General features: G+C 39.6%; 1 protein-coding gene and 1 pseudogene across 7 annotated transcripts; both read left to right on the top strand.

The window, feature by feature from the left end:
* The first annotated feature begins 31,653 nt into the window (after positions 1-31,653).
* Positions 31,654-132,605, top strand: ENTPD1 (ectonucleoside triphosphate diphosphohydrolase 1). Of its 7 annotated transcripts, none has more exons than XM_041744039.1 (11): positions 32,155-32,300; positions 32,589-32,669; positions 83,898-84,025; positions 103,179-103,296; positions 106,060-106,210; positions 108,167-108,326; positions 109,017-109,256; positions 110,498-110,755; positions 124,082-124,198; positions 128,478-128,612; positions 130,872-132,605. In XM_041744039.1, exons 3-11 carry the CDS (start codon positions 83,960-83,962, stop codon positions 131,076-131,078), a joined length of 1,452 nt encoding a protein of 483 aa, XP_041599973.1. In that variant the 5' UTR covers positions 32,155-32,300; positions 32,589-32,669; positions 83,898-83,959; the 3' UTR covers positions 131,079-132,605. The 7 variants fall into 7 exon arrangements, with proteins under 7 accessions (XP_041599974.1, XP_041599972.1, XP_041599978.1 ...); XM_041744041.1 differs by having other exon boundaries at positions 32,589-32,681; XM_041744040.1 differs by lacking the exons at positions 32,155-32,300; positions 32,589-32,669 and adding an exon at positions 31,654-31,761.
* On the top strand, positions 33,457-35,137 carry LOC121484527 (annotated as a pseudogene).
* Positions 132,606-134,734: the final 2,129 nt, after the last annotated feature.

The following is a 134,734-nucleotide window of genomic DNA, read 5'->3' as shown; positions in this document are numbered from 1 at the left end:
ATTGAAGTATGATTAACATAAATGTTTCAGGTGTACAACATATTGATTCAACAATTCTGTATATTACCCCATCCTCACTATGCTAAGTATAATCACCATCTGTCACCCAACATTATAATGATAATATTGACTATATTCCCTATGCTATACTTTTCATGCCTGTGACTTATTTATTTTATAGCTGGAGACAAAGATATTTTCATATGGTTGTGTGATGGACTGCTATAAGAAATACATATATTTGTGTGTGAGCATAAAACATTTATCTACCTTATTAATAATTTTTGTAGGAAAGGACCAAGTTCAGATTACTCAAATTATATGTATTTACTAGAATATGAACTCCATAAATCAGAAGATTTTGTCTGTTTTGTTCACTGATACATCCTGTGCCTTGAACAGTACCTAGGACATGTTAGATGTGCATTAAATATTTTTCAAAAGATTGTTTTGTTGAACTCTTTAGGTTAAACTCAAGAATATATTTAGAGTTTATATTATTTCAATTCTTTTTTTAAAATTTTTATTTATTTATGATAGTCAAAGAGAGAGAGAGAGAGGCAGAGACATAGGCAGAGGGAGAAGCAGGCTCCATGCACCGGAAGCCCGATGTGGGATTCGATCCCAGGTCTCCAGGATCGCGCCCTGAGCCAAAGGCAGGCGCCAAACCGCTGTGCCACCCAGAGATCCCCTAGAGTTTATATTGTTTCAGGACTGCATTTATTTATATAAAATTTCTATTGTGCAAACAACTGGAAATTATTTTAGATTTGAAAATTTGGAATTTACACTGTAACAATCAATGGTAAATAAATGATAATTATTCCTGAATTTATGTTGGTAATGTTGGTAAATGAGTCTGTTGATTGAAGTAATTCTGGGGTTGAGTACAGGGAAATAACATCTCAGGATCTTTCTTTTTTGTCTCTCAGGATCTTTCTTTTTTTTAATTTATTTTTTATTGGTGTTCAATTTGCCAACATATAGAATAACACCCAGTGCTAATCCCATCAAGTGCCCCCCTCAGTGCCTGTCACCCATTCACCCCCACCCCCCGCCCACCTCCCCTTCCACCACCCCTAGTTGTTTCCCAGAGTTAGGAGTCTTCCATGTTCTGTCTCCCTTTCTGATATTTCCCACTCATTTTTTCTCCTTTCCCCTTTATTCCCTTTCACTATTTTTTATATTCCCCAAATGAATGAGACCATATAATGTTTGTCCTTCTCCGATTGACTTATTTCACTCAGCATAATACCCTCCAGTTCCATCCACGTCAAAGCAAATGGTGGGTATTTGTCATTTCTAATGGCTGAGTAATATTCCATTGTATACATAAACCACATCTTCTTTATCCATTCATCTTTCGATGGACACCGAGGCTCCTTCCACAGTTTGGCTATTGTGGACATTGCTGCTATAAACATCGGGGTGCAGGTGTCCCGGCGTTGCATTGCATCTGTATCTTTGGGGTAAATCCCCAGCAGTGTAATTGCTGGGTCGTAGGGCAGATCTATTTTTAACTCTTTGAGGAATGTCCACACAGTTTTCCAGAGTGGCTGTACCAGTTCACATTCTCACCAACAGTGAGAGTTCCCCTTTCTCCACATCCTCTCCAACATTTGTAGTTTCCTGCCTTGTTAATCAGGATCTTTCTGAATTACTTTTTTAAAAAATATTTTTTAAAATTTATTTATTCATGAGAAACATAGAGAGAGAGAGAGAGAGAGGCAGAGGGAGAAGCAGGCTTCCCACAAGGAGCCCGATGTGGGACTTGATTCCGGATCCTGGGATCACACCCTGAGCCAAAGGCAGATGCTCAACCGCTGAGCCACCCAGGCATCCCATCTTTCTGAATTACTTTTTCTTATTTTTAATTTTAGCACTTAACAAATTTTGAAAAAAATAGTTACTTTCCCCCTCATTTTTGTTATAGTTGAACAAAAATACTATTTCTATTGTTACTGTTATGTGTTTGTAGGAATCTGTAATACAGAACTCTTAACTTTTGAGATATAATATTAAAATCTAAAAGGTAATTTCGATGAAAGAGAATGAAGTTTATTCACATGTGTCATACAGATGCCAGTTTTAACATAGGAACCAAGTCTTAAATTGCAATAATTTAATATGACATCACTTTATAAGCAGAGATTTCCAAATTAGATCATATGTTACTATGAGCTGTTCTTGCTTGGTATTAAAAGAGTTCAATATATGCTTAAAAATTTAACTGAGATTGAATCAGGATGGCCAACTGAGAATAAGTTCTAGATCTCCCAATTCCTCCCCTCTTTTCCAAATCTAAAAATTACAAAAATTTATACAAGTATAAAAATTCATGTGCATCCATGCACATACCTGAATGTTGAAAAACATGAAGGGGTGCTCTCACTGGAACAGACATTGTGAGAATCCTTGAAAAATAGGAACCAGGTGGGATTGGATTGAAGGTAGACAAACAAAAGTTGCATAACAGAGGCTTAGTGCAGAAATGCAGCTGGCTCTTGGGGGTGTTCTAAGTACACAGAAAAGAACTATTGGCATGAGTAGGGTCTTTGGACAATGTGTGAGTTATTGATTGAGGTGTTGCTATAGGAAGAACTACAGGTCAGCCTCTCAACCTTACTCCCACTTGTGCATGCAGTGGGTAGCAAAAGAACTTGGTCTTAAAGGGGACAGGGGCAGTCCATACAGGTACTTTTGCTGAAAAGCTGTGATGGCTTTTGATACCTGGGAGGAAGAGAGAGACTTTCCGTCTTGAAGACTGATATTCACTTACCTTGTCAAGCTGCACATGCACCGTTCCTCCTTCACAAACCCTCAAGGCAGAGTGAAAAAGAGAAAATCTATTAAATATATAGGTTAAAAAGACACTATTACCTTCCAAAGAGAATAATAAGACTTGAAAATGACTTTTTAACAGAAATGAGGAAAGCCATAAAAAGTTGAGTAATGTGGGCAGCCCTGGTGGCTCAACGGTTTAAGCGCCGCCTTCCACCCAGGGCCTGATCCTGGAGACCCCGGATTGAGTCCCATGTCGGGCTCCCTGCATGGAGCCTACTTCTTCCTCTGCCTGTGTCTCTGCCTCTCTCTCTCTCCTCTTTGTGTATTTTCATGAATAAATAAATAAAATCTTTAAAAAAAAAAGAAAAAAAGTTGAGTAATGTCTTAGAAGGAGCTACCCTATAATTCTATACCTAGCAAAATATCCTTCAGAAATGAAGATAAGATAAAAATGCGTTTAGAAAACAAGCATGAGAAAGAAGATCACCACCAAAAAACCCACACAAAGAATTGTGTGTTATTCAGGCTAAAGGAAAAATGATCCCAGATGGAAGTACAGAAGTGCAGGAATAGCTTAAGAGCAATGAGAAAGATAAACAGAAGGTCAGTATATAAACTCAATTTTATTATAAATATCATCTAGAATTTTAGATGGAAAAATTTATAATAACAAAAAATTAAAGACCTACTAGGAATAAATCTATGATAGTGCAAGATCTCTGCATACCAAACTATATATGATTTCTGAGAGGAATTAAATAAACCCTAAATAAGTAGAGAGCTACATCAAATTAATGGCAAGGAAGACTTAAGAATGGAAACATGTCAGTTCTTCCCAAATTGATGTATAGATTCATTGAAATCCTAGTAAAAATCTCATCATTTTCTGGTAAAAATCGACAAGCTGATTTCAAATGCTATATATAATTGCAAAAGACCAAGAATAGCCAAGAGAATCTTGAAGAACAAAGTTGGAGGGCCTATTCCTACTATATATTATCTCTTATTATTAAGATAAAATAATTTTTAGAATAGAATGGTATGGCTTTGGCTGTAAGAAAGACTAATGGGAAAGAATGGAGTCCAGAAACAGATCTATGACTTGATCTATGACAAAAATGATACTACAGTGCAGTTGCCAGGTAATGATCTCAGGGTCCAGAGATAGAGCCCTGCCTCTGGTTCCCCACTCAGTGAGGAGTCTGCTTGAGATTCTCTCTCCCTCCCTCTGCCCCTCCCCCTGCTCATGTACACTCTCTCAAATAAATAAATAAATAAATAAATAAATAAATAAATCTTTTTTTAAAAAACTGGGCAGAAAAATAACTTATCATAAAGAAAAAGATTGCTTAAATAGTATCTCATTAAAATAGATAAGTTTTTAAAAATTAGCTATGAATATGTTTTGTATCATTTTCATCAACTGACACTTTAAAAAATTTTTAATTTTGTGACAAGTGTAGATTCACATGAAGTTATAGGACATAAATGTAGTTCTATACAGTTTTATCATACATGTGTTTCATGTGTCCACCACCACAGAGCAGTTCCATTACCTCAAAGATCCCTCCTTTTGTCCTTTCATAACCATTTCCTCCTCCCTCCCACTTCATCTCCCCAGGATCCATTTTTTTTAACCATTTCTAATTTTTATTATAACCATGATTAAAATAACTCTAATTTAAACAGTGGTTCACAGTATTTATCCAAGTAAATCGAATAAATAGTGCCTACATGCCTAACAGAAAATGAAAGTTTCGTAGCTCTGGAGGAATTAATTTCCTCGCTTGTGAAGAAAGAGATTAATAAACAATGCAACACATTGTAGAGGGAAGAAATAATGTTTTCACTTTGAAAATTTTAAGAAAAAACCTTTAACTGTTTGTATTAATCACAAGCACTGTACTACTTAGACGTTTCTAAATAGATATGCATTTGTGATACTATGTTTTTCTTTAATATAAAAGGGGTATCTACTTTTTTTTTTTTCCATTTCCATGTCATTTCATCCTCTGGAGACTGCCTGTAGTCCCGTCTTTTCTCCAGTCTGTCTCTGTGTAAGGTTTCTTCTAGGCAGAGACTCCTAATTGATGACTACTATTCGTTCTTCCTTCTCCCTCAGATGCACAGAGCCCCAGTTTTTTACTGAGCACAATGTAGCTAAAAGATGATGATTCCCAGCCTCCTTTGCAGCTAAGTGGGGCTGTGCATATAGTCCTGACCAATGAGATATACATTAAAGAATAGATGGGACTTTTGGGGAAATCTCTTGAGAAAAGAAGGCTATTCCTCTTTTTCTTCCCCTCCATCCTGCTGCTTAAATTTTGAGATGGCTGGAAGCTTGAGCTGTCATTTTAAAACATAAGAAGACATGCTAAACAAAGGTAAACAGCAACATGGAAGAAATTTGGATTTCTGACAGCCATGGAAACTTCAAGCCTGCCTAGGACTCCTACCTCTGAACTTCCTTCATATGTAGGAGAAAGAATTTTATAAAAGACACTAGGTATTTTCACTTTGCCTCCCCTACATTTCACTTTGATGTAGGTAGACATTGCTGGTTATGGCTACATACTATTCCTTGCACGAATATACTGTAATTTATTTAACCAATCCCTTATTGATGGATAATTAGGTTATTTCCAATTTTTAAAATTATAGATATAGGTATAATTAACATCCTTATAGATATATTTTGCTGCCTGTGTGGGTATTTCTATAGTGTAAATAACTAGAAATAGATTTATTGGGTCATGGAATGAGCACATTTAACATTTTGAGAAATACCACCGAAAAGATGATACTAACTTACAGCCCCATCAATAGAGTGCCCCTTTGCCTACACTCCTACCATTCCTGAATTCTTAAATAATTTTGCCATTCAGACAATGTTTATCTTTCTTTTCTTTGATTACTGATAAGGAGGAACATCTTTTCATATGTTTATTGACCACTTGCATTTTCTATTGTAAGTTGCATTTGCCTATTTTTTCTTTTTTTAGTTATGAAAGTATAAATGACTACCATCTCATTGTACAAAACTTAAATGGTACACAAGTATAAGAGCAAAGAGAGACACTCTTCTTCATTGCTTCCCATCACATTCCACCACCCACCGTTTTATGTACATCCATCTAGTCCTCTTCCTTACATTTCCATATAAATATACATACTTATATAAGTGCTATTTATATATAAATAGGACCATATATATGTACTGTTTCACAGCTTGTTTTTCTTTTTTACAGCTTGCTTTGTTTTAAAAAAAAATAGGATTCAGTAAAACGAAAAACCCAATACTTAACTGTTCCCTTATTTTTTCTCTTGCTATTACATTGCGAAAGTAAATATATTTTTCATATATTTGTGGGCATGAGTGTGAATTTCTTTGGATGGAGTTGCATAAGGGAAATTGTTGGGTCAAAGGCTGTGCCTTCTGATAGATCCATCCTAGATTTCCAAAAAGTCTGCCTAACTTTCTACTTTCACCAATTATATGGTAAGTGCTCATTTCTCCATAAACCTTACCTACATTTGATAGTTTTCTCTGATGAACAGAAAAGAAAAAAAGAATCATCTTGTATTTCCCTGGTTCATGGTGAGGTCAAAGTTATTTTCATATTTATTGGCCATCTATAGATTTATCAAAATTGATTGTATCCTTTACCTATAATGGTTTTCTATTGGATTATTTATGGATATATATTGTTTTTTGTTCAGCATATCTTTCCCCATATCTGGTAACAGAATTCTTATTTATTATGAGGAACCCATTCCCTGTGTCTAGATGATGAGTATATGACCAGGTCTGGCCTTCCTGAGTCCTGCAGCTCCTTAGCCACAGTGATGAAAGAACAGGCAGGCATGTTATTCAAGACAGGCTAAAAAGAGCTTTCAACAGAACTTCCATGGGGACTATTGGAAAGAATCTTCTGCAGAGATCCCACAAACTAAGGACTATGTAAGCCTGAATTTTGTGCCACGAGCAGAGTCTAAGGAGAAACTCACGAGGCTAGCAGAAAGCAATGAGAACTGTTGTCCTATTGTCATTTTCCTGGAGGCCCTAGATCCAGCTGTGCCTAAAGCCTCCCCTGCTTCTGAACTTTAAAGTTTTGTGAGCCAATAAAGTCCCTTTGTTGTTTAAGGTAATTGAATTGGGGGCACCTGTTCATTCAGTGGTTGAACGTCTGTCTTTGGCTCAGGTCGTGATCCAAAGGATCTTTTTTAAGAACCTATCTTTAAAATAAAGATAATTGAATTGGGTTTCTGTCCTTATTAATATATGTTATTTGTATTTTTTATTGATTTCTAGAAAAGTTTGGGATTTTAAATTCTAGACTTACATTTTATGCACTGTATAGGTTAATAAAATAAGCATGGCCTTCCACAAAAATGACACCAGCTATTTGTTTTTTTTTTTTTTTTTTTTTTTTGACACCAGCTATTTGAATCATAACATATTTTTGTGGCTTATCTATACTTACGTACTAATTAGAACTCTTTTTTTTTTTTAAGATTTTATTTATTTATTCATGAGAGACAACAGAGAGAGAGAGAGAGGAGAGGCAGAGACACAGGCAGAGGGAGAAGCAGGCTCCATGCAGGGAGCCCAAAGTCGGACTCTATCCTGGGACTCCAGGATTACGCCCTGGGCCAGAAGGCAGATACTTAACCGCTGAGCCACCCAGGTATCTCTAGTTAGTACATTTTAAAACTATAATTTCTATTTGAAGCTAAACTAGAAATTAAACTAGCATTTAAACTAGAATTAAACTAGACTCTCTGTGCTGGCATCTACTGATTGTCTTTTTTCATTCAGTTTGTAGTCTTTTTGGTTATTGGCATAATGAATGATTTTTGGTCAAAACCTGGACATTTTGGATGTTTATATTGTAAGACTGTCTTATTTAAACCTTCTGTTTTAGCTAGCTCACTAACACTGCTCTGGCAGCAGAAGGGGGGTTCTGTGCCATTACTGACAGATGCAATAGAATTATGATTCGTCACTTGGCTTCTCTTAACACCCAAGGGAGTGAGGGAGCCACAGCACTGCTTGTTACTGCTGAGAGTGGGGTGCAGGGTGGGCAGGAGCCAGATTCCTCCAAATTTGGGATAGATAAGGCAAAAAGAAAACCCAAGTTGCTCACCATTGTGTCATATCTAGGAACCCAAGGTCCCCAGATAGTCTGCCTTCTTCTCTCCACCTTCTAGACTCTTCTTAAATATATATATAATGTCCAGGGTTTTTATTCTTACTGACAGGAATATGGAAAAATATATCTACTCCACCTTCCTTAAAGTAGACATATATAACTTGTTTTATTACAGAAAGGAATTGCCAGCTCCCTTATGCTACTATAACTAGAAGACCTGCTTTTTCCTTTTGTTTCTGAAATTGTTTTTCTTTCCCTCCATTTTTATATTTTCTATTACCGATTTAACTAATAATCATTATCAGTGATATAAGTTAAAAAGTAAAATGTAACTGTATTCAAAGCATTCAAGTTATCTAGAAGTGTTAAATAAACCATCCCCAAATTGTGTGGTATAAAATGACAACTATTTTATTATTGTTATGGATTTTGTGGGTCAGGAATTTGGACAGGGTACAACAGAAATGGCTCATCTCTTGCTTCATGATGTCTGGGGTCTCAGCTGGCAAGATTCAGATGGCTGGGGGAGACTTTCATGACTAGAGTGCAGAATTATCCGTAGGTTTCTTCACTCACATCTCTGGTATCGTGGCTGGGAATATTTGAAGAGTTGGCTTAGTTGGGACTGTTAACTGGAATGCCTGCATGTTGTCTGTTCTTATGCCTTAGACTTCCTCACACTATGGCAGCCTCAGGATAGACTTTTTAAATAGAGGCTCAAGGCTTCAGGAATGAGTGTTCTAGTGAGCAAGGCAGAAGTTGCAGAGCCTATTTTGAACTAGCCTTAAAAGCCAAGTGGTGTCACTTCTAGGGGCACCTGCGTGACTTAAAGAGTTGGTTAAATAGCCGACTCTTGATATCAGTTCAGGTCATGATCTTGGGGTCCTGGAATCGAGCCCCATGTCAGGCTCCATGGTCAGTGGGGCATCTGCTTGGGATTCTCTCTTACCCTCTGCCCTTCCCCCTGTGCTCTCTCTCTTTTTCTAAATAAATAAATCTTAAAAAAAAAAAAAAAAGCCATATACATCACTTCCACTGAACTCTGTTGGTTGAAACCATTATAAGCCCATCCAGAGAGTATATGGACCTCCTACCTCTCTATGGGAGATATGTCAAAATATTTGAAGCCAACTTTTACAACTGCCACAAAAAGTATATAAAATTTGAATATCTTGTTGTACAAAGTATATCAATTTAAGTAAATGTAAAAAAATTTTGAAATTAAGTGTCTTCAACAAATTGTTTTTCTTCTGATATATTAAAAATTACTTGGTAAGGGATACCTGGGTGGCTCAGTGGTTGAGCATCTGCCTTTGGCTCAGGGCGTGATCCCAGGGTCTGGGATCGAATCCCACATCAGGCTCCTTGTGGGAAACCTGCTTCTTGCTCTGTCTCTCTCTCTCTCTCTGTGTGTGTGTGTGTGTGTGTGTGTGTGTGTCATGAATAAATAAATATTTTTAAAAAATCACCTGCTAGGGATCCCTGGGTGGCGCAGCGGTTTGGCGCCTGCCTTTGGCCCAGGGCGCGATCCTGGAGACCCAGGATCGAGTCCCATGTTGGGCTCCCTGCGGGAGCCTGCTTCTCCCTCTACCTGTGTCTCTGCCTCTCTGTCTCTCTCTGTGTGACTATCATGAATGAGTAAATAAAATCTTAAAAAAAAATCACCTACTAAATTTAAAGGCAAGGCAAAACATAAATAATAATGAATTATTTAAATTTAGTTGAAAATTTTAATTCAGTTTTTAAAAACTTAATTAGGTCTTGTGTATTTTTATAAACCTGTAACTATTTATAATTTTAGTTGTCAATGAAAAGAATAGGTTCTGTGTCTCATATATGTTACATCTAGACTTACATGTATACAAATTTAGATTTAATTGTTTAATATCACAAATTGTTCCTTAGTTGCCACATGCAACTGTTGTAAAAACTGATAAATTTTGAATAGTGGATATAAGGAGTTCAAGAAAATGAACACTTTGCTCTACTGGCAAATATTTCACTATTCAAAAACTCTACTGTAGTCATTGTATTTGAGAGGAAAGAAATTATGATCTAATTTTTTTTTCCTAATTATTTCTCCAACTGAAATTCTCCCCACAGTCTGAAACAATAACCATTTCTGATTTGAGTAATGCCTCAGTCTTCAATTCTTCACTTGGATACAGTCATCTTTTCTTCCATGTCTACAGGGCAAGAGATATGACAGAGCTTTTTTTCTGGAGCCTGAACGTGTGAATCACAGCAGCAGATATGTAACATTGTGAGTTTCCTGGTGCTATTACTGAGCCTGCTTTCCTGAGTGACAGAAATGTCCATGTGATTTTCACTAAATTCATAATTTTGGGTTTCTGGTTTATGGGTCCCTGTAAGATGTAGGAAGAGGGCACGGGCCCCTTACCTGGGTTGGAAAGTGGTGTGACTTCTCTGGGAGCATGAACTTAAATTTTGTCTGTCTGGTCACTCTAACTGCTAGCTCTAGGTCAGAGTTTATAATCCAGGAAGTCTCCAAGAACATGAAACTCCTTCAACAGTGTTTCCACAGTAAATTATGGCCCAGTTCAGGTTCAGAAATTGATAGGATGCCAATTTGTCCCCTATGGTGTTAGTCCAGCAAATCCAGTCAAATGGTGGGATTTGGGTAAAACATGGAGCTTCAACATCTGGAGATGTGATCACACTTGTACTCACAATGTTTCCTAACCTTTAGATTTGAGTAATAGTTTTGGTACATTGAAATTTCTTATTTGTTCAAGGGAGAAAAAAGGACTCGTTTAACCAAGAGAAACTCTTGTATCAATGAGCCTAGACAACCTCCAAAAAATGAGGCCTCCATTTAAATTTACTTTCTTGAAATTTCCTCTCCATATCTGAGAATTGTAGTCAGAATTCAGTCTAGAGATGATTCAAGATCTCTCTAAAGCTTGATATCTAAGGGAAGCCATCTTAGATTTCTTTCTAAGTCAGTATGAGAGTACATACACTTTGTTTATTATTTTTTAAAGATTTTATTTATTCATTCATGAGAGACCCAGAGAGAGAGAGAGAGAGAGAGAGAGAGAGAGGCAGAGACACAGGCAGAGGGAGAAGCAGGCTCCATGCAAGGAGCCGGATGTGGGACTCAATCGTGTCCTGATCACCCCACCTGATCACTGCCCTGAGCTGGAAGGCAGACGCGCTCAACCACTGAATCACCCAGGCATCCCCATAAACTTTGTTTAAATCAAAAGCCTGACTTATGGCCCACCAAGCATACATTAGTCACCTGCTTTGTAAATGAATAGCCTAAAGCAAAACTGTCTTGTCCTTAAGATGTTGATCAACACTCCTACCCTCTGCATTCCTTGTTAAAGTTTGTGATTCTTGCCTATATGTTAATCTATAATCTTATAAGCTTTTACAGGCTGACCCTGCAAAAACTATTCACTCTCTAGAGCACTTTCTTCCCTGTGAAGAGTGTTCCCTGGGCATCTGTCCTAACTCAAATAAAACTTTCTTTTTAGAGATTCTAAAAGGTTTGTTCATTTTGTGTCAACAGCAGTACTGTAAAAATAATACCAAAGTAACTATCTACTTATTTGATTACTCTTAGCAGTCCAAAACCCAAACAAATTTAAAATGTCCATATTTGGAGTGTCAGTTGTATAAATATTAGAGAATTTACATAAGCACTATGGGTAAATTGTATCCATTCTATAACACCCCCCACAATTTTAAAAAATCCTAATGTAAGTTTTATTTGTTGTTAGGTATTATAAACCAGAGCAATCTATAGCAAGTTTAGGAATATAAAAATAGTAGCTTACTAAGGCTATCAACCACTGAATATATTTAATTTTATTTAAGTTCCTCAGTTCTACTTCAGTATTTCTCTCTTCTCTCTCCCTCCCTCCCTTGCTCTCTTTCTGTCTCTTTCTAAACATATATTGGATATTCTAGCATTTTAAATGACATTCGTACCAGTACTATTTCAGAGAAATACAAATATGAACAATCAAAATTACCTACATGGAAGATGGCTTGTCATATGCTAGAGTTTAAAAATTTTGTTTCCTTTAGCCTTACTGGGAGGAGGATCTATGTAAAAACTTTCTTCAGTCCCCAGCTGTTAGGCTTCTCACCAGAGTTCAGGAGGGCGGTACTGTTTCCTCAAGATGGTGTGATAATGGGGTATTACAAAGTTCCTGGTGTGAAGCAGAGATAACAGCCAGAAAGTTAATTAAAAAGAGTAGATTTGTTTTAAGGAAAAGGGTAAAGCCTTTTCCTTCCCTATATTTTTAAATCTGCCAGCTCCCACCCTCACAAAGACTTAAAACAATAGAGTCAACAGTAAGAATGACACCTTTATGTTAACTGTTATGAAATATCTTCTTTTGTTTCCTTAATGAAACATTTGTCTCCATCTTCCTTTACCTTCTCCCATGGGTAAGAACTGACAAATGCATTGTCTGAGTGGTAGTACATTTAAAAACAAATCATCTCCTCTCCCCCAAAGTTCCTTTTGTGTAACATTTTAGGCTGGCCAAATGAGGGACTGCACTGCTATACTGTTTGGAATTTTAAGGCAGTAACAGTGTGATAGCCCTAAAGGAAATATTGTCTTTTATTTACTACATTTCTCTGGGTTAGCGATATCCTAACAAGGCAGAAACTCTGAAATCCCCATTTAGGAACAATAGCTATAATTTTATTAATTCCTTGGATGTAGTCATTTCACATAGACGTTCTGCCCAGCATTCCTTACTGTAACCTAGCAGTATCCTGTCATTAGGCTTATTTCCTACATTAGAAGGGAAGTTAAAAAGAGAAAGGGCAAAGAATTGTGATCTTGCACATAATTACTGGATCATCAGAAATGTTGAATCAAATAAGGATAAAAGAGGAAGTTGTTAAAAGTGAAGCACACTGTCAAAAATAAAAGAAAATAACTAGGGAAATAAATGACTATTTGTTAGAAACTGATATGCAATTAATTGAAATCGTTTTTTGGTAAGGGATTAGTGGTAAGAAAATAATTATATATAAATACATGTTATTTATTTATGCCCTTTCTCATTTAAAAAATACCATGGTAGCAGATATTTGTGTAAATGTCTTCCTAATTAAATGTCTTCCTAATTAAACATAGTGAAACAAAGTAGTGGCCTTTCCTTCCTGAATTAGTTTAGAAATGGCATTGCTTCTCATCTGTCTGGAACAGTATGGGTATACTGACACCTCACATTCATTATTATAATAACCTTTTAACTACAGAGCATTTCACATTCTTTTGATTCTTACAATAGCTTTGTTAGATTTATGACCTAACAAGGAAACAGTATGAACTAAGTGACTTGTTTAAAGTGGCATCATTTCTGATTATTAGACTGAAGTTTCTATTCATTTAGGTAATGCTGGAACTCATTTCTGCTGCTTGAACTCACAGAAGTTTTCCAAAGTCCTTTCCACTTACAAGATCTTTTCTTTGGTCTTAGCAAATATACAAATGGATCACAATATTTTTATTTTTATATTTTTATGGTATTTTTATAGTTGAATAGTATAATATTTTTAGCCAAACCGTGCTTTTAAATATAGAAATTTAGAAATAGTGGTAGGCAGATGTGCTAAACACTCTTGGCCCTGCAGATCTGCTGTTCATTCTCCTCTTCCCTGCTCTGTGTCTTGAGAGTGAAGGTCATCAGTGGGCTTCTGGTTAGGTTCAGCAGGAGATGTGAGAGTGGGGAGAGTAAGATTGGGTATTTATTCCTCAGCTTCTTTCCCTGCTAGGCCAGACTGGCAGTAGCTATCCTCTTTAACTGAAGGTGTAACAGATCTTGTGGGCCCCCACCTATGTACCTTTAGCCCTCACCACTCCTTATACATGGTGGTGGCTCCTTCCTGTGTAAACAGCTGCCACTCTCTGCCTGAGGCCTTCTTCTGGCCATGCGAGCATGCCCAGCCCATGCACAGGGCAGGTCAGTGGTGCTACATAGTTGATCCCCAAGGAGCAGCTCTTAACCAATGATGTATGGGAATTGGTGGATAACACTGCAGCTTCCTCTTCCATAGGTCAAGGCAACTCTGCACTGTGTTCTTTATCATCTCTCAGGGGTTCCTATCAAGACTGAGCCCCAGCTGCACTCATTGGTGATCTCCTGATCATGTACTTGATATTGGTCTCCTTCCCTGTCCTGTCTCACCTATCCCCTTCCTGTGCCTCCTGGGATTGCTTCCTAAATAAGATTCCTGTGGTGGAATCTAAGCATCAAGGTCACCTTCTGGGTGACCCCACCCCAATAAAGAAGCCACACTTCTTGTCAGGCAGCTATCTCCTACAACCACAGCTTACTTTGTGGGTTCTAAGAACCTCTTTCTTTCTCTCCTTGCCGCTTCAGGCCAGACTTCATCGTGGACACCCATTGTTGCTAGCCCCCAGGTGATTCACCATCCTATGTATACACAGCTGTAAGACAGCTGGGCACTGTTATCTTTAGGCTGGGCAGCTAAACAGTAGGTATTCTTTTAGTTCAGAAGAAAATTAGAATAAGAAGAGTGAACATCTAGCAGTCTGCCACAGGGGCACACTTCAAATTCTAAAAAGTTTTGAGACATATTGCATAAGATGATTAAATGATTGAAAACAACACTAATCAAGTTGACAATGATTACAATGCATTGGCCACCATAATATCAATAAAAGCATCAGGGTCATCTACATGATGGCTATTGAGAAGATCCGGTTCTGCTTTGGCTGTGTTCCTCTTCTTGGAGGCAAGTTCTTGCAGTGTCTCTGTGGTGCCAGTCTGACAATGTGCTGTCCTAATACACTTAGTTACATTACAGCAAAGCAGCTCCCACACCCAGCTGCCTGATGTGCTTAGTTTCACATGTCAGGCACTGCTGTGACAGGATTTATACTTAATTGTGGCAAAAATAATTTTTTTACACATCAAGAAAAATTTGAGGGATTTGATTTCTTGAACATAGTAAGTGAAAATCCCCATGTTAGGTACCTGAGAGGAATGAAATGAATAATAAATAATCCCTTCCCTCCAGAACCCCAACTTTAATTGTGATGGAGGATGGGGGAAGACTGAAAGGAAATTTGGGGTAGGAAGAAATGATGACCAGTGTAAGTGGCAGGATACTTTGTTAAGATGTTAATTAAAGGAACGCCTGGGTGGCTCAGAGGTTAAGCATCTGCCTTTGGCTCAGGTTGTGATCCTGGAGTTCTGGGATCGAGTCCCACATCAGGATCCTTGCGTGGAGCCTGCTTCTCCCTCTGCTTATGTCTCTACCTCTCTCTGTGTGTGTCTCTCATGAATAAATAAATAAAATCTTAAAAAAATATATTAAATATAGTGGGTTCCCAATCCTACCTTGGCTTATTGAAATTAAGCATAGAGTAATGGAGAAGAAATAAAGGGGTACCCTTGAGGGCCAGGAAAGAGCAGAAATTCTGGAGCACTGGAAAGGGGATAGAAGTTGGTGGGCCATAGGTTGGAGGGACTCTTGCTTATTTTGTGATTGTGTCCTGATAGGTAAGACCTCAGAAGGGTGGCTGGATGCTGCCTTAGGATGCTGCCTGGTGGCTCCCCTGTAGGTACCAGGGTTTCTAGTTGAGGCAAAGCCCCCTTTCAGCCCTATCCTATTTAGGCTTAGCATTGGAACAGAAAGCTTAACATTTCAAGTTGGGCAGTAAGAATATTACAAGTGATTAATATAGGTGAGAGATTAGAAGTCTTTCCCCCATTTTCTGATGCATGCACTTCTCTCAAACTCTGGTGTAAACCAGGGAAGTAAGGGGACCTCAGTTATGATTATGATGGACTTTCTTGCCAGCTCAGGGGAGCTAATATTGGTCTTAAACTGATATAAAGAAAATAAAGATAAGAAAAAATTTTGGACACCTAAATGTCATGGCTTAAGATTGAATGTGTTCCTTGCATAAATGAGACAAAAAGCAGAATATGACAAGGTTTCTGCAGGAGGCCAAGCAGTGTAGCATAGGTATAATAAATCATAGCATATTATTAGCTGTTTGGGAGCATTGTGTTTCTTTTTCACAGTTTTTTTCCAGGCTAGGGAAGTTAAATAGGGGAGGGGGAAAGAATTATTTTCCTCACTGATTCTGTTCTAGCTTGCTCCCATTTCATAACACAAAGCATTGTAACAAACAATTGTACAAGTGGTAAAAATTTATGTGTTAGTCAAGTATTAATGAAGTATTTTATGGTAATTCCTTCTACTTTCCCCTAATCATATATATCATTTGAGCATATTCTGTGAAATCCATGTTATCTATCCTCTGGAACATAAGAGGCTGGAAAAAACTAGTTTGCAAGGTATTATGGCACGCAGAGTACAGATCCCTTTGCTCCCCCATCCCTTCCTCCCACAGACATCTTTCTTAACTGGCAGCTTTCTCTTGTCATTCCAGAGGCTTCAGAGCAGAGACCTCTATGCATTTTCTGTTTTTCCTCAAGAAATCATGGCGAACAGTCGAGTGGGTAGGCTTAGAGACATTTTCTATGTAGAAAATATATATAGTCTGTATATTCTTGATTCTAAAGCACTTGATAAAAACATATTTTTATTTTTTGAAATTCAGAATGTGTCTTGCAATCAATGTCAAAAGCAATCTATCTGTTTCGAGGCAAAACTGTGTGTTATGCTGTGTTTGTCATTGTTGCACGAGCATGCTTAGTGTTGTGCAGAAGATATCTTTTCGTCTGATTGCCAACTCAGATGAGTTATTTGTAATGGTACTTAATGCAGGTGAATTTTATTTTTATATTCTATTTATATTCTAAACATTAAATTTTATTTTTTACCATAGGTATTCACATTTTTTTGGTTTTATCTTTTCACTCATCTCCTACCTCTCACTCCCAGCCTCTGGCAACCACCAGTCTGTTCTCTGCATCTATGAGTTTGTTTTTTTGTTTTATTTTAGACTCTACATACAAGAGAGATCATACAGTATTTGTCTTTCTCTATCTAACTTATTTCATTTAGCATAATGTACTTGAAGTCCATCCATGTTGTCACAAATGGCAACTTCTCCTTCTTTTCTTATGGCTGGATAATATTCCATTATATATGTACACACACACACTCACACACACATACACACACAGCACATCTTCTTTATTCACTCATCCATTGATGGATACTTAATTTGCTTCCATATCTTGGCTATTGTAATTAGTGCCGCAATGAACATGGGGTTGCAGATATCCTTTTGAGGATATCCTTTTCATTTTCTTTAGATAATTACCTACAAGTAGAATTGCTGGATTATCCGGTAGTTCTATTTTTTATTTTTTGAGTAATCTCCATACTGTTTTCCATAGTGGATGCACTGTTTTACCAATAGCATGAACAAGGGTTCCCTTTTCTCCACACCTTTTCCAACACTTGTCATTTTTATTATTTTTTTTGATAAGAACCATTCTCTTAGGTATGAGGTGATGTCTTACTATAGTTTTGATTTGCATTTCCCTGGTGATTAAAAGATGTTCTTTTCACAGACCTGTTGTTCATTTGTATATCTTCTTTGGAAAAATGTCTATTCAGATCTTCTGCCATTTTAAAATCACATTGTTATTTGCTATTGAGCTGGAGGAGTTCTTTATATATTTTGGATATCAGCCCCCTGTCAGATATATGATTTGCAAATATTTTCTCTTATTTCGTAGGTTGCCTTTTCATTTTGTCGATGGTTTCCTTTGCTGTGCAGAAACTTTTTAGTTTGCTGTTATTCTACTTGTTTATTTTTGGTTTTGTTGCCTTTGCTTTTGGTGGCACAGTAAAAAAAGTCACCACCAAGGCCAATGTCAAGGAGCTTATTGCCTATGTTTTCTTCTAGGATTTTTTTGGTTTCAGATATTACATTCAAGTCTTTCATCCACTTTGAGTTAATTTTTGTGTATGTTGTAAGATAGTGGTTGAGTTTCATTTTTTTTCATGTGGTTGTCCAGTTTTACCAACAATTTCATGTGAATTTTCATAATTCCAGACTCCCAAGTGGCTTTTAAAAATTATAATTCTGCAAACCTAAACTCATTTTTTTTAAAATGTGGAAGATTGCCTTTATATGTCAAACAATGAATTTAAAAATAGGGATGATCACATACATTGGACTAGATCAGAAAACTTCAGTATTGGGAGAGATTTGTGTGACCAGTTCATGTGCTGAGTAGTTTTACTTGGAAGTAGTACATCTGTTAAAGTGTTCTAACTTTTTCTCCTAAAGTTCTTATGAAAATGTTTAAAATTTAGTGTAAATAATATATAAATGTATAAAGAAAAATCAGTAAATGAATGCACAGATGATGCTCCTTAGGATAAATTGTGCATGAATTGATCAGCAGCCTCACAGGAAAAGGAAAGATGCTGTTTTGCATCAGGCCCTGGACTCTGTGTGAGCATGATGATCTAATGATTAGAATTTTTTCTGGTAATTCCTGTGCCTGCCTCGGTTTCCAAATACTATCAGCTCAGGTAAGAATACATACTATCTTTCTTAAGATGGAGGAGGTAATTAGATATGAATGGGACAGGGGAGAGTGGGCAAATCCAGGCCCCTGGCAGCGGTGAGTGCTAGGACTGAGCATCCGGGGTTGGATTCATTTTCGTGGATCAGATCAGGGGTCACTGTCTGGAGGTTAAGATAACATCATCTTCCGGCACCAAAACAGGATGCAGCAGTCAGTTGTCTGGAAACCAGGGAGTCCTGTGTGACCAGAGTTGTGAAAGACCAGTTTGGGCAGGAGATAATGCATAACCCTGTTGGTGACCACTGGAAGACCTATTTCTTCTCACCTCAAACCAACAAACATAAGTTAGCTGGACATAATCATGACAACCTCCTGGCTATTTTAAGTGGCTAACCAGAAGGGTAGGGTGTACAAAGGATCTGATTTATATTTAATTTTTTTTAATGGTAGTTTGAGGGAGATCAGAATAGCTACTCAAGATCAGCTCTTTAGGCGCAGCTAGGTGGCTCAGTGGTTGAGCATCTGCCTTCGGCTCAGGCCATGATCCCAGGGTCTTGGGATCAAGTCCCACATCAGGTTCCCCAGAGGGAGCCTGTCTCCCTCTGTCTATGTTTCTGCTTATCTCTCTGTGTCTCTCATGAATGAATAAGTAAAATATTTTAAAAAGATCAGCTGTTTATTAAGATATGTGCAAAACACTGGACTAGGCGCTATAGGATATGAAAGGATATGGATGGGGAGGAAAGAAAAAAAATTGCAGTCAGATTCAAGAATTTGAAGTAAAAAAAAAAGAATTTGAAGTCAACTCTAGGTTATATAAGTGAGATGTATTACACATGAAAAGAAGCTAGTAATGCAAGGCATTAAGCAAGTGCCAAGTAACTTGGCATTTGTGAGAAGAGAATTATGCTCTCAGAACTTGGAAGAGGGAGGCTTAGCTGGAAAACTAAAGATTTAAGCTTTAAACCAGACCTTGAAGGACAAGCTGGTAGAACCACCTAGGCTATGTAGTACTGTCAAAAGTCTGAAAAACCACTCTTACCTTTTCCTGCTCTCCTGTTTATTCAGGTTCTGCTGTGCACCCCCACACCCCATGGATAAGGGGCCTAATGTAAAGGAGAGCAGGATGCCTGACTTTGGCTTTGTCCCTGGGCTTTGTCACCCCTGGCTGATTTCTGCAAAGGTGGAGGCAATATCAAGCTTCCTGCTATCGACTGGCCTGGTATTGTGGGCTATTATTGTCTTCAAAAACTGGGTGTGTGAGCCATGCTGTGCAAGTTTTGATCATAAAATCCTAGAGGCCATGTGTTCTTTAGAAATTTATCCTGCCTCCTGGGAGTAGTAATGTCCAGAATTCTGAAGACAGAGACCTAGGCACTTTGGAGTCTTGCTTGCTTTAGCCAGTAAAATCCTGGGCACTTAGAGTTTGTAAGATGTAGTAAGTTTTTCTTAACTCTAGCTCTTTTCCTTCTCAGAGCTACTTTAAGTTTTCTGGCAGTGTTCCCATTTGAGGTTGGCCCTCTGGAGAAACGTAGGCATTTTCCTTCCTTTTATTATTATTATTTTTCAAATCTGGAACCAGCCATTGCTACTCCTTCCTGCCCTCCCCTGGTCTCAGAGTTTCTGACCTCTCCCTAGAGATACTTATTTGGAAACTTTTCGAGTCAGTGGAGAATCAACTTAGAGGCTTTTTTTTTTGTGTGTGTGTAACTTTTAAACTAATGGGAAAATTGTGTGTCATGGTTAGAAAGATTTGAGCGCTACAATGATCACATTGAATCTATATAACAAGGCTTTTTCCATGTCTTGGCACACAGCCTGAGTTAACTTTGCTTTGCTGGATGTAGATATAATGAATTTTGTTTAAACAAGAAATCATGTGTAACAAATGCTTTTGCAAAACTATATGCATTTAGCAGTTACTTTAATAAAGATGTGCTTCAGCAAGGGGGTCTCTGTACAACAGCTGGGTTTAAACACCTATATGATGTTTAACTTAACATTGTAAAAAATGAACCTTTTATTTTAGAGTGGTTTTTGGCTTACGTTATGTAAGTCAAACTTAAGTTATGAAGATGGTACAGCAAGTTCCCGTTATACTTCCTACCCAGTACCCCCTGTTATTAACATCTTAAATTAGTGTGGTACATTTGTTACAATCAATGAACCAATATTGATACATTATTATTCCTGTATACTGTATGTATCAACCATTATTGATACATTAATATTACATTATTAAGGTTCATAGTTTATTCATATTTCCTTAGTTTTTATGCAATGTCCTTTTCTGTTCCAGGATCCCATATTTCATTTAATCTTCATGTCTTCTTAGACTCCTCTTGGTTGTGATATTTTCTCAGACTTTCCTTGTTTTTTTTTATTTTTAATACTTTCTTTTTTTTTTAAAGATTTTATTTATTTATTAGAGACACAGAGAAAGAGAGAGAGAGGGAGAGAGAGAGAGAGAAGCAGAGACACAGGCAGAGGGAGAAGCAGTCTCCATGCAGGGAGCCCGATGTGGGACTCAATCCTGGGTCTCCAGGATCACATCCTGGGCTGAAGGCAGTGCTAAACTGCTAAGCCACTGGGGCTGCCTGACTTTCCTTGTTTTTGATGACCTTGACAGTTTTTAGAAGTACTGATTAGGTATTTTATAGAATATTCCTCAATTGATATTTGTCTGATGCCTTTCTCATAATTATACTGAAGTTATGCATTTTAATCACAGAGGTGAAGTGCCATTTTTATCACATCACACCAAGGGCATATACTATCATCAACATGATCTATCGCTGTTGATGTTCTCTTGGTCATCTGGCTGAGGTAGTGTTTGTCAGGTGTTTCTATTGTAAAATTACTCTTTCTTCTTCCCTTCCCATACCTCACTCTGTAGGAGGCAGCAAATAAGTTTAGCCCAGACTTAGGGACTATTAGGCTCTATCTTCTAGAAGGCAGAGTGTCCACATAAATTACTTGGAATTCTTCTTGTCAGGAGATCTGTCCATTCTCCCTCATTTATTTATTCAATAATTTATATCAGTATAAACTCAGGGATATTTGTTTTATACTTTGGGTTATAATTGAATACTATTTTATTTTGTTGCTCAGAGTCTTCCGGTTTTGGCTATTGGGTCTTTCCTGTGTCAGCTTGATCTCTCACATCACTATGCAATTTTTTTTTTATCATTCCCTCACTTTCTGGCACTGTGATACTCCAGGCTCACCTTGTATATTTCCCACCCGGTACTAGAATCACTGAGCCACCCAGGGATCCCCTCGAATTGCCAGTTCTGAAGGGAGTTCCGGTTCCTTTTATTGGAGAATGGTTTTAGAACAGAAAGATTGAGGGGCTGCTTTGCTTATTGCTACTTGAGTATCATTTTTAGAGGCCTTCTCAGCCACAGAGCAAGGAAGTATTTACTTACTCTAAACCTTGCAACTGTAAATATTGCTGCATTAAGCAATCTGTATATTAAAGTAAACATGAGTTCATACTGATGTCCCCAAATATAGCACATTACCACTTGGGTCATTCTAGCCACCTCCCTTTGCCTTTGTAAACCTCTACTCCAGTAGTAAGAATACTGAAGCCCACTGTCATCCATTGTTCTACCCTACTATGTACAGTGGTCTCAGAACTATGAACCTGTAACCCCATGGGAAGCTTTATCAAGTAATGCACTTTTGAACAGTTCCTTTTGTTTTTAGTCTTGCAAACTTCACTTCTTTCCAGATTCAGCATCCCTTTTCCCTTCTTCCTTCAGTGACATTTTCTTTTTCTTTCTTTCTTTCTTTCTTTCTTTCTTTCTTTCTTTCTTTCTTTCTTTCTTTCTTTCTTTTCTTTTTTTCTTTTCTTTTCTTTCTTTCTTTTTCTTTTTTAAAGATTTATTTGAGAGAAAGAAAGAGAGAATGTGCACACATATGAGTGGGGGAGGGAGGCACAGAGGGAGGGGGGAGAGATAATTTCAAGCAGATGCCTCACTGAACGGGGAGCCTGGTGCAGGGCTGGATCCCAGGACCCTGAGATCATGACCTGAGCCAAAATCAAGAGTCAGATGCTTAACCAACTGAGCCACCCAAGTGCCCCCAGTGAGGTTTTTCCATATATTTGCAGTTAGATTCCTTTGTCACAATCTACATTCCACTCTGGGATTCTTAACCTCCTGAATGGTTTTTTAAAAAAATTTTGTATACATTAAGGCTCATTCTTTGTCCTTAAAATTTCTATCAGTTTTGACAAATGCATATGGTCATGTATCTACTACTACATATTATACTGAGTAGTTTCACCACCCTAAAATCCCCTATGTTTCATTTATTCAACCTTCTCTCCACCCCCAATGAATCCCTGGCAACCAGTAATCTATTTACCATCTCTAAATGTAATGTTTAAAAAATATTTAAATTTTAAAAATTTATAAAGTTAGAACTTTTATACATTGATTAGACTTTCATAGATAATGATTACTTTTTTGGAAATGAACATCTTTGATCTAAAAGAAGTTACAGCTGTTATTAGTTATCATACCTGATTTGGGGGACTGCCTCTTAAAGTGGCCATAAAATCTTACTGTAATGAAGTGACAGTTGACTCATTGTTTCTGCAGACCTCTGAGATGTTTAGAGGAATCGGGGCACTTGGGGTTGGGGTAATAGGGTGAAGGAGGTAAAGAGGATGTTTCAACAGAAAATGTAAGAAATTTCAGTTCATACAGGGGAAGAGATGGGGGCAGTTCTTGTAGCTCAGATAAGAGTGGTTATGAATCAGTTGTGAGATACTTGATGTAAACTACTATAATCCCTATGCCACATAGGTTCCATCAAGCACTGGGGTCAGGTTACACATTGATCTATAGTTTGGGATCTTCCTTTCAATTCTGCAAACTCCTTCTTAAGTGTCTGCTCTGCTTGCAGTTGCTGTAATGTGTGCTTGAGGCCTGCCTTCTTCTTCCTCTTTTTTTTTTTTAAATTTTTTTACTCATCCATTCATGAGACAACACACATACACACACACACACACACACACACACACAGAGGCAGAGACACAGGCAGAGGCAGAAGCAGGCTCCATGCAGGGAGCCCGATGTGGGACTCAATCCCAGGTCTCCAGGATCAGGACCTGGACTGAAGGCGGCGCTAAACCTGTGAGCCACCCAGGCTGCTTGAGGATTGCCTTCTTCTGATACTAGTGTTTGATCACATACTACTCTTTTGGAAGAGCTGGACATTCTGCATCAAACAAGGGATTTCTCTAGCTCAGGGTTCAGGGCATTCCTCCGACTACTAAGGCTTATCCTGGAAAGTTGTGGGTGATCTCAGGTCATACTTCACTACCCATTCCCATCTCTTAACATGGCCTCAGTCCACAGTTGCTATTGAATGTATAGGATTGCTTTATATTTGGGGAAGGGGATGATGGGGAAATCCTTTGTGCTATAGGATGAAAGGGACTTCTGCTCTCATTCTCTTCAGGGGCCCTGGGGCTATACTTCTGATAAACAAATGGAAGATGTTGGAGGGGGAAAAGTAAGAGACATAGAAGAGATGTGTTGTTTAATCTGAACATAGATCTAGCATGTAAATGAATAGGAAAGGAACTCATAATTGTTGAGTACCAGCCATGTATTAGAGTCTCTGTTGGGCGTTCTCACATATTTTTTCTCCTTTTCCCCTTACAGTGCCTCTGTGATATAGATTAAAAACAAAATCTTTATTTTACAGATAAAGAAACTGAGGTTCAGAGAGGCTCATTAACTTGTCTAACATCACACATTAAGAATTGAACTTAAATCTCCTTAATTCTGAAGCCCTAACAGCACATTAAAATCATGTAGGCCCTTGGGGTGCCTGGCTGGCTTAGCTGGTAGAACATGTGATTCTTGATCTCAGGTTCATGAGTTCATCCCCCAAGTTGGGTATGTAGCCTACTTAAAAAAAAAAAAAAGTCATCTAGGCCCTTAAAAAACAAAACAAGCAAACAACAAACTTTGCCTGAGCCCTATCCCAGACCAAATTAAATCCCAATCTCAGAAGGTAGGGATGGGCATTAATATATAAGTGCCCCAAGTGATTTTAATGTGTAAGCCAAGTTTGAGAATCCTGGCTCTGCTTGCAGAGACAGTGTCTCTCCTATTTTTCTCATAAAAGAAGGGAAGGTGCATTTTCTGAACCAATGTGCATTCTAACTACTTTGAGATCCACCCTTATTCCCAATTTTCTACCCTTCACAGGGGTTCTTATCATCTCTGAATAACCGTAAGCAGGCAGATGGAGTCAGGGCAGAGGTTATACTAATGGAAGAGAAGTAAAATTCAATCCAGTTAAACTATTTTGTGTTTCCCTTTTGATAAACCATGTATATATTGTATATGTATATATTGTATATATTGTCAAATATGTATATATTATCAAAGCATGATGTATAGTATCAAGAAAATTTCATATGATTTTCAAAATATCCTGGCAAATTTTGTTTGTTGAATATTTATACACCAACACCAAATAGTACTGACTTAATATCTTGGTTTGTATGGGGTGAAAAAAGATGAGCTCGGGTCTATTGCTGCTGCTTCTGCTTCTTCTGCTTCTTCTTCTTCTTCTTCTTCTTCTTCTTCTTCTTCTTCTTCTCCTTCTTCTTCCTCTTCTTCTTCTTTTTCATGCCAGCATGAGAGGTCATTTATTGTTTGGTGAGATTAGAATGCCCATCCTCTGTTCCATCCTGCCAGCAATCTTCCCTGTCATGACCCAGACCCTACCATCACTACTCTGTCCGATTTATGTGATTCCTGCTTGCTTGGTCATTGTTGGGTGTATAGACAGTTCTTCAAGTTGTCAAACCACACTGTGGATATTGCATATTGGAGAGAGTGCCTGATTATTGTGCTACAAACACCACAGTGAATATATTTTTCTGGCTTCCACTGGCATAACAGCTTTTCAATTTTGACCAGTTTGTTTTTCAATTTTATTTGTCTTGCAGATGATCTCTTTCTTCTATTTGCTCCTTAAATGAAATGCTCAGCCTATTTTGTGATCATCATCTTGCCAGATTGTGGCAATTTTTTTTCACTGCACTTTGTCACCTTTCAGCCTGGTTTTGCATATATGACTTAGTGACTCAGTGAATATTCATCTGTGTTCTTTAAGTCCCTGGAGCAATTCCTTCATATAGCTATTGCATATTATCAGATAACCTCCCACTTTTTGCCTGAGATTCTTACCAGAAAATTCCAAACACACAAAGTAGAGAAAATAGTAAATCAAATCCCCATGTACCCATCATCCTCCTTCAGCAATGGTCACCTTATCCCCGCTCTTGTTTTAGCTGTTCCTTACCTGTGTCTCTTCTTTTCAATGCTCATCCTACATTTCTTTTGAAGTATTTCTATATATATATATATCTGCAAAAGATATGGGTTTCTGAAAAATTACAGACACAATACTATTAAAAACCTTTAAAAACAAATAGTTCTTTAATATTATAAAATAATTTCCAAATAGTATTCAAATTTCTTCAGTTGTCTTGGAGTTTCTTTTAAATTGATTTGAATCAGAATTTCAAGATCCAGATAGCACATTTGGTTAGTATATGTTTTAAACCTCTTTTATTCTGTAGTTACCCTATCCTCTTTTGTCTTCCTTCACGCTTACTTCTTAAAGAACTTAGACTGTTTTGTAGTATTTCCTCCAGACTAAATTTTACTGATTGTATTCTGGAAGTGTCTTATAACATGGTTTTCTGTGTGCTATATTTTCTGTAGACTGGTATGGATTTAGAGCTTCAGTTTTTTGCAAGACTGCTTTAGAAGGTGTGTGTGTGCTTCCATCAGAAGGCCTTCAGTGCTGCTTGTACCTCCTTTTGTGACATCAGCAGCCATTGATGATTATTACTCAGCTTCAGTACTTTATTCAGTACTTTATTTGTACAATGGTGATACTCTAATGCTATCAATTTTATGCTTTCATTATCTGGAATACTTTAAGGAGAAACCTTCCCTCATCACGGTCATTTGTGGTACACTCTGTGCAGCAAAGGCATGTTGAATTTTAATATTTCCTCCTTTTATTTGTTTTCCAAATAATGAAATGGTTCCAATTATGGACAATGATTTCTTTAGATTATTGTTATGAATATGTAGTATCAACATATCTGATGTGTTTACATCCATTGTAGTTATTTTTCTTATTGCTGTTCTAATTGTTATTTCTTTCAGCTCTTGAATTTGACACAACCCTGGTAGTTTTATATAGTGTCTTTGCTTTCTGATATGACAAAATATTCCAATCTCAGATACTTTCTGCCTCAGACTTGGAATCACCCATTTCCTCAAAGAGCTTTGGTTTATTTTCATGGAAAATAGTATTTAGAGGTCACAATTTTGAATTGAGGTAGAAGATGATAATTTAGTAAAGACCTGCAAGGAATGAGAGAATGAGTTCTGTGGGTATTTGGGAGAATAACATTCCAGGCAGAAGTAACAGCAGGTGCAAAGACGATGAGGCTGGGACAGAGGGAGCAAGAAGAGAGAAGTAGTGGGAAAGAAAGCCAAAGAAGTGGAGAGAAGGCCAGGTAGGGCCTCGTAGGCTGTCAGAAGGACTTTAGGTTTCCTTGGAGTAGATGGGAGCCATTGGAAGATTTGGAGCAGAGGAATCACATAATCTTTTGTTTTAACTAAATCACTATAGGTGCTGGGTTGAGGATGGACTAAACAGAGTTAAAAGCAGAATCTGGGGGACCAGTGAGAAGGCTATCACAGTAAACCAAGTGAGATGTGATGTGGTTTGAGCTAGTGTGGTAGTAGTGGAGGTGATGAGAAGGAATTAGGTTCAGGATATATTTTGAAAATGGAACCCACAGAATTTGGTAAAGGACTGGATTTAGATTGGGAGGAAAGAGAATTCAATGTGACTCCAAGGTTTATGGCCTGAGCTATTAATGAAATCGTGATAATATGAGTGGCATCTCTTTTGTGGTTCAGTGCTGTGTTTGGGGGAGAAAGAAGAGAACGGTCAGGCAAAGGCCCACAGAAGACTAGATGCATAAGCTGAGTCATGAAGGATATGTAGGAGGACCAGGTAAACAAGAGGGGAAAGAACATTCTGAACAGAGGGAGCAACAAAAGAAGCAGGAGGTGAAAATTTGGAAAAGGGTATCTTGCATCAGTACAACTTGTGTAAATGTAGAGTCCTGAAAGGACTGTGGGTTTGGAATTACAATTTTTTTTTTTTTTTTGAGCATAGGGATCTGGCAGGAAATGAAACTAGAGAGGCAGAGGTCGGGCAACCCGGGTGTCTCAGTGGTTTAGCGCCACCTTCAGCCTGGGGCCTAATCCTGGAGACCCGGGATTGAGTCCCACCTTGGGCTCCCTGCATGGAGCCTGCTTCTCCCTCTGCCTGTGTCTCTGCTTCTCTCTCTGTGTCTCTCATGAATAAATAAATAAAATCTTAAAAAAAAAGAGAGAGGCATAGGGGGACCTTATATATTCCATGATAAGAATTTGAATTTTGCTTTAATTTGAATTTTGCTTTATGGATAATAAGGAGACTAGAACTTTTTAAGCATGAGGATGACATTATCTGGTAGACACTTCAGGGAGATCATCTGGGCAGTTCAGTGAGAGAGACTGAAGTGATAAAAAAATGAACCTTTAATCATTCTAAGAATTTATCAAAGATCCTTTTATCATTAAAAGAAAGGTAAATATCTTCACCCCTTTCTAACAACTCCCTCTATCCTTCTGAGGGTAGTTTAAAAAAAATTTTTTTTTAAATTTATTTATTTGAGAGAGGGAAGGAGAGGGAGAGAGAGGGAAAGCATGAGCAGGGAGAGGAGCAGAGGGAGAAGCAGACTCCCCACTGAGCAGGGAGCCCAATGTGGCGCTCGATCATGGGATCATGACCTGAGCCAAAGGCAGATGTTTAACCAGCTAAGCCACCTGGGGGGCCTCTGAGTGTAGTTTTTATTTTCTACTTCCTATTACAAATAACATGAATAATGATGATGATAATTTTTTGTTCAGAAATAGGGTTTATTTTTTTAAGATAAATTTTCAGGCCTTTAAAAAGACACACATAAACCCCATGTGTTTTGTAATCATTCTTGGATGAATGAGAGGCAATATTTACTTAACTATATAGTGTTTTCATATGCCAAGGAGGGTGTGAACACCAGGCAGTATGTTTTATTTTTATTTATTTATTTATTTTAATAAATTAATTTATATTGGTGTTCAATTTACCAACATACAGAATAACACCCAGTGCTCATCCCGTCAAGTGTCCCCCTCAGTGCCCGTCACCCATTCCCCCCCACCCCCCACCCTCCTCCCCTTCCACCACCCCTAGTTCGTTTCCCAGAGTTAGGAGTCTTTATGTTCTGTCTCCCTTCCTGATATTTCCCACACATTTCTTCTCCCTTCCTTTATATTCCCTTTCACTATTATTTATATTCCCCAAATGAATGAGAACATACACTGTTTGTTCTTCTCCGATTGACTTACTGCACTCAGCATAATACCCTCCAGTTCCATCCACGTTGAAGCAAATGGTGGGTATTTGTCGTTTCTAATGGCTGAGTAATATTCCATTGTATACATAGACCACAGCTTCTTTATCCATTCATCTTTCGATGGACACCGAGGCTCCTTCCAAGTTTGGCTATTGTGAACATTGCTGCTAGAAACATCGGGGTGCAGGTGTCCTGGCGTTTCATTGCATCTGAATCTTTGGGGTAAAACCCCAACAGTGCAATTGCTGGGTCGTAGGGCAGGTCTATTTTTAACTCTTTGAGGAACCTCCACACAGTGTTCCAGAGTGGCTGCACCAGTTCACATTCCCACCAACAGTGTAAGAGGGATTTCCAATCCCTTTTCTCCGCACCCTCTCCAACATTTGTTGTTTCCTGCCTTGTTAATTTTCCCCATTCTCACTGGTGTGAGGTGGTATCTCATTGTGGTTTTGATTTGTATTTCCCTGATGGCAAGTGATGCAGAGCATTTTCTCATGTGCATGTTGGCCATGTCCATGTCTTCCTCTGTGAGATTTCTCTTCATGTCTTTTGCCCATTTCATGATTGGATTGTTTGTTTCTTTGGTGTTGAGTTTAATAAGTTCTTTATAGATTTTGGAAACTAGCCCTTTATCTGATATGTCATTTGCAAATATCTTCTCCCATTCTGTAGGTTGTCTTTTAGTTTTGTTGACTGTATCCTTTGCTGTGCAAAAGCTTCGTATCTTGATGAAGTCCCAATAGTTCATTTTTGCTTTTGTTTCTTTTGCCTTTGTGGATGTATCTTGCAAGAAGTTACTGTGGCCAAATTCAAAAAGGGTGTTGCCTGTGTTCTCCTCTAGGATTTTGATGGAATCTTGTCTCACATTTAGATCTCTCATCCATTTTGAGTTTATCTTTGTGTATGGTGAAAGAGAGTGGTCTAGTTTCATTCTTCTGCATGTGGATGTCCAATTTTCCCAGCACCATTTATTGAAGAGACTGTCTTTCTTCCAATGGATAGTCTTTCCTCCTTTATCGAATATTAGTTGACCATAAAGTTCAGGGTCCACTTCTGGATTCTCTATTCTGTTGCATTGATCTATGTCAGACAGTATGTTTTAACTGTAGTATAGAAAATGTTACCATAAGAAGCACTTGACATTTAGTCAGAAGGTTCTCATATAGTCAACTCTGGTGAACTTCAAATTTTTATGAGGTGCTAATTAATATGAGATTTTATCTTTTCTGGTTGAACCAGAAGTTGGATGCTTTACTCCTGACATGACATTAAAAGAGAAATGAGTCAATTGTCAGAGTAAACTTTAGTCAACAATATGATGTCTAAGTAGAACATGGTAGGAGTTGCTTTGAATTTTATTTTATTTTATTTTATTTTATTTTGAACTTTATTTTTGGTTGAAATGGAGAACTGTTGCCACAGTGCCCAATGTGAGGCTCTCTTTGACATGTTTGGTGCTTGTTGCTTGTTTTCCACCTAAACCCTCATCCACTGTGATCTTCCACTTGATCATTCTTTTCTCCTTCTAGCTTTGTTAGTCTGTTTTCCAATCTGTACTTCACAGGATATTTTAGGGACATGCTGTTTTTCACATTTTTCTCCAAAATGGTGATGCCAAGACAGTCATAAACCAATTATAAAAATTGCTGATTTAAAAAAATATCTCATTATCTTACTTAAAAATAGTTTTACCATAATAGGACAATATTAAACCAATATTCCTTTAGTAGAAATGTAACCTAAAGTGGCTCTGGAGAAGGCATCCATTGGATTTTTCATTTAGCATAATTAGTTATTAGTATAAATGCAAAGTCCTGTAACTATGAACCATTTAGTAAGATAAAAGAAGACTTTTGTTGTACACACTCAACATCAAAGAATTATTGAGTACATACTATGTGCAAGTTAACAGAGATGCCTGTACTGAAAAGTCATCCCCTGCTTTTTTGTTGAAGTATCAATATATTTTATCAATATATTTTCTATAGAGAGTCAAAACCAATCTTTAATAGTCACCAATTTAATGGTTTATATGAAGAAAAATGTCTTATGGTGTAATTCGTTTTAGACACAAATACTCATGTTAGAGAGGCAATGTAGAAAAAACATGAAGTAGGAATCAGAAAACCTACTTTGCTGCTTTTTATTCATTAATTCAACTGTTTATCAAACATTTTTTGAGAGCCTACACTGTCGAGCAACTCTATTAGGTGCCAGGGAGCATGGTAGTAAATAAGAGAGACCATGGTGCTCCCTGCTCTCTTTTCTCTCTCTCTGTGAACATGAGCAGATGGCTTAACTTTTCCTTGCCTCTCACCTTGGTTGAAGACTGCATGTCTGAGACTACATGTCTGCAGTATCTTTTCAAATCTATAATGCTGAGATTTGTGTTAGCCTTGTGGAGGGAGAATCTGCCCAAGGGGCTTTGGGCCTTGAGTACTTATCTTCCTCTGGGAGGATTAGGTCTTATCCTAATTTCAAAATCATATCTAATACACAGAGTTTTAAAATGTTTTGGTTGGCCTCTCATCTGCATTTGGTCATTTTGGCAAAACCTGAGTGTGGCAATTCATGGTCATAAGACTTCAGAGGTAGGAGGTTAGCCTGGGAAAGGTGTACAGCTTGCATCAGTACAGCTGGATAGCTGTTCCCAGGGAGCAGCCTCCTCTGCCTTCCCACCAATAACTTGGCTTCTTCTGCCACAGCGTCCATCCGTGACAGGACCTGTTGCTCTTCTGGTCTAATGAGCCTCAAAAAGGGATTGTTCATCAGAGGACCAGAGGTGATCGGCTTTATGGGGCAGAAAGGACTGAATCCCACAGTTTTTCCGGTGGGTATCAGGTAACAAGCTTCTTGCTTTCTGGTTTCAGAACTGCCCTAAGTAAATAGCTTTTCTGCTTGCAGCCAAGATACATTTCTCAAGGAGAAAAATGGATTTCTGAGGCAAAGAGAGAGAGAGAGAGAGGAGAGAGGAGAGAGGAGAGGGGAGAGGAGAGGAGAGAGAGAGGAGAGAGAGGAGAGAGAGGAGAGAGAGAGAGAGAGAGAGAGAGACTTACATACATTGCTTAAAGAGCACAAAAAAGTTACAAGCCGGGTAACTAACACTTCGTGGTCTTTAGGGAAATGAGCAGCTGGACTCAGCCAATCTCTTCTTTCCAGTCGAGTCGAGTCAATGAAAGAGACATAGGGTTTGATGTTCTTTCCGAAACGGGGCTGGCTAATTTAGCCCCTCCCATGAGCCGGAGGGTCTGTTATATCTCGGTTCCTTGAGTACCTCTCTCACTGAGACCGACCACAGCAAGCAGAAGCTGAAAAATAAAGAGCAAAGAGGAAGAAAACAAAAGCTGCCAATTATGGAAGATAGAAAGGGTAAGAGCAAATTGATTTGATCTGAATCCTTAAGAACAACAACAACAAAAAAAAAAAAAAAAAAAGAAAAAGAAAAAACCCCCTGAAAAGCCCAGACCAAAAGCAAGTACTTGAAAGAGCAAGAGGCATAAATCCCCAAATGAACTTTCCCACCCTCTCCTTTTGAGGGGAGGCAGAGAAAGAACTTTGGGAAACCTTTTGGGAAGCAAAGCCTGGGGATTTTAGTCAGGGGTGGTTCTTGAGCAAGCTGGAGGGGCTCATGAATATTCATGATCAATTTGCTTTCAGATCTGGTGGTTTAGCGGCAAATGACTTCTTCCAGTTAAAAAGTAGCTGCCTCATTTATAGTCCAGAGTCATCTTGCTTCGGGTCTGTACCTCAGTGAGTTTGCTGAAGATGCTGGTCTCTGTGTGTAGATTTGTTTTGTTCTCAAATTTCCTGCATGCTTTCCTGTTGTGAAATTAGCAAAGACTTCTCTGCCAGGATTTAGATAGAGAAGTTAATGTGGCAAGAAGCTGTCACAACAGGACCCCAGAGTATGTCTTGCAAAAGACTGAATATTTCTTGGATTGTGTGTATGTGTATGGGAGAGGGGGAGAGGAGTGAAGGGGTGAAGAGATAAATAGTTTTTAACTTAAAAAAACAAGGCATATCTGAGTGACTATATTTAGATTTTGTCTAAAAACTATAAGAGCAGCCTGGTTTTTACAGATGGTGCACAGTCTCTGTCTTTTACCTCTTTTGGGCATTTTCTGCCACAGCGGTGAACCAGCTGCTTGCCAGCCCATGGGAGCCAGGAAGAGTCTCCGGCAGCAGTGTGATTGTGTAGGGTTGGAGAACTTCTTCTTTTTTATCTCTAGTTTCTGATATTCCCCACACGTTTTTATCATATAGAATGCAGAGCAGTGGGATGAGTAGCCAATGGATTCTTAATAATGATAAGTAATTGTAGCTGTTAATGTTTACTAAGTCTCTATTCTGTGACGCTGTGCCAGGAGCTGTTCTAAGCACAATACCCATATTATTTATTCCTCACATCAGCTTAAGAGGTGAGTGCTATCATTATCATTCCCATTTTTCCAGATGGTGGAGTTGATATAATGAGAGAGTGGCTGGCCTTGGAATCACACAGTGAGTGAGTGGTGAATCTGGATGCATGTGGTTGGACCCAAGGTCTGTGGGCCTTTCTGTACTCTCACACTGTTACTCCACCTGGAGGCTCTGGGTACTGCCATGACATGGTTGATTCTGAATTTCAAAGCCTTGAAGCTACTGGGGAAATGAATGATACTTAATGAAATCTAAAATCAGAAGGAATCTGTGCTTTACTGCCAGTTCACATTCATTTTTCTCATTTGGTCCTTATGACCATTTTCTATGGTAGAGCCCAGGTAGTGTTATTTTTACCCTTTTATAAAAGGAAGAGAGTTTGGCTAGGAGGGATTCGGGGATAGTAATCACACAGACTAGAAATCTCCTGTCTCTGGTTTCTGCAGAGTGGACCCAGTCATCTCTGAACTTCTGTCCCCACCCCCAGCCACTTTCAGTTCCTCAAGTGACCTTGCTCCTTTCCTCGTGGTCAGACTGTTTTATGCATGGCACTTGCCTCTGCCTTGAAGGCCTATCTAGCCTTCTCCTTCCCCTTCAGTCTGGAGCCAAGCTGCCTAGGTTTGAATCCCAGCTCCATCATTTACTAACTGTGTGCCTTAGTTTCTTCATATGTAAATTGAAGAGAATAATATGTACCTCATAAAGTTATAATAAGGGACTAAATGAGAGATGCATGCAAAATTCTCAGAACAGAGTCTGATGCATAGTCTATGTGCTCAGTAAATGTTAGCTGTTGCAGTCATTCCCCAAGTTTCATCTTGGTTGTTAATCCCTGCTTTAAGCTTTCTTCAACTCTTTGAGCCTTAGATTAGCGCGTCTTGGATGTTTCTACAACACCTCACTGCTTATGCCTAAACCATTGCTCATCATACTCATCCACTCTGAATTCTTGCCCTCTGAATTGCCTCCTCCTTACCCTGATGATAATCTATCTGTTTTTGGATTAGCAGTACATAATGGGAACTCAACAAATATTTAATAAACTAAGTATTATGTTAGTTGATGTTTATGCAAGAAACAGGAGGCTGGTTTAAAAGGGTATCTATGACTCTTTTCTGGTTATTGTGGTGTGTGGCACTGAAAGCAGCACAGTCTCCCATGACACCCTGTATCAGGGAGTGCGGGAAGTCCTGCAGGGGAACCAGCCTAAGAACTGGCAATGTTTGGAGAGGGTGGAGCTGCAGATCAGCTTGAAGAAGTATGATGCTGTGAAGGACAGACACTTCTTAGGCACCATCAGGTTTAAGTCTACTCCCAGCCCAAGTTCTCCATATGAGTTTTGGGGGACTGGCAGCACTGTGATGAGGCCAAGGTTGTGGATATTCCCCACATGGACATTAAGGTGCTAAAGAAACTCAACAAGAATAAAAAATCAAGGAGCTGGCTAAGAAGTATTATGATGCCTTTTTGGCTTCAGAATCTCTAATCAAGCAGATCCACAAATCCTGGACCCAGGCTTGAATAAAGCTGGCAAATTCCCTTCCTTGCTGACTCACAGTGAGAACATGGTGGCTAAAGTGGATGAAGTGAAGTCTACAATCAAATTCCAGATGAAGAACATGCTGTGTCTGGCAGTGGCCATTGGTCCCATGAAGATGACAGATGATGAGCTTGTGTATAGCATCCACTTAGCTGTCAATTTCCTAGTGTCATTGCTCAAGAATTGGCAGAACATCTGGGCTTTAGACATCAAGAGCACCATGGGCAATTCCCGGCACCTGCACTAATACACAGTTTAATAAACCCTAGTGCTACCAAAATAAACAAACAAATAAAAGGGGACCTATGAATTTGCAGTAGAGTTCCTGCTGGTATATACTGCTCTTTTATGTGCTCTATTAAGATATCCCTCAAAGTGAATACACTGAGAAATGAGATGCATCCCTTCTAGGTGGGTGAGCTTCAGAGTTGATGTGGCCAGGGCACCCACTTTGGCCAGTCCAGCTTTAGCAGAACTTCAGCCCCCACTCCCCATTCAGCCAGGGGCCAAACTGGAGATCTCAGATGCCTCATAGTACAACCTTACCATCTTTGAACAGAACATCTGGTTCCAGAAATAGTGCCTCCCTAACCCTGTTAAATAGCAACCTTATAGTCTGAGACAATGTACTCTGGTAATAGAGGAAAAACATACTGCAGAGGCAGGCCCAGGATAAAATCATAAAGTACATTAAATTTGTTCCCAGCACTCTCCTTTTTCTCTTTCTGGCATACCTTCAAAGCAATTTGATGAATATCATTGTGTGTCTATCATTATGTCCCTATGCCAGATGTGTGGGACTATAAACAGTTTGCTCACAGTCTAGTGAGGAAGACAGACTTGTATACAACACACTCTAATTGAAACCAGACCCTGTGAAGTGCTAATAATAATAGCTCATAGTTTGGTCATAGTCAGTTGACCATAATCTATGACATAAATCAAATAAACATTGATTATTATGTGCCAGGCACTGTCCCATGTAATCTTCACAAGAAACCTGTGATAGAGGTTTCTGCATCTTATAGCTGTGGAGGGAAGTGACTTGGCCAAGGTCACAGAGCTAGGAGTATAGGAAGAAGGGGAATTTATTCTAGTCAAGGGTAAATAACATGTAGTGTTATGTTAGTTTCAGATGTATAATATAATGATTCAATAATTCTATTTTTTTAAAGATATTATTCATTTTTAGAGAGAGACGGAGGGCAAGGTGAAGGGGGGGTGGCAGGGAGAGTGACAAGCAGACTCTGCGTTGAGTGCAGAGCCTGATATAGGGCTAGATCACATGACCCTGAGATCTTGACCTGAGCCAAAGTCAAGAGTCAGATGCTTAACAGACTGAACCATTCAGGTACCCCAAGAATTCAGCTGTTCCGTACGTTACTTAGTGCTTATCATAAGTATATTCTTAATCCCCTTCACCTATTTCACCCATCCTCCCACCCACCTCCCCACTGGCAACTACCAGTTTGTTCTTCGTATTTAAGAGTCTATTTTTGTTTGTCTTTTTCTTTGTTCATGCATTTTATTTCTTAACCAAATGAGTGAAATCATATGGTATTTGTCTTTCTCTGACAGACTTATTTCACTTAACATTATACTCTTTGGATCCATCCGTGTTGTTACAAACAGCAAGATCTTATTCTTTATTCTTTTTGTATGGCTGAGTAGTATTCCATTGAATATATATACCACCTCTTCTTTATTTTATTTTATTTTATTTTATTTTATTTTATTTATTTATTTATTTTATTTTATTTTATTTTATTTTATTTTATTTTATTTTATATTTTATTTTATTTTAATTTTTTATTTTTTGAAAGTAAGCTGTATGCCCAATATGGGGCTTGAATTCACAACCCTGAGATCAAGAGTTGCATGTTTCACTGACTGAGCCAGCCAGGTGCCCCTACCACCTTTTCTTTATTCATTCATCTATCAATGGACACTTGGGTTTCTTTCATATCTAGGCTATTGTAAGTAATGCTGTAATAAACACAAGGGGCATATACTTTTTTAAATTAGTGTTTTTGTTTTCTTTGGGTAAATACTCAGTAGTGGACTTATTAGGTCATATGGTAGTTCTATTTTTATTTTTTTGAGGAAGCTCCATACCGTTTTCCACAGTAGCTGTACCAGCTTGCATTACCACCAACAGTGCATGAGGACTTCTTTTTCTCTACATCATCCCCAACACTTATTATTTCTTGTGTTTTTGATTTTAGCTAATCTGACAGGTGAGAGGTGCTATCTCATTGTGGTTGTGATTTACATTCCCTGATGATGAGTCATGTTGAGCATCTTTTCATGTGTCTGTTGGCCATTTGTACGTCTTTTTTGAAAAACAACTATTCATGTCCTCTGTCCATTTTTAAATGGACATTTTTTTGATGTTGAGTTGTATAAATTCTTTGTATATTTTGAGTATCAACCGCTTGTCAGATGTGTCATTTGCAAATATCTTCTCCCATTCAGTAGGTTGTCTTTTTGTTTTCTTGATTGTTTCCCTTGTTATGCTTTTTATTTTGGTGTGGTATCAATCATTTAATTTTGCTTTTGTTTTCTTTGCCAGAAGATACATATCTAGGAAACTATTTCTAAGGGTAATGTCAAAGAAATTATTGCTTGTATTTTCTTCTAGAAATTTTATGGCTTCGAGTATCACATGTAGGTCTTTAATGTATTTTGGGTTTATTTTTGTGTATGGTGTAAGAAAGTAGTCCAGTTTCATTCTTTCGCATGTACCTGTCTAGTTTCCCAACATCATTTGTGGAAGAGACTATCTTTTTTCCATTGGATATTCTTGCCTCCTTTGTCATAATCTATGACATAATCAATTGACCATAAAATTGTGGGTTTATTTCTGAGCTCTTTATTCTATTCTATTGACCTATGTGTCTATTTTTGTGCTAGTAATATACTGTTTATAGTATTATAGCTTTGTAGTATATCTCGAAATCTGAGGCTGTGGTACCTCAGTTTTATTTCTTTTTTTCAAGATTGCTTTGGGTATTTGGGGTCTTTTGTGGTTTCCTACAGATTTTATGATTATTTGTTCTAGTTCTGTGAAAAATAGTGTTGAGGACTTCATTAAATATGTAGATTGCTTTGGGTAGTATGGATGTTTTAACAATATTGATTCTCTCAATCTGCGAGTATGAGATATCTCATGTGTCATCTTCAATTTCTTTAATCATTGTTTTATAGTTTTAGAAGTTTTTTTGTCTCCTTGGGTAAGTTTATTTCTAGATATTTTTTTCTTTCTGGTACAATTGTAAATGGAATTGTTTTCTTAAATTTTTTTTTTATTATTTATTTATGATAGTCACAGAGAGAGAGAGAGAGGCAGAGACATAGGCAGAGGGAGAAGCAGGCTCCATGCACCTGGAGCCCAACGTGGGATTCGATCCCGGGTCTCCAGGATTGCGCCCTGGGCCAAAGGCAGGCGCCAAACCGCTGCGCCACCCAGGGATCCCGGAATTGTTTTCTTAATTTCTCTTTCTGCTATTTCATTATTAGTGTATAAAAATGCAACACATATCTGTATATTAATTTTATATCCTGCAACTAAGCTGAATTCATTTATCAGTTCTAGTAGTTTTTTTTTTTTTTTTTTTTTGTGGAGTCTTTAGGGTTTTCTATATATAGTGTGGATGTCATCTACAAATAGTGAAAGTTTTCCTTCTTCCTTACTAATTTGGATGCCTTTTATTTCTATTTCTTGTCTGATTGCTGTGGCCAGGACTTCCAGTCCTATGTTGAATAAAAGTGATGAGTGGGCATTTTTGTCTTCTTCCGGATTTTAGAGGAAAGGCTTTCAATTTTTCACCATTATGATGTTACCTGTAGTTTTTTTTATGTTGAAGCATGTTTTCTCTAAACCTACTTTGAGTTTTTAGCATGAGTAGATTTTGTACTTTGTCAAATACTTTTTCTGCATCAATTGAGATGGTCATATGGTTTTTATCCTTTCTCTTGTTAATGTGATATATCATGTTGATTGATTTGCAAATATTGAACCACTCTTGCATCCCTAGAATAAATTCCACTTGATTGTGGTGAATGATTTTTTAAATGTATTGTTGGATTTAGTTTGCTAATATTTGTTGAGGGTTTTTTAATCTATGCCCATCAAAGATATTGGCCTGTAGTTCTCTTTTTTTGTAGTGTCTTTATCTGGTTTTTGGTATTAGGGTAATTCTGGCCTCATAGAACGAACTTGGAATTTTTCCTTCAGCAGAGGGGGAATCTAGACCCACATATTTATGCTGGAAAGCCTGGGTTCCTTTTTTTTTTTTTTTTTTTTTTCAATTTTTATTTTTTATTTTTTTATTTATGATAGTCACAGAGAGAGAGAGAGAGAGGCAGAGACACAGGCGGAGGAAGAAGCAGGCTCCATGCACCGGGAGCCCGATGTGGGATTCGATCCCGGGTCTCCAGGATCGCGCCCTGGGCCAAAGGCAGGCGCCAAACCGCTGCGCCACCCAGGGATCCCCGAAAGCCTGGGTTCCTAATAGATAAATTATCTTACCTCCTTAAGACCTTTAATAGAAGTCTAAAGAAAATGCCATGAGAAACATAATAGAGAGTGATGATTTCTGACAGAAATTCTCCAAGAATGGGAATTTCAGTTCGACATAGAAAGATAGGTAGAGACTGGTGCCCACCACAAGCTCCTTCCAAGTCCCAGCAGTGCTTAAAGACCTTTTCTTTCTTTTTTACCAAAACTACAGCCTATATTTAAGAGTAAAAAGCTCTATTACCATTTTTAAGTTCCAAGCAGGGAATCTATTCTCCTGTCCATCCTGGCGATTTGAGGGCAGAAGTCCAAAGTGTGGTCTTGACTGCGAGGTTGGGATTACTTTCATGTAAGTGAATTAAAACCTTTGCAAAGTAATCAGCTGCACATTAAATGATTTCTTAATCATGATTGTATTCCATGGTCATTAGGCACATATGATAAAGAGGTTTTGCAAATAATGGCGATTGGTCTTAATTTTACTTGGCTATACCACATTTTAAGAGTATTTTCTTCTTTTGTGTTGTCTTTTTGGTTGCCTCTGTACTTTAAAATCAGTGATTGTGCCTGGGGACATTAGCATGTAATTCCACCTGCCACGGGTTGAGCAGTGCTCGGCTCAAACCTGTGTAGAGTGAAGGTGAGGCCTGGAGAAAATCAGGGTCCATTCTTTGAGAGTCTTTGGAGGGAGGCTAGAACTAGAATTGAGGGCAGCTCTTGTGGTAAAGAAGCATCAAACTTCTTGAGGTTTGATAGAAGTACAGAAGAGCAGAGGCATTAATTAGCTCTATCTTAGTGAATCAGTGTGTGGGTTCTAAGGCAGTGTTTCTCAAACTCTAATGTATATGTGCATCATTCAGGATCTTGTTAAAATGCACATTCTGATCTAGTAGCCTTTGGGTGGGGCCTGAGAATCTGCATTTCTAATAAGCTCCCAGGTGATGATAATAATGGTGCCCTCCACTGGCCACACTTCAACTCGCCATATTATAGGATCACTGCATGCCTTAGTCTCAGGGCTCATTTTCGTACCAAGTGACCAATCTCTTTCTCCCTCAGTGCTACCCCACCCCCACCAAGCTGCTGCTTTGGGCCCCTGATCAGCTATGTCATTGCAGGATCCTGGGAAATCTAATTCATTCATTCATTCATTCATTCATTCATTCATTCAATATAGGTCCTAGAACAGGAAGTTGAGGCCTCCAAGTTGCCATAAAGAAGTCTGAATCTTTATTGTACACAAACTATTATTACACAAAAAGATCCTGTGTTGGAGTCCTAAACATCTCCCACCTTTTCTCCATGGCTCCAAGTTTCCCTAAGCTGCTTTCATTCCCTGCCTCCAACCTGAGAAGTATTGGAGCAGAACTTTGGCTGTCTCTAGAACACTTTGCTGGATGTTTGTTGTGCCGGGGACCTGGGGGAGAACTCAGGGCACTGAGACTGGGAACAGTGTTCCTGGGGCATTGTCTCCACTCTACAGAAGTGAGGTGGGAATGATTCCAGGTAAAAAGGGGGGAAGTGGGTGTAGAGAGGACCAATGGAATTTCTTTAGTTTGAAAAATTTAGAGAATATGAGGAAAAAGGAAGCTGGTGGAGAAAAGAAGGCAGAGGAGAGTTTGCGTAACAAGCTGCCATCCTGCAGTTTTTGTGCCAGAATATCATAAAACTTTAGAGTCCCAGGAACAATGGCAGTACATGTCCTTCATAAAGAAGTATTTCATTTTGATTCATAGGAAGGATGTGGACAATTCCTTTATGTCCATGAGAGTGTAAGTAATAAGGCACATGCCCATTAAAGAAAACATGAAAATAGAGATTAGGAGAGAGAAGAAAAACAATCACTTCTGACAATATCTTGGTGTATTTCCTTGTAGTTACTTTTACTATGCCTATGTTGTTTCTCTCTTTTAGCATTTACTTGGCTAAGATCTTGAAAAATTATGAGGTGGCATTGTGATCATTAGGCTGTACATACAGTTTTATTTTATTATTTTTTAAAGATTTTATTTATTTGTTCATAAGAGACATGTAGAGAGAGGCAGAGACACAGGCAGAGGAAGAACCAGTGGGAAGAACCACTGATGTGGGACTTGATCCCAAGGACCCTAGGATCATGCCCTGAGCTGAAGGCAGACGCTCAACCACTGAACCACCCAGACGTCCTTGTACATACAGTTTTAAAGCCTGGCTTTTTTTTTCTTGTCCATTCCATGGTTTATTTTTATTTAAAAAAAAATTTTTTTGGAGTTCATTTTGCCAACATATAGCGTAACACCCCGTGCTCCTCCTGCCAAGTGCCCCCCCTATTGCCCATCATCCAGTCACCCCAACCCCCCTGCCCACTTCCCCTTCCACTACCCCATGTTCATTTCCCAGAGTTAGGTGTCTCTCATGTTTTGTCACCCTCACTGATATTTTCACTCATTTTCTCCCCTTTCCCTTTATTCCCTTTCACTAATTTTTATATTCCCCAAATGAATGAGACCATATAATGTTTGTCCTTTTCTGATTGACTTATTTCACTCAGCGTAATACCCTCCAGGTCCCTCCACATCAAAGCAAATGGTGGGTATTCGTCGTTTCTAATGGCTGAGTAATATTCCATTGTATATATATATACCACATCTTCTTCTTTTTTTTAATAATAAATTTATTTTTTATTGGTGTTCAATTTGCCAACATACAGAATAACACCCAGTGCTCATCCCGTCAAGTGCCCCCCTCAGTGCCCATCACCCATTCACCCCAACCCCCTGCCCTCCTCCCCTTCCACCACCCCTAGTTCGTTTCCCCGAGTTAGGAGTCTTTATGTTCTGTCTCCCTTCCTGATATTTCCCACACATTTCTTCTCCCTTCCTTTATATTCCCTTTCACTATTATTTATATTCCCCAAATGAATGAGAACATACACTGTTTGTCCTTCTCCGATTGACTTACTGCACTCAGCATAATACCCTCCAGTTCCATCCACGTTGAAGCAAATGGTGGGTATTTGTCATTTCTAATGGCTGAGTAATATTCCATTGTATACATAGACCACATCTTCTTTATCCATTCATCTTTCGATGGACACTGAGGCTCCTTCCACAGTTTGGCTATTGTGGACATTGCTGCTATAAACCTTGGGGTGCACGTGTCCCGGTGTTTCACTGCATCTGCCTGGCTTTTGGTATAGAAGTGAAGCACAAGTATTTCTTTATTAGCCTAGTCTCTGTTACCATAATTTTTTAGTCATCATAGAGTTTATTTAACAATTCTCCTCTTATTGAACATTTATGTTGTTTCTGTTTCCAGTAAGCATCTTTATGCATGATGTTTTTCTATACGTAGGGTTGCATGTTAGGATAGGATCCCAGCAGTAGAATTATATGGATTAAAAAAACTGGTGAATAGGGGCACCTGGGTGTGCAGTTGGTTAGGCGTCTGCCTTTGGCTCAAGTCATGATCCCGGGGTCCTGGATCAAGCCCCACATCAGCCTCCCTACCTAGCAGGGAGACTGCTTTTCCTTCTCCCTCTGCCCCTCCCCACTGCTTGTGCTCTCTCTCCATATCTCTCTTTCTCAAATATAGAAATAAAATCTTTAAAAACAAACAAAACCCAAAAACTTGTGAATAGTTTTTAAAGTTTTTGATTACTGTTACTTTCTCTAAAGCTGGACCCTCCATGCTCTCACAAGCCTTTCGGGTTTTGCTACATCCCTGAAACCTTCCATGTGTTTTGTATTTTTTTTTTTAAATAATCTCATATACTTTTATGTTGTTTTAATTTGTATTTCTTTAGTTACCAGTAAATTCAACATTTTTCACATTATATGCTTCTTCTTTTTCTATCCTTTGTCCATTTATTACTTATTGGATTTTATGTTTTCAAATTAATTTATGTGAGCTCTTCATCAAATAAAGATATTCAAGTTTTTCTGCTATATCCACAGCAGTTTTAATGAATCTTCTTAGTGTTTTTTTATACAAAGACTGATAGCTATAAATAGATCCAGTACAGGGCAGCCTAGGTAGCTCAGTGGTGTAGCGGCGCCTTCGGCCCAGGGCGTGATCCTGGAGACCCGAGGTCGAGTTCCACGTTGGGCTCCCTGCATGGAGCCTGCTTCTCCCTCTGCCTGTGTCTCTGTCTCTCTCTCTGTTTCTCACGAATAAATAAATAAAATCTTAAAAAAAAAAGATCCAGTACACTTTTATCTGTGGCAGTAGTTTGATACTGCATTTTTATTGTCTCTTTAATGTAGGATAATATGTATTTTATAAGTTCCAAGTAATTGTTATTTTTGTTTAAACCATTAATTTTAATTAATCTTTCATTTTATTTCACAATGGTTAGAGAATATGGCTTTATAATTTTTGAGGTTTCTCTGTGTTTAAGCAAGTAGTGAATTTTTATAAATCTGTGAATGGCTATAAAGAAGATATATTCTGTTTTTAAGATGTAAAAGTGGGTATTTACAAATCTATCTAGCCGTTTCAATCATATGGTAACCCTTCCCAACCAATTTTCTGCCATGTGAAATTATAGTCTATATACATTATTTTCAGTTCCAGTGGGAAAAATGTGATGTGAATAATTTTTATTGTGGCTTATTAGAAAAGTGGGGGCAGGATGGAAAGTTGGGAATATGGAGGGAAAGTAAAGTAGATGCAGAGAAAGAGAAATTCAGTGTTAGGGAAGAGAAAAGGAAGTGAGATGAAGTGCTCAGAAGGCTTTTGAACCTTCATGGCTGAACCTTGAAGCTGAATCTTGCAGCTGAACTTTGCATGGCTACTTAACTTTAGGAAGTATGGAATGGGTGTGAGTGAGAATTACCAAGCCTTTCTCTTCCAATTAACCATGGCAGGCCCCAGGAGGCTGGAACCAGGCCCTGGGTCTTTTGGCAGAATTTAAGAGGTGGGGTCAGAATTCTGAACAGTAAAATTGAAACAATATTGCTTACATGGATAAAGACTCAGACACATGCACAAGAAGACATCTGAAGCAATGTGTCATCAGCAAAATAATTTTTTTAGGCTTCGTGCTGAAAAGGCAGGGTAGGGAAGACCTGAACAACCCCTGTTTCCGGTGAACAGAGTTAGTTAACAGAAATTAATAGTGCAATACTTACAGTTTCTAATTTAAGCTATGTAAAAATGTTGTTGATACCATCTTTTGCTTAATGTCTTCTTTTTATTGCTTTATTTTGGTGGGTTTAGAAAGATATTTTTCATAGAAATGGTGCTTTTTCATAGATTTACTTTCTTTTTCTTCTTTTTCAGTCAATATAGTAACTGAGGTAGGCTGCAAAGATTACAGCTCCTAATCCCTAGAATTCACCTATGTTATCTTATGTTGAAAAAGAGTCTTTGCAGAAGTGATTACATCAAGGATCTTGAACTACAATTATTCTGGATTATCCAGGTGGGCTCTAAATGCAACCAGAAATGTCCTTGTAAGAGGGAGGGAGTGGGAGATCTGATATAGAAGGCAGTGTAACACTGAAACAAGATGCTACAGGGCTGGCTTTGAATATGAGGGAGTGGATCACAAGCCAAGGAATGTGTGGAACTTAGTTTAAAAGGTGGAAAAGGGAAGGCAGACCTGCCAATACCTCGATTTCACCACAGTGAAACTGATTTCAGATTTTGGACTTGTAGAACTGGAAGAGAGTCAATGTGTATTTTGCTTTAAGCCACTGAGTTTGTGGTAATTTGTTATGGCAGTCATAGGAAGCTAATATATTAAGTTTTTAATAAGTGGAAGTGGTGGTGGCTTTAGTTAGTTAACCTATAGGTTTAGTGTGTATTGGGCCACCTGCTACTCTTAACGACTGTTAGCTCAGTTTTCAAACACTGTTTGAAATTGGTACTGTTTAGTGTTCCTATCTTACAAATGAGAAACTGAGGAATGAGCAGTTAAGTGACTTATGTAAAGTCTTTCCATTAGTAAGTGTTAAAGTTGAGATTTGAACCCATAGTTGTTGATCTTATTATTATTTTGAGGTATAATTCACATACCACATAATTCACCCACTTAAAATCTACTTTTCAGTGTTGTTGTTGTTTTTTTTTTTTTTTTTTGGTCATCACCACAATCAATTTTATAACACTTTATTATCCTCAAAAGAAACCCTGTATCCATTAGCAGTTGCTTCCATTCCCTCCCTATGTACCGTTTCTTCCCCTACAGCCCTTGGCAAACACTATTCCACTTTCTGCTATAGTTTTGCCTATTCTGAACATTTCATATCATATATTCCACTGTATGGATAAACCACATTTTATCCATTCATCAGTTGATGGATATTTGGGGTGTTTCTACTTTTTGACATTATAAATAATGCTGCCTTGAACATTCATATACAAGTTTTTGTATGAGCCTATGTTCTTAATTTCTCTTGTATATATACCTAGAAATGGAATTTCTGAGTCATATGTCTATACTTAACCATTTGAGGAACTGCTGAACTATTTCCCAAAGTAGCTGCATCATGTTACATTCTCACCAGCAGTGTATAACATTGTCTCTCTCCATCCTTACCTAAACCTTTTTTTATTGATCTTTGATTATAGCCATTGAGTGTGAAGTGGTATCTCATGGCATTGATTTGCATTTTCTTGATGTCTAATGATTCTGAACATCTATTCATGTGTTTATTTATTTATTTTAAATATTTTATTTATTTATTCATGAGAGACACAGAGAGGGAGAGAGAGACAGAGACATAGGCAGAGAGAGAAGCAGGCTCCATGCAGGGACCCGATGTGGGACTCAATCCTGGGACCCCAGGATCACGCCCTGGGCTGAAGGCAGATGCTCAACTGCTGAGCCACCTAGGCGCCCCTATTCATGTGTTTAATGGGTATTTGTGTATCTTCTTTGGAGAAGAAATCTTTGCCTAATTCAAAGTCATGAAGATTTGCACTTACGTTTTTTTCAAACAGTTTTGTATTTTTAGCCCTCACATTTAGGTCTTTGATCCTTTTTTTAAAAAAAGATTTTTTAAAAAAATTTATTCATGAGAGACAGAGAGAGAGAGAGGCAGAGACACAGGCGGAGGGAGAAGCAGGCTCCATGCAGGGAGCCTAAAGCAGATGCCCAGCCAACTGAGCCACCCTGGTCTTTGAACTACTTTGAGTAATTTTTTGTATGTTGTATGAGGCAGGGGCCTAACTTCATATGAATATCCAGTTGTTCCAGCACCATTTATTGGAAAGACTGTTCTTTTCCTCAGTGAATTTCTTGGCATCCTTGTTGAAAATAACTAGACTGTAAATTGAAAGGACTCTCAGCTCTATTCTACTGATCTGTATGTCTATCTCTGTGTCGGTTCCACACTATCTTGATTACTATAATTTTGTAGTAAGTTTGGAAATCAGAAAGTGTGAGTCTTTCAATTCTGTTTTCTTCTTCAAGATTGTTTTTACTATTTTGGGTCCCTTGAATTTCCCTATGAACTTTAGGATCAGCTTGTCAATTTCTGCAAAGAAACCAGCTGGAATTTTCATTTTATTTTCCATGTAACCTCTACGAACCACTTGCTTTTAAAAATCCAAGTTGAATCTGTTTTCATGCAGGAATTTAAATATATTAGTGCACATTTATTTTACTTGCCATTCTTATTTTATTCTCACATTATGCTTTTTGCTATATAGACACTGCACTTTCGCTTATTTGTTTTTATCTGTATTTCTGCAAAGCTGTGCATAACAGGCATCTTATTTTAATTTTTATCTGTGGCTATCTTAAAAGAAAAGAAAAACATTCCTGAGCTTCAGTTTATCTTAATATCAAAGTGAAAACAGGAGTAATTTTGACTGTCTCATGAAAATAATAATTTAAGAGCTTTTGGTTCCCTGGCTCCTCCTTTCTTTTTGTAATTATTTAATCTGATAATATTATAAATTCAAATATTGAAAACCCTATTAATCATTTATTTCACAAGTTTTCCCTTTTTATTTAGACATTAATATTTATACCCATCCCTCCACGATGTTAATTGGTTTCAATATAGTTCTTTTTTCACTGTGCCTTTATTTTTTTTATTTATTTATTTATTTATTTATTTATTTATTTATTTATTTATGATAGTGAGAGAGAGAGAGAGAGAGAGAGAGAGAGGCGCAGAGACACAGGCAGAGGGAGAAGCAGGCTCCATGCACCGGGAGCCTGATGTGGGATTCGATCCCGGGTCTCCAGGGTCGCGCCCTGGGCCAAAGGCAGGTGCCAAACTGCTGCGCCACCCAGGGATCCCCTCACTGTGCCTTTAAATCCCATCTTTGAGTTCTTAATTTTGTTTCCCTTCACAATCTAATAGGTGTACCAAAGTAATTTTTCAGAAAGGGCATCAGTGTGGTAAATGAGTGACAACTTCTCTAAATATAGAAATCTTATCCCCATCAAGTAATTGAAGATATTCCTCCATTGTCTTGAGATGTCTGATGCTGAAAAGAAGTTTGAGGACAGATGTTTTTCAGCCTGAACTTTGTTGTCTATTCCTGACATTTATACTTCTTACAGTAAGACAACTGAATATAGACTTCCTTTCATAGATTTTTGCCTAGCATATAGTAAACCCTCTTGATTCCAAGTTCAGGACTTCTTTAGGAACAAGAAAGATTTCTCTTGTCATAACTCTCATCAGTATCCCTGCTTTGTTCATTATTTGCCCTTAGGGACCTATAATTTGGATCTCTAATTTTTGAACACCATCTACCTTACCCTCCCTTCTTCCTCCTCCTTCTCTCTCTCTTTCTTTTTTCCTTTCTTTCTCTTTCTTCTTCTTTTTCTTTCTTTCTTTCTTTCTTTCTTTCTTTCTTTCTTTCTTTCTTTCTTTCTTTCTCTTTCTTTCTTTCTTTCTTTTCTCTCTTTCCTTTTCTTTCCTTCATTTGTTTTTCTTAGTATTCTGAAAATATTTTCCTAAGACTGTGTTCTACATCACTGATTCAATTTTCCTTAATTATCTCCAATATAAACTTTCATTCAGCTGCAGTGTTTTTGGTTACCATGAAATCTTTTATCTTAGTCTGTTCTCTTCTCATAGCAACATCCCCTTGTATCTAACTAAAAAGTAAACAAAGATTTCTCTCTTTCCTGTATTATATCTATTTTAGAGACAAGCTTTTCCTTACTATTCTTTCTACTTTACTGCAAAATTTGTTTTTTGATGATTGTGTTTTTTGTTTGTTTGTTTTTTATTGGAGTTTAATTTGCCAACATATTGCATAACACCCAGTGCTCATCCCATCAAATTTGTTTAACCTGAGGCCTTACCCTTAAAAAGGGGAGATTCCTTTCGTATGTGTGTACAAATTAATGTGTATTTTTTTTACCTTATCCTAAAAATAATTTCAAGAAATATGAGGGTAAATTCATCCTAGTCCAATGTTAGAGATGTTTGGAATGCGTAGTCTACCCTTGGCTCTCTCAGATTCCCCTTGGATCCTGGAAGAATGCAGTCACCCAGTGCTAGATCCCCTTCTATGTGTGGGAAGACATTTTAGTCCTCTAGCCAAAATAAGCTCACTCAGATCCAGGAAAGAAGTCAAAAGTCCTGTTCTCATATAGTGATGTTTGAGAGGATAATCTACAGTTGTCAGAATTTTTCTCAGTCTTGTTGTCCAGAGGCATAGAGACAACCAGGAAGGACCCATCTCAGGACCAATTTTCTTGCTCTTGTCCCTTCCGCACTAAAAGCAATTTATGTTGAACTGGAGAGTGAGCTAAGTAATACCTTTTTATGGAGATCAAGTCTAAGATCTCTTTATACTCATGATAGACACATGGCTGCCAATTCACAGAGGCAAAAGCAAACGCAAACAAACAAAACAAAGCAAGACAAAAACAACAAACCTGGGGCTTTCCAAAAAGTTCCCCCTGCTTCTCCCATCACACGCTACTGTTCTCCCATAATAGTCTTTTGTTGTTTCTAAGTTAACGGGTGTTGGGAGGGCTAACTAAAGCCTCTGCTTACTTGCCTCTGCTTATGCTGCCATGTCTCAGAAGAGATGATCCTGGCCATCAGTGTCATGTCCTAATTCTAATGGATTCACATTTCATTTGGAGGAAAACTCCATTTTTTTCAAGGCATAGTTATAGATTTTCACAAGAATGTGGGAGAGTGTGGCAAAGTATTTTCACTTATACTACCATTGTGCTCAGTGGTCTAAAACTTGACTTTGTGAGATCACCTGGACAGAGGTCTAGGGAATGAACCAAGAAGTTGGTGAGCAATGGGAGAACAGTATTGGGTTTCTGCAGAGTTTAGTAGGTGAGAGATGATGGGGATCTGCACTAAGGCATTGATAGTGCAAGGTGTGAGGGCAGGGGAAGGATGGAAGGAGCCAGATATTGTCTAAATCCTACCTCCTTTCTGAGGTAGAGTCTGAAGTAGAGTGCTAGATGGTTTGTTGGAAGAGGGATATATCAAAACTTATACTCAAGTTTAGATTTGAATGGTTTGGTCAAGAAATATTTATAAAATAAGGCTCAGAAAGGGGGAAGGAGAGTAGATTTGGCAGAAGAAGAGAAAGATAACAAAGTTCACACTGGTACATGCTAAACATGAGATATTTATTTATTTATTTTTAAATTTTTATTTATTTATGATGGTCACAGAGAGAGAGAGAGAGAGAGAGAGAGAGAGAGAGAGAGAGGCAGAGACACAGGCAGAGGGAGAAGCAGGCTCCATGCACCGGGAGCCCGACGTGGGACTCCATCCTGGGTCTCCAGGATCGCGCCCTGGGGCAAAGGCAGGCGCCAAACCACTGCGCCACCCAGGGATTCCACATGAGATATTTATAAGACATCAATAGAGACATATTCTGATGGTTGCTGGAAATTTGGATTTAGAGCTTGGAAAGGTCTGGCTGAAATCCAGAGATAATAAAAGTTAGAGTTGGAGCATGGTTGAAAGTATGGGCATGAAAAGTATGCTCAGTGGTCTAAAACTTGACTTTGTGAGATCAAAGTACTGAGTACTTTTCCCTGGAAAGTATAGAGAATGAATACAGAAGAGGATTAAGAATAGGACCTAAGAAAACCAATACTAATAAAGGGATAGGAAGTCAAAGGATTTAAGAAAAGAGATTAAGAATTTCTTTTGGTATTTGTGCTTATACTGCTAATTTATATGTTTTCTGTTGCTTATATTGGTAGCTGAGTACTTTGGTTTCTTACATTCCTGCAGGGGTGCCTTCTCCACACCATCCCTATATAGTGATATAGCATGTTTGGGTTAAATCAATATCTAATATTTCCTTTAGCATGACTAGGTAAGTATTGTTTGTGCCTTAGATTTTCTTTCCTGTATGATTTTTTATTTTTACTGTCATTAATAAGGCCTCATTTCTTTACTGCTTATTTTTTCTCTCTATATATATTAGTAATTACTTTTTGCAAACCTTTGATATAATTTCCTACATAGTCAGTAGTTTTTCTTTTTGTCCTTTTCTTGTCTGTTCTTTTTTTTAAAACCTCCTTTCTGAACCTGCTGTCCTATCCCCATCTAAGCTGGTTCCTTTCTTGGACTGCTGCATAGCTGTGTTCCTGGGCTTCCCCTGACCTTTCTCCTGTGTTGATTCTCCATTTGTACTACATCTCTTCCTTTTCCTTGGTTTACTACCTCATCTGGGTGGAGCACATCCTTCGGTAACTTCCTGAGAAAAGGTGCATGGAGTAAAAATGCTGAGGCCTTTGTGTCTTTTGGATTTTTAAAGTCTGATGCCATTCTTATTCTCAATTATTTTTGTCACTTGTTACTTCTACCCCACCCTCTGTTTTCTAGGAAGTATTTAGGATTTTTTCTTTATCCTTTAGGTACTAAACATCTATGGTGATGTACTTTGGTGCGTGTTTATTTTCATCTATTGTGTTGGGTACTCAGCCCCTCCCATTTGGCAACTCAGATTCTTCAGTTCTGGAAAATTTTCTCATACAGTTTCTTGGGTAATTTCCTTTTCATGATTTCCTCTGATCTTTCTTTCTGGAAGGTGCGTGAGTTGGGTGCTCTCTCTCTCTTGTATTAATAATTTTATTTTATTTTAATTTTTAAATTATTATTTATGATAGTCACACATAGAGAGAGAGAGAGAGGCAGAGACACAGGCAGAGGGAGAAGCAGGCTCCATGCACCGGGAGCTCGACGTGGGACTCGATCCCGGGTCCCCAGGATCGCGCCCTGGGCCAAAGGCAGGCGCCAAACCGCTGCGCCACCCAGGGATCCCTGTATTAATAATTTTAATTTCTTGTGTTTTCTCCTTATACTCTGACAGTTGGCTCTATGAAGATATTTTCTCAACTTTATCTTTCAAATTTCAAAGATATTTGTTAATTTCTTTTTTCAGTTATTATAGTTTAAATTTCTAAAAACTTGCTTTTATTTTCTGATGGTTCATTTAAACAAAACTGTACAGACTTTTGGTCTCATAAATGCCATATTTTCTTATCTCTATGAGGTCAGTAATTTAAGGTTTCTTTTCTGTTTCCTCTGGGTTTCTTTTCTTTTCTTTTTTAAAAAGATTTTATTTATTTATTCATAGAGACACACACACAGACACAGAAACAGAGGCAGAAGAGGGCTCCATGCAGGGAGCCCGATGCAGGACTCGATCCCAGGTCTCCAGGATCACACCCCCGGCTGCAGGCAGCACTAAACCGCTGCACCACTGGGGCTGCCCTCTGGGTTTGTTTTCATTTCAGTCTTTCCTATTGAAAGAAGACTTTTCCCACATATTATTATTGTCTTTACACTATTCTTTCAGGTTTATATTATTATTATTATTATCCTATTTTATGGCTAATGTCTTAGAAAGTGTATCACTTTTATTTTTCTTACAATAGATGTCTGAAAAAGTTATCATGGATCAGCCAAATCCATAGTCCAGCTTCTCTGTTGAGTCCTAGAGTCTCTTTTTACTCTCCTATACTTTACCTTCCCCAACCCCCAGAGACAGTTGTGTTACTATATTAGACAGCTGTTTGAAAGATTTGCTCTTTTTAAAGTTTAATGGAAATATTTCTCTTTCCCTGCATCTTTCTTCTGCCATTTGCAATAGTTCTTCCCTTTGAGCCCTAGAGATGGACCAAATCTGGATCCCTTTCCATAGGATAGTCCCTCAGATTTTTGAAAGGATATTACCATGACTCCTGCATATCTACTATTCCGCAATTGAAGAGGCCTTGACTTTCCTACTGTATTTCACTGTTTTGTCAAGCTCCCATTGGCTAACATTTTTAAGCTTTGGATGAACTCCTGGCTGTCAAGGTCTCACTTTAATAAGTGTGTTGTCTATAACTTAATACAGAGTCCAGATGTGCTTTGAAAGCCTGAGCCTTGAGTGGGGTACTGTCACTTTATTAATGTGTTACAAAGTTACAGGGAACTTTACAAAGTTCCCTGTGCTCTAACATCTTTTCCTAGTAGGTGATAGTTTTGGTAGGTTTCTCAGATTTTAATTTCTGGGACTCAGGCTGCTTGGCTGCTTACTTCTACTTACTTCCTTTTTTTTTTTTTTTTTTTAAAGAGAGAGAGCACATGTGAAGGGTGGGGAGGGGGCCACAGGGAGAGGGAGAGAGAGAGAGAAAATCTCAAGCAGACTTCGTGCTAAGTGCAGAACCTAACTTGAGGCTTGATCTCGCAATCCTGAAATCATGACCTGTACTGAAATCAAGAGTTGGACCCTTAGCTACTGAGCCACCCAGGCACCCTGACGTAGTTTTTGATTAGGGTTATGGGTATGTTGTCCTTCTTGGTTACTGCTTTTACATCTTAGAATCTCCTTTACAAGGCCAGTTGCTTTTGACCTTAGATATTAACTCCAAATGGAGGTGCTAAGGTGATACTGAAAAATGAAAAGATCTTGTTAATGTAAAGTACATAAAAAATAACATGGGCATATTTGAAAAGGAAGATACAATGTAAACAGGAGTTTTCTAGGCACCATGTTAAGTACTTTGTACACATAACCTTGACCTTTACAACAATCTTATGAAATAAGAAATATGATTTTCCCATTTTAAAGCTGAGGAAGTGAGGCCAATGCCATAAAACTAGGAGGGCCAATGGTGTGATACAGTCCTAGAAATGCCAGGCTAAAGGCTGACAGTGCTGTTACCTAGAGAACTGAAGTGCACATGTTACATTTTGTGCTAATTATAGCTAATATTATTGAGTGGAACTATCTTATGTAACCTACTGAGATGTATTGCACCTTTCTCTTTCTTTTAATAGAGCATACCAAGCACAAAAAGTTTCATTTGATAGATCAAGGTGATGACATTGACATTCTGAATATTAATTCTTATGGTTCCTTAAGAGCAAGGATTAGGTATTATTCATATTTATATATTTAGTAGCAAGCACATTCTAGGCAATCAAATGTTTTTCAAATCAGTGCAAACATGAATATATGAATGAGTATATAATGAATGAATTAATTAAATTATAAAATAGCAGTGACAAAGTTTTTAGGCCTCTTAAACTTTTTAGACCTATTTGGCCTTATATTAAAACTTCAACAGGCTGCTTTTCTTTATGAACTCATATGTTTGCTCTTTGTAACGTTTTTCATCCTCATTCTCAGTGTACTAAGTGGAACATCAATAGATATGAGATGTGCCTGAAGGGGGAAAGTAAAAGGAAGTTGCCCTAGGTAATCTAGATCACTGTATCCAAGGGAGAAGAATCTAGGACATGGTTGTATTCAAGAGCTTTGATTCAAGGTGTGGGGTCCAGCTGCAGCAGCATCTGAGGAGTACATTCTTGGTCTGTTGCCAGGTCATTGAGCAGAAGGTATGTCTGAGAGTCACTGGAAACTGAATTCAGATCCTACATAAGAGGAGTGGACTGAAACCAGCAGAGAAAGTCAGCCCCCTACTAGTTTGGTCAACATCAGTGGTCTGACTAGTCCTATGATGGAGATAAAACAAGGATGAAGACCTGGGTAGCTAGACAGACTCTTATGTACTCTGGGATGGATTTACCTAAGGAGTTTTACCCAGATTCTCCCAAAAGGGAGGTTTAATTTCTTCCAGGACACTTGACCCAAGACATGGAAGCAATCGTGGATTTTCAGATGCTCTCCCATTGGGATGAAGAAGTTCCTAATACACTGCAGGAATTAGGTAGAGTTAATCCTCAAGAAATAAGCTTATTATGTCTTCACCAGAGCAGGGCAAAGTGGGGGAACAGGCACAAACAGAAAGGGATAGGTTGCTAATGGAAGAATTTCTGTGAGTAAGAGTTTCTTTCTCTCCTTTCAACCTTCTGCCCTCCAGTTTGTTGATGTCTCTCACAAAATACACTGCTCTGAGCTGAAGATAATACTGCAGACAGAGTGCCATGAAGGCATTAATTTGCAGTGGTCCATAAGGGACTTACATTGTACTAGATCCTATATTAAGTGCTTGACTTTCACTATCTCATTTTATCTCTACAATACTTTTTGCCCTCATCAAGCTATAGAGCATTTCTACCACCCATAAAAAGTTCCGTCATGATTCAATACTTATTTGTTTACTTTTTGTTGATTCATTGAGTGAAGAGCTGGTAATCACTATGGGTGGTACATTCCTTTTCTGCATCACATTGGAAGTGAGATGTTGACAAACTGGGTGAGTGGGTATGTCCATAATGGGAAAGGATTCAGAGACCATGTCATATAAGGAAGTAGTGACATGAATGTGACTCGTACTAAAATGGTAGTTCTAAGAAAAACTGGAAACTTGTTCCTGGTCAATCAGGAAGGTTAGCCAAAGTATTTTAAGAGACTATCCAATATTGGAGGAAAGAGTTATTAAAGGGCCATTTGGGAGAAGTCCTAGGTCTTAGGACTATCAGTCATGAGCAGTGAGGATGTGAAGGAGGGAGTGAGAGTTTTCCCTGTTGCCTTATTGACTGCATCCTGCATTAGTTCATCCTAGCTCCTCCTGTTTTCTCTTCCCCCCACCCCCACAGTCTTTCCATTATTTATCTGTTTATGTATTGATTCTCTAAAAGCTCTAAGTCTGCTTTATTGACTCCTGGTCTTCTTCTTCTTCTTCTTCTTTTTCTTTTCTTTTCTTTTCTTTTCTTTTCTTTTCTTTTCTTTTCTTTTCTTTTCTTTTCTTTCTTCTTCTTCTTCTTCTTCTTCTTCTTCTTCTTCTTCTTCTTCTTCTTCTTCTTCTTCTTTTTTGTCTTCTTCTTCTCCTCCTCCTCCTCCTCTTCCTCCTCCTCCTCCTCCTCTCCTGGTCTTCTATATCACAAATTCTACTGGTTTCAGGATTCTCGGATGATAATGGGGATGGTGAGGTGGAGGCATAAAGCATATCTAGGATAAAAAGACATGGGGGTGGAAGTAGAAGGTTTGATTGCATTGGACACCCAGCCACAGACAGGTCGGGCAAGTTCCCTTGCTCTTTAGCCTCAGCTTTTGCATACCTGTAAAATGGGTGTGTGTATGTAAAATGGGATCCTCTGTGTCCCAGGGAGTTTCTCTGAGGATCAAAAAGAGAGAGGACATAAATGTGTTTGCAAACTGTTATTGAGACCACTGAAATATAAAATTTTCTATTCCTGTTGCTATCAAGACACTACCACTTGCAGGATCTTATTTAATTTAAAAACCCCCTAAGCCACAGTGGTTTGTGTAGTGGGGTCATTACTATGTTGGAGCCTTACAAGGAGACTTTATCTATGATTTCTGAAAGGTCATCCACTCAGAGTCATACGAGAACAGAAAGCCAAGCTTGTTTGTTAATTGGTTTCAAGTTCTGTCAGCTTCAAATGGAGGTCTCTGGGAGTCTTTGGCTGACACATCAACGGGGCATTTTGAAGGAAGGAGGCTAAATCCTGACAAGACCACAGAGCAAATGGGTGCTCACTATTCCCTTTCAGGAAAACAAATTCTACTTGTTTGGGTGCATGTGAGCATATGTGTACCAGCTTGTTCAAATCCTTTGCCCCTATCCCTTCCTTCGCTTGTTCCATTTTAAAGGTAGAATAATCTAACATTCCCGCTTTTATATAATCTTCTACTCTAGGATTTTCTCAGCATTCCTAGACATTTTGCCTAAGTAGCATTACACCTTCTTTATTTCACAGGTATGCATAAAAAACAATATTCATTTGCATTGTTCATGGCATTCTGATAGTAGGAAAAAAAACTGAGTTTATTTTTAGGGGAAATCACATGACAAAGAATAACAAATATTTGTGGTTGCCTTGGTAACTCAGCTTCTAGATATTACTGGCTGTGGAAAGGAGGAACAGATTTGGAGCTGGGGCAATTGATGACTAAGAGAGCCCTGAAAGGGGTGGAAAGAAGTAGCTCTATGTAAAAAAATGGGTGCCTCATCAATTCTTTTCTTTTTGTCTGTTTCTGATTACTATATTCTACCTTCCTGAGGGAGGAATACAATAGGATGCTTAATATAACCAAATGATTTTCTTAGGGGTTGTGTGTGTGTGTGTGTGTAAAGATCAGGGTAGTAATTTGACCTTCTGCCAGATTGTCCTCGTAAGACAGGGTTTCTAAGGGAAGACACTGAAGCCAGGAAATCCAACTTTTTCTATTCCTGGATCTTTCTTGGGACAGCCTCTTATATGTGACATTTACAGATGTTGCATCAGCTGCTCATGGATATAAGTTTCTCAGAATACACAGACTTTATGGGAGCACTAAAAATGTCCTATGTGGCTCTTTGCCAGCATTTCCAACACTGATACTTACCAGCAGCTCGTTGCTCTGGCCACCTCAGAAACAAGGGGATTTCTGTGAGCTCTGATGTCTCTTATAGACAGTGGGGCTAACTAAAGGGTGAAAGCCTGGAAAAAGATTCTGGCTTCATTCTGCAGTCACACCAAGGCCTTGGTTGGGAACATGGAAGTTCTGTACTTATATGGCCTTCTGAGTTGCACACTGCATTTGACTTGCTGCTCCTTCAGAAAACATTTGATGTACACCCAAACACTCAGGGCCTGTTGGAAAGCCCCGTTAGGCCTAGTACTCCTTTTCCTACAGCTGGAAGGCAGTAAGGGAGGGAAGAGTTACTTGTTGGGGAAAGAAGTAAAGTTGGAGGTCATAGTGGGGATAGGAGTCAAGCATCAGAGTCTACAAGGCTCCAAGGCTCTCAGCACTCCATTCCAACAGGCCAAGATAGTGATGGGGTGTGTTGCTGGGAATTTTAGCCTAAGGGAGTGTGTATATGTGAGGCAAGGTGACAAGGACTGGGTTAAGTTATTTGAGGTGATAGGGGTTGACAGTCCCATTCAAAGAAGTCAGAAAATACAGGTAACAGTTTCTATTGCATCATATCAGGTGGTGGGGCCCCTTTAATGAGGGCACCCCATGACTAGCTCACATTACTAGACAGCCACTATGTCAGTCATCCCTTCTGATCACTCTTCCCTTGCCAGAACTCAGCTCTTCCTTTTTTATTTATTTATTTATTTATTTTTTAATTTATGATAGTCACAGAGAGAGAGAGAGAGGCAGAGACACAGGCGGAGGGAGAAGCAGGCTCCATGCACCGGGAGCCTGATGTGGGATTCGATCCCGGGTATCCAGGATCGCGCCCTGGGCCAAAGGCAGGCGCCAAACCGCTGCGCCACCCAGGGATCCCAACTCAGCTCTTCCTTAATTCTGTACTTGGTCTGCATCTCCTGTTGCAGTGGCTGGACAACTCTTTTCTGTTGTCACAAATTGCATTCAAAAGTCTCTTGTTCCAGGCCAACTCCACTGATCTCCCAAGAAAAAGAGGTAGAGCAGAATGTTCAAGGGTTTGGATGAACCAGGCTTCCAATCCTAGTTCTACTACTAGCTTTATCACTTCAGGCAGGTAATGTAACTTCCCTGTGTTGGTGTTCCCACCAGGACAGTACAACTGATATTGAACTGGTTTGTTAAGAGGATTAAATGAGGTAATGCAAGCCCAATCCTGGCTTTGGCTCAAGCAGCAGTTACTGAAACAAGCTATTGTGGCCAAGATCATGAGGTCACAGGACATGAAAGGCAGCCATAAAACCCAGTATGAAACATATGTGGCAGAAACCACCTGTGATGACCTTCTTAGAAGATGGCTAAGTAAACTGGCTGTACTTGACTGAAGGAAGTGGGGAGGTGGGTAGTTGGGGAGGGTTGGGGGAAAATAGAAAAGGGAAGAGTTAAATGAGTGTCAGTTCCTCCTAATAACTAAGAGCATAGAGTTCCCAGCATCAGACAGGCTTGTGTTCACATTTCAGCTCTGCACTTACTGTGTGACCATGAACACTTTGCTAAACATTCTGACCCCCAGGTCCCTCAAGTGCAAATTGGGCTAATGATAGCTACAGTGTTATGAGGATTTCATGGATAATGCAGGGAGTGTTTAGCACAGTGTCTGGTACCCAGCAAGCACATAACAAATGATGACTGTGAGGACAACAGTTTTTCTGGTCTAGAGTCTTGTGGTGCTGCTCTTTCCATCCAAGGTGGCAGGAAAGAGACAGTGTAGGTACTTGGTAAAAGTGGGTCCTGGTAAAGTAGATGTAGTAGCTAAGGGCTTCATTTATGGGCTGTCTTCTACCCACTGAGCCTTGTGTTCTTCCACACTGCTGCCCAGTGCCTGAGTGTTGCCTAAAGGCCCTTTGCTGCAAACCATCATAAGGGATAGTATGCTTCTTGATCCCTTCCTATACTGCCTCCAAACCAAACTCCATATTCCTTCTGTTCAGCTTTGCTGCACCCAGGTTTGGGGAACATTTCACTTTAAGGTGTGAAGAACACACAACTCCCGTCTACTTTTAGGGATACCAGAAGCATTTATTCTTTACTCTCTAGAGTGAGGAGCAGTAGAGAGGGAACTTTGAGCTCAAGGACTTCCATATCGCCCTGAAAGCCTGAAAGCCAAGCCCAGATAAGGGCAGGATCAACAGGGGAGAAGAAAAGTGTGGGTTTCCCCAGACTCCCTGTAGCATCCCCGGTGGACCCTGATTCTAGAACCTGAAGGTGATGTTGCTCCCCAAGGAATCGAGTGCCTCAGTACTAAGAACCACCAAGCCAGGTTCAGTCCTAGATTCTGGCTCCCAGCACCCACTGTCAGCAGCACAACCTGGCTCCCAAAACACCAAACCCAGTGAGGAAGAGTATCAACAAATACTCAAGTAACATGAATCTTCTCATCCTAGAAAAAGAAGAACCATGGAAATTTGGGAAATTTAAAAATTTTTCAACATCATTTATAGCTGTAAAAAAAAAAGCCTCTGGGGGCACCTGGGTGGTTCAGTTTGTTAAGCATCTGCCTCCCACTCAGGTCATGATCCTGAGGTCCTGGGATAGGGCCCCATGACAGGCTCCCTGCTCAGTGGGGAGTCTGCTTCTCACTGGCTCTCTGTCTCTTCTCCTCTCTCCACACACGCTCTGTGCATGCTTACTCTCTCTCTCTCGAATAAATAACATCTTAAAAAAAGAGAAGGAAAAGAAAAAAGCATCTGGTTATGTGGGTATTGAACATTTGCATTATTTGATTTTATACATTGATTAAAAATGAAGTTTTGTCCTTGTAGACTATAATCATCATTATTATAATAATCATAATGATTGGATTTACAGTTCATGTGACAATTTCATATATTCAGTCCTTTTATTAGCCCCATCAAGTAGGTATTACCATTAACCCTCCATTTATAGTTGAGGGAACAAAGGCTGAAAATGGGTCTTACTCAAGATCCCAGATCTAGTAACTTGTAGGTGTTGTTTTGCTGTTGCTTTTCCATTTAAGTAATGAGCTACCATAATTGGAATAATGCATGGGAAGGTCTTGGTTTCTGAATTTTGCTTCTTCTAATGTGAAGCATAGTAAGTTGCATTAATTTCCAGGAAAAGAGGGCAGCCTGGGTGGCTCAGCAGTTTGGCATCACCTTCAGCCCAGGGCCTGATCCTGGAGACCCCGGGGGTTGAGTCCCATGTCGGGCTCCCACATGGAGCCTGCTTCTCCCTCTGCCTGTGTCTCTGCCTGCCTCTCTCTCCCTCTCTCTCTGTGTCTCATGAATAAATGAATAAAATCTTTAAAAAAATTTCCAGGAAAGGAGCTGAGAGAGAAAAAAGGATAATAAATTTATGATTCATTGATACAACTTTCAAGGAAATTTGATCTTGGAATTCCATGCTTTATTTTGACCATCTCTCTCTCTCTTTTTTTTTAAATAAAAGTTTAACCTATTGAAATTATTTCTTCTTCTACTGTACATAAACATGAAGCTCCACATGTCACAGGGATGAGTCTCCTAATTGGAGACAATGAATTCTATTTCTTATTCAAAGTTAAATGTTTTAGGAGAGGGAGGGAATGTCAAAATATTATTTGTCTGTATGAAAGTACAGAAGCATGAGATTGGCAGCTCGATGCAGGGCTTTGGGTGATGATATGAAGGAGGAAGAGTGAAAAGGATATTGTTGTATGAGTGTAAGATAAACCACTGCAGTCAAGTGGAGGCTTTGGATGAAGTATTTCTCATACAAATTACAAAGCAAGGACAGAAGCAAAATGAACTATGAATAGAGTTTTTAAACTAAAGGAGGGCTTTGTAAACTGGATAAGCTAATTATTAATATTTCAAAGATACTATACCTAGTCTTGGGGAAGTTGCTTAACCTATCTCATTTGCATGTTCTTTATCTGTAAAACAGGAACTAAAACGGTACTTAACTTATAGTTCCTTTAAGAGTGTTAAATTAGAGAAGACATGAACAGACATTTCTCCAAAGGAGGCCTACAAATGGCTAACAGACCCATGAAGAAATGCTCAACATCACTCAGCATCAGGGAAATACAAATCAAAACCACAATGAGATACCACCTCATATCTATCAGAATGACTAAAATTAACAAGTCAGGAAACAACAAATGTTGGTGAGGGTGTGGAGAAAGAGGAACTGTCTTACAGTGCTGGTGGAAATGCAAACTGGTACAGCCACTCTGGAAAACAGTATGGAGGTTCCTCAAAAAGTTAAAAATAGAGCTACCTTATGACCCATCAGTTGCACTAGTACATATTTACCCAGAAGATACAAATGCAGTGATCTGGAAGGGGCACATGCATACAATGTTTATAGCAACAATGTCCATAATAGCCAAACTACTTGAAGAACCTAGAGTCCATCAACAGATGAATGGATAAAGAAGATGTGATACGCACAAACACACACACACACACACACACACACACAATGGAATACTACTGAGCCATAAAAATGAAATATTACCATTTGCAATGATGTGAATGGAACTAGAGGATATTATGTTAAGGGAAGTAAGTCAATCAAAGACCATTATCATATGATTTCACTCATATATATTATTTAAGAAACAAAACAGAGGATCATAAGGGAAGGGAAGGAAAATAAAATAAGATGAAATCAGAGAGAGAGACAAGCCATAAGAGACTCTTAACTATAGAAAACAGAGGGTTGCTGGAGGGGAAGTAGGTGGGGGGGGGAATGGGGTAACTAGGTGATGAGTGTTAAGGAGGGCACGTGATGTAATGAGCACTGGGTGTTATATACAACTGATGAATCACTGAACTGTACCTCTGAAACTAATACACTGTATATTAATTAATTGAATTTAAATAAAATAAAATTAAGTTTTAAAAAGAGTATTAAATGAGAAAAAAAATATGATGTGCCTAGTACAGTGCCTGGCACAAAGAAGGTTGCAAGAGATGTTGGCAATACTTTCCTCCATTACTCCCACCCAACCCCTTTCAGTTATGAAATTCTGAAACATTGTAACTTTATATTGATATTTACTGGAAATCAAATTTTCCAAAAATAAAATATATGGAAAATTCCTGATATTCCTTGCAGATAATTTTTGCAAGTTAGAAGATTTTAGTGACCTTCTTCCTTGATTTAACTCTGGTTCAAAAGAAAGATATGGTTTAGAAGTAGGAGAAATGACTAGTTCATTTAGGCATTAAGAATCCTGAAGGAAGGGATCCCTGGGTGGCGCAGTGGTTTGGCGCCTGCCTTTGGCCCAGGGCGCGATCCTGGAGACCCGGGATCGAGTCCCACGTCGGGCTCCCGGTGCATGGAGCCTGCTTCTCCCTCTGCCTGTGTCTCTGCCTCTCTCTCTCTGTGACTATCGTAGATAAATTTAAAAAAAAAATTAAGAATCCTGAAGGAAGGGATCCCTGGGTGGCGCAGTGGTTTGGCGCCTGCCTTTGGCCCAGGGCGCGATCCTGGAGACTCGGGATCGAATCCCACGTCGGGCTCCCGGTGCATGGAGCCTGCTTCTCCCTCCACCTGTGTCTCTGCCTCTCTCTCTCTCTCTGTGACTATCATAAATAAAAAAAAAAAAAAAAAAAAATTAAAAAAAAAAAAAAAAAAAAAAAAAGAATCCTGAAGGAAGAAAACATAAGGCAACCAAACACACAGCCTCAATTTTTAAGAAGGCAGATTTTAAAAAAAAGCAGAAAGATGATAGGTGAGATCTCATGGTCATATTTACCAATGAATATGGCTCAAAAAGGATAAGAGTCTAAAAGTGAAATAACCAACTATGTGAGCAATCTGAATATGTGACCATAAGTAATCTTAATGGGTAAAAATAAAAAAGAAAGGCATTTAAAATACTTATTTGACCAAGAGGGAATTTTGAGAAGGAGCTTAGAAATTATGGGTGAATTTTATTTTATTTTATAAATTTACTATTTTCTTTTTTTTATATTTCAATATTTTCTAAAAATTTCTATGATCATATGGCTTTATAAAATAAAGTTTCCCCCCAAGATTTGTAAAGAAAAAGATGGCAAATAATTGAGAAGAATGTTTAGAAGCTAGGAGATTCTTTTAAAAGTAGCATCCCATAAAGACTCCTAACTCTGGGAAACGAACTAGGGGTGGTGGAAGGGGAGGAGGGCGGGGGGTGGGGGTGAATGGGTGACGGGCACTGAGGGGGGCACTTGACGGGATGAGCACTGGTGTTATTCTGTATGTTGGTAAATTGAACACCAATAAAAAATAAATTTATTTAAAAAAAATAAAAGTATCATCCCTTGGGCTAAGTATTACTTGGAGATGAGGCATGCAGGAAAAAATGCTAAGGATAACAAAAAATTATTTTGATTATGGTTCAGTGCAAGACATGAACAGGAAAGGGGATTCACAGTGGTAAGGGATTATGCAAAGGAATTGGAACCTCTATTTTGCTTCAGTCTGGAAAAATGCAGTTCAATCAATTCAAAGTAAAACATGCATCATTAAGAAGTCATTGAAAACAGATAGGAAGTTATTAAGAGAGTCCATGACTTTTCTAAATGAGTTTAAAGAACTTTACAGACATGATGGTCTTTAAGTTCTCAGAGTTAGTAATCTAAGTCACAAAATATGGGAGAGGATGGATTCAGGAAACTTGACATGAGGTTGATTCTTGGCAAAATCTTAAAATAAATATGGAAGATTGGCTAGCACCTAGAAAATAAAGCCCCAATCACTTGAAACTGGCATGGGTTTATTAAATCTAATTATATCAAATTACCCCAATTTGGAAAATGTGTAGGAGGGTGTTTGAGTTAATAATGTTTGGCAGTTTCTCAAATTCATAGAAATAGTATATTTTATTTCAGCAAGAGGTTCATAAAACTCTATAGGAAATTTCAAACAAAACCAAAAAGAATAATATACCTCTAAATACCCATTACCCATCTTCAACAACTATTAATTTTCTGAGGTTTTTGTTTTCCCTGTTACTCTCCCCTCTACTAGTATTGGAATACTTTAAAGCAATCCCAGGTATTGTATCATTTGTTAAGTACTTGATTATAATAAAAATGTGTAACATATAACAGGATGAGAAAGATGCGTAACAGTCTTTCATGATATGTTTAAAGAGAAGTTGAAGAAGCATGAACTGGAGAAGAATGAACTTAGAGGATTGATATTAATGTGAATTATGGCTAAATCATGTCAACAAATGGCTTGAAATCCACCTTGAGGAAAAGTTATAGTTATGCATAGAGGAATATACCACAAGGTTCTATCCTTGTCCCAGTCTTTTAAAAAAAAATTATTTATTCATGAGAGACTCAGAAAGAGAGGCAGAGACACAGACAGAGGGAAAAGCAGGCTCCATGCAGGGAGCCTGATGTGGGACTTGATCCTGGACTCAAGGATCTGCCCTGAGCCAAAAGCAGTTGCTCAACCGCTGAGCCACCCAGGCATCCCTCCTTGTCCCTGTCTTATTTGACACATTCTGTCAATGATTTGTATAAAACCATAGGAAGCACATTGAGCAAATTTGCCAACAATACATAGCTTTTAGTGAGATTGCAATATATTAGATGAAAGATTCAAGTATCCTCAAACTAGAAAGATCAGCTGACATATAAATGATATACACATAGAATCCTGACTTGGAGATAGGTATTTGAAAAAAATCCGTAGGTTTTACTGGACCACAATTCTCAATATGAGTATCTAAAATAACTAGTCATATAAGATGGCATCAATTAAAGATAACTTTCCAGATCAAGGATGTAATAACTTTGCTCTTGCTGCAGTATTACCCTCAGTTCAGACCAGTTTAGAGAGCGCATCTAGTGGTGGGTGATTAGGGTAACATGAGATCTGGCTATCATGATATGTAGAGAATGGAACTAGGGTTATTTATCCTCAAGAATGAGAAACTGGAGGATGGGATTTGTATACTGACTATCTTTGAGGATTTGGAAGGAAATTTGTTAACGAAAAAGAAGTAAACATACTGCATTGTGTTGTAGCTTAAAGTTGAGGTCAGTGGGTGGGAGTTAGAATGAAACAAAATTTGGATTGAGAGATAAGAGTTTCCTAGAAATTACAAATGTCTGGCAATGACCTGGACTACATGGATATAAACTTCTGTCAGTGGATAAAAATACTACAAAGGTTAAATACCCAGCTTTCAAGATTTCCATAGAAAAAGGTTTGCTGAGATGCCTGGTTGGCTCAATGGTTGAGCATTTGCCTTTGGCTCAGGGTGTGATCCTGGGATCAAGTCCCACATCAGGCTCCCTGCAAGGAGCCTGCTTCTCCCTCTGCCTGTATCTCTCATGAACAAATAAACAAAATCTTAAAAAAAAAAAAAAAGTTTTCTACTTAGATGAAGTTCGAATCCTTGGCTGCACATTTCAATCACCTGAAAGGCTTTGAAAATGACCAGTGCCTGAGCTCTGACCATAGGGATTCTGATTCAGTCACTCTGGATGGGATTGGAAAAAGTCCCAGGTGGTTTTCCTGTGCATCTGGGGCAGGGAACCTTGAAGTGCATGGACTCACTTGGAGATTTTTTTGATCTAAAAAAAGATGTACCATTTTCATGGTGAATTAAAAAGTCAAAATGATGGAAAGTCTGAAGATGACTGTGAAATCTGACACAAAACTGAGCTCAAGGAAGAAAAGAGAATTGTTTAAGTGAGACTCAAAGTGCAAGATGTTACCAGGAGAGAGTGCATCTCAGAAGAGGGGGTGTCTGTATCTTTGGGAAGAAGGTAGGAATGAGGCTGAGTGGGAATGGTAGAGGAAAGAGAGCATGACTGAAGAGCAAGGGGGTCTGAAGAAGATGCTAAATCCAGGACAGGCCCAGGCAAACTGGTATGGTTGGTCACCCTCAGAATGAGGGCAGCACAGGAAACCTTTTTGTTACCCCCGTCCCTCCCCTTGAAGCTGTGTTGACACATTCTATCAATGATCGATCGTTGGCAAATTTGCTCAGTGTATACACCTGAGTGCCTCACATTGGCATAGTGAGCAACAGCAGAAGTTACAGTTCATTCCCCTCTAGCTGTTGGTTCCGGTGATGGGGCCTTACCTGCTTGCTGAGCATCTTGCCAGCAAGCCAGGGTTGGGCTCACTTCCTTTGGGGTGCCTGGGAATTCCTTACCCCACCTGTACCTGAAGCCGCTGCTGAAACCCTTAGAGATTTTGAAGTTTCTTTGAAGAGCTTCCTAGCAGTTCTATTATTTCACTTTTTAAAAATTAAAAAAAAAATTTAATTTAAATTCAATTTGCCAACATATAGTATAATATACCCAGTGCTCATTCCATCACGTTGTTATTTCATTTAAAAAAAAATTTTTTTTTAATTTATTTATGATAGTCACAGAGAGAGAGAGAGAGAGAGAGGCAGAGACACAGGCAGAGGGAGAAGCAGGCTCCATGCACCGGGAGCCTGACGTGGGATTCGATCCTGGGTCTCCAGGATCGCGCCCTGGGCCAAAGGCAGGCACCAAACCGCTGTGCCACCCAGGGATCCCTGTTATTTCATTTTTTAATAAAGATTTTATTTATTCATGAGAGACACAGAGAGAGAGAGAGAGAGAGAGAGAGAGAGAGACAGAAACATAGGCAGAGGGAGAAGCAGGCTCCCTGTGGGGAGCCTGATGTGGGACTCAATCCCAGGACCCCGGATCATGACCTGAACTGAAGGCGGACACTCAACCATTGAGCCCCCCAGGTGTCCCTCTGTTATTTCAGTCCCTCTCACATCATGATGTTAAACAGTCTTGAAGGGGACTTCACGAAGCTGACTGGCTTCAGGAAAAGTGAACAGGGTCTACCTTTAAAAATTAGGCTGGAGGTGGCTGAGGGATGGCCTATTAGGCTAGAGGTGCTGCCCCCACATACTTTAACAACCTTTTTCTCATAAAAAGAGAAGTATGGGTGGAATATGTTGAGTTGTTTGCAAAAACAGCACAGAGAAAATCCCTCTGAAATCATAGCAGAAATGCCCATGGTTGTGCTTTAAATATAAGGAATAAATTGTATGGTCTTCACTCACTGTAACCCTAGAAGGCTTCACCACTGCTGTGTTCTTCTTTTTTTAAATATGAATCATTAACTAGGAGGTAACTAAAGACCATTATGAATTAAAGCAGTAGTTTTCCAAGTGTGGTGCCTGGACCAGCAGCAGCAGCACTACCTGGCAACTTGTTAGAAATGCAAATCTCTGGCCTCCACCCAGATGTACTGAATCAGAAACTCTGAGGATGGGTCCAGCAGTTTTGTTTTAAGGAGCCACCTACATGATTATGAGCTGGTTTGTGGTTGAAAACTGGATTGAAGAAACTGTCTTTCAAGGACTCTAAAGGACCAGCTCTTTGACACAAGGCTGAACAGGAAGACTGCAAACTGAAGGAACTTCAGTTCTAATCACTGAGCCAGGGTGGGGAGTGGGGTTGACATTTGCTTAGTAAAATAGGTCATGTGACAGGAGAGAAAAACTAAGGAGTAAAATCAACTAGAATTAGAGTGACAAAGCAGTAGCCAATCCAATTAACCCATGTCATTAAAAAGTCATTATTCAAATGACTATAATTACTAATACTACATAAAAAGGGATTGTATGATATGAATTGAATTTTTAAATATGCCGTATTTTGTTTCACCTTGGAGATGTGGCTTGAGGGGAAAAAATTATGTCTAGTAGGTTCTGGTCAGTCCTTAATTAAAGTCCTATGTTGACAGGAAAATAGAAACTTGCTGATTTTTAAGAAGATAATTTGGGTGCTGCAGGTTTATTTTCTTGGAGTTATGTGGTAAAGAATCACAGATATCAAAAAATGTGAAAAAATTATCTTAATCATGACCATATCAGCCATAACAACAACAACAATCATAACTACAGTTACCATTTATTGAGTGCCTACTGTGTGCACACACTGCTGTATGCTTGGCACTAGGAATGAAGTTGTGGATAAGCAGATTCAGTCCTTGCCCTCTGAGCCAGTGATTCCCAACCTTGGCTGCACATTAGATGCACCAGGGAGCCACTAAAAAACAGCAATGTCTGGGCCCCACCTCCCACAATTCTGATTTAATTAATTTGGGGTGTAACTCAGGAGTTGGTATTTTCTGAGTTCTCCAGTGAATCTTATATGCAGCCAGAATTGAGGCTGGCTGGTGTGGTGAAGACCCAAGTGTGGAGTTAATTAATTATGATAGCTCTAAATGATAGAAAAAGTTTAGAGTGCTAGCTTGTGTGGGGGCTCATAGAAGGGGGTCTCTGAGGCATCCTTGAGGAAGAGACTTTCAGTTGGGATCTGAAGGCTGAGTAAAAAATAGCTAAATAAAGGGGGTGGGAGGAGAATGTTCCAGGCAGAGTAAAAAAATTGTGCTTGGGTGCTGTGGCAGGGGAAGAGTGGTGCAGTGAGGCTGAAGGGAGGCAGAGTGAGTGAATGGTGGTGATAAGAGAGGCTGGAAACCTGGGACAGTAGAGCATGCAGCACCTATGGCATAACGAGAAGGGCTTTGGCTTTTATTCTAAAGTAATGGGAAGCTCTGAAGTGTTTGAGTAACTAGTGGGTGATGTGATCGTACAGGCACTTTGAAAAGATCACTCTGGCTTCGGTGTGGAAAGTAAATTGTTGAGAAGCAAGAGTGGATGCAGGGACATCAGTTAGAAGCCTGCTGTGGGAATTGGTGGTGGTTGGACTAGGGAGGTGGCAGTGTGATGGAGGGGGATGGGTAGGCATCAGAATTTTTGGGAAGTGGGACCTAGGACCACACACAAGGTCTCAGAAACATTTCCTGAATGAGTGGGTTGCTTGGATGTGAAGGGTGACGGTGAGGAAGAAATTGAGATGCTGCTGCTGTTCTTGCTATCACAACTGGATGAGTTGTAGAGATGTTCACTGAGCTGTGAATGTTGAGCTATGGGAAGGTAGAGGAGGAACAGGTTTAAGGGGAGGGAAGAGGAAGCATTCTATTTGGGTAGAATATGTTTGAGGTGTCTGTGAGTCATCCAAGCTGAAAGGGCAAGGAGGCAGCTGTAAAGTTAAGAATATATGTGTCTGGACTAAATAGAAGTTAGACTATTTCCCACCTATGGACAGTAGTAATAGGCCACAGGGCCAGTTGGGATCATTCTAATCATTCTTTTGATATCAAGCTCATCACATCTTCACATCAGCTTCCCAAAGTAAATGATAGATGTTTTAAAAATTTTATTCTAGAAAATGAAGATTTAAAAACTTAAATAAGTCAAGTCAAACAGCTAGTAAGAGGCAGGGTTGAGAGTCCATCCTATGAGATTACATACTCATAAATAAGGAGATGCATTACTACTTAATCATACCATAACCTCTCTTTAATCAGAATGACTCATTCCCAGAGACAATGTAGAGTTAACTATGCTTGCTTAGAAAGAACTAGCTAAATGTCAAGCTCCTTCTATTATAAACCTATCATTTGGGGCTATTATTCTTTTGTAATTCAGTGAGAAAATATTCCATGGAGTTTATGACTAAGCCCGGGATCCAGGTTTGGGATTTACTACCCAAACATTTGTCCTCTTGCTTCCTACAGTACATAAAGATTGAAGTTGAGATTTCCTGGCAACTCACTAAAAATAGAACCATGGCTTTGAGAAGTTAAAACATTTGGAATAATCAAATCCTCTACCCCTTTTCTTGATGGGAAACATTGTATACTAAAAATTCAAATAAATTCATTTATTCAGCTGATATATGGAGTACTGACATAGACCAGACCCTTTATTGGTTTCTGGAGATCTAAAAGATAACACTGTGTTCTCAAGGTGCTTGTTTTCATAGAGGAGACTGACACAGGTTAAAGGCCATTGTAGCTCTGTGGGTGGGTGCCATGAGACAGATGCAAAGAAGAGGCTTTCTGGAGGCTGCTAATTCTCAGCCTCAATTTCCTCATAAGGTAGAGTTACACAGAGAAGGGAGGAAGGAAGAGTGTTTTAGGAAGAAGAAAGAAGCAGAAACATTGTGGTGTGAGGATATGAAAAAGAAGGGCCCAAGTGGAGACCAACACCTTGAGCTGTACCTGGGACATGGACTCAAAATTGTCATTAAAGACTTTTATTTTGAGACATATTGCTCAGAGAATCGTAAGTTCACACTGGTAGGGTTGTCGAATCAGGTTTGCATTTTTAGGATGATCATGCTAGCTCTAAAGTAGAGAATGGATTGGAAGGGGAAGAGCCAGATGTGGGACCTTTTATGAAAGCTGTTGTAGGAGCCTGGGCAAGGAATTAGGAGATAAGTAAAAGGATTTGAGAACTATTTACTGGGTAGAATCAATAAAACTTGGAGGGTCTGTGTGTGTGTGTGTGTGTGTGTGTGTGCATGTTTGATTGGAGGGAGGAGTTTAGGGAGACTGGTGGCATGGGTGGGACCTTCACTGAGCAGATTAAGCGAGAAAGAGAAAGTTAAGTTTTAGACATGGTGATTTTGGCTGTAGAGCATGAAAGCAAATATGTTCAGTAGGTGACAGAATTATAGATTTGGAGCTTAAGAGAAAGTTCTGGACTGGAAATATAGATGAGGGCATCCTCACCATAAGATTAGGGAGTCATCTTCATTCAGATTAGGGAGTCATCACCACTGAGTTGGGAATATGTGTATAAAATGAAATGATCTGAGGTTCCAAGATGGAACATTACAGAATGTTCCTAGTTAGAGGGTATGTGAGAAAGTGGAGCCAGCAAAGTTGGGGTCAGAGAAATAGGAAGATGATTACAAGAGCCTGGTGTTATGGAAGCCAAGGAAGAAGAGACTATATGTAGTAAGAAATTAACAGCGTCAAATTCTACAGGAAATGTAAATACTGAAAAGCATCCATTGGATATTTCTGTTGAGTGGCTTCAGTGGAGTGGTGGGACAGAAGCCAGGTGTGGTAGATCAAGGAGGGATGGGCTGCGAGGAGATGGAATTTAGGAAAGCACCGAGTATAAGGAGGAAAAAAAAGTTAGAGAAAGTCAAATCTTAAGAACTTTGTGGCATGTGTCACATGGAGATGCTTGAGGGGGAGAGCGGGAAGCAGGAGAAGTGGAATGAACATATCAGTTTCATTCAAAGCTCTAAGAAGAGAAGAAGTGGCCTTTCCCCACCCAGTCCTGAGAGAGAGACTCCCAGGGTGGGCCTGATAGTGTCTTTGTTATCTAATTTAATCCCATCCCTAAAGATGGGTCTACCAGTGTGTCATTCCCAGAGGTCAATTCTAGGCAACAAAGACTTTCCCAAAAGGTGGAGTAAAATTTTCCTCTTCAACTCTTGTGTTCCCCAGAGCCTTTGGGTTTGCAAGAATTTCTGTAAAGAATTTAACTATTTAAAAAAAAAAAAAAAAAAGAATTTAACTATTTTAGCCATCATTTCCAAGGACCTTTTGTGTGGTATCCTGAGCTTTTGCTGAGGTGGAGATACTTTCCTTTCCACTCAGAACAATATGATAATTCCAAAGAAGAGAAAGCATATGGAATCACTCTTGTCTGCTTTGCCCCCCACACCAAGTCTTGTTTTCTTGTCTGGCTGCCTACCTCTATGAGTCTGAACAAGTAAGATAGCTGACTGGGTCTAATTGGCCCATTATATATTTAAAGTTGGGAGGGGATTAAGAAGAGCAGAAGCTTCCCAGGCATTTTGGAAACAAGATTTCCAGGATCCTGAGGGGCTAGCTATTGTTAGAAAGGGTCATTTATTACTGTTTAGTAAAATCTCAGTCATGAGACTCTTCAGATGTATATGGGTGGGTCATATACTTGGAGGATGATTGCCAACATGTATCTGGAGAGGAGGGGGCAGAGATAAAGGAAGTTTCTAAAGGAATTCTTATATGTTAAAGTAGACTTACAGGACCCTGGGGGTGGGGCTAAGATTGCCTTTTGCCCTTAGCAAAGTATTAACATTGAAGCAGCTGAGTCCCTAGAGGAATGTGACTCTGCCTATTTTAAGGATTTGTCAGTGGGCTGTAGGTAGTAAGGAAATTTAATAATTTTTCTTCAGCCTTTGTTTCCCACATCAACAGGGCTGAACATACATTTTTTAAAAAGTGGTGTTGATATTGGTAGGTGCTGCTCTCATCTGTTATGTGTTGTTGGTCTTACTAGTTTTGCTCTAGGAGGACACCTTTTCTCCAAGGTCCAAGGACCTTTCTTTAACTCCTCCTTCCTTCCACCTCATTGAATGAGTACAGGAAATAAGCTAAAAAAAATCTAGGGGGGAATCCCTGGGTGGCTCAGCGGTTTAGCGTCTGCCTTTGGCCCGGGGCGTGATCCTGGGGTCCCGGGATTGAGTCCCACGTCAGGCTCCCTGCATGGAGCCTGCTTCTCCCTCTGCCTGTGTCTCTGCCTCTCTCTCTGTCTTTCATGAGTAAATAAAATCTTAAAAAAAAAAAAAAATCTAGGGAACTCTTAGATTGTTCCTCCCAAATATAATTTGTTTGTTACACCCTTGACAAGAACTAGATACTAATCGATTGAGTTCTCACATAAGTGTCTAAAGTGCAAATACTCTGTTGATAGTTAAAGAGAGCCACCTGCTTAGATACTGATGATCTATGACAAAGTTACCATGGGCATTTAGAAACTTGACCATATCTTATACAAAGAGCTGTTCCCTCTTGTATTGTTATATAACAGAGATGCCTGAGAGGAGATGCCAAGTTTCCCTCAAAATAAAGCTCTGAACCCACCCAAAGTCTGGCCAAGTTACACCTGACGATTTTGCCCCAAAGAATACAAAAGAGATTACACAGACCTAGGAAAACTGAAGAAGTGGGGGCCCAGAGATGGCTGCTTGGCCTCATCAGGTTGGTGAGTGGGCAGCAGGGTGGCAGAGTGAGTAGAGAATCAGCAAAGTCAGCATCTAACTACCAATGGACAACTTCCTATTTACCCATACCCTACCTTCTGAGTTCCCAGTGTTTTTGCCTCTTTACTCCAAACTGGAAACTCTCTATAAATTTTTCTTCAGCTCAAAGCCTTTGGGTTTTTAGGAATTTCTATTAAGAATTTTAAATTACTCAGAGAATCAGGGAGGAAGGAAGGAAAAAAGGAAGGAGGATAATGAAAGGAGAGAAAAGAGAGGGAGTAAGAAAAATCATGTGGTAAAATATTTAAGAATTGCTCAGTGCAGAAAGGAATCAACATGTAGGTGTGAGACTGCTATCCTTGAAGGGACCTGCTGGGTGCATTGCTCCTTGGATGTATCTGGATTCCAGAAGGGTCCTCACCATTCTGAGGATTCGTGGGGATGGCTTGTGCTTGGATTGTGCCGGTAGCATGGTTTGTGCTGGGTACCTGCTTTCCTTTTGGGAGTCTGGAATATTGGTAAATGCTGAATGGAAGGTGCCTATGTGGCCAGCCCCCAGTGAAAGCCCTGGGCCCTGGGGAGTTCCCTGATTGACAAGATTTCACATGTCTTGTCCCAGCTCACTGCTGGTTGAATTAAGTATGTCCTGTGGGCTCCAGTGGGAGAAGACCCTTGGAAACTTTTGCCTGGTTTCCCTGAGACTTAGTCCCATGCTTTTTTTCCTCCTTGCGGATGCTTCATATCCTTTCACTGTAATAAATCTTAGTTGAGAGTATGACTATATGCTGAGTCCTGTGTCCTAGCAAACCCATATTCTTCCAGAGATGTCTGTCTTTACTCAATAAGAACACACTATACATTTTCCATATAAAATATTTCAAAGATAGTCTGCATCAACATTCATAGAGCATAATTTTTTTCATGCCTGTATAATATTATCCATAGTGTATAGTTATCTAACTACCATCACAATAAAAATACAGGGTATTTCCATCATCTCTGAAAGTTCCTTTGTGATCTTTTATAGTCAGCCCTCTGTCCCTGAACCTCTATCCGCTGCTCTGATTTCTGTCTTCAGTTTTGCCTTTTCCAGAATATCATATAAATCATACTTTATATAGCCTTTTGAGTCTATCTTCTTTCACTTAGTATTATACTTTTGAGATTCGTCAATGTTGCCCCATATTGGTGATATTTGGCCAGTACAGATTTTCTTAGTCTGTCTCACTGGCTACAGATAACCAAAGCTTATTTGCAAATGCAGCTGCTTTGAGAAAGGGTAGAGTCCCAAGGGTGCAGTTCTTCAATTCAGATGTGGAAGAGGATTCATTTAGTGGAAGCAATGTACTTATTGCAGAGACCGTCAATACACGAGATTGTTACACTTGCTGGCTGGGACACAGGGAATTCCTGTCTGCGGTTTCAGTGATATCATTTTGCTGGAAACAACCCTCCTCCTTGCCAGCGCTATACTTGAATATGGAATTCCATGATAACCACAAAGACTTATTGTGCTCCATGCAGCCTACAGGGAAAATAATTCAGGAGAGGCCAGAAGGGGTATGAGTGAGGAGGTAGATAGTATGGTGGAAGGAAGTAAGGAGAAGAGTGAGGAAGGGGACTCCTTTGCTTCCTTATTTCCCACAGAGAGCCCCTGCTGACATTTGATTTCTGTAGTTGTTATTAACATTTTAGAGTCAGGCACAGCAAGTGCAAAGTCAGTTACTTGCTGCTAATCTGAAAAGAGCACAGGTCACAGCAAGAACTGTGGGGTAGGGAGCATGGGGTTGACAGAATCTTATTTGCAGGAAGAGCTTGTTCTACACCCCACTCCCATTTCCACCGCCTAGTGTCCTGAGATGGGTTCCTCCCACCCAAAGCTGAGCCTCTGAAGGGGTTCACTCAGGATCAGCCAGGCTATTTGTTAAGATAAATGCACTCCTTTTCTAAAAAGCTGTGGACTGAGATTAACCAGCTAATTGACATTCAAAGACTAGGAATAAAAGATCATAAATAAAATCAAATAACTTCCTCTGAAGTCTGTGGTTCAAGAGGCCAGTGGGACAGGACATGGGTAATCAATTATTCAACTCTACATCTCTTTCCATTCTCATCTTCCACCTTTTTTTTAATTTTTAATTTTTAAGTTTAAATTCTATTTGCCAGCATATAGTATAACACCCAGTGCTCATCTCATCATGTGCCCTCCTTAATGCCCATCACCCAGTTTTCCCTTCCCCTCTAATTCTTGCTCAGGTCTCCCAAGCCTGAGCCAATTGTGTTTTCCCTCCCTCTCATTTGTCTTTTGCCTTTTAACTAACTGATCATCATTGAGGCCTTGCAGTTTATTTTTAGCATTTGTGTATTTATTGATATTGTACTGACTTCCTTGACTTAAAAACACAGGCAGGAAAAAACCCCCACCAAATTAAACTGCTTTGTCCTCAAACTTTTTTTTTAATTAATTTTTATTGATGTTCAATTTACCAACATACAGAAAAACACCCAGTGCTCATCCCGTCAAGTGTCCGCCTCAGTACCCGTCACCGATTCCCCTTCACCCCCCGCCCTCCTCCCCTTCCACCACTCCTAGTTCATTTCCCAGAGTTATGTCCTCAAACTTGACTCTAGATTTATTGAGAAAATATGGGGAATGTGAGATGGAGTAAGATCTTTACATATGAACAGACCTCGAAGTGAATTCTTTTGCACTGAGTCAAGGAACAAAGCTGAGTAATTTCTACACATCCCTAATGCATGGCTGAGGCAGTGGACATGAGAGAGTTGGATAAAATTCCTCTCTGCTACCTGCAAGATGTATGACTTTGAGCAAGTCCCTTATCTCTTGGGGAATTACAATCTCAACCTCTACTACTGAGCTCCAAGCTTCTAACTATCATGGACCAAAGAATCTATTTTAAAAGATTCAACATTGGTATCGTCTGTGACAACAGTCCCAACAACCCCTCCAGCCAAATCCTCAAAATCAGTCACTTTTCACTTCTGGATGATGGGAGTGGCTCCCACATACAGAACTATTAGTGTGTGCCAGGCACTGTTCTAAGCCTTAGTCATGTGGTCGAGGAGTTAAAATCCTGGCTTCTGGGTCCAGAATACTTCCTAGTCCCAACATCTACATCAGTGTAACTTTCAGCAACTCACTTAACCTCTCAGTGACTCAGTTTCCTCAGCTGTAAAATGACAATAATGATGATGATGATAATAGTACCTGTAATTCTGACCTTATTTAGAAAAAGGGTCTTTGCCAGTGTAATTAAAGATCTTGAAATGAGATCATCCTGGATATAGGGTCCCTTAATTCAATGACTAATGTCCTGATAAGAGAAAAGAGAGGGAAATGTGACCTACACAGACACAAAGAGAAAGGCCATGTACAGACAGGGATTGCAGAGATACAGCCACAAGCCAAAGGACACGAGGAGCCAGCAGAAGCCCGAAGAGGCAAGAAAGGAATCTCCTCCAGAGACTTTGGCCCTATTGACACCTTGATTCTGGACTTCTGACTTCCAAAGTTGTGAGAGAATAAATTTCTGTGGTTTCAAGTCGCCAAGTTTGTGATAGTTTGTTGTGGTAACCCTAGGAGGCTGACACAGATGATAATAGTACATCTACCTTACAGGATTGTCAGGAGGGTTAAATGAGTGGCTATATTTAAAGCTAAGAGCAGAATCTGGAATACAGTGAGGGCTCTTGAAGTGTAGGCTGCTATATATTGTTAGCTCATTGGATCTTACCTAGCAACCCTATGAAATAGGTACTATTATGACTCCCATTTTGCATATGGAGAAATGAAATGAAAGTCTTAGAGAGGCTAAGCAAAGGTGAGCTTGTCTGGATTCTGCTCTAGCTTGAACCACCCTTCAAAAGTCCGTGGAGTTTAACTTTCTGCTCATGGATCCTGGTGAGTATTGGCTTGGTGACCCCTCATGATGATGTTCTCTCAGCAAAGATTCTCTAGTCCTGATCCACCAAGACCAAAAGATATAGGGAAGACCTTCCATGTAATGGTATTTATTCCTCCTGAATTCATCTTACCAGCCCTAGTCTTGGCACAGACTCTGCTCCAACAGAACCATTATCTATCTACGCTTGATTGTTTGATTGTCCTATGACCTCACCTCATGGAGGTAGCCTCAGTACCTCATTACAAGAAACAGGTGTGTGCTGCCTAAAAGGCCACATCCTCCCTCTCTAGGGACTTCAAAGGCCCTTGATGATTTCTTATTTACCCGTATGGTGCTGAATGTAGATTATACAAATGACTAGAAATAAGTCAGATCACTTAGAGTAAGGCAGAGCCCTTGCTGGAACCTGCAAGGTCGTCCTACAAGCAAACAACCTAGTTACCCACCTGACCATCTTTTACTGTTCCCCAGCCACACCGATCTCATGGCCAGGTACTTTTCCACCTCAGGGCTGTTGCACATGTGGCCTGGTTGCCCTTACTGCTATTGCCCAACAGGTTTGCATACCTTCTTTTTAACTCTCTTGACTGTCGTCAATATTACCATCTCAGAGAGGCCTTCTTTCTTTTTTTTTTTTTTTTTTTAAGATTTTATTTATTCATGAAAGACACACACACACACAGAGGCAGAGACACAGGCAGAGGGAGAAGCAGACTCCCTTCAGGGAGCCTGATGTGGGACTCGATCCTGGGTCTCCAGGATCACGCCCTGGGCTGAAGGCAGTGCTAAACCGCTGAGCCACTGGGCTGCCCAGAGAGGCCTTTCTTAATCAACTTATCCTTCTTCTTCACCTTTTCTGCTTCCCCATCTCCTTAGCACTTATAATTATGTAACATGCCATACATTTTACTTATCTTGTTTATTGTCTTTTCTTCCAAACTAGGATATAAGTACCATAAGGATGGGAATGCTTATCTGTTTTATTCACTGCTACAGCTCAGAGCCTAGGACAGGGCTGGTGCACAGTATAATGCATTCCATAAATAATTGTTGAGTAACTAACTGAAAGGACGAATGAAGCATAACCCCTCCCCAACAATAGCTATGGAACTCCCAAACTCAAATGGGTCAATCCATGAAGTATCTAGAAGCAGCACATGGAGAGGGAACTACTGGAAGCATATGGAGGGGAACATAGCCTCTTACTGAGCTTGATTTTAAAGAAGACAAGAAAAAGTATGTGGTGGAGAAAATGGGGAATAGAATTCTAAGTGATGGAAAAGTCAGAATCCAAAAGTCATGTATTCGTTCAACTGGAAATACAGAAATGAACAAGCCAGAAGAAAAGTCCTAGCATGCAGGGTACGTTCTAGTGGTCACAATGTCAGGCTTGATCTTGGAGAAAAACATCTGCTTATTGGTGAGATAGGAATGGCTTACATCTCCAGAGGGCTGAAAAGTCTAGGCAGATCAGTGTGGCTTTCATCTGGCAGCCTGCAGGAAGCTACCTTAAATTCCTGATCCAGTAGAGCCCTGGGAATGTTGTTATGAGAAATTTCTGCGGCCACAAGAAGGATAGATTCTAATAGGGAAGGGCATTGGAAAGGGTAGGAGTACTAAAAAGGGCTGTTGTAGCAGAGGTGGAGGTGACTGTGGGGGTCAGGGTGGGGGTGGATATTGCCATAGAAGAGGAAGAGTCAAAGATGTCTGGAATGAATGGAGAAATTGAGAAAGGATCTTAAAGCCCCAGAGCGTGAGAACAATCTAAATGTGTGTCACCAAGAACAACTACTTGATGGAAAGGAAGAAAGTTAGCCGAGATGCTGCAGGGACTTCGATGCTGGGATTTGGGACCAGCTTAGGGGTCAGTCCCTAACTTCAGTGGCTGCCCCATCACCTGGCTTTGTGAAGGCCCACAGGAAGGACCACAGTACTCTACTGGTGTTTATCCTCCAGCGTTTGTCTGTGTTTGCTCTTCTCTATGTGATAAGCCAAGCTTAGTCAGATGTGACCCATCAAACTGGAAATGGTCTGAAACTAGTGAGTCACACCGGATCTGCAGAGTAAAATTTTGGTTGTTTTTCCGGAAACCCACTACATCTGTAAACACTCCAAATATTTTTATTAATGGAGTAAAATTTTAAGATATTACATCTTTGGTATCATGAAGTAGAGATGGCTGGGATTTTTTGTTTAGCACAATTTTGACTAAGGACAAAATTAAATTTTGATCTTTAATAGGATGCTAGCTATAGATGTCAGGATGGCTGTTTATGTAAGAATTAAAAGATCTTTTTTGTTGTTGTTGTTGTTCTTTTCCTCTGACATAGCTAATTGGCTTGAAATCAATCTGTTTTCTCAAAGCTTGGGTTTCCTTCAGTTTTGTCCCTTAGGTGAAGAGCTGAACTTTCTACCTGACTTTCACCTTAAAGAGAAACATTTTCTCGCTCCTCATATGAAAGGGAAACAATGGAAGGAACTGGTAGTCTTGAATTCTCTAGTAGAGTGAGACAACTCAAAGGAAAACAAATACAACACTTTACTATTAGATATTTAAATAAGAAGTGTTTCTTAAAGTTGTTTTTTGAAATGCCACTTCACATTGTGTGATAGAAACTGAATTTCTTTTATCCACAAGGTAAACAAAGGCCTTTCAGGGAAGTGGAGGAGAGACAGTCACTGTTAATTTTCCGAAACAGAATTTGACTATAGCAGTCATGGCATCAGAAAGAGGTCTAGGGGCCAGAGAAGAGGGGGCAGTAACCTAAGTGGTTCCCTTTTTTTTTTTTTTTTAAAGATTTTATTATTTTTATTTTTTATTTGTTTATGATAGCGAGAGATAGAGAGAGGCAGAGACACAGGCAGAGGGAGAAGCAGGCTCCATGCACCGGGAGCCCGATGTGGGATTCGATCCCGGGTCTCCAGGATCGCTCCCTGGGCCAAAGGCAGGCGCCAAACCGCTGCGCCACCCAGGGATCCCCAGTGGTTCCCTTTTTATGAGCACATCCAAGCTAAGTCCTGACTGGATCCCCACGTCTAGTGATATGGCTAGTACTATTTCCTTTTTTTTTTTTTTTTAACTTTAAAAAAATTTTTAAATTTATTTATGATAGTCACAGAGAGAGAGAGAGAGGGAGAAGCAGGCTCCATGCACCGGGAGCCTGATGTGGGATTCAATTCCGGGTCTCCAGGATCGCACCCTGGGCCAAAGGCAGGCACTAAACCGCTGCGCCACCCAGGGCTCCTACTAGTACTATTTCCTAAAAGTCTGGCTTCCTGCACGTGATAAGGGCTTTTGAAAACTACTTGCCATAATCTATAGAAAACATGGTAATCCAGCCAGTTACAAGAAAAACAAATCTAGCCATTATTTTTTTTCTTTTCTTTTTTTTTTTTTTTTAAGATTTATTTATTTATGATAGACATAGAGAGAGAGAGGCAGAGACACAGGAGGAGGGAGAAGCAGGCTCCATGCCGGGAGCCCGACGCGGAACTCCATCCCAGGACTCCAGGATCGCGCCCTGGGCCAAAGGCAGGCGCCAAACCGCTGAGCCACCCAGGGATCCCCTATTTTTTTCTTTTTGGTAATAAATATTTTTAAAATTGTGTATAAAAAATAACTCGTTTCTCTCTGATCTAAGTTCTTTTTCTTATCATATCAGTAATAACAATATGATGAATATTGTTATGATACAATATGTAGAATATCGATATAGTCTAATAATATGGATGTCATTACAAAAGCTGGGCAAATGTGGAAAAGCATATTTCCAACTGTTCAGGAATAATAATGTTAGTAAATAATCTCATTAGGAAATGGAAAAGACAGAGTCATGTCAAGCTGTTTCCTACCTCAGGGCTTTTGCAGCTGCTGTTTCCTCTTTCTGGAATGTTCTTACGCCTCCTCGTAGCTGATGTTTTCTCATCATCCAAGTCTCAGTCAAATGTCACTTTTCAGAGAGGCTTTCATGACCATCAGTTGAATCCTTTCACCCCAGCTCTGCTGCATATCCTATTCCTTGGTTCTAATTTCCATTAAACTATATAACATCCCTTAGTTTTAATTTCTTCTTAATACATATCATGACCTGGAGTCACTGATTTATGACTTCTGTTCTGGTTTATTTATCTCTCCAGCCAAATTGTGAACTAAAAAGAGCAGGGACTGTATTGGTCTTTGTCACTACTAAGATTGGTGCCCAAATAGATGTGGAAGGAAAATGGGATAGCAAAATTATTATATTTATGAAAACAAAATAACATATTTTTGGAACAGCTTGAGGAAGTAAAGCATTCAGAATTCAACTAAAATAGAAACTGCTGCAATGTGCTACTCTTAGGTATTAGATTTGTAATTGTCCATCCAAAGTTAGAAAACTTTGGATGAAAGTAAAGCTGAGTTTGTCAGTATCATCACTTTGGGAACTAAGGCAGGTATTCTAGGCTTGTTGTTGTTGTTTTTTCCAGATTCCAGAGCCCTGGCATCAAACAGGAGACTTCTGCAATACCAGTAATATCAGGATGTTATGGCTTCAAACTTCTAACTAGGTCAAAGCATAAGTCTCATAGGAAGATTGGAGTAGGGATTATTGTTCTAGCAGTTCTAAATGCTATCAAAGACTCAAGTTCTGTCCATCTCTCAGTTCTACCACCATTGAATGTCATCTTATCCAGGCAGGCAATGTCTGAGGAAGACAAGAATGCTGCCTTTCTTTTCCTAGATTTGCTTGTTCCAGCAGACTTCCTCCAGGGCTTCATGGGTCATTTTTGGGTACATATCTATTGTTGAACTAATCATTGGTGAGGGAATGAGATTATGCACAACATTCAGGCTTGACCCTGAACCAGGGGCCAGGGGGCAGGGGGTGGAGTGTATCCTTTTCCCATGAGGTATGTGGACTAATTGAGGAGAGTGGCAGATATATGAACAAAATCGAGGTTCTTTGGGAAGGGAGAAGGGGGGATGTGCTATATATTTCATCTATTGTTCCTGTGTCTGGAAGCAGTAGCTAATGTGGTTGCTAAAACTTTTTCTCCTAAGTTTTGTACTGTTTGGTATGATGGGTAAAGACTAGTTCAAGATTCTAGAAGTTGATGAACAGACTGGAGACGCATACAGTTCCAGTCCTTTGGATTAAGCTTCTGTTCAAGAAGCTTGAGGAGGAGCTCCTGTTTCAGCAAGTGGTGGCTGCTGCTTTTCAAGAGGGAGATCTAGAGGGGGGAGTCAGTTGAGCTCCTCTTTCAGCTGTTTTTTTTTAATAATAAATTTATTTTTTATTGGTGTTCAATTTGCCAACAAACAGAATAACACCCAGTGCTCATCCCATCAAGTGCCCCCCTCAGTGCCCGTCACCCATTCACCCCCCCCTCCTCCCCTTCCACCACCCCTAGTTCGTTTCCCCGAGTTAGGAGTCTTTATGTTCTGTCTCCCTTTCTGATATTTCCCACACATTTCTTCTCCCTTCCCTTATATTCCCTTTCACTATTATTTATATTCCCCAAATGAATGAGAACATATGATTGACTTATTTCACTCAGCATAATACCCTCCAGTTCCATCCACGTTGAAGCAAATGGTGGGTATTTGTCATTTCTAATGGCTGAGTAATATTCCATTGGATTCATAGACCACATCTTCTTTATCCATTCATCTTTCGATGGACACCAAGGCTCCTTCCACAGTTTGGCTATTGTGGACATTGCTGCTATATAAACATCGGGGTGCAGGTGTCCCGGCGTTTCATTGCATCTGTATCTTTGGGGTAAATCTCCAACAGTGCAATTGCTGGGTCATAGGGCAGGTCTATTTTTAACTCTTTGAGGAACCTCCACACAGTTTTCCAGAGTGGCTGCACATTCCCACCAACAGTGTAAGAGGGTTCCCTTTTCTCCGCATCCTCTACAACATTTGTGGTTTCCTGCCTTGTTAATTTTCCCCATTCTCACTGGTGTGAGGTGGTATCTCAGCTGTTTTAATCCTATGCCCTGTCTTTAGAGAAATGTACTCCATTCTGCAGAGCCCGTCTCATTCCACATGTTTCTTTATTGCTTTATCCCACCCTTCTTTCCCAAAGCATAAGAAAAAAGTTTAGGGATGGTTTGGGAAGTTGAGAGAAGAGAGTGAGTTCTCAGAATGGAAGGAATGGGACAGCTTTCCATTTCTTGTTCACTTCTGCTATATTCTCTGTTTGTAATGATCAAAGTAACTTGTGCCTTTTATTCTCTGGTTGGAGTTTTTTTTTATGTCCTATGACAGGTTGAGACTACGAATAGAATAGATGAGATAATGTGAATGATGAAATGTTCAAAACTCCACAGCCTCTACACCATTACCAATTACAACATATAAGTGTGGTTAAAAATGCAAGGGGTGTGTCAAGCCAGAAAATGACATAGAGTGTTGGGAGTTTGATGTTTGATGATATATTCTGAATATTTCTTAACATCTTAAACATTTTGTGGTAGATTTGAAAAATGAGGGTAATCCTTGCTTTTTTGTTGTTTCTTGTACACTCATAGACTGGTATGACCCATTAAACTGCCAGTTTGGGATTCTTCACTGTCTTCATTCCTTACCTGGTTATTGATCTGAATCTGTCTATTCTCCTTACCACAGCCACTAACTCAGTCTGACCCTTACCACAGGACGAACAAATCCCTTTGTTCTTGAATTATTTCCCTATTATTCTGCAAGTGTGGTATGGATAAAGATTAACTTTTATCTATCCTTTTTTTTAAATTTTTATTTATTTATGATAGTCACAGAGAGAGAGAGAGAGAGAGGGGCAGAGACATAGGCAGAGGGAGAAGCAGGCTCCATGCACTGGGAACCTGATGTGGGATTTGATCCCAGGTCTCCAGGATCGCGCCCTGGGCCAAAGGCAAGCGCCAAACCACTGCGCCACCCAGGGATCCCTACTTTTATCTATCTTTGATGTCTCCAGATATCTAGCGTAAGACTTACTGAAAGTGGAGGGAAATCAATGTTTGTTGATTTCTTGTTGATATTTTCTTTTCTGCTCTTGGTTTTAGACTCTGAACTGAAGAGTTTTTGTTCCAGAAATATACTGATCATCCTTGGCTTCTCCTGTATCATGGCTGTAGTTGCTTTGATTGCTGTGGGGCTGACCCAGAACAAACCATTGCCAGAAAATGTTAAGGTAACTCAAACCTGAGGGGTTCAGGCTGGGATGCCAGGAGAGGGTAAAGAAGGTTATGGTAAATTAGAGCATACAGGAGGGGTAGAGGTTCTGGCATCCCAGGAGCAAATCAATATCCACTGGACTAGGGAGGTAAAATGGAAATGATGCTCATTCTGGTAGAGGGAATGTCCTGAATCAATTAGTGGTAGGAAGATAATGGTCTTTATACTTGTTCAGCAATTACTGTTAATACTTTAACAGAAACAAATACTTTATTCACATCCAGATATGTGCTGATATTATGTGGTGACATTTTGTGCTGATATTCTATAATCTAGTACTATCTCTACCTCTTATTCATTGTTTCACTGTGGATGTGTCACAACACTACACTCTTTGTTCTTCTTACTCACTTATTATTACTATCACAAAAGTAATATTTCTTAGAGAGCATTGGATAAAGCACTTTGAAGTCAAAGATTGTGGAGAAGACTTTTTCCTCATCTCCAAAATATTAAAGCAAGCAGCAAAATCAACTAAAAATACTCACAGAGAAAACATACACGTAATCAAATATAGTGATATGAAATGAATTTATAGGTGGACAGATTTCTTGGAAATTTCCACATTTGAAGAGCTAGATAATATCATTAAAAATAATTAGGGTCATTAGCTACTGTGATTTATTTCTGCTTCCTTTCAAATTCATCAAAGTGAAATTTCAAAGACATGAATATCTTAAAAGTACCTTGTAATGTGGTCATTACTTTATTTAATCTGTTAATTAAAAAGCATATATAAAATTTAAATTTATGTTGTAAATACACCATTGTATTTACACTTCCATTGTATTCAACTTTCATTGAAATTAAATAAATGTACAATAAATCTAAAAGGGCCCAGAATATACCAATATGCTAATATTGTACATATTGACACATATGCACACGTAAGTGATGACATGTCCAGAAGTTAAGTTGACCATGGAGACTCTGGAATACATGTGCAGAAATTTATTTTCTTGTATTTGAAGATGCTAAACTGTGAGACTAGAAAGATGAATGTATATGCCAGGGTTCTAAAACTTTTGCCATCTACCCAAATCAGTTGCCTAATAGCAGAAGCCTGGATGTTACATTGGCATTTCTTTGCAACATGAACTCAACTCTGTTGCTGTGCACAGCAACCCCTTTGTCAGCATAGAAGGCTGATATTATGTCTTTGTCAATGGTCTCTTGCCTTTTAATGTTGAGTGATGTTGGCTCTCTTGGCAAAACTTCACTCACAGTTGAAGCCTCGTGACATCTTGGTTCTGCTATTTATTTACCAGCTCCAAAAGTACATGATTGCCCTCCTGATTTGACCTTTTTACATGTTAATTATTACATTTTTGGAGAGGGGGACTGCCTAGGAGGCAAAATCCGTGATAGACTTGAGCTCTGTGTTCCCAGTGAATACTTCTGGTCATGGATGACCTTCCTGCATTCACAGTGGTTATCATTGACTCTGTTGTGATTCTGTGTTGTGTTGGCCCCACAAAATGGAATAGGTCTTTAAATAGGAGGTATGAGTATTTGAAGAGTAGACACTGGCATATGAAATGAATCTTTATAGCAATATCACTGGTCTAGCAAGATCATTTTATATATGCAAACTAGTCATTTATTAAGGTCATACACTAATTTTAATAAGATTGCTGGCATATATTAAGGGCAAAAATATTTTAGGAATTTGTCTTTGGTGATGGCTTTAAGCTATGTATGCTGCCCATTTTGATAGTCACTAGCCATATGTAGCTATTTCAACTTAATTAAAATAAAATAAAGTAAAATAAAATAAAATAAAATAAAATATTTTGTCCCTTAATTGCACTAGCCAGATTCCAAATACTCAATAGTCTCACGTGTCTGGTGGATACTAAATTGGACAATGCAGACATAGAACATTTCCATTGCTGCAGAAAGTTCAATTGGACATTGATGCTTTAGAGAATACTCTTTGATAATATTTCTGAAATAATTCAAAACTAAGTTTGATGAATAAGGTATATAATAAAACATTATAAAATATAAAATAAGAAATAGTAAATGAGACTTTTTTCTTGTGTGATTTGTAAGCTAATACCAGGACCATCCCAGATATCATGAGCTACTAAAATGCTTTGAGTAGTTTGTTGAATAAATTTATTTCCTTTCAAAAATGATAATTTAAAGGATAACACTTATTTCAATATTCATACCTGGTACATTTGTTTTAAAAACATGTAACATCGAACTTCCAGGGAAAATGGTGGAGTAGGAGGACTCCAGGCTCACCTAACCTCATGGAATAAGATAACACCTGATCAGTGTAAATAACTCAGAAAACAATCTGAAGACTGGGAGAATTTCTCTACATTCACAGCTAAATGTAGAGAAGAGGCTGTATCAGAGGGAGTAGAAAGGTTGGAGACACATTTGGAAGTTAAATGGACCTGTCTGTAGGAGGGAGGAACGACACAGGCATGGCAAGGGCAGAGGACCGGGCCCTCACACCAAGTACCCCAGATGCACAGGGATCCTGCATGAAATCAAAGGGGCCCAATTTCCTGAGTTCTTATAATCAGCAGGGATTAACACCTGGAGGTTTGAAAATTAGTGGGCTCAGTTCTGGAAGAGCCAGGAGGGTGAGAGTAAACAGAGACCAGACCCTACACTTAAAGGACAGCACCCTTAAACAAATAGCCCTGTGGAGATATAGCATAGAAGCAGCAGTTTGAAAAGCACCTGTGTATGCGGGAGGGAGATTTGTTTACTAATCTCAGTGCATGTACTTGGAGGGGTAGGGATCATTGGGAGACCTCTCTAGGTTCAAAGGAGCTGGTGGATATCATTTCCTTCCCCCATCCTCCAGCATAAACACATGGACACCTGTGAATCAGCAATTCTCCAACACTACCTAACTTGCTAACAGTCTGCCCCACCCTTGTGTTCTCCTGTGGACATGCTGGCTTCAGCTAGGCCTCACTCCAAGTCTCCTATCATACAACAGACCTTGCTAATACCACCCACCCTGCCCCCAAGTGCTTCTTGGGATCCACCTCCTCCAATCCAGCCAGCCTTGGTTCTGGTGGCTACCGGTCCCCTTTCACAACAGACCTCAGCAAACCTTGCTAACACTGTGTGCCTCGCCCTCACCCCCATTCCTGCATTCTCCTGTGTACCTGCTCCTTCCAGTATGCCCTTGGCCAAAGCCCACCCAAAATGGTGCCATAAGCCTGGCAGTGTGCAAGCAACTCTGATAGGCCAACAGCACTCCAAAGTGAGCCCAGCCCTGGGGAGAGTGGAAGATAACCACACACACTGGTCTGACTGTAGCCAAAGCAGTGGGCTGAGGGCAAATGTCTGGTTTGACTGCAGGTCCTGCCCACCAATGAAAACCTCTCAGAAGACAAGGAAAGTGCCCTACAGTTTGGTGTTACAGCATCTCTGGCAAACTCCTGGTCTGATTCAACCCCAGCTAAAAGTGGCCCTAGACTGGCCCACTAACAACACAAGGACCAAACTCTACTCACAATAGGCAAAGCAAGCCATCACAGACAACTGGATTGAAGGCAAATGTGGCTCAGCCACAACAGCAAGACACATGCATCACACATAGCAAATACCCCTGAAGCTCCAGATTCTGGTGAACAGGGGACACTGCATGGCAAGGCACTACAGGACCTTTTACAGGCCATTACTGTCAAATACACAGCTGTCTTTCTTAACACACAGAAACAGATGCTGAGAGTTAGACAAAATGAGACAGAGGAATATATCCCAAATGAAAGGATAGGACAACATTGCAGCAAGAGAACTAACAAATGGAGATAAGTAATATCCTTGATATTTGAAGAGAATTTGAAGTAATGGTCACAAAGATATTCACTGGATTTGAGAAGAGAGTGACATCCTTAACAAAGAGATAGAAAACAAAAAAAGAGGGGTGCCTGGGTGGCTCAGTCAGTTGAATAACCAGCTCTTGGTTTTGGCTCAGGTTGTGATCTCAGCACAGGTTGTGGGATCAAGCGCCGTGTTGGGCTCTGTGCTCAGCACAGAGTCTGCTTGAGATTCTCTCTCTCTTTCTCCCTCTGCCTCTCTCCCCAGGCACACACACACACTAAATAAATAAATAAATAAAATCTTTGGGGAAAAAAGAACCAATCAGAGATGAAGTACACAATAACTCAAATTAAAAATACACTATGTGGAATAAATAGTAGGCTGGAAGAAGCAGAAGAATGTGTCAGTGACCTGGAGGACAGAGTAACATAAAACAATCAGGCTGAATAAGAGCAAAGAAAGAAATAATTAAATAAAAACAGGGAACTCAGGAACACCCTGAGGCATAGAAACATTTGCATTATAGGGATCCCAGAAGGAGAAGAGAGAAAAAAGAGAGCAGAAAAATTGTTTGAAGAAATGATAGCTGAAAACTTCCTGTATCTAGAGAAGGAAACAGAAATCCAGATCCAGGAGGCACAGAGAGTCCCCAACAAAATCAACCCTAGGCAGTCCACACCAAGACACATAGTAATTAAAATGGCAAAAAGTAGTGATAAGGAGAATTTTAAAAGCAGCAAGAGAAAGCAGATACTTATAAGGGAAATCCCATAGGGCTTTAGCTAATTTTTCAGCAAAAACTTTGCAGGCCAGAAGAGAGTAGCATGATGCATTCAAAGTGCTGAAAGAAAGAAAACCTGCAGCCAAGAATACTTTATTTAGCAAGGCTGCCATTCAAAATAGAAGGAGAGATAGTTTTCCAGACAAACAAAAGTTAAAGGAATTCATAACCACTACAAGAAATGTTAAAGGGGACTCTGAGTGGAAGAGGAATAAGAAAAGTAGGAAACACAAAGGCTTAAAATAAGTATATCTATAAAAATCAGTCAAGGGGTTCACAAAATAAAAGGATGTAAAGTATGATAGCATATATGTAAAACATAAGGGAGAAAGATTAAAGCATGGCTTCAAACTTAAGCAACCATCAATTTAACATCGACTGCTATATGCATAAGATGTTATATATAAAGGTAATGGTAACCACAAATCAAAAACCAGTAATTAATATGCAGGAAAAAAAGAGAAATGAATCCAAATATACCACTAAAGAAAGCCAGGAAACCGTGAGAGAAAATAGAGAAAAGAAGAACAAAGAAGAACTATAAAAACAACCATAAAGCAAATAACAAAATAGCAAAAGTACGTATCTAACAATAATTAGTTTGAATGTAAATAAGTAAATGCTACAATCAAAAGACATAGAGTGACGAAATGGATAAAAAGCAAGACCCACCTACATGTTGTCTACAAGAGACTCATTTCAGACCTAAAGACATATGCAGATTGAAAGTGAGGGGATGGAAAAACATTTATCATGCAAATGGAAGTGAAAAGAAAGCTGGGCTAGCAATAGTTATACTTGTACACAATGGCCTTTATTTTTATTTTTTTTAAAATATTTTTTCTTTATTTATTTATGATAGTTACACAGAGAGAGAGAGAGAGAGAGAGAGTCAGAGACACAGGCAGAGGGAGAAGCAGGCTCCATGCACCAGGAGCCCGACGTGGGATTCGATCCTGGGTCTCCAGGATCACGCCCTGGGCCAAAGGCAGGCGCCAAACCACTGCGCCACCCAGGGATCCCCACAATGGCCTTTAAAATAAAGACTGAAATGAGACAAAGAAGGACGCTATATAATCATTAAGGGAACAATCCAACAAGAAGATATTTATGCACGCAAATACATAAAACTAATAACAAACATAAAGGAAGTAATCAATAGTAATATAATAATAGTAGGGGACTTTACACTCCATTTACATCAATGGATAGATCATCCAAACTGAAAATCAACAAGGAAACAGTGACTTTGAATGACACATTGGACCAGAACAATCTAACAGATATATTCACAACATTCCACCCTATAACAGCAGAATGCATCTTCTTCTCAAGTGCACATGAAACATTCTCTAGGATAGATCACATATTAGGCCACAAAACAAATCTCACAAATTAAAAAAGATTGAAGTCATACCATGCACTTTTCCAACTACAACACTGAAACTAGAAATCAACCACAAGCAAAAATCTGGAAAGAGCATGGAGATGAAATAGCATTCTACTAAACATGAACAGGTCAACCAAGAAATGAAAGAGGAAATAAAAAAAACACTTATAGACAAATTCAAATGAAAACATAATGGTCCAAAATCTTTGGGATGCAGCAAAGCTGTTCAAAGAGGGAAGTTCATAGCAATGCAGGCCTACCTCAAGAAGCAAGAAAAATCTTAAATAAACAACCTACACTTATACCTAAAGGAGCTAGAAGAAGAACAAACAAAACCCAAAACCAGTAGAAGGAAGGAAATAATAAATATGAGAGGAGAAATAAATGAAGTAGAAACTAAAAAGACAATAGAATAGATCAATAAAACCAAGAGCTGGTTCTTTGAAAAGATAAACCTTTGATCAGGCTCATTAAAAACAAAGAGATGTGACTCAAATAAACAAACTTAGATTTGAATGAGAAGAAATAACAACCAATACCACAGAGATACAAAGGACTATAAGAGACTATTATGAAAAATTATATGCCAACAAACTAGACAACAGAAGACATGGACAAACTCCTAGAAACATATAACCTCCCAAATCTCAGCCAGGAAGAAATAGAAAAAGAGTAAACCTATTATCAGCAATGAAATTGAATCAGTAATCAAAACACTCCTCCCAACAAACAAAAATCCAGGACCAGACAGTTTCCTTGGTGAATTCTACTAAACATTTGAAGAAGAACTAATACCTATCCTTCTTGAACTATTTCAAAAAATAGGAGAGGAAGGAAAACTTCCAGTTTCATTCTATGAGGTCAGCATTACCCTGATACCAAAGCCAGATAAAGACACTACAAAAGAGAGAGAGAGAGAGCTATAAGCCAATATCTCTGATGAACAGTAGATGCAAAATCCTCAACAAAATATTAGCAAACCAAATCCAACAATACATTAAAAAAATCATTCACCACAATCAAGTGGGATTTTATTCTTGGGATGCAGGGGTGGTTCAGTATTTGCAAATCAATCAACATGATACATCATATAAAGAAGAGAAAGGATAAAAAACCATATGATCATCTCAATAATGAAGAAAAAGCATTCATTTGACAAAGTTCAAAATCCATTCATGATAAAAACTTTCAACAAAGTAGGTTTAGAGGAAATATATGTCAACATAACAAAGACTATATATTAAAAAAACCCTACAGGTAACATCATAATGGTGAAAAACTGAAAGCTTTTCCTCTTACATTAAGAACAAGACAAAAGTGTCCACTCTTACCACTTATATTCAACATAGTACAGGAAGTCCTGGCCACAGCAATCAGAGAAAAAAACAATAAGTGGCATCCAGATTGGTAAGGAAAAAGGAAAACTTGCATGTATATAGCATGATATTATATATAGAAAACCCTAAAGACTCCACCAAAAAACTGATAAATGAATTTAGTAAGATCAGAGGATACAAAATCAATATCTAGAAATCCATTGCATATCTGTACACTATACATCTGTAATGAAGTGACAGAACAAGAATGTAAGAAAACAATCCCATGGGGCATGTGGGTGGCTCAGTGGGTAAGTGCCTGCCTTCAGCTCAGATCATGATTCTGGGGTCCTGGGATTGAGCCCTTCACTTTCTTTCTCTCTGTCCCTCCCCCCTGCTGGTGGTCTGTCACTTGCTCTCTCTCTCTTTCAAATAAATAAAATCTTGAAAAATAAAATAAACAATCTCATTTACAATTGCACCAAAAAAGAATAAAATGCCTAGGAATAAACTTAACCAAGGAGGTGAAAGACTTGAACTCTGAAAACTATAAAACATTGATGAAAGAAATTGAAGATAACATAAACAAATGAAAGCTATTCCAACCTCATGGATTGGAAAAACCAATATTGTTAAAATGTCTGTACTACCCAAAGCAATCTATGGATTTAATGCAATCCCTATCAAAATACCAAGAGCATTTTTCCAAAACTGCAATGAACAATCCTAAAATGTGTATGGATCCACAAAAGACTCTGAATAGCCAGGGCAGTCTTGAAAAATAACAAAGCTAGAGATATCACAATCCCAGACTTCAAGATATACTACAAAGCTGTAGTACTACTATAAACAATATGGTACTGGCACAAAAATAGACACAGATCAATAGAACAGAATCAAGAGCCTGGAAACAAGCCCACAAATATATGGTCAATCTTTGACAAAGGAAGCAAGAATGTGCAATGGGAAAAAGACAGTCTCTTCAACAAATGGTGTTGGGAAAACTGAACAGCTGTATGCAACGGAATGAAACTGGACTACTTTCTTATGCCATACACAAAAATAAATTCAAAATGGATTAAGGACCTAAATGTGAGGCCTGCAACTGTAAAAATCATAGAAGAGCAAAGACAGTAATTTCTTTGATGTCAGCTGTAGCAACATTTTTCTAGATACATCTCCTGAGGCAAGGGAAACAAAAGCAAAAATAATCTACTGGGACTTCAGCAAAACAAAAATCTTCTGCACAGCAAAGGAAATAATCAACAAAACTAAAAGACAACCTACTGAGTGTCTTTCAAATTTATTTTCAAATGATATATCCAATAAAGGGTTACTATTCAAAATATATAATGAACTTATACCGCACAACACACACAAAAAACCCAAATAATCCAAATAAAAAATGAGCAGAAGGCATGAACAGAAATTTACCAAAGAACACATACAGATTGCCAACAGACACATGAAAAGATGTTCAGCATGACTCATCATTAAGGAAATGCAAATCAGAACCACAGTGAGATTTCACCTCACACCTGTCAGAATGGCTAGAATCAAAAACACAAGAAACAACAAGTGTTGGTGAGGATGTGGAGAAAAAGGACCTGTTGTGCACTGTTAGTAGAAATGCAAACTGGTGCAGCCACTTCAGAAAACAATATGGAGCTTCCTCAAAAAGTCAAAAATAGAACTACTGTATGATCTGGTAATTCTACTTCTGGGTATTTACCCAAAGAATACGAAAACATTAATTCAAAAAGATATATGTATCCCTGCGTTTGTTGCAGCATTATTTATAATAACCGAATTATGGAAGCAGCCCAAGAGTCCGTTGATAGATGAATGGATAAAGAAGATATGGTATATATACACAATGGAATATTATTCAGCCATAAAAAGAATGAAATCTTGCCATTTGCAACAACATGGATGGAGCTAGACGAAATAATGCTAAGTGAAATAAGTCAGAAAGACAAATACCATGTTTTCACTCATATGTAGAATTTAAGAAACAAAACAAGCAAAAAAAGAGAGACAAACCTAAAAACAGACCCAACTATAGAGAACAAACTATGGTTACCAGAGGGCAGCTGGGGGTAGGAGGATAAGTGAAATAGCTGAAGGGGATTAAGAGTATACTTACCATGATGCACACTGAGTAATGTATAGATTGTGGAATCACTATGTTGTACACCTGACACCAATATAACATTGCATGTAACTATATTGAATTAAAATAAATAAAAACATATAACATCATCTCTTCATGACCATACTTCATTCAGCTGTTCATTTGTTCACAGATTCATGAATCAACAATTAAATAGTCACTGACGGGGCCACTTGACGGGATGAGCACTGGGTGTTATTTTCTATGTTGGTAAATTGAACACCAATAAAAAATAAATTTATTATTTAAAAAAAACAATTAAATATTAAGTATCTATATTAGGCACTGGGCTACAGGATATGATTGAGCTTACTATCTGGAGAAAGAAACACATTTAATAGATGACCCAAATTATTAATTATAGTTGTCATGAATGCCACCAACTGAAAGTTGGGAGCCAGGGCAGTCTTCTCTGAAAGAAATGACATTTATAGTAAAACTTGAAGTTAGCTGAGGTAGAGAAGGGTAGAGAATATTCCAGGAAAAAGGAAAGCAAGTCCAAGAATCTCACAGATAAAGATGGTGAGGGAGGTGGTTTTGTCAGGGTCTTGCAAGTCAGATTGAGGATTTTAATTTTCATCTTAAGAGCAATAAGAAGACAGTAACTTGATCAGATTTGTGTTTTGAAAAGATCACTCTGGCTGCAGTGAAGTAGAGGGTGGGGGATAAGAGCAGACATAGTTTAGAAGGAGGTCTTGAATTAAATTTTTGAAGAAAAATTTTTTATTTTTGAGGTACTGGACATCCAAGGAGAAATGTCAAAGCAGCAGTTGGATAATCAGATCTGGACCTCATAGAAGAGGTATAGACCTACAGTGCTCATTAGAAATATAATGCAAGCCATATTTTAATTTTTCCAGGGGCCACATTTTTAAAAAGTAGAAGGTTGAAATTAATATAATAATATTTTAGTGTAATTCATTACATCTCAAATATTATGTCAACATTTCATCAAAATAATTATTAATAAAGTATTTTCCATTATTTTTTCATGCTATCTTCAAATTCCAGTGTGATTTTTTTCTTCTTTTTTTAAAGATATTTATTTATTTATTTATTATTTATTTATTTATTTAACGCAGAGAAAGAGAGCGAAAGAGAGCACAAGTAGGGGGAGCAGGAAGCAGGCTCCCTGCTGAGCAGGGAACCCAACTAGCATTTTATTTTTTTATTTTTTTATTTATTTATTTTTTTAATTTATGATAGTCACAGAGAGAGAGAGAGGCAGAGACACAGGCAGAGGGAGAAGCAGGCTCCATGCACCGGGAGCCCGATGTGGGATTCGATCCCGGGTCTCCAGGATCGCGCCCTGGGTCAAAGGCAGGCGCCAAACCGCTGCGCCACCCAGGGATCCCCCAACTAGCATTTTAAAGCAGGGCTCAATCCCAGGACCCTGGGATCATGATCTGAGCTGAAGGTAGAAGGTTGACCAACTGAGCCACCCAGGTGCCCCTCCAATATGATGTTTAACTTAAATCACATCTCATTCAGATTCCTTGAACAACATGGAGATTAGGAGTGCCACGTCATGCCACATAGTCAAAAATCCATGTATAACTTTTGACTCCCTCAAAACCTAATTGCCTACTACTGACCAGAAGGCTTAGCAATAACACAAACAGTTGATTCACACATATTTTATATATGTGTTTTATACTTTATTCTTACAATAAAGTGAACTACAGAAAAAAATGTTAAAATCATAAGAATAGAAAATACATTTATAATACTCTACTGCATTTATTGAAAAGAATCCAGAATTCAAACCTGTGTTGTTCAAGGGTCAACTGCAGCTAACATTTCAAGTGCTCAATAGCCACATGTAGCTAGTGGCTACCTTATTGGACAGGACATGTCTAAAGATATGTCTCTGATGCCACTGATGTATTGAAGCCCTAGAAAAGGATGAGATTATAGGAAGGGGGTAAAAAGCAAGAAGAGAGCAAGGACCAAATCCTGAGGAATTCTATCATTCAAATATAGTGCTTGCAGTTTAGAAATCATTTACATTTTTTTCTTTCTAGGAATACTGTGAGGAATAAAAGATTATCCTCATCTTATAGATAAGCAAAATGAGGGCCTTTGAGGTTCTCTTGCTTAAGGCTCAGTATCTCATAGATTACTGCAAGAGGGATCCCTGGGTGGCGCAGCGGTTTGGCGCCTGCCTTTGGCCCAGGGCGCGATCCTGGAGACCCGGGATCGAATCCCACGTCCGGCTCCCGGTGCATGGAGCCTGCTTCTCCCTCTGCCTGTGTCTCTGCCTCTCTCTCTCTCTCTGTGTGACTATCATAAAAATTAAAAAAAAAAAAAAAAAAAAAAGACAACTGCACTTAGTCCTGAGGGTGATAGGGTGGGAATTAAAAAAAAAAAAAAAAAAAAAAAAAAAAGATTACTGCAAGAATTAAGTGGGGGGCAGCCCCGGTGGCGCAGTGGCTTAGCGCCGCCTGCAGCCCGGGACGTGATCCTGGAGACCCTGGATCGAGTCCCATGTCGGGCTCTCTGCACGGAGCCTGCTTCTCCCTCTGCCTGTGTCTCTGCCTCTTTCTCTCTGCATCTCTATGAATAAATAAATAAAAATAAAAAAATCTTTAAAAAAAATTAAGTGGGATAAATAAATGCAAATGTGAAGTGCAGAGCAGGAGTCCTTGCCCACTGTGGACAATCAGTGATTGATAGCTCATATGTTATCATCTTTGCAGCCTGTCTGGTCACAAATTGCCATTTTATCTCCAGTTCTTCCTATCTAATTCACCCTTGTCTAACCCAGCCCATGTCAGCCCTCTCATCTTGATGATCCAATCCTGTCATCCTCCTACCTAATCCAGTTTGGGTTCAGCCTTGCTGGGGCAGTGGTGGCCTCATGCCCAGGCCACATCTAGCAAAACACAAGAACTCCTTATTGGAGTGACGTGTTGTTTACTTGTCCAGCTACCAAGGTGGTAAGCATATTGAGGACAGTGCCTGGGTTTCATTTGTCTTTGTGTACATTTTATTATTCATTTACTCAATTTATTCACTTAACAAATAGTCATTGACCATCTACTCTTATTTTAGGTCCTAGGTATGTAGCAATGAGCAAAACTGGCAAAGTCCTTACCTTCATGGGGCTAATAGTGTAGTGGAAAAGATAATCACTAATCAAATAATCACAAAATAAATGTTAAATTACAACCAGTAATTAGACTTGGCTGGTTGCCTCATAGAAGTTTGCTGCTGAGTCAAAAAACTGCTTCTTCCTTGGATGTGAAGAGCTTGTTGAAGGGCAAGTCTGATGGCAGGATTTGTCAGTATAAGAGGCAGGCCCCTGCCTCCAAATCCCCTGGGAGACCAGGGTTCCCTATTCTTACCACCAGACCCTACCCAGTTTGAACCTCCAGATTGCAGGATCTGAGAATCTACATATTGAACAGGCATCCTGGAACATTCTCATGCCATTAAAGCCTGGAAACCACTGTCCTGTAGATATAGAATGGCCAGTTTTAAAAAATAGGCCTTAATGAACTGAAGAGTCATTTAGCAGTACCTAAGTGCCCCCTGGGAAAGTGCCTTTGTCCAGTGGAACTGGGTGGGGAGGTAGCTTTCAGATCTGCTCAGTTCATCACTTCCTTAATTTCCTGGACACTAGTGAAGACTGGCATTTAGTGAGTTGTCAGATACTCCTTTTAGCACAAACATTCCACATTCTGGCACACACAGACCCCCCCACAGGGTTCTCTTGAATGTACCAGACTGACCCAATACCAAATCATATGGCTTCATTAACAACTGCCACTTCTGTGGAATGCCTGCTGGCTCAGGGACCAGATGGTTTTGATTTCAGTCCCAAATCTGCTACTTTCTGCTGTGAGACTTGGGCAAGTAAGTCTCTCTCTCTATTCCTCAGCTTCCTCATATGTCCAATGGAGGTGGTTGTGAGGATTATAAGGAATGATACCAGTGACTCACTTATCAGAGTGTCCAGCACATCAGAAGCCATCAGTGGAGACTAGCTGTCCACACTGCTTTGAGGGAGATGAGTTCTAGGGAAGGCCCTTTGCTGCTAATGTGTTAAGCTAATTGAGTTGGTGCTCCCAGGATTTCCAGCTGCTGCTAAAAGGTGATGACCTATCCCCAAACATCTGCTTTTTCACAAGGAACTAAAGTGCTATTCTTCGTTAAGCATTTGTGATAGTATCTTTTCATAGAGAATTTGGAAGGACTTGCTCCCAATTTACAACCTCAAATACTCCCAGAAAATATCTATATTATTTTTACTTCACTGGATTTTAATGTTGTCTTTTTTAAAAAACAATACCTGGAGGGCACCTGGGTGGCACAGTCAGTTAAATGGGTGACTCTTGGTTTCAGCTCAGGTTGTCATCTTAGGGTTGTGGGATTGAGCCCTGCAATGGGCTCTGCGCTCAGCGCAGAGTCTACTTGAGATTCTCTCTCTCTCTTCCTCTGCCCCTCCCACTTGTACTTTTTCTCTCTGGAATAAAGAAATCTTTAAAAACACACACACAAAAGTAAAACAAAACAAAACAAATAAATAAATAAACAAACCCCACAATAGTTGGAGATGGATGGTGGTGATAGTTGCACAAAGTGTGAATGTACTTAATGCCACTGAACTGTACACTTAACTGTACACTTAAAATGGTAAATTAATGTTTGGTGTATTTTACCACAATTAAACAAATAGCAATAAAACTGTGGTTTGTATTGAATGTCTAGTAATTCCAATTAGAGAAAAAAGAAAAGCAGAAAATGGTCTTTAATTGTTTACAGGCCTTGCCAGCATTGCTGTAGCTAATGGAGACCTGATTTGTTTATAGAGTACTAGAGTTAAATTTGAAAGGATTAGCTTTGTTTATTCAAACGGACTCATGGATGGACTGATGATGTTGCTAAAAGTAGAGTTAAAGCTACAGGGACTTTTTAAAAAGATTCTGAAGAACCAATATGTCTGAAGCAACCAATAGAAGTTAATTATCTTACTGGCTTATGGAGTTTTTTTTGGGTGATGGTGGAACTCAATATCAATGGCACTACTTTATATTAGACAATGAATATTAAGTTCTCTCAGGACTGGAAGGAGTTCAGGAACCATACAATTCTAACTGCCCCCCCCCATTCATTCATTTGACTCAACAATTGTCTGTTGAATTCCTTCTTTGTGTCTAACCTATGGTAGGATATACTGTGGTGGATGCTGGATATACCATGCTAAGCAAAACAGACCTGCCCTAATAAGGCAGCTCACATCCTTATGGGGAAGGTTATTCAAATAGCTACATAGACATGTAGTTATGCATCATGGTAAGTGCTTGTCTTTAGAGCAAAAGTATGGGTACTCTGAGCCATGGATGAGGAGGGTAGAATCAAATCTGAGAAAGTCAGAGAAGGCTGGGATCTCAGGTGAAGGGCATTATGGGCAAAGGCCTTGGAACAGAAGCTACATGGCTTATAGGGAACTGAGAGCTGACCAGTGTCAGGGTGGGTGTTTTCTGAATGAGAAGACTTAAAGGGTTGAATATCCCACTTCTGCAGAGCCAGAAATAGAAGTAGATCATCTGACACTCAAATTTTCTAGTTCTTTCTACATCTAGGGAGATTTACTCAGACACCGAGACCTATAACATTTGTGCAGATAGAATTCCATCCTAAGGAGAGTTTTGGCCCACCTCCCCTTGACCTCCAGCCTCTGTGAATTCTGGGTCTGTTGCCACCCACATGTCCAGGTCTACACCAAAGGCTCTACACTGGTGTCTTCATGAACCAAGCAAAGTCATTTTTACTGTTCCTTTTTCTGGAACACTGCCTTTGTTTACTCAACATAGCTTATGAAGATCAGTTAGGATTGCTAATATCATGTGCATGACCAGAAACTAGCTTAAGATAAAGTTGTATGCACAGTTAAGATTGCAGCCATATAAAAATTTATGTATTTAGGAAAGACTGGAAAGAGATAAAGCAAAGTAACAGTGATGTCTAGTTGGTAGGATCTTAAATGTCTTTTTTCCTGTTTCCTCTTCATTTTCTAGATGCCATTTAGTAGTAAACCTTTAGTACTCTTAAAACAGAAAGTAATATTGAAATAATGTTAGGGGAATGTTATATCTCTTTGTCACCACACAAATCTTTGATTTTTCTTTAATATGAAGAATGTACTCACAGGACTCTTAGAAGTACTTTAAATATGAACTATAGAGAAACACTGGATAGGAGTGATAGCATGGTGCAAGGCACAGCATTTGTCAAAACATTTCTGTTGGGTAGAGATTTTTATTTTAAACATAATTCTCTTATCACAGAGTCTGGGGAATGCTGGCTCAAACAAAGTTAGGTGAATTCTCCACTGCCAAACTCTCTGAAGCATTCACTACCTAGTCGGTTTGTGAGGCCAGGAGACAGAGAGAACACTCAGCCTTCCCCAAACTTCTGGGAAGATTTATTTGCCTAGATCCTTACAAGCTTAGCGCTTTGTGGAACATGCATCGAAAAATGCTGATGTGGTGAAAAAGAACAAAAGATGGTGACTACATAGGCTCTAGATGGGTCTTCAAAGCCCTTCACTATCTGTACTTGTTAGGTAAGTCCTTGAGCTGGACTGGACACAGGTTCTCAGCTATCAAATAAGAAGATTACATGCAATGGACTTCTAGCTCTAAGATGGCCAACTATGAAAATGAGTAAATACACTGACAGTTTTGTAATAATGAAAGGCAAACTTCCAAAAAGCTCAAACAGAATTTTCACACCATCAAGCTTTTATCTGTCTCTCAAGCTGCAAACCATTTCCAAAGACAAAAAATATTTGGCAATTCAGCAGGTTAGCATTCCAGTCTGCTGTATACATAAGGTAGAATGCCCTCAATTCCCACGTTACAGTATACACGGCCTCCCCCTCAAACACTTGATAAACCAAATGTAGTGAAAATTTTCATTTCTCAACCACCTTACTGTGTAAGACCTTCAAGAAACACGATGATAGAGGCAAGGCTGATTCCTTTTCTCTGCTGAAAGAATGACTGTCATGTCAACAAAGACAGAATAGAATGTCCTGATTCCAGATAAGGGCTGCTTGCTGCTGCCGCCTCAGTTTTTATCATATGCTGCTGTGGTTGGAACATTTTCTGGCAGAAAGAATTCATAGACCCTTCTAGGGAACAGCAGAATTTTCTGCTGTGTAACCCCTGAGCACCTCTCTCCACATTGGGAGGCTGCTCACGGTTCCAAAGGCCCCAGACCCCAGGCATTCTTCAATGGGTCTGCGATAGTCACTACCTAAGTCAGTTCTTGGTTTCCTCTCACTGCAAGCCTGCTTGTAGAGGAGTCTGTCCAGCTTGCTTTCTTGCCACGTATATAGGCCTTTGTCTTTTTAAGGGCATAATGAATGCTCATTGCCATAGGGAGTCCTGCTGTGTGTAACTAGGCTGAGAGCACTGGAGGTTATGGAGCTTCAAGGACCTGCCCACTGCTGCGTCACTGGTGCTCCCTGCTAATCTGGAAAAACAGAATAAAGCTTGACACCTCAGCAGACTCAGATTTTAGCTGTTCCCAGTGATCTAGGGAGGTCTCTTGAATTCTCATTATTGTCCTCATTCCTCCCTGGAAGTCTTAGGTTCTTACCAGGTGATAAGAGAGTATGGGAGGACATATATAAAACAACTGCGGAGTTAAGCAGTATCAAGAGGCAGACTGCACTTCAAGGTTCACAGCAGCAAAGTGTGGTCAGCGCGGTTGGCTCACATTTTAGAAGTGCCTCCTTTTTCTCTTCCTTCTGCTTCCCCATTTACTTTCCTCCATGTTTCTCTCTGGTATAGGGATGATAAATAAAAGTACAGACCAGTACCATCAGGCTGTCCTTACAAGCCCATGGCAGACATTGTTATTTAACCTTGGCATTTTTCCTGATTAAACTTAGGGATGTAACCAAAGATGAACATAAAATGATCAAAAAGGGCACTTGGCAGTCTACTCCCAGGTAAATACCCAAAAGAAATGAGAGCTTGTATCCACAAAATGACATGTGCAAGATTGTTCCTGGCAGATATATTCCCAATAGTCCCAAACTGGAAAAAACTCAACTGTCTAACAACAGTAGAATGGATAGAAATGCAGTGCATGCAATGAAATGGGAAATATTCTACAGCAATGAAAAGGGACAAACTATAGCTACACACAGTCTGGATGCATCTAAAAGACAATGTAGAGCAAAAGAAGCTAGACATAAAGGAGGCACATGGTGCAAGTCCCTTTATTGCAGCTCAAAGATAGGCAGAAGTCACCTGTGGTACTAGAAATCAAGACAATGGTTACCCTCAGGAAAAACTGACTGAGGGGGCACTGGGAAGCCTTCTGAGGAGTAGAAAATGTTTTCAATCTTGATCTTGGTGGTGTGGTATATATGGATATGCACATATGCAAAAATGCACTGGGATGCACACCTAAAACGTGTGCACTTTGCTGTAGTTACCCCTCAGTGAAAGTCTTTAAGAACTGTTGTTCTGAAGGGGTAGTGGAAGGGGAGGTGAGCCGGGGGATGGGGTGACTGGGTGACGGGCACTGAGGGGGGCACTTGACCGGATGAGCACTGGGCATTATACTATATGTTGGCAAATCAAAACTCAATTAAAAAAATATACAAAAAAAACCCAGAGAGAACTGTTGTTCTGCCCTTACTCCTGTTTCTCTGTATATGGAGCATAAGGTCTTGGATCTGACTCTGATCCAAATCCAGGCTCTGTCACCTATGAGCTGTGTATCTTGAGTAAATTACTTAACCTCTTTGAACTTTAGTTTCTCACTTATATAGCAGGGACAAACAGAGTACCTACCCTATAGCACTATTCTGAGGGGTAAGTCAGATAATGCTCATGAAAAAGCTTTGTGCAACACTTGCCCATTACATTTAATGTTCTCAAGAAACGTGATGTGGGGACTTTGCTCTTTCACCTTTCCCCCCTGACCACCTGGTGCTTTCTCATGCTGTCTTTCCCCCTCTTTCTTCACACCTTCTTTTTTCCTTTATCCCTTACTTTCATCTACCCTCAGTTACAAGAGCCCAAAACACAAAAATACATATCTTTTAAAATTTATTGAATACAACGTATAGTTATATTCATAATGAAAAAGCGAGCATCCTTAGTATTTTCCATGTCTCCCTTCCAAAGCCCAGGCCACATACCAGACCAATTAAATCACATATCTGGGAGTAGAACACAGAGATCACTAGCTTTTGAGGCTCTCCAGGTGATTTGGACATGATTCCAGTGCGCACACAAGTTTGGGAACTGCTGGACTAATGGCTTTCTAGTCCCTCCATGATATCTCAGCTGCCTCAGCATATGGTTCTGGTTCTTGGCTCCCATTAGAATCACCTGGGAAGCTTCTAATCAGTCTGAGGCTCAGGTCCCACCATGGGTAAGGCTTGGATATTTCTAATGTGCAACCAGCACTAAAAGCCACTATTCTAGGGGAATTGGTGTCATGGTAGTTCTTGTGATCAGGGCGGCAGCAGGCAACCCCATTCTGCTCCTCATGTTCCTCTTGAATTAAAATACTTCTGTTTTTGAAAACTCTTGTCTTTGTTTCCTTTCTGTTGCAAGCTGAGTATGGAGAAGCATCATGTAATCCTGATGAATTCTTGATTTATTTTACCCTCAGTATGGGATTGTGCTGGATGCAGGCTCTTCTCACACAAGTTTGTACATCTATAAGTGGCCAGCAGAAAAGGAGAATGACACTGGGGTGGTGAATCAGATAGAAGAGTGCAAGCTGAAAGGTAAGATGAAAAGGGGAGGGAGACAGTGGGGTGGGAGAGCATACATGACAGCATGTATGGCAAGTGAGCGGAACACAGGAGATAAAGTACAGGAGATAAAGGAAGTTTGGTGAAGAGCACAGTGGAGCAGCTGCTGTTGTTATTTTATTGTCATTATACAAATTATATTGAAATCAGTCCTGAATAATGGAGCCCTTGAAGAAGAAACAAACCTAGAAATTGTTGAGTAATAGGAAACTTCTGTGTGCCATGCACCAAGTACTGAAAATGCATGATTTCTTCTTCTTCATGGTCTCCCTTGGAGATATGTATTACTATTCCTTTTTTTTTTTAAATGAGAGCACTGATGTAAAGAGAGGTTATGCCATTTGTTAAGGTTGCTTGATTTAGGAAGTGATGGAACTGGGGTTCAAATGTAGATCTGTCCAACCTTGAACTCATGACTTCTCCAGTGGTTCTCAAATTTGAATCTGCAGCAGAGCCACCTGGATGGTTTGTTAAAACACAGATGCTGGGCCCCACCCCCCAGAGTTTCTGATACAATTGGTCTGGGACAGGCCCTAGAATTTGCATTGCTGACAAGTTGCCAGGTGATATTGATGCTGTTGGTCCAAAGAATTGTTGCTCTTAGTCTTTGTGTCCTCTAAGCTACAGCTTGGAAGAAATTTTCAAAAGCCTTTGGCTTTCTTTCTTTCTTTCCTTTTTTTGTTTTTTTTAAAGATTTTATTTATTTATTCATGAGAGAGACAGAGAGAGGCAGAGACATAGGCAGAGGAAGAAGCAGGCTCCCTGTGGGAAGCCTGACATGGGACTCAATCCCAGGACCCCAGGATCATGCCCTGAGCCAAAGGCAGACCCTCAACCACTGAGCCAACCAGGTGCCCCAGCCTTTAGCTTTCATATTGGTAGGGAAGGCCAAATCATAGATTCCTAGGGCTGGGAAAAGGACCTCGTGGATCATTTAAATCCAGAGGAAGCAAAACCGTGGAAGACTAGTGACTTACAAGTAGCAACAGAACCAGATCAAGAGTCTAGGTCTCTTTACTGCACTCAAGGCTCCCTGCATTGCTGAATCACATTACACATTGATTTTTTTTCCTAGTTTTTTTCTAAGGTCACAGAACAGGTTAGAGATGTCAGTTCAGTTCCTTCTACTCCCTCTACTCAACACTCCAGCATGCACCAACTGTTACCGCACTGCACCATCCTCTCTCTGACCTTTATCTTATCTCTCTTGGCCTTTTGAGGCAGGGACCCACTATTTATTTTTAGTCAGGTAATCTAACTTACTTTGATGGCCTGTGGGGGTCCCCCAATTTTCAAAGTTTGTCAAGAAAGCAGTAGAGAGGAGGTGTTTCCAAGAGAGCAAGTCATTTTATGCAATAGCCAAATATCCTCAGATATTGGCCCCATCCAATCTGAGACAGTATGCTGAGCATTTCTTAAAGCCTAAATCCCTCATTTCATTGGCTTTTTAAAAAGATTTTATTTATTTATTCATGACAGACACAGAGACATAGGCAGAGGGAGAAGCAGGCTCCCTGTGGGGAGCCCGATGAGAGACTCGATCCCAGGATCCTGGGATCACTACCTGAGCCAAAGGCAGACACTTAACCACTGAGCCACCCAGATGCCCCCTTCATTTTATTGGCTTCTATTTAATTTGCTGCCTTCCATTTTTTAAAAAAGTGTTGGTATTTTTTAAATTTAGCAGCTATCATTTTTCTGAGACTTATCCCAGGTATGTCTGGCCTAGTTAGTACATGATTTTTTTCACCTCTCAAAAGAGAGAGTTCTCTAATCAAATATTTAGATGAAAGGTGAGTGGAAAGCCACCAGTTCTTCAAGCCCAGAATTTTTGAATCAAAACAAGTAGCTGATAACTTAGAGCTTATCTTTTCATTACTGTTAAATAAACAGGCTTTTTTAAAAGCCTGTGAAAGATATGGATAACATACCTGGACAATTATCTTGAACGCACATCTTCACTAGAGTGTAGATGTTTATTTTAAAGTGAGTTGAAATTGTTAAGCATAACTTCAAAAAGCTTAAGGAATCTTGGCTCTAATCTTCTTCTTAGCAACAGTTAGTTTTGCTCTGAAACTAGGAAAACAGTTTCACTGGGGAAATGATTTTCAGAGTGGAAAAACTGCTAAGCAGTCACGGATTCTACACCTGTTTATTCTAAGAAAGGAAGAAACTCCGCTTCAGAAATTTTAGGGGACTGGCCATGATCATACAATTAGTTAGCAGCAGTTCCTGTCTTTTTTAGTACAAGCCCGTGTGCCTGGTGATTATTTCAATTTTTGTTCTAAGTGTCTTATTTCTCATTTTATGTCTTCTAGGAATTATTGTTGTTAGTTACAATTTTGTAGAAGAAACGTCAAAAAGCAAATGTAGAGGGTAGCTATCTATAAGATCCCCATTAAGTTTTTTAAATTCAATTTTTTATTTAAATTCTAGTTATCCCTCTTAAAACGTGAGAGAACCTGTTAGGGAGGTTATGCAATTGAATGAAAATTGCGCCATCCAGCGGCAAAGTTATTGAACAGTGGACAGACCCAGCCTAAGGTCTGAAACTAGATCCTACCAAGGTCAGGTTCAGAAAGTTACCCTCTTAAGTACAGCAACCTAATATACATCACATCAAGAAACTGTCTTCTTCGATTTTCTCAGAAAACAACAGTATTTTGCTCTAATGTTGTCAAGGTGTGTCCTGTACTTTTAAAAAAGATTGTCATCTGCTTCTGCATCTTTCCTTAGGTCCTGGAATCTCAAGATATGCTCACAAATTAAGTGAAATAGACATTTATCTGACTGAATGCATGGTAAGAGCCAGTCAGGTGATTCCAAAGTCCCAGCATGAAGAGACCCCTGTTTACCTGGGAGCTACGGCAGGCATGCGGTTGCTCAGGTATAGCAGCATGTGAAGACGAGTGTCTGGGGGTTAGGCTGGGTAGTGCAAGAGCCTCTGAAGTTATGGGACAGCACCACACTTCCCTAATACTCCAAATTCTAAACCTCCTAAATGTCAACATTTCAGAAAGAAAATCTCAGTAAGTGCGTAAAACTCTGAAACTCTTAGTGTGTGTAATGGTGGGAGTTTACATATGTAAAAAAAAAAAAAAGTCCTCTTGCGCATCTCCCCACAGAGAATTTAAGGGGGGTAGAGGCCCAAAGAGAAATATTGAGTCTATGTACTCCAGGATTTGAGGCTACCAACGTAGCCATCCATATCTGGGAAGAGAAAGACCACAGGAGACCCACAGATGTTCCAAGACACAGATAATCACAATTAGCACATCTTCATTGGTCACCACTTAGTACCTGTGTGCATTATTTTTTCGTTCATTCATTCATTCATTCAGCTTGTATTTGCTGCTTATTCTGTTCTAGGACATGAACTCAAGGAGATCAGAGTTTTGATACAGGTCATCAGTTCTTTAACAGAAGAGTGCTCAGAGCTGCTATGGGAGCATACTTGGCCCTGTCCAGAATGGGAAGAGAGAACACATGAGCTGAGTCATAAAGGATGATTGGAGGGCAGGGGAAAAGCATGTTAAGGCAGAGAAGATGTCATGCATTCCATTACCTATGTTTCTTCAGCGCCTCTTATATGGCAGACACTGTTCTGAGTGCTGGGGATAGGGAAGTGAGGAGGACAAAGTCCCTGTCTTCCAGAAGCTTGTGTTCTCATCCAAAGGCAGGGATGAGTGAGAGACCAGGGTATATTCAGAAGACTATAAGTAGTTCTGCATAGACAGAACATAGGATGCATATAGTAAAATAATAAGAATAAGAATGAAGCAGCTTATATTTGTTGAGTCCTTACTATGTTGTTAGCACTGTCCTTTAATTTAGTCATCATAATTCTTATGAAGAGGCATTATTAACTATTCTTAACCAGATACAGAAGCTGTGGCTTACAAATGTTGAGTAAGTCACCCAAAGATCACATGCTTAGTATGTGGTAGAGCCAGGATTCTGAGTGGAATTCCGAAGAGACAGGGTCTGGCTCGCAGAGTGCCTTCTGGGCCACAGTGGGAATTTGGTGTTCATCTGAGAGATTATGGGAAGCCATTACAGGATGGTACACAAATGGTGACACTGGGAGACAAGTGGATTGGGGGGGTGGGGAAAGAAAACTGGGGATAAGGCAGCCAGGGGTAGGGTGTGAAGCTATTCAGATGAGTAGTGAGAGGATTCACTACTGGTTGGAAGATGGCATTCTCTGACCTAGAGGCTCTCAGTGTTGTGTAGCCTAGATCTTGGAAGCAGTTGCACCCCATTGTCATTATGACAAACCCGGAACATTCCTCTAGGTCTCAACATCTCAGACAGACCCAAGAACTGAGGTACAATATGAGGAAGACATTTTCCCAGTCTGACCCCAGCAGAGGTTGGGTATCTGTCCCAGGACATTTGCCACCTGATATCTACTACAGCTATAATTAAAAACTTCAAGCAGAGCCTGACTCTGGAACCAGCTGGAAGCCATCCAGCGATGGCTAATGTAGCATTCATCATCTCTAGGTGTGGTGATTAAATAATATCCATCCACAACCACTACAAAAATGAAAATTACTTTGATAATATTTTGGAGTCAGGGAGCAAAAACAAAAATGGTATTTTAGGAAGAGCAGCCTATGTAGGGACTGGAAGGATTTGGATTTGGAGGGGGTGGCCAAAGGCTAGTTCGGCCTCACCCAAAAGCAGAGCTCCTCAGACAGCCATGTGGGGGCATCTCCATCTCTGTTTATTTCAGTGAGTTATGATTTGCTTTCTAGGAGAACTGCTGGAAGCTGTGACTGAAATGAATACTTGTAATCATTCAAACAAAACTGGTAAACTCAACTCTTCCTTTGTGCAGGATAGAAGATGCACAGCTGGCAGACAGGGTCTTAGCTGCAGTGACAAAAAGCCTCAGCAACTACCACTTTGACTTCCAGGGTGCCAGAATCATCACTGGCCAAGAAGAAGGTGCCTATGGCTGGATTACTATCAACTATCTGCTGGGCAAATTCACTCAGGTGATTATCTTGTAGCACCCAGGGAGGCGACTCCCTGGGGGTCAATGCCATTGCTGTCTCAGGCAGTTTTGGATCTGTAGCTAGAACGAATGCTGGATGAATGGACAAATTAACTTATGCCCGCCAGAGGGTCACCAGAGGTATTCTGGTGAATTTTATTACAAGGATTTTTCCTATGGGAGAATAAGGAAATCATATCTTTGCCATAGAGAGACATAGAGGAAATTAAAAATCTATCACTAAAAATAATAGCTAATATTTGCCTAGTGCTATGTGTCTTGTGCTGTGCTAAGCACTTTTCATATACTGTCTGATTTCATCTTCAGAACAACTACATGAGGAATTTTCTCATTTACAAGTCTCAAATTGAGACCTAAAGAAGGGAATTATTCTGCTCAGGATCACATGGCTAAGGAACAAATGAGTGGAGATTTGAACTTGTATCTCTTCTGCCCAGACTCCTTGTTCATAAACACTGGCTATGCCACTTCTATGTTGCTGCAGTCTGAGCTCTATCGTCAAAGCCCCTCTTTTCTCACTGTTGGTGTGATGCAGACTCAGGAGTGTCCAGTGAGCTTAGTGTCACTTTATTCCCCCTTTCCTTCACCTTCAGGAAGTCCCCAAGTCTAAGATAGAGTGTGAAACAGGGGGCTAGAGACTGCTGCCACTGGTGACTGTACTCTCTTTCAGAAATTGAGTTGGCTCTACCTGAGGCCAAATGAAAACGGTGCTCAGGAAACCTTCGGGGCTTTAGACCTTGGGGGAGCCTCTACACAAATCACTTTTGTACCCCAAAACAAGAATATTGAGTCTCCAAGCAATGCTCTGCACTTTCGCCTCTATGGCAGGGACTACAGCGTGTACACGCACAGCTTCTTGTGCTATGGGAAGGATCAAGCACTCAGGCAGAAACTGGCCAAGGACATTCGGGCAAGTATAACTGAATCCAGACCCACCCTCCCCACATCTGGGCCACCAGCCCCCACATCCTGTTGTTCTCTTTCTACTTCAGTAATTGGTCTGAACTTGGTTACTGTACTTTCCAAAGCTTTTCAAGCAGGATATCTAACTCCATGTGGTCAACCCCTGTCAATCGTCCCATCCAGACATCACCTCCTGTTTGTTTACTGCACTGTCTCCAAGGACACAACTCAAATCCTGTCTTGCAAATAATTTCTTACCCCTGTGGGCTTGACAGTGAAAATTATATGCTAGAGTATTGTTTGGAGAGGTGTGTAATTTATAAGCTTTTTAGCACTTTTTAGTCTCCATTTCCTACAAACTGCACAAAACAGCGTTGTTAGAAAGAACCTGTAGGGGAGAAGGAAAACACTGAGGGAAAACAGAGTTTATCCATCAACACTTCGTGTCTTGTCCCCAGATGCTTTCTGTCTTCTGAAGACAAGAAAAGTTTTTTTTTTTTTAAAGAAAAGTTAAACATACTCAAAATCATGTGAGTACCAGGCACACCCTGACAAACACACACGAGCAAGGATGTCACATCCAGCTGTTCCCTTTCTCCACTGAAAGGACAACCAGTTCTCTGCTCTCCGCCAAAGCTCTTGCTCTGGTTCTTGGAAGCACTGTTAATAGGTGGCTCCCATTGGAGTAAGGGATATTGAGAGACACCTGCTGAACCCCAAGGCTCCACTAAGCCTTTTATCTACAGCAGCCCCCTTCTCTTGTACATATTGGGTTGTGGGTTAAAAATCATTTTGATACTCCTGGCTTAAATGATCTAAGGCACTTTCAACTCCTAGAGCTTCTTATTTTTTGCTTGGAGGTGGGGACAGGATACAGGCAGACTCTTCCTTGAGAACTACCCCAGGCTCAGACTTTGAGAGCCTTGAGAGTTTTCCTTATGAATCTGCTTCTTACCTATGTATTTCATTTGTGCTAAGTGCCAGGGAACATTCCAAACTAACGGCATTTCTGCCAGCTTGAACTCTATTAGCTTTCTATGAATAGCGAAAGTTCATTTACATCTGATACCATTTCTGTTGCCTATTATATAAATATGACTATTCCCAAGGGTGGAAAAGGCATGTCTAGGGCATACTGATGCCAGAGCTATGATATTATAAAATTCCTACAAATTAATGGAGTCAGAGTGGTGCTTTTTGTACCCAATGCATTTGCACATGATTTTTTCAAATGATTTTTCCATTCAGGGTACAGATGGAATCCTCAGGGACCCATGCTTTCACCCTGGATATGAGACAGTAATGAATGTAAGTGACCTCTACAGTAGTCCCTGCACCAGGAGATTTGCAATGATTCATCCATTCAGTCAGTTTCAAATCCAGGGCACTGGAAACTATCAGCAATGCCAGCGAAGCATCCTTGAACTCTTCAACACCAGTTACTGCCCTTACTCCCAGTGTTCCTTCAATGGGATTTTCTTGCCACCACTTCATGGGGATTTTGGGGTAAGTTTGTAAAATAATAAGGTATATTGGGTAAATGATTTGAGTTACAAGTTATAGAGTATATGCCTACAAAGGGTTTAAATAATCAGATTTATTTTTCTCTCATATAATAAGCCTTGAGATAGATAATCCAGGGTTAATTCTTTGGTTTAGCAATGTCAGGATTTGGGATCAGCTTTTCCATTATCTTGTTGGCCTTTTTTGTGGTGCTAACATGGAAGCTACTGCTTCACTGCTTTTTTCATGAAAAAAAAAAAAGAAGGAAGTTTCCTTTGTATACATTTCTGTCCAATTTTGCAGAAGTGCCAACAAATGTCTTTTCAGATGCCATTGGCCAGAATTTAGTTAAATACACACTTCTAAACCAATCTGTGATAAAGGGGAATGGACTACCACGTTTGGTTTAGACTAATAATTGTTCATCCCTTTCCTACACATATTGCTTTCCTCTACATGGGTAAAACCAGGAATCTCTACGCCAGAAGAAGGGGCTGGCTGCCAGGGAGGTACACCCACTGGGATCCGCCATTGTTGGCTTCTTAATGTCAGCAGGAGGCAGGAGGAGAGGCAAATGTCTTGGTTAAAGGCTTTCCTCTATAAACTGAAGTAGAAACTCAAGAAATCTCAAGGAAATGAAGATAGCATCATTTGCATTACATTTTGAACAGCTGGGGGACTATTTGAATCCCAGCTCTGATTCCTTCTTAATTACTCTAGAATAAGGTAAAATATTTGAGCAGAGATAGAAGAGGTGCCCCTTAATCTGCTCATAATTCAAATTTCATATTTTGGTCCTACAGACAAAGCATTATTATAATTGTAGTTCAGTAGTATGCTGCAAAATTAGCTACCATCAATGAAGAGCCAGTTATTGACTATATACTGTATATGCATTATCTCATTAATTACTTAAGATACCATGCATAGAAGCAAGGACTTTTGTCTGCCTTCACACTCTTTCTCCCTTTTTCAGAAAACAGATCAGCATGTGAGAAGGGAGGTGTTCAACTCTCCTATGGAACCCCAGCAGGAGAGTTTCTCCCAAGGCTTCCTGGCTCAGCCCAATGTCACAGAAAGAGCTCCCTGCATAGAGAACAGGCCCTGTAGGAAATGTACCAGCTTTAAATTCTGGTTTTGCCACATGCAAATTATATGAGCTCTTCATTCCCATGATTGCTGGGCAGTGGATCCAGGCTTACCTTAACTATGGCCCAGACCACAGTTCCTCCTCCCCTCAAGGTTTCTGAGGGAAATAACATGGCAGAACAATGCCTGGCAGAGTAATACCTGGTGATAAGTTAGCTCCAAACCTAAATTCAGAACAAACTAGAACCTCTCCTGGATGCCCTATAGCTGAGCTGGCATTGGCAGCCCATATTGGACTTTTTTAGGCCAACGCCCTTGCCTTGGATCTAAGTGCTAGAAGATAAAAGAGGGGGCCACAGAAGGGAGGGAGGTGGCTAGGGCTGCTGGGGACAGCCAAGGGCACTTTTCATTCCAGTCACGGTACAAAGTACATCTGAAGAAAAGAAATAGGCCATTGTGTTTGACTTTTCTGAAAGCTTCACCTCCTGAGAAACAGTCCAATTCTTGTCTTCAAGCTTGAGCAAACCCTTTCTACTTGAAGATGGTGGTAGTGAAATTTCTTGCCTTTGAATGTGATTCCTCCAACCTATGTAGGGAGCTGTGGAGATGGAAGGGGTGGAGGAGACTTGTGCTCCCCTTTTTGTTTGGTCTCTTAGTCCCTCACTGAAATTGTTCTCCTCACAGCCTTCTGAACCTCAATTTGGCAGTCTTCTTAGATTAGCTCATTGCTTTCCTCCGAATAGGACCTTTCTCATCTGAATATAGCCCTTAGAGTTAGCACTGTATCTGTACCTATTCCTGCATTGGCAGTTTCTGTTACAGAATTTTTTTTTTGCACCATTGTAACTTCTCCCTAAAGCCTGCAGATTTTTTTTTGTCTGTTTCCTCATTTATAAAATGAGGACAGAAATGCCTATCTCCTTGCTAGTTGTAAGTGATAAGCCAGACAAGTGGTAATGGACTGGTAAATGTCTCACAACCAGCTCTCTGGGGATGTAGGGGCTGGCTTGTGGCATTTGCCAGTTTACATGGTATAAGTACTCATACCATGGTTTAGCTTAATCAACATAACATCAGCTGGCTCACAAAACTCTTGAAATTTTAATAGTTCTTGTGAATGGGTAAGAGCCACCTCTAGCATATCACTGACAGTAGCAAAAAACTAATATACCCTAGCACCAGGTGGGCCCTTAGTAAGGTTAATTCTTTCTCCTAACAGTCCTTTTTCTAGGCTGTTATACCTGCAGAAGTTACCACTGCCCAGTCCTGCATCTGAAAGCATAACTATTTGCAACACAAAAATCCACTTGTGTTCCAATTATTTCCAGGACCAATTAGCCTGGGTATTCTCAAACCTCAGAGAATTTGCAGGGAAGGAATGTTTACCACAGTTGCATTCAGCACTGGTGATTTAATTCTTACTCTGTATATAGAGTATTAAAAGCTGTCAATGTTTTTCTCACTTTAGTTACATTGGTTGCTAGACAGAATCCAATTTGTAGGCAAATTAGAAACACACAAAAGGAAGAGGGAACATCTGTGGGGGAATTATGAGGTAATTTAGGAAATTTTTAAAAGATCACACTGTATCATTTATATAAACAAGAAATAATATAAAACAAATTCAAGAGGGAATTGGAATTAAAGAACATTAAAAACTTGTTTGTTTCCATATGTATACATGTTCTTTGTGCGTGTGTGTGCACACACACGTGTGCGCATGTGTGTGCTTCCTAGTAGCCAAGGGGGAAAAGAAGACATAATCAGATACATAGTTTTCATTATGCCCAGCATACCAGGTTCCAGGGCAAAGCAGAGCTATCCCAAAACTGATTCCCAGGGATATTTTATAAAGAAGATTTTATTAGACAATGTCTTTGACCATACTTCTTAAAATCTTAATTCTCATAGAAACTATAACTTAGAGGCATAATATTAAAAATCCAACTCAGTCATAGGAATTCTGTGATGGACTGAGGCAGTATAGGCCTTTGAAAGATACTCAACTTGATAGAAGAAAAGAATTAATAGTGGCTGAAAAAGGGGAGACATATTTTTTGAGTCATCTTCCATAAATATTAATTATCTAAGCTGGAAACTGGAAGTTGAGGAGCTGACCTTTTGAGGCTCTGTTCTCTAAAGATGACCTATCATGTTACTATTCTCAGTTGCTGCTTAAATATGGGCCCACAGGTAAAAGACAACCGATCACGTAAAAGTTTATAAAATAAGGTTAATCCCTAATCTGTAGATTAAGAAGATGATCACAGATTTTGATCTCAGCAATATCGGCATCCCCCCAATACCTAAAGGCAAGGTCAGAAATTCCTGGAGTTGAGTCAGCATTTCCCTCAAGAATCACCTTTGGGTCCATTCTGGCAACAGAACATCTACTTGATGTATTGAGTCTCCCAAGTCATACCCCAAGAACAGAGTTAGGATGATTTTTTTTTTCTTCAAGACTTTCAGAGAATCATCTACTACAGCCATAGGAAGAAACTTGCTGATGTGTCCTTGAACCATCTGGTTTTGATCAGGGTATCTTCATGAGGTATTAAAAGAAGGTTGAGTTTTGTCATTCAGTATAATTTTTGGGATTAAAAATAGAAGCATTCTGAATAGGATTGAGGTTTCTTTTTCATTATGTAATATAAATAAATCAATGAAAAATGTTCATCTTAAGCCTCATCATCCAACACTTTATTTTTCTGGGTTCAATTCTAATGTGTGTTCATGTAAGCAATATTTCACCCTAAAAGAGACCTTTCCAAGGGGTTTAAGAGGTCAGATTAGATTTTAAACTCAATTGGGTGGGTTTCTGAAGAGCATATACAGACAGGAAAACTGTCAGTTAGGCCTTGACACATGGAAAACTTTCACAAAATATTGATAAATGAAAAAATAAATACGAATATGAGTATGAATCTGGAGTAGGGGAAGAGAAATGGATGACCTTATTCTGGAGCACAACTGTCTAAGAAAGAACAATGAATAGACACATTCCCAGCCCACACAGAAAGCAGGATTTTCCCTTGATTCTAATTCTATGACTTGATCTCTACTGTGGCTACAGAGAATTAGACATATCTATAGTCTATTTCTATATGGAATATGAAAGTAACATTATTATCTGAGAAAATTTTGAAAATCTATAATGAAAGTTTTAAGATATTACTTCATATTTGATTCAGGTGTTTGTAATAGTTAGAAGGGCATATTTTTTAAATAAATTAATCTTTTATTGGTGTTCACTTTACCAACATACAGAATAACACCCAGTGCTCATCCCGTCAAGTGTCCCCCTCAGTGCCTGTCACCCACTCACCCCCACCCCCCACCCTCCTCCCCTTCCACCACCCCTAGTTCGTTTCCCAGAGTTAGGAGTCTTTATGTCTGTCTCCCTTTCTGATATTTCCCACACATTTCTTCTCCCTTCCCTTATATTCCCTTTCACTATTATTTATATTCTAGAAGGGCATATTTTGTATTTCATTTTCTATTCCTTATATAATGGCAGTATTCCACAGTTGTATATCACTTATTTGATTCTTTTTTGAGAAAAGAATCTATATCATAACCTGCACAGTCAAGGCAATTGCCTGAAGCAAAACATCAAGGTTGTCTAGACCAGCTATTCTTGTGTGTGTGTGTGTGTGTGTGTTAAAATATACATAATAGAAAGTTTACCATTTTAATTACTTCTAAGAGTACAGCTTTGTGGCATTATGTACATTTACATTCTACATCCATCACCACCATCTACCTCCAAGACTTTTTTGTCTTCCCAAATAGAAACCCCACCCATTAAACAAAACACTAGTTCCCCACTCCTCTTTTCCCTCATCCCCTGGCAATCACCATTCTACTTTCCATTGCTATGAATTTGACTATTCCAGGTACCTCATATAAGTGGAATATCATGTATTTGTCTCTTTGTTATTGGTTTATTTCACTTAGCATTGCCAGTTATTCTTAATTCTTCAAGGGACCACAAGACTCTCTGGAGAATGTGTTGAAAGCTAAGGATCTTCTAAACAGAAAAATAGACATGTAAAGGTGTACTGAAATTTTTGCATACAATTTAAAAAACATGATTCCTTGAGCTATACCTGTTGAGCCCCATGTTAAGAGCCCTTAATCTAGAACAAAATGTATGTAGAAAGTAGAGATTAAAGTAGAATCATGAGCCCAAGCAGGGCAGTGGCTAGGATTGAATGCCACACAAATGTTAGAGGTCAGTCTCTTTAGAAGTATGGAAAACAAATGCAGTCACATGTGCCTGAGACATGACCCTGAAAATGATGCTATGTCTGCTTCTAAGATGCTTCCTGCCAGGGTAGAGCAAACCTAGTATCTAGTAATAGAAGCAGGCAGGCCATGCTAGAGAAGCAAGTTAGCATGAGTAATCAGGTTAGATGAGAGGGTAGGTGAACATGTCAAGTAATCAGTTTGGGGAAGAACTTGCGACTAGACTGTAATACTTGTCCCTTCCGTGACTATGAATGCTTCATTTAATCTTTATTCCAAAGTGCTAGCTAGCAATATGTTTTTGATTGGATCTTTGGAAAATGACGTGACAAATTCCCTTTCTTCTGTTATGGACAAATTTGGCTGTGGTTTATTTTCTGGTTTGTTTCCTGGAAACGTGATAAAGATAGGAGTGTCGGTTGTATTACTAGGCAACAGTTCTTCTGGAAAAAAAAAAAAAAAAAAAGACCCCTGAACTAAACTGCTTCTGGATTGGAAGAAACTAATGAACTATGCCTACTCTGTGAGCTTCTCTAATTTGAATAAAGGCTCTCTCTATATATATGGAGTATGTAAGAAAAGGCTTTATTTTTATAGCACTTATTTACTCATCTGTCATACCATCAGTTACTTGTTTAAGTTGTGTTGTCTTCTACTGGAAGGCAGGGATTTTCATCCGTTTCTGTCACTGCTTGGAACATAGTTGTTATTCAGTTAATAGTTGAATGAATGAATGAATGAATGATATGCAGCCAAAAGTCAAGGAAGAGGTGGAATGAAAAAAAATGGCTATTGATATTTTTTTAGATTTATTTATTTATTCATGAGAAACACAAAGAGAGAGGCAGAGACACAGGCAGAGGGAGAAGCAGGCTCCCTGCAGAGAGCCTGATGTGGGCCTCAATCCCAGGACCCTAGGATCACGCTCTGAGCCGAAGGCAGATGATCAACCACTGGGCCATCCAGGCATCGCATGGTTATTGACTTTGCCAATTAGATTACTAGTGATTTTAAAAAGTATAGTTTCAGAAGCCATGTCAAAGTAAATAGCTGTTGGGGGAGTAGAATGGGTAATTTTTTTTTTTTTTTTTTAGAATGGGTAATTGATATCACAAAAACAAGAAAAAATTTGAGAAAGAATAGATGCTGCACTGGAACCAGCTCAGTTAAGTTGAACAGGAATGCATGTATTACATTTTGTGTGGGTTAAAAGAGCCCACAAAAATTTGTCTGGCAAGAATGGGTATTGTCTTTATAGGTTAACGTGCCTGTCTTCCTGACTATATCCTGAGGCCTTGGAAGACAGGGATGGTGTACATATCATCTTTTCATTTTTAGGCCTGCTAAAGTTCCTGGAATACTGTATGTTCTCAGTAAAAGAACTTCAGTATTTGGAACATTCTAGTGTGGTGACCAGCATGCAGAGAAGCTTGGAGGGGGCAAGGAAGAAGCGGGTTCAGAGACCTGAAAGTAGTTGTTGGGTTTCCAGGTGGACATGAAGGAGACTTGCATCTGGTATTTTAGAAGCTTTTCCCCCAAGCTTAAAGATCATCTTTTTGATCATTAGATGCCTTTGTTTGAGGTTTATGAGCTACAAACTCAGATTTCTATAGAACAGAAAAATAGTGGTAATTTTAGGAAGATTGAAGATATGGTTCAGGGGTTTAGAAAGAAATGATGCCAGGTTTTGGAGGAAATGAATAACACTGTTTGAGGGGCATATAAAGGATCATTTGTGGGACTCATAGAAAATAGAACATTTTTTAAGCTTTGGGGGGAAATTAACCCCTATAGTTATAAAGTGATCCAATCTTTTTGAAAGAAGATCTCACTGAGGGGGCACGTGAGTGGTGGCTCAGTTGGTTAAGCGTCTGACTCCTGGTTTCAGTTCAGCAGGGAGTCTACTTGAGGATTCTCTCCCTCTGTTCTTCACGGGCCCCACCACTCTTGGTCTCTCTCTAAAATAAATAAATCAACCTTTAAAAAAAGAAGATCTCATGAGATATGTATAGATATTTTTAAAATTTAGGTCTAACACACATCAGTAAAGTGTGTACATTTTAAGTCCACAGCTTGATAGCTTTTAAGGAATACACCTGTGAGTCCATCATCTGGATGAAGGTACAGAACATTCCCAACATCCTAAAAAGTTCCCTTATCCACTCTCCCAGTTGATAAACCTCCTCCAAAGATAACCACTACTCTGACTTCTATCATGATAGATTAGTGTTGCCAATTTTTGGGTTCACAGTGTGTATTCTTTTTTGTCTGACTTCTTTCACTAAGTATTGTCTGAGATTTATCTGTGTTGTTGCATGTAACAGAAGTTCTTTCTTTTATTGCAACAATGTAGTATTCCTTTGCATGAATACATTAAAATTTATCTATCTGTTCTGTAGCTAATGGACATTTCAGTTGTTTCCAGTTTGGGAATATTATGTACTGCTTTATGAACACTTCTGTTCATGTCTTTGAGTACATATTTCTACTCACAAAATAGGTTTACCTCCTGACCAAACATTTTACCCCAAGGAAATTGTCTCAAGGCAAAAGTACAAAGATGCAAGTACCTTGTAGCATTATTTATAATAGTGAATTATTATAAAGCCTAAATACTCATGAATAGGATAATAAGTAAATTATGATATATCCATACTTAATAACTTTTATAGTCATTTAACTGGTTAAGGTAAAATCTACAAGGAAACTTGTAGTATTATTACCAAGTGAAACAAAGCTGGATTATAAGACAATGTGTTTAGTATGATCATATTTAGGTAAAAATATATACATGTATTTTAATATTTTACATATATTTGCTGCAAGGATTAAGCAGTAAATTATTAAAAGTGGTTTTCTCTAGGGAATGGTTTGAAGAAGGGGAAACTTACTTTAACTTGTAATAATTAAATTCTATACAATAAACATGTTACCTTTGAGTAAGCCAGAATTTAAAAAAAAATTATATATATATATATATATATATATATATTCTGAAGGAAAAGAAGAGGGCAACTTTTATATGTTGAAAAATAAATAAGAGCAGAATTCTGAGATGCTAAAGGGAAACTTCTATAGGTCAGAGGAAAATTTTCAAGAGTCCATGGCATGCCGAGCTTTGGGGGTAGGCAGTGGCATAGGCCAGGAGTTCCTGCTGACAAGCTCTGTATCCCACAGAGGGCTCAATATTTTGCTATATCTGCCTACAAAAATTTTCTGTTTGTTAATGTTTTTAAAAATAATTTTTACGGGGTGCCTGGATGGCTCAGAGGTTGAGCATCTGCCTTTGGCTCAGGGCGTGATCCTGGGTCCCAGGATCGAGTCCCACATCAGGCTCCTTGCATGGAGCCTGCTTCTCCCTCTGCCTGTGTCTCTGCCTCTCCCTCTGTGTCTCTCATGAATAAATAAAATCTTTAAAAAATAATTTTTATTTCTTTAAAAAGCACATGTCACACTTAGAAAAAGCAAGAGAATTTCTAGGTACTTAACCCATATGCCCTTTGCTGGTAGAATGAGAAATATCAGAGAGTAATATCAGAGTAATATCAGAAAGTCTTTTGAAATGTAACAATTTAAAGAAAGATTTATTATAAAAATTAAGACATGCTCATTATTTAAAAAGTCAAACTATACAGAAAGTTTAAAGATCCAACTATATGTTCCACAAGAAACTCACTTTAGATTTAAGAAACTCATTAGCCAACATATAGTCTAACACCCAGTGCTCATCTCATCTTGTGCCCTCCTTAATGCCTGCCATCCAGTTATCCCATCCCCCCACCCATCTCCCCTTCTGCAATCCTTTGTTTCCCAGAGTTAAGAGTCTCTCGTGGTTTGTCTTCCTCTCTAATTTTTCCCCAGTTTCTCCCCTTCCTTTATGGTCCCTTTCACTATTTCTTATATTCCACATATGAGTAAAACCATATGATAGTTGTCTTTTTTCCAACTGACTTATTTCACGCAGCATAATACCCTCCAGTTCCATCCACATCAGTGAAAATGGTAGATATTCATCCTTTCTGATGGCTGAGTAATATTCCACTGACTCACAGAGGCCAAAAGTGAAGTGATGGAAAAAGCTATTCCACGCAAGTACCAACCACAAGAAAACAAGGCTGGTCATATTTATATCAGACAAAGGATACTTTAAGTCATAAATTGTCACCAGAGACCAAGAAAGACATTATATAATGATAAAGGGTTAATTTACCAGGAAGATACATTAATTATGTATATACTTATCCCAAATCAGAGCATCTGAGTCTGTGAAGCAAACACTGACAGAACTGATGGGAGGAAGAGACAGCAATGCCATGGTGGTAGGAGACTTGATAAGTGCCTCACTGTCAACAGTGGATAGAATAATTGCAGATTCGAACCACATTATTGACCAAATAGACCTACCAGACAAATATAAACATTCTACCCAAGAGCAGCAGAATATACACTCTTCTCAAGTGCACGTATAATATTCTCCAAGACAGATCACATCTTAGGTCACAAAACAAGTCTCAACAATTTAAGAAGACTGAAATTATAGCAGATATCTCTTCTAACACAGTAGAATAAAAGCAGAAATCAATAACAGAAGGAAACTGGAAAATTCCAAGTATGTGGAAATGAAAGAACACCCTTTGGAACAACCAAAATCCTCAACAGAAGACCGGCAAACTGAATTCAACAGCCCATTAGAAGGATCATATACCATGACTAAGTGAGATTTATCCCTGGGAAGCAATGATGGCTCCACATACAAAAATCAATTCATATAATACACCAAACTAACAGAATGAAGGATGAAAACCACATGATTATCCTAATCAATGCAGAAAAAGCATTTGACAAAATTGAACACTCATTTATAACAAGTTTCAACAAGGTAGAAATGGAAACTGCATCAACACAATAAAAGCCATATGTAAAAACACAAAGCTAACATCAACTCAGCAGTAAGAACTGTAAGTTTTTCCTCTGCGATCAAGAAACCAGGCAGGGATGCCCACCCTCACCAGTTCTATTCAGCATAGTACTGGAAGAACTCCCCAAGCAATTAGGCAAGAAGAAATAAAAGGCATCTACATCAGAAAGAAAGAAGTAAAATTGTCTCTGTTTACAGATGACAAGTTCATACATAAAGAAAACCCTAAAGTCCACATACCACATACATAGCAAAAGAACCCTGTTAGGCCCGTCAATACAGACAACAAACTGGTGGTTGCCAGAGAGGAGGGAGAGTGGGGGAATGGGTAAAATGGGGAATGGGAATGGGAGATACAGGCTTTAGTTATGAAATGAGTAAGCCACAGGGACAAAAATTACAGTAAGTGTAAGGAATATAATCAATGGTATTGTAATAGTGTTGTATGGTGACGGATGGTAGCTATACTTATGGCAGGTATAGCATAATGTACAGATGTGTTGAATCACTATGTTGTACACCTGAAACTAAAGTAAAATTGTGTGTCAACTATACTTCAATTAAAAAAAAAAGAAAAATAAGAAACCCATTAGAACTAATCAATGAATTTAGTAAAGTTGCAGAGTACAAAATCAACATCCAAAAATCAGTTGTATTTCTATAGATTAACAATGAGCTACCTGAAAAGGAAACTTAGGAGGGGGGCCTGGATGGCTCAGTGGTTGAGTGTCTGCCTTTGTGATCCCAGGACCCCTGGGGTCAAGTCCCACATCAGGCTCCCTACAGGGAGCCTGCTTTTCCCTGTGCCTCTCTCTCCATCTCTCACGAATAAATTTTTAAAAAGAAAAGGAAACTTGGAAAACAATCCCATTTACAATAACATCAAAAGGAATAAAATACTCAGCAATAATCTTAACTAAGGTGGAGAAAGACTTGTACACTGAAAACTACGAAACGCTGGTGTAAGAAATTTAAAGACACATATGCAAAGACATCCCATGTGTTCAGTGAATAGAATGGTGGCTATAGGGGGAAGGGATGGGGAGTTGCTAAATAACTAAAGTTATTGTTGTACACTCATTAGAGTATAAGGTTTCAGTTATTTAAGATAATTAAGTTCTAGAGCTGTACAACACTGTCCTTATAGTTAACATACTGTACTGTACATTTAAAAATTTGTTAAGAGGGTAGGTCTCATGTTAAATGTTCTTACACAACAAAAATTAAAAACTTAAAAGTAAACCCTAAAAAGTCCTCCTCTCTCTCCTGTCCCACAATAAGTTCACTAGAGGAATATACTCTGAATAATTTTAATTAATAGGGGGGAACATTTCCAAGTATTAGCTATGCATATCATAGCTATCCGGGCTCTGGATTTATCCAGTTTCTCAGTCAACAGAGATCCAGCCAGTGTCTCTTCCATTCTAGGCAGTGCTCTGGGAACCAGAGAGAGCAGTTTTCTGCCACTTACACATTTATACAGCTCTTCCATGTGCCAAGTGCTATGCTAGTACAGTAGATTCAGCCGAGAACAAGGCAATGTGATCTTTGCCATCATGGAGCTGGCGTTCTAGAGGGCAGACAGATAAAAGACCAGAAACACAAACAAAAGCCATTAGACCGTGGCAACCACAGGGAAGAAAGAAGCAGAGTCCGGTGAAAGGGAATAACACAGTGTCCTAACCGGGTGGATGATTAGAAAAACCTCTCTGAGTCAAAGTAAAGGGAATTGCAACAGAGGGAATAGCAAGTGTGCAACCCCAGGGGAGGAAAAGCTTGGCGGTGAAGAAAGGCCTGGGGTGGGGTGTGTGCAGGTGGGCAGGGATAGGAGGTGGTATTGATATGGTGGGAAGGGTTGGAACATGTCTGCCTTTGAGAGGCCTGGTAGAGTTTGGACTTTAACTAGGAGTCACTGAAAGCTTTATGTAGAGGAGTAATCTGATCAAATTGTTTTCTAAGTGGCCACTGGAATTGGTAGGTTAGTGGAGAAGGGGTACAAAAGTTCCACTGCAAGGTGAGAAGGAGTAGAAAATGAAGACATGAAGCTCAGTATTGTAGAAAACTCTTCCAAGCACTTATTCTGTGAATTTTAATTGAATATTTTCCTTTTTACTCATTTGTACTCTTTTTCTGTATTTCTCATGTGATCATAATGATTTTAAAAAACATTTCAGTTGTGCTTAGTTCAAAATAGACTTCAACAAATTATTGTTAGATAAAGGTTGACTATTTAAAAGAAGCAGTACATGTACATAATAGAAATAGGCCAAAAAAGCAGAAATTAAAAGGGAAAAAACACAATTGCCATCCAGAGATAACTTTTAAAGATTTTTATTTATTTATTCATGAGAGACACAGAGACACTGGCAGAGGGAGAAGCAGGCTCCCTGTGGGGAGCCAGACGTGGGTCTCGATCCCAGGACCCTAGGGGTTATGACCTGAACTGAAGGTAGATGCTCAACCACTGAGCCACCCAGGCGTCCATAGAGATAACTTTTAATATCTTTGTATAGAAATTCCCAGTTTTTATTTATTAAAAGCTCACCTGTAAGACACAGTTTTTAAAAGATAGGGTTTTTTTTAACCTCTTCCTCTCTCTTTTCTTCTCCCTCATTTTTCTTTCTTCCTGACTCTTCCATTAAAATCATAGAGACAGGGATCCCTGGGTGGCGCAGCGGTTTGGCGCCTGCCTTTGGCCCAGGGCGCGATCCTGGAGACCCAGGATCGAATCCCACGTCGGGCTCCCGGTGCATGGAGCCTGCTTCTCCCTCTGCCTGTGTCTCTGCCTCTCTCTCTATCTCTCTGTGACTATCATAAATAAAATAAAAAAAAAAATTTAAAATCATAGAGACACTTAGTTACCAGGTGGCTCAGAAATGCATGTCAGCAGTAAAGGAACAGGCACAATTCCTTCCTCTTCCAGGAAGGAAACAGCTTTTGGGTCTGGAATATTACTTGGTTCATTCATTTACCCAACAGAGATTTCCAGGCACCTTCAGGAGTGTGGCCTTCTGAAGGGTGAGTCAGTATCCCTCCGTGGCGGACGCAGTGCAAAACCACATCTTCTCTTACAGGCATTTTCGGCTTACTACTATGTGATGGATTTTCTGAACCTTACATTAGAGGAAACCACCTCTCAGGAAAAGGTGATTGACACGATGGGAAAGTTCTGTTCTCAGCCTTGGGAGGAGGTAAGTGATGAGACACAGCAGCTGTTTCGTATTGCCCTGCGCCCTTGGGGGCACAAAGGCTGTGATTCTGCTCTTCAAGTCCTGCTAACTGGACGGAGACCAGCCAACATGTTAAAGAAGCCCAGAGGGCGCGCTAGGTTAACAGTGAGTGCATCAGCATTTCTTGATAACTGAGCAGACCATGGCTTAAGCAAAAAACGGTCGTACTTTTCTCACCTGATACAGAGTCTGGCAGTCGGGAGCTGCTGGCCTGGGGTCAGCAGCCGCTCTGTCTCAGCCATTTCTCCAGTTGTGGTGTTCTGCCTATTTTCTTCATGGACACAAGATGTGGCTTCAGAGATTACTTATGTTCAAGGTCAGAAGAAGGGTAGAGCCAGATCCATCTGTTCCATTCTACAAGAAAGTATAAAACCTACCCCAGAAGCTCCTTAGCAATCTCTCTTACCTCTCATTAGCAGGGACAGGCTGGGAAAGCAGATGTAGGATTTTAGGACTGGCGTAGAGCCTTAGATCCAGTCTGAGCTACTCTCTGGGGCTGGGTACACTGTTGCACATCCCTCTCTCCAACCCCCAAGTCCGAGTTTTATTAGCAAGGAAGACCGGCGATTGACAAAATCTGCTAAAAATTAAACACCCCTGTGGCAAGTCCCAGGTATATCCTACTTATCACAAATTTGAGGCACAAATTTTTTCTTGTCCGAGGCACTAAGTCATTCAAGATCTAGTACTGCCTGATGAAAATTTCCAGGGAGGAGAGGGGTATGGACTCTATTCTTATCAAAAAAAGATCAGCTAGGGGTAGTTTGAAATAGCAGTGGCTTTAAGGTGACAGGGTTGCACATGTGAATGGTACTTTCATTCTGAGGGAGTGTAATGAACTAGAAATGGATGTTTGTCTCCTTGGCACTGACAGAGAGGAAGGAAGGTTGTGCAAGAGCATGAGGCATGAGGCGTGGACTTCTCCCTCCGTATTTTGTCTGAGAACAGGAAGGAAAGGGATTCAGGGCTTCCCGAAAGAGACCCTTGAAATGCCTCAACACTTGACAGTTTACTACACTCCAGGGAGCCTTTGTGCAGCTCATAGTGATCTGTGGAGGAAGGGGAGCATCTTGGAGTTAAGGCAACTTGAAACAACCCCAATGTATACCTGTGAAGGAGGTAGATTTAAACTTCTTTTTGAAAGAAATTCTTTTTTTTTAAAGTGGGCTTCACACCCATCATGGCACCCAATGCAGGGCTCAAACCCATAACTCTGAGATCAAGACCTGAGCTAAAATCAAGAGTCAAGACACTTAACTGACTGAGCAACCCAGACATCCTTAGAAAAAAATTATTTCTTGTTCAGACTGAAGTTCGATCTTTTTTTTTTTTTTTTAATTTCATTGGTTACATTAGGATGGCAATGCCTACCACACAGACCTATAGGTCTGCTCAGATAAGCCACATGAGGAGCTGGCTAGAGGTCCTGGAAGTAGACTCATTAAGGCCTGCACCTGGGAGAAATCCGGAAATCTTTTGCAGGCTAAGACCTAGACCCTCACCCAGAGCCTCAATGTTGAGAACGGTGTTACAACCCTGGGTTCATTTTTCCCAAATGCATTGTCTGTCCATATGGAATGCAGCATAGGTCTCGAGTATGCTCTTACAGCACAACTCTTTTCCTACTATTCCTGTGTAACTGGAGTTGGGGAATGTCCCTTCTAGACACCTTTGGCCTAGAGAGAACTGACGATTGTTAAGCATATATTATATGATGAAAAGTAAGCTAGATGCTTTGTACATATATCATGCTGCCCGTCCCTGCTTTGACAAGAGAAATAAAATGCAAACTACACCTATTGATGTCCTCCAAATTCTTGGGAGTGCCCCCAGTCCTTGGGTCCCTTGGGAGGAGGGGTTAGGAAAGTGAGTGAAGGGGACACTTCATGCTTGTCTTCTGATAGGTTAATTATAGGGCTGGGAACCCTCTAATTTTGACAACCAGAATAATCACTTCTGCACTCAGAAAATATATGCATTCAAGATCTGGTCTACGAGAACAGTGCTATAAGATTCTGTGTATACACTAACTAGGATTTCTCCATATACTCTGGGTTCTGACATTTAACCTCATGGACTTTTACCCTTTCTAGAGAAATGCATCCCATTCTTGAAGACTTGCCATACTGCTTCATATGGGGGAAGTGGTAAGGGGAAATGGGTGAGGAGGAGAGAAGCTGGTACTGTCCCACTGCCCTGGGAATAGAAAGGAGAGAGGAGAGAGAGGCAGAGAAAGCAGTGTGTGTGGGAGAAAGGCAAACCACTGCCCCCCCCCCCCCCCCCGATTTGGAGAGCACATAGTATTGAGTCCACAAGTATTATCATGATCAGATCTGGACTGATGAACCAGGTAGATGCCTTTGGCTTCCACATTTTTTGGCTACTATTATAATTAATCCTCAGAAGATTAGATGGCATGGGAATGTACATCTTTCCAGAAGGAGGAGGGGGTAGGAATGTTATTGAATTCAGGGAAGTTAGACCAAAATGGCATTCCCCCAAGGGATAAGCCAACTTTTAAGGACCTATGGGTTGCAGCAGTTTCAAGTCTGGCCCTAGTGGATTCCTGGAATTCCCGAGCAGTTTTTGTTTGATGGGCCTGCTGAGACTATCAAATGAGAGAAGTTGGGCAGCCTGGGTGGCTCAGCGGTTTAGCGCCATCTTCAGCCCAGGGTGTGATCCTGGAGACCTGGAATCAAGTCTCCTGTTGGGCTCCCTGCATGGAGCCTGCTTCTCCCTCTGCCTCTCTCTCTCTCTCTCTCTGTGTGTGTCTCTCATGAATAAATAAATAGAATCTTAAAAAAAAAATGGTAGAAGTCTTTCCATGAAGGAAAAACAGAGTGCAGTTACCGTAAGAAGGGGATAGGGATCTGGGTAGGTACTGATGTTACACCAAGGTCTTGGGAGAACCTCACATGCAGAGGAATTGATCAAATAGTCATTTCTAGGACTGTGATAAAAAGACAAGTTCCAAGTTGGGTTATTCAGAGAATTACATCAGAGCAGGACAAAGTCGGCTAGGTGTGGACTTAGCTTTCCAGAGACTGGGGGCTGGCAGAAACCAAGTGAGAAACAGAAACCAGCTGGTTGTTAGGGGGTTCAGAGATGGGAGTGTTACTTAGGAAGAGAGAGAAATCGGGGCAAAAGTGTGGTGGTGGTGATGGGTGGGCAGGTAGCCAGGAGGTCCTACATATGAAACATCTGGCATGATTCCTAGTACTTGATATATGCTTAACAAATAGTAGTTCTCTCTCTGCCCAGGGTGCCCAGAAGGAAATGCCTGTTTGAAGGCCTGAGGAATAGGGCTACAGACAACTCTGGGCTGAGTTAGAGATGTTCTGGCCTGTTCTCTGAGGGCCAGAGAGGAACAGAGCAAGCTGGGGGCATCTGGGCATATATTTACAACAGGAGGAGAGATAAGGGTAAGGGTCAGTAGGCAGCCCTTCATTTGGGAGCAGGGTGAGCAAACACATGAAGGACTCAAGAAGACCCCTTTGCATGATTCATTAGCAAAAAAAGAAGTCAAGTAAGGGCTGAGGACAGAAGGTGAGATGTTGGCACTGTTAATAGTCCTGAGCAAAATGCTTCCTAAACTATGTTGTAGATCTGTGTTTCTCAAACTTTACTGTGCATGTGATCACCTGAGGATCACATTAAACAGCACATTCTGCACAGATAGTTCTGGGGTGAGGACTAACAAGCTCCTGGGAGGCCCCAATGTTGCTAGTCCAGGTACTAAACTGAGTGGCAAGGCTTTTTATGACACTCTTGCCTTAAGATGCTTCAGATGCACTAGTTCCTTCAGAGACTCTGAACTTAGACTCTGGTCAAGAGCATAGAAAAGACTAATTAAACAAAGACTGATGGATTTCTTTCATGCAAGATTTTTCAGTTTTTAAAAATGCTAATGTGACTGTGAAATGCAAGTTTCAGAGAGGTGAAACAGTATACCGAAAGTCCATGCTTTGAACCTCCAAGACCACAGAAACCACTGTTTTCCTGGAGCACTTGTTAATATCCCACAGAATCCAGTGGAGGAAAAGTTTCCTTAACACCCTAAACTAGAAGCCCTGCACCCACTGAAGGAGTACAGCACCACTCCCAGAGCTCACTGGAGAAGCCAGCACCTGGGCCTGGGTGAGCTGGGCCTTTCTCCTGTCTTGATCAAATCTAACCGTAAAGAGAGCCATGGAGCAGTGCCTGCTGTATGTGTGTGATATTTCCTTCACTTCACTTCCAGCTGAAGACATATTTTGGTGACGTGAAGGAGAAATACTTAAGTGAATACTGCTTTTCTGGAACCTACATCCTCTCTCTCCTGAGTAGCTATCATTTCACAGTGGATTCCTGGAAGAATATTCATTTCATGGGCAAGGTAACTGGAGTACTTGTTGGGTTGTGGGGAGATTGGGTGACTGAGGCAGCTTTGGGCTTGAAAGAGGTTGGAGTCAGCGTGATGTCCTTTTCTACCATTTCATCTCTAACCCAGGCTGACATTTTGTGTCAAGCCCTCCAATGTTGACCAGCTGGTGAAGGATATCCTATGTAAGGGGAGCGACCTGCATTCTCAGCCTCTCCTTTCTGCTCATAAAACAGTGACTAACTCCTTGTAAAGCAAACAGTGTGATATTAAATGTAACAGTAGTAGCTTCAGTGATCGTTTGCTGACTTCAACATCCATCCCAAAGGCCCCTTCCATGAATCTGGAAATGACTATCTTGGCTTCTCATAAAGGCTGAAGGCCTTGCTGGTTGTAGCTTCAAGGTTGCCTAATCTGAAAGCTTAGCAAAAAGGAAGAGATGAGTGACTGTGAATGGGTGTGTGTGTGTGTGTGTGTGTGTGTGTGTGTGTGTGTCAGGTTTAGCAGGAGCCTTACCACAGCGCCACCTACAGGGATCCAGGCATAGAGAAATATATTGATAAGCTGCATGAAAAACATCAAGAGCAGTACTTTTCTGCCCTTTAAACCCATACCCACTAATGGGAAAAAGTTTATTCCATTTATTAAATATGGTGTCTTCCAGCAAGGCAAAACATGAGGCAGAGGGCTGTAGCAGCCTAAAGGATTCACACTAGTTAATGTTGACCTTGCTGATTCAAATGCAAATCTTTTCCTTGATTTAATTCCTAATCTTCCTTTCATTTTATCACAATTTATTTTGTCTGTCTGAAGGATATGTCTATATCAAATTTACAAGTGATTTCTATTCTTTGGACTTCAGTGAATTGTCCAATATTTCTACACGGTAGGTGGTAACTCCTCTAACTCTGGAGCTTTCCTTGATTCATGTAGTCAGGTAAGATTCCTGTCCCCCATAAAGGGACGTGGACCTTTAACCAATTGTTAATTGCCAGTACTGGTAAAGGTTTAGGGGACAGGAGCATCTCCACATGGAAACTGGCTGGAATGTAAACTGGCACAACCTTTGGGGAGACTGTTTTGGGAATGTGTGCTAAAAACCTTAAAATATGCAAGTCATTTTATCCAATTACTCCATTTCTAGGATTTATAAATAATTGGATAAAGTAAGTAAAAATAAACATAGAAAGCATTTCATGCGGGATCCCTGGGTGGCTCAGCGGTTTGGCGCCTGCTTTTGACCCAGAGCACGATCTGAGTCCCGGGACTGAATCCTGCGTCGGGCTCCCTGTGTGGAGCCTGCTTCTCCCTCTGCCTGTGTCTCTGCCTCTCTCTCTGTCATGAATAAATAAAATCTTTAAAAAAAAATCATACAATAATCTATTTAAAAAAAAGCATTTCATGCTAGTGATGATCCCTTGAGACATAAGATATTTAGAAAGGTACTGTTAAGTGAATAATTCTACACATAACTTAATTCCATGCTATGTAAGAAAAAAATGCACAGAGAAGACTGGAAAGACAGGTCATAAAAAGATAACAGGAGCAACTTCTGAGTGGTGAAATATAGCTGTTTTTTTTTTAAGGATTATCTGTACATCCTAATTTTTCTACTATGAGCATGCACAACTCATGTAATAAAAACATTTTCAAAATTATTTATTATTCACAGACTATATAGTCTATAGGTTATAGACTATATAGTCTGTGAATAATAAATCTTCACACATGTGTTTTTCACATATATGTACAGTCTTTCAACAGTCTTTCAACTTCCATAAAATAATACCGATTTGCTGGGAGTCTTCCCTAATCTTCCCTCATGAAATGATAAGGGCATCCTGGTACAGAAGGGTGAGATTCCTGGGCCTGACATAGATGTAAGAGGCCAGGGACAATCATAATTCTCTTATCCTTTGCCTGCTTCGCCTGTCCTTTTCTGCCTTCCACACTCTTCCTTCCACATTCAAACAAAAGAGGAATGAAAATCTCCAAACGTTTTCCTATGTAGAGGCAGGAGAATTGGGAAGTTATTCACCAAAGTCCTCTCTGAATTTCAGGAGTAGAGTAGTAAGACTCCAAACCCTCCTTAATCACTTGCTCCAGCTCCATTTTCCCCACAACCATATTCCCAGCTGAGAATGTAAAAGTAATCCATTTAGAGAACGGAACACGGTGCTCTCCACCTTCTGTTGCTAAGTGTTCCGGATAGGATTGCACGAAAGCTCATTTAATCCTCAGACCCGAAGCAACAGCCTTTCCCACTGTTTGCAGATCCAAAGCAGCAGTGTCGGGTGGACTCTGGGCTACATGCTGAACCTGACCAACATGATCCCAGCCGAGCAGCCGTATTCCACGCCTCTCTCCCACACCACCTACATCTTCCTCATGATCCTCTTCTCCCTGATCCTGGTCGCAGTGGTCATCATAGGCTTGCTTATCTTTTACAAGCCTTCATATTTCTGGAAAGACATGGTATAGCAGGATCCGCTGAAATCTGCTGGCTGGAGTGAAAAAAACAAACTTGCCCAGGAAGCACTTTCCTCCACGTTGGTGCACAAGGTCATCCTTCCTTGCTCATGAAGGCCAGCCTTGACCAGCATGAAGCTTTTGGACTTTCGCTGAAGCCTCTCCGTGGAATGTATTCACCACCTTCTGCCTCAAGGACTACCTGGCAGACATCATCTCTTTTGTGAGTCCTTCCCAACTCCCCTTCTCTCTTTTGTACTCTGAGCTTCTGTAGGTCTTAAAGACTTGCTATCTTTTGTGATCTTTGCTTTATAAAAAAACAATCATGACTTTATCTCAAAGAACTCAGAGTCCTGAGTCCTGTGCTGGCAAGTTGCACTGGCTAAAAGAAGAATCTCAGGAACTGGTTGTTGTACTCGTTACAGACCCTTTCTTTCTCCTATTGCCCGTTTATTAAGAATGCTATACAATGCCTTTGGAGAAGGCAGACACATATCTCATTCCTATCCTGCCGTTTGCATGGGAGAATTTTCTAAACTAAGCAAATATGTGCTAGGGCCAAAGAGTCTTGCAAGAGAATTTATGTGCTTATATAGTTAATACAGTACTTAAACCAAGCCAAAACAGGGATGTGGATGAGTTATATGTTCCTAGGTGATGCCGAAATGCTAAATAGTGGGACCTCCCTCCCCAGACATTTTTTTAAAAGCTGATATAACATATAGGTATTCAGGTATCAGGGCATACTACATGGTAGGTATACATGTCAGGAAAAAAAATACAAATACTCCTTACAATGAAGTTTGGAAAATGCATCCTTCAATGCATCTGTTGGTGTTTTATTTTTATTGTAGTAATACAGATAACATAAAGTCCACTATTTTATGTGTACAATTCAGCTGCATTTCAGTGTTGTATACAGTCAGTAAACCATCACCACTATCTAATTCTGGAATATTTTCCCCACCTAGAAATTAGTTGGAGACAAGACCATCCCTGGAAAGGTTCAAACCACCAACTTTTCCGTTAACAGCCAAATATGCTAATCAGTTGTACCACAAAGATGCTCATGGAGTTTAAAAGCCATGCTGTATCTTTTTGTCCTGGGTTTAATGTAGTGAGAGGGCTATAGCATGCCTTTTCACTGTCATAGTATTTGCTCATCAAAGTGTGCCAGGAACCAGATCTGAAAGTGTGGTTGCCACACCAGTATTGGCTCTATTTATTTACTCCGTGGACTGTTTTGTGGGAGAATCAGCAGCTTATGGACCTTGTCACAGAAACACGAAGAGACCCATACTGTCTTCCTTTAATGACTCCTGTGAGAAGGTGGATTGGTGGCGTGTTACTCTGAAGTTGTCCCAAGCTCCCTAACTCTGCATCTGGGGACTGACTGTTGAGCTGATGCAGGGTGGAACTGGGGTGAGAGAGGAAAAGCTTTCCCACAAACTGGAAGCCAAATGTCCTTCTATCTAGCAAATAACCAAGTCATTTTTTTTTTTTTTTATATCCAGGTGAATACAAGCTTATAAAGCTGTGGACAGGAACTTTTTCTTTTCTGCTACTCACAACTGCATTTGTTGTACTTGAATTAGGAATGAGAAGCCAAGTTTGGACATGTCTAAATTCTTTCTAGTGCTAGTAGTTATATTGTTACAGTTAGTATTTTCTGAGCATTTGCTGTGTTCCATGCTCTGTGCTCAAGTGCATTACATTCATTTTCTCACTTAATCCTTAAAACAATCTGAAGGGAGCTACTACCATTCCCACTTCATAGAAACAGAAACTGAAGCTTAGAGAGGTTAAGTTACTTGCCCAAGTGGCTGAGCTAAACGTCTGTAATGCACTAAACCATTATTTTCTCCCCCTAATATACTAGACTGTCTCCTTATAACTTCCAAGCACATACTTCACTTTGTATGAATATAGGACTTATGGGCATGGGAGAAAGGGAAGTAGACAGATGAACTGCTCCCTGATGGACCTGTTTTAAGTCCACAAAGGCTGTCATGGGAACATTGATGTTCTGTTCACTTACTCTGCAAGGTAACATACAGAGCATATGATGCTAATCAACGATTCCCATATTCCTAGCTTCTTATAGTGCTTGCTCCCTGCACAGCAGTTCTGCATCAAATAAATAGTAGTTGATACTGATGAAAATAAAAGGTCATAGAGCTACAAGAGGCTAGCTCCTTTCTTATGTCTACATATAAAAAGCACTGTCACGCACACTCTGATTCTTAAAAAAAAACCCCGTAAGGGTGTAAATACTATTTCCATTTTATAATGAGGGTTACACAAACTAGAGCAGATATGCAAATTCATGTCTTCTGTCCCAAGTTTATTGTTTTGTCTTTTCTAAACACTGCCCCTCAGCAAGTTGGAATTAGAATTCACCAGTTTATAAAGACTCCTAACTCTGGGAAACGAACTAGGGGTGGTGGAAGGGGAGGAGGGCAGGGGGTGGGGGTGAATGGATGATGGGCACTGAGGGGGGCACTTGACGGGATGAGCACTGGGTGTTATTCTGTATGTTGGCAAACTGAACACCAATAAAAAATAAATTTATTATAAAAAAATAGAATTCACCAGTTTCCGTCAATAAACTGAAATCTTTTCTTACTCCATTTCTGTCTTGCAGCCTGGGTCCAAAAAAAAAAAAATCTATTGAAGTATTTGGGGGTCAAATTTCACTTGTTTTAAGTCTTAACTCAGGGAGATAATCAGCAGTCACAACCTAATCTCATTTTTGTTGGAGGGAAACATGGTTTCATGGCAGATTCAGGAATCTGCTTTGGGCCATTCTAGATGAGGAGGGACAAATAAAATGGGTCACTGTCAACTGATTTTAATATTGGCCACTGGTTATTAATGATTATCATTCCTTCCTGGCCATTCACTTAAACTTGGTTCCACCATTTCTTTAGAAGGTAGGAAACTTTTTTCTATGAACCCATAAGGGGGAAATATCAGAAGTAGTTACTTATGTAGACAAAAGAATGATATTACTTAAGTAGGCTGTGTGTGTGTGTGTGTGTGTGAGTGTGAGAGAGAGAGAGAGACAGGGAGAGAGAGAGAAAATTTTTACCTTACTCAATTCTTAAATTAATAAGAAATATAAAAAATGCAATATAAATAAAAGTTTTTTAAAGTATACTTCATTCTGATGTTGCATCAGTCATGACCTCTGCAAGTAAAAAGAGGGTGCAATCAACCCAGGAATGGAGAAGAATTTTAAAAAGTGACTATAGCCAACATATTACCATTTCAACATGTAGTTAAAAAAAAAATATATATATATATATTATGATAGTCACACACAGAGAGAGAGAGAGAGAGAGAGGCAGAGACACAGGCAGAGGGAGAAGCAGGCTCCATGCACCGGGAGCCCGACGTGGGATTCGATCCCGGGTCTCCAGGATCGCGCCCTGGGCCAAAGGCAGGTGCTAAACTGCTGTGCCACCCAGGGATCCCTCAACATGTAGTTAATATAAAAACTAGTATTTGTTTTTTCATATTAAGTTTTGAAACCTGTGTTGTATATCACAGGTCAGGACTTAATCAGGACTTGCTACATTTCAAGTGATGGAGAGCCATGTATGACTAGTCACTACTACACTGGACAGCATGTGTCTAAAAATACATTCAGAGCTAAGAAAACCTAG

Source organism: Vulpes lagopus, chromosome 2 (assembly GCF_018345385.1).
Source record: "Vulpes lagopus strain Blue_001 chromosome 2, ASM1834538v1, whole genome shotgun sequence".
Taxonomy (NCBI): domain Eukaryota; kingdom Metazoa; phylum Chordata; class Mammalia; order Carnivora; family Canidae; genus Vulpes; species Vulpes lagopus.
This window is presented reverse-complemented; position numbering and strand designations above follow the sequence as displayed.

Bases quoted from the DNA above. Each gene is read 5' to 3' on its own strand.
- ENTPD1 (XM_041744038.1), top strand. The intron at 109,257-110,497 runs GCAAGTATAACT...TTTTCCATTCAG, and splicing joins AACTGGCCAAGGACATTCGG to GGTACAGATGGAATCCTCAG. The intron at 124,199-128,477 runs GTAAGTGATGAG...CTTCACTTCCAG, and splicing joins GTTCTCAGCCTTGGGAGGAG to CTGAAGACATATTTTGGTGA.